Raw genomic sequence first — 144,179 nt, 5'->3', positions numbered from 1 at the left:
TACAAGCACCAGCAGTATATGTACACATGGAGAGGCTTGTGCTCTGCATAGTGAGGTCTGTCCAGCACATCACCATTACTTGGTATTGTGTGCATTATTATTGGTGGGTGACTTGCGTCCTTCACACATGTTTGCTTGCCACATCTCGCAACATTCAGCTGTTGTGTGGCTGAGGGGCCATGCCATTTTTGGAAAGTCCGCTATTCTGTTGTGTGCTGCCTCAGTGGTAGTAGGAGGGGGTCTGGGAGGAGGTCATGAGTATGGTAGCAGTGGGTTTTGTGGCCTTCTTGGGGGTCGGAGGTGCATGATCAGTAGCTCTATGACATGTGTTGATCTTCAGATGTGATTCTGGGCTGGGCTCCCTTTCACACTGTAGGTAGTCATCCTACTTTACAATATTAAAAGGTAGATGTTACATTCCTACTGCTAAAGCAGCTTATCGCCTGTTTTTGGATTGCACAGCAGATTTGGCGACTTGTTTAAAATATCAGGAAGTGGTGTTTTCATGTTATTTTTGCACTGGAACGCCTACTCTGCATATTGATTGCGTTAGTTGTTGCTCTCATTTGTGGCAATTCTTTTTGCTTTTGCGGAAGCTATAGCTGGAAAACTGGCGATATCGGCTGTTTTCACCATCTTGAGAATGGAATGATAATTTAAAATCACTGACAAAACTATAGGTTTAATGAAAATTATAATTAGAAATTAGCATTTGAAAAACCTTTGAAATTCATTGGAAAAACCATAGGTTTCAGGGATGTTATAGTTAGAAATTAGCATTTAAAAAACCTGGCAGTGAATATATATATATGTATATGCATATATGTATATGCATATATGTATATATATGTATATATATATATATATATATATTCACTGAAAAAACCATAGGTTATAGACCATATATAGTTAGGAATTAGCATTTAAAAAACCTTATTTTACTCACACAAAACCATTGAAATTCCATATATAGTTAGTTGCACTAACTATATATTGCGCACCCGCAATCCACTGCTGATGATGTCACATATTACATCATTCATGACATGGTCAGTGACATCACTGATGACATCATCCAGTGACTGTGTGTTTCTGTAAAGTTAAAATATGTCTTACATATTGAAGAATGAGTGGAAGTATAAGTGTCTGGACGAAGGATTTAGTAGGTGCATGACTGAATGTATGAGTGAGTGATTAAATGTGTCTCACTGAGTGCATGGGTTAGTGACTAAACTGTCTTAATTTGTGCATCATTATGTCTGTTGTTCTGTAAACTGCTGCATGTGTTGATCAGTAGCTATATGAGTAACTATATGGGTTATTGATTGATTGCCCAAGTATTTGCATGGGAGACTGAGTGTGTGTGTGGCTGGCTGGGAGGTGTGTGACTGTGCAGATCAATGTGTACTTGTATCAATGATTGTATAAGAGACTAAGTATGTGTTAGTATATGGTTGAAAACGTAAGGTGCTCTATGTTTAACTGTATAGATTAGAAAATGGAAGTGTGATTGATTCTTTACAGGACTGACTAGGTGTGTGAGTAACTCCATGGATGAGTGGCAGAGTGTGAGTGTCTGTATAGGTGTATGAGTGCATATGATAGTGTTGTAAAGATGATTGATTGTATGTATGAATGATTGTATGGGTGAATGAGTGAATGTGTGTGTAGACGTAGGAATCAGTGAGTGCGTATGTAGTAACTAGTATTGGTGTGTCAATGGTTTCAAAAATTATACTCTGTATTTAACACTGAGTGTAACAGAGGTTATATTAAAATGTGAGGAGATGCATTGTATTGTCACATGAATGATATCATCAGTGATGTGGTCATTGATGTCAAATGAGATGTCATCAGTGATGTCATCCGTGATGTCATTTGAGATGTCATCAGTGATGTCATCAGTGATGTCACTGACCATGTCATGAATGATGTAATATGTGACATCATCAGCAGTGGATTGCGGGTGCGCAATATATAGTTAGTGTAACTAACTATATATGGAATTTCAATGGTTTTGTGTGAGTAAAATAAGGTTTTTTAAATGCTAATTCCTAACTATATATGGTCTATAACCTATGGTTTTTTCAGTGAATTTTCAAGGTTTTGTAAATGCTAATTCCTAACTATATATGGTCTATAACCTATGGTTTTTTCAGTGAATTTCAATGGTTTTTTAATAGCAAATATCATAAGCTGTCGAATGTCAAGTACGTGGTAAGTGAAAACATTTTCGTGTTTATGCACACTGATCTGCTTTGAATGGTGCCCCCCCCCCCTCATTTCTATTAGGAGTACTCTCTCTTTGCACATAGTGAAGGGTAGTTAACGCAGGCCTTTGCCCCCGTTGTAATACGTCGTGCCTGCTTCTCTCTCCATTTGATTGATTGTTATCCAAGTATTTACTGTTTTAGAATTGGTTCTCTTTGGTTCATTCTCTATTTACAAACAAACACAGAGTCGCAATACTCTGTTTAGTCTTCGCAGATAACGAAAAATCGTGTAAAAAAAAAGAAAAGGAATCGAGCAAAATCAGTAGGCCACTAATGGGATCTCTTTTTGACCTCGCTAAAATAGAAACATTAGGAACAACCCCTCATGACAAATACAAAACTAGTGAGATGAACTGAACTCCACACAATGATGGCTGCAAAACAGCTCGGCTCCGCCACCCACCCCGCCCAAAATAACGATAAAGAACGGCTGCCATGATTGGTTGCGGATTGACCACGACGGAGCTACGAAATGGTGCTGCTCTCATGCTAACCCCAGCTTCAGTCTCAAACATCCAGAAACACTGTAGACTACCAATTCGATCAGTTCCGGTAGCGCCCCAATGTAACCCGGTAGAGAAGAACTAGCCCTCCCCTCTTTGACTGATGGTTCTTGTTGCCTGTCCCTTCTGTTGCCATTTAACAGAACTATTTAGCCTGCTGAAAGAGGTTGTGTTCCGACCGCTGGTTGGTGGAGACATTTTGACTATATTCTGTACCTGCGTTGTCGCATAATGCGTCATATGACGCGCCGCGTTAGCGCATCCGGAAGTCATCCGGGGCGCGCAGCGCGTAACGTAAGCATAACAAGTCATGTGACTTGTTAATAAAACTTTTCATTGGTTCATTTTACTTTTCTTATTGTAATGATGAAAGGCTTGGTCATATGACCTAAAAATTACGCTTTTCATTACTTCCGAACATTATTTTTTCTTAAATATATGTTATAATGTTCCAGGCTAATGTACTTTCCCGGAAATTTTACAACTGTCCTGCAAGTAAAATATATTCTTTTTTCGAGAAAAAGAGCGTTTCTTCGTCCCATGACGGAGCCGTTGAGCAAAAGAGGGTCGACCTGCTGTCTTAGTCGCCGATACGCCTGAATATGAGATTCTTATCGATCACTTTATGTTGCAGGAATAGAAAACACAACAGCCCTTGACCATTTATCTTTACTGCGTTCCTTCGTATTATACCTTTTACCCTTCATGTAATTGGTCTGCTTTATTTCACTTGCCTTTTAATGATTCTAAAACAGTCACTATTATTAAAAACTTTACCAATGTATATACTACTACCATGTTTTCTTTTAAAAACCTTTATTGTGAAAATGTCATTATACAAATACGAGCCTATAACCACGTGGGCCTGCCACAGAGCAAACTGTAATCGTATATGATGAATAGACATTTACACTGTAGAGGAACGTAACGGGCGGGCCATTAGGTTGCAAGAACTAAGGTGTCTAACAGTTACGGAATCGGTGGACGTACATTTTATAATTAAAATACGACAGGGCCAGTTACAATAATATTATCTAGATATACATTTGCGGGCAAGTACCATGGGTGACGTTAATTCGAACTTTCAACAGTACAGTAATCAATAACACATCAGAACTTAATATCAATAGGGATGTCGAAATAGTCAATCAATTCTCGTCCCCGCCCGCCATGTACTTCAAAACTGCATACGTATCTCGTGATTTCAAGGTTCTGCAACCAGTACACAACAAGGAGTTACGAGTCCCATTTATTCCGGCGCCATTTTGGGCGAGGACGGGCAGGTCCAGGATATAGTCAAAATGTCTCTACCAACCATCGACTATGATGATGTTCATATGCTGTATTTATTAGAGTAACACTCATCTGTCCACATGAAATTAATTTGCCACAATCTAAACATGTCATTTTAATCTTTCCAAAGTTCTTCTAAATATTTGGGACCGTTTCCCTTGCCTCTGAAGCTCTCAGTGCCACTTCTTTGATGAATGTACTAGCAGGTCAGGGGTTCTCCTCCAAATCTCTCTTTTATGCAGCACTATAATTAATTGGTGCCACCTCTCCATATGACGATGCATGGTATAGTTACCACAACTATATTTTCTTTCGGTTCCTCTGGACAGTTCATCGTGGCAGATGAAGCGTGCAACGTACCGGGCATTTACCTTTTTTTGCATGTACAGGAAAGGAAAAAAAAATCGAGCGTCCGAGTTCTAAGGTGTCCCAGGGCCATTTTAGTGGACCAGGCCCAAATCCAAAGAACAGGCCGCCATTTTGAGAGTCCTCTTGCAGCCGCCTGTCGCTGTAGCATCAAGAGCAGCCGAAACTCAGCTGAATGGCAACTGAAACGGTAAAGGGGCGCCCCACTACAGCAGACGAGCCTCCACCTAGGAAGGCCCATTCACGCCGGCTCCCCCCCCCTTCGGGCACCCCACGCCGTTATTCGGAGCAGTATTGTAGGATGGCCACACCAGTGCGGCAACTTGCTAGACATCACCTCGGTGGTAACCGAATCTCAACGCCTTGTGGTGTCTTCTATTCAAAAAACATTGTTATGCTGCCTTCGACCTATTCGCCGCAAGTGCGCACACAACTCAACTGCATAGCTTGCTAGACACCACCTCGATGCCATCCGGATCTTGGAATGTCAGCACCTTTTGGTGTCTTCTCTTCAGAAAATATTGTTGCGCTGCCTTTGGCCCCATTCGCACATCAGTCCGCTACTGACGCCATCTCACAGGCTAATGGGGCGCCCCACGCCGAATTTCAGCATTGTAGAATGACCACACCAGTACAGCAACTTGCTAGACATCACCTCGGTGCCATCCGGATCTCGGCGCCCCACTGCAGATGAAGTGCCTCTCAACTATGAAACCACCACGGTGACATCCGGATCTTGGCGCGTTGTGCTGCCTTCGGCCTATTCGCACATCGGTCCGCTACTGACGCCATCTCACAGGCTAATGGGGCGACCCACGCCGAGTTTCAGCATTGTAGGATGACCACACCAGTACAGCAACTTGCTAGACATCACCTCGGTGCCATCCGAATCTTGGCATCTCAACGCCGAGTGGTATCTTCCATACAAAAAATATTGTTACGCTGCCTTTGGCCCCATTCGCACATCAGTCCGCAACTTAGACATCACCTCGGTGCCATCCGGATCTTGGCATCTCAGCGCCTTGTGGTGTCAGTCAGAAAATATTGTTGCGCTGCCTTTGGCCCCATTCGCACATCGGTCCGCTACTAACGCCATCTCACAGGCCAACGGGGCGCCCCACGCCGACTTTCAACATTGTAGGATGGCCACAGAAGTGCGACAACTTACTAGACACCACCTCGGTGCCATCCGGATCTTGGCGCGTTGTGCTGCCTTCGGCCTATTCGCACATCGGTCCGCTACTGACGCCATCTCACAGGCCAACGGGACGCCCCACGCCGACTTTCAGCATTGTTGGATGGCCACACCAGTGCGGCAACTTACTAGACACCACCTCGGTGCCATCCGGATCTTGGCGCGTTGTGCTGCCTTCGGCCTATTCGCACATCGGTCCGCTACTGACGCAAACTCACAGGCCAACGGGGCGCCCCACGCCGACTTTCAGCATTGTAGGATGGCCACACCAGTGCTGCAACTTGCTGGACACCACCTCGGTGCCATCCGGATCTTGGCGCGTTGTATTGCCTTCGGCCTATTCGCACATCGGTCCGCTACTGACGCCGCCTCACGTGCTAACGTATTTTCTACGCATTTTATACCCTATGCCGCATAACAGGTCATGTGACTTGTTTATAAAACTTTTCATTGGTTCATTTTACTTTTGGTTTCCTAATGATGGAAGGCTTGATCATATGACCTAAAAACAACACTTTTCATTGGATGAAAACTTTTTTTTTTTTCCCAAACGATGAAAGCCCCACCTTGTTTCTGGATGTTTCACACTAAACTGGCGTCAGCATGAAAGCACCACCATCTCGTAGCTCAGTCGTGGTCATTCCGCGAGCAATCATGGCAGCCGCTCCCCACCAGAAGCCTGCAGGAGTCGGGGCCCCCAAAACTTTTGATGAATTCTCAAGGCGGAGGGGACGCTTTCGAGAATGGGGTCCAAGACCCAGCAGACAAGCGTCCGATTTCCAAGGTGTCCCAGGGCCATTTCAGTGGACCAGGCCCAAAAAGGAAAGAGCCTGCCGCCATTTTGAGAGTCCTGTGACAGCCGCCTATCGCTGCACCGCAAGAGTGGGCGCAACTCAGCTGAATTGCGGCTTTTGACACAGTGGACCAAAAACGGACGGAATGGCAACTGAAACGGTAAAGGGGCGCCCCACTACAACAGATGACACTCCACCTGGAGAGGCCCGTTCACGCCGCCTCCCCCGGGGCGCCCCACGCCGTTATTCGGAGCAGCATTGTAGGATACCAAAACCAGTGCGGCAACTTACTGGACATCACCTTGGTGCCATCGTTCTGCTGCCTTGGAACTATTCGCACAACAGTTTGCTACTGATGACCCACCCCCCGCGACGCCCCACGCCGTTATTTGCTGGGTGGCAACTTACTAGACATCACTTTCGTGTCATCTAGATTTCGGCGCGTTCTGCTGCCTTGGAACTATTCGCACAACAGTTTGCTACTGATGACCCACCCCCCGCGACGCCCCACGCCGGAAATCTGGACGTTGTGCTGCATTGGGACTATTCGCACAGCCGACCGCTACTTCGTTGTTTTTCCCTAAAAATGTTTATATGTTATTACTATTTTTGTTTTCTTGTATATATTTATAAATTATTAAAGTTTTATAATCTTACTACTTTGTCGGAGTGCTATATATTTTTAATGTGACACATAATTGTAAAAACTTTGATGTACAAAGAGTCATCCCTGGAATCTTCCGCTTCACGCTCGGTCCCCTCCCCAATCACAATACAGGATGGTTTTCAGATAATAGCAACGCTTCTGCTGTGACGGATCTCATCGAGTGTGGGCCTTGATCTACTATAACTCCTTTGAAGAGGGGTGATTCTTTACAGCTGTGGCCATAAACTACATCTGCAGGGCTAGCTGATAGCCTAGGACCGGCCTGGACAATCGGACACAGAGGAAAAGAAGTGTCAGAGGGTGCGGTAGTGAATAGGGCGAAAGGGAGGTGTCGGGCGGGCACAGGGTGTGATTCTCAGGGAAGAGCAGCGCAGATGGGGGGAGGTTTATTACCCATGCATAAGACAGAGAGCGGGGGTGACCACTGCCTGGGTGAGATGCTTGCGAGGGTGGGGAGCCATGCTAAGGATCGACAGCGTGCACAGAGTGGGTCTGGTCAAGGCATCTAAAATGGCTGCCGTGCACGACAAAAGTGTGGCATTTGAAAAAAGACAAGATGGCGCAGACAATGTTTTTCAACACTTCCTGATTTCCTTCGAATCGAACGTTAACAGACGTTGGGGCATATTACCAAAGTTAAGCGATATTTATCCCTAACGATGCATTGCAAAGATTTTTTTACCGTCAGAAATTATCGCAGATAAACCTTGCTATTATCAAGGTTTATCGCAAATACGATAAAAAACGACCGCAATGCATTAATATCGCTGAAAACTCAGCGATATTCATGCATTACCGAGCTAATGCTCTTAGCCATGTTATCCACCTCCCATTGGATAACATGGCTAAGAACTGCTCAGGGCAGCTGTTACTTTTTGGAGATATTCGCGCTTATCTCGAATATTTCCAAAAGTTGATAATAGGAGATAGCGATGTTAGCGACTGTTTCCAGTCGCTAACATCATGGCATGCCCACTTTGCATGTCATTAGTGATAAATATCACTCACATGCAAAGTGGGGCCCAAGATGGTCGCTATCTCCTACTAGCCGTCGCTAACTGGTGTTAGCAACAGCTAGGTAATACAGATATAATTTTATCTCCGCGAAGCGGAGCGCTGTTACAGATATATATCTTGTTTTTGAACGTTAATTTCTCAAAATGCACTGAAGCACATATATTGAGACCTAGCAAAGGCACATCGGGCTACCAGTCCCTAATATTTTACCAAGTTTCATGCAAATCCATTCAGCCGTTCGATTATTATTATTATTTTTTTTTTTTGCCCCGCGGGCCCTTTTAAAACCTCCACATCAAACCTAGGGGGTCAGCGAGGATCTACTATGCCCCCTTATGGTCATTTGCCCCTTCGCTTTGGCCTCCTCTTGTCTCTCGATCCTACCGAGAGACAAGATGGCGGCCGCTACGTACTGTTTGGAATGTTTACAGACACCGGAGAGCCAATCAGCTTCGCTTCGCAAAGCTCCGTAACGCGAAAAGTACGCGAAGCGGTGCGCTGTTACAGATATATATCTTTTTTTGAACATTAATTTCTCAAAATCCACTGAAGCACATATATTGAGACCTAGCAAAAGCACATCGGGCTACCAGTCCCTACAATTTTGCCAAGTTTCGTGCAAATCCATTCAGCCGTTCGATTATTATTATTATTTTTTGTTTTTTGCCCCGCGGGGCCCTTTTAAAACCTCCACATCAAACCTAGGGGGTCAGCGAGGATCTACTATTCCCCCTTATGGTCATTTGCCCCTTCGCTTTGGCCTCCTCTTGTCTCTCGATCCTACCGAGAGACAAGATGGCGGCCGCTACGGACTGTTTGGAATGTTGACAGACGCCGGAGAACCAATCAGCTTCGCTTCACAAAGCTCCGTTGCGCGAAAAGTACGCGTCCTGGAGCGCTGCCTGGTCCGCTGTTACAGATATATATCTTTTTTTAAACGTTAATTTCTCAAAATCCACTGTAGCACATATATTGAGACCTACAAAAGGCACATCGGGCTACCAGTCCCTACAATTTTGCCAAGTTTCGTGCAAATCCATTCAGCCGTTCGGGCTAAAAGTGAGGCCAACCGCCCTATGGAAAACTCAATGTTAAAAACACGTTTTGGGACCCCCCTTTTTTCTCAGCCCCCCCTTGACGAACCCCCCCCAATTTTCAAGGGCTGCTCAGAAACAAAATGTGTGGCATTTTCCTGAAAATTTCAGCCAATTCCGTCCACAAACGGCAAAGTTATTAGACATAGAATTTTCAAAAAACCCATGGAGAAAAAATCCTAACTATATATACCTACTGGCGACCGCCAGTAGGTAATATATATGTATGTAATATATATGTATGTATGTATGTATATATATATATATATATATATATATATATATATATATATATATATATATATATATATATATATATATATATATATATATATATATATATATATATATATATATATATATATATATAGTGCTACTGTGTTGGCAGCCAGGGTAATATTTAGGATAGAAATAATATAAGCCCTGTTACAGTATTTATTGGTCAACTTCCTTATTGTTTTTATACAATGGAGTTATTAAATATTGGACGTTGGAACTTTAAAATGCAATGTGTGCAATAACTTGTTATAGAAACTATTTATGTGTTTTTATCACATTTTTTTTCTTTTCTCTATATGTTGTAATTATTAATTATTGAATGTTGGCATTATAAACTCCAATATGTGCAATATCCTATTATAGTAATTTTGATGTATTTTTATATGTGCTACTAATGTAATTAGATATGCATGAAAAATCCCATGCTTAACTGACTTTATATCTTACTTTATATGCTCAATGTATGGTGAATTGATCTGGCTTTGTGACTTAACTACGGCTGAATTGGTAACTTTAAAATAATTATTGTGGTACAGTTTCTGAATACTGCATAATGTAAAGAAGTTTTGATTGCAATGATTTTAATTAATCACGCAATCAAGAATCAATCAATATGTAAACCAAGCCCTCATTGTCCCTACAATAGGTGTACATGTGGGTTTTCAGTGGCACCTTTTCTCTTGGCAGTTTATACTGCGATGTTGAGATACCAGGGTTTCCTAATCGGTTTGCTAATGTTCAATTCCACTGTCAGACTCATGAGTGAGTTGTCTGTAAGGGAGGCTTCCAAAATATTACAGTCCAAAACATTCAGGATGGTCGGATGAGTCAGAATGAAATTGTCAAATCATAATTGTGTGCCATGTGCGGCCGAAAAGCAAGTGTATTTTGTTTCCTGAGGATGTAGGAGGCACAATATATACAGAAGACCTTAGTCAGTCAAGATGTCCCGTAAGGTACCTTTATCTCTGTTGTTATGTGCGTCAATCGGGCGAGTGCTGTACAGGATTGCCTCCGGTGTTAGAGTCCAGGGCCCTCCCATAATAGCATAGAATGTGGTCAGCTTTTTGAGAACCCTATTGAGGCCAAGCAGGAGCTGTGTTTTGCTCCAGTTAGTGGCATTGACAAACCCCACACTTTTGAAGGACTATGCATGGGAGGGATTTATGGATGGGAATTACCACCCACCATTTCTTGGTAGTGGACACTATACCAGCAGAGTCAGGGGATGACGGCTGACCTGGTGAGTGTCCACTGTATAGGACCCTCCCAACCAAGTTCCTCCTAAGCTTCTCAGCTTCTTTTAATGTCAGATGTGTTTCCTGCAATAAAGCTATGTCCTCCTTCTTCAAGGCAAGATAGAATAGCACTTTCTTCCTCCTAATATAGTTAGCCAAGGCATTCACATTGAGAATAATGACAGTAAGGTGTATAGCAGCCAGATAAGACTGAAAAATTAGAAGAAATGGCAGGATGTATGGAGAATATGGCAGCTTGTAAATATGTTTGGCAATGAGCGTGTCTAAAATATGGAGGATTTCCATGGGTGGTGCGTTTAAATAAGAAGTTGGGTGAATGCTAGGGAGCCCTGAAGCTAGAGAGGTAGAAAAAGATGGGTGGTGATTGGAAGGCTAAGGAAGGAGCAGAGGCAGATACAGCTACCCTGTGGTGGTTGATAGAGGAGTGTCAGTATGTTCAATGAAAGTTGTCTGGAGTAAATGGAGATTGTGTCTGTGGTGTGGTCCAAGTACGATCCAAACTGGAGGCAGTACTATAATGGAATAGGAAGAGTGAGCACTAATCGTAACACTGTCAGTGGCGGACACCTTTCTCTGGACAGTCTAAGTCAACACACAAACAGGGGATGGACATGAACGTAGTAAATGTCACAAATCATTCAGTTAATTGCAGGATGAATATGCTTAGGCTGAGCTTGTGTGGGTTGAAGTGGAGGTCCAGAGTGCATTATCCCTTAAAAACAGGGATGGGGGATGAGAGGCCCATGAAACAGGCATAGTGGCCAAGCGGTGGTGGGTTGGTGGACAGCATCCAGTGGGACAATGCTGGGAAGAGAGGTGTTTCGGCACTTGCAGGTGAGACCAAAGGGGTAGAACAAGATAAGTGGTAGATATTTAGATATAAAGTCAAGGGTGCAATATCCCCCTTTGTATCTCCTCTAACCAAAGACCATCTATGATTCAGTCCCCAGCCAAGTATTAGAACTGAAGAGCGGAGGACACAAAGAGTAATAATGCCATAGATATTATTAGACCCCCATGGACATGGCCACAGGGAGGGTTGCAAGCAAGAGAGGACGCAATCAGTACTCCACTAGTGCTACTGAGCTCATATTGGAAGAGTTGTATATGCAGTGGAGAGGAGTTGTAAAGAAAAGCACCCACACTGAATCAAGCAGGCATTAAGCATTCAAGACAAACACACTGCAAGAAATGTAGGTTTCCAAGGCAACTGAGCAACAGAAAGAGAAACATAACAGAGCTTGTATCATGTGAATACCCAGACAACTAAATGAGAAACAGGAGATGTGCTTTATCTCCCACAGCAATTAAGAACTCATCTGACTAGACAATGAGCAGCCCATATTGGGTTAGCGCAATATTGTTCAGTTCATATTAGCCAATTTAGTGCTGACTTGATCATCCAGTCTTTGAAAGAGTGAGGTTAGAAGCATCAATGGGGTATACTGTAGGTTTCAAAGGCATGCAAGATTTATCTTGAGGTTTTTTTGGTGGGGATGTTCGTATGGCCTGCCATATCTCTGCAATGCATCTGCATGTCGGGAATTTGACATTAGTGTGGGTGGTGACAATTGGGATGCTGTGTCCATAACCTGGTGTTCCAAGCCAGAGAGGAAACAGGACAGATTCTTGGGTCGGTCAAGACTTTTAAAGTTCCATCTTTCATCACCCACATGGTCGCTGGATCAAAATGTCCACACTTAATATCCCATTGTTTGAGTCGCAGATAAAGATCGAGGAAGGCATTGCGCTTAACGTTGATCTCAGAGGAGTAGTCACTTGTAATTTGAATTTTGTGCTAGTCATGTCAAAGGTGTCATGTTTGCGAGCTTCAGAGAGGGATTGGAATGTATGCGTTTAACATCGAAAGCAGGCTATTAGTGGTAAGGGCTTGTTGTGTTTGCTGGTAGGTGATAAGCAGGAGCATATTCTATGTGCCTTTTGGATCTCCTGTTATGGCGAGAGAGCTTGGCAACAGGTCAATGAGGAAGCCTTCTAAGTCAGTCCCTTTCATCTTCTCCTGTATGCCATTGAATCTGACGTTCTCACACCATGAGTAGTCTTCAAGATCCACAAGTTTCTATTTAATGTACCACACCTCAGATTACATGTTATTTAGATGGATAGGTCTCCCTTCACCCTTGGATTATCAATGGCCAATCTCAGTCACTTTTTCATGGAACAAACCCATGTCTGTTCTGATGGATTCGATGCCATCGTATCTGGACATACTGGCAGTGACAATTGTATGAAGTGGGAGTCCGCAGGGTGTAGGGTATCACCAATACTCACTAGCTTGCTCTTAAACAAACGGTCAGTCGATGCATGGCAGAATATTTGGCTAGGGCCCTGCCAGTTTTCCCATTTTAAACATGTAACAGCAATGCAGCTTTCGGTACAGTTCAACCGTGGTGGGAGGAGTTACTGCTCATGCCAGGTCTGGCTTAGGTGATATCTCCCGCACTTGGGTATTTCACCTTATAGCTCCTGGACCAGTTGGAGGGGTAGTGATGAGATAGGAGATCAGCAGAGGCACCCCACAAACCAGTGTAGTAAGGCATGGACCCCTAGCAGGTGTTGGTGAGAGAGTACACATGTAGAGAGTACGTAAAAGTGGCAGAGGAACAAAAGCATTGGGCTGAAGCGGTGAAGGCCCCGGGGTCTTATGAAAGACTCTCAACCTCACTCAAAGTTAGACCTGGCATCCTTGGTCTGGTTTACCCAAACTTTCTCCATTCAAACCACCTGTTTTTGCTGACTGTAGGATTCTGCACACTTTACCACTGCTAACCGATGCTAAAGGGGTTGTGCTCTTTCCTCTAAACATGGAAAAATTGGGTTACACCCAATTGGCACATTTAATTTACTTATAAGTCCCTAAAATGTGCTTGTCCCCAGGGCCTTTAAGTTAAACGCTACTAGTGGGTCTGCAGCACTGATTGTGCCACCCACTTAAGTAGCCTTTTTAAACATGCCTCAGGTCTGCCACTGCAGCCTGTGTGGGCAGTTTTAAACTGTATGACGGCCAGACAAACAAAAAACCTTGTGTCAGACCTAAAACTTCCTTTTAAATACATTTGAGTCACCCATAGGGTAAGCCCTAATCAACCCATAGGGCAGGGAGCATTGTATTTAAAAACTGGACATGTACTTTTAACTTTTACATGCTGTGGTAGTGAAAAACTCTTACCTTTGTTTTCCCTACTGCAAGGCCTGATTCTTCCAAAGGATTACATTGGGCTACCTTACTTCATTTAATAAGTGATAGTTCTCAATAGGGAGCAGGAAGAAAGTCTAGTTTAGTTTCTACAGAAATGTAACTTACCACCCTCTTTAATGGTAAAGTTGGATTTTATGTCACAATTCTGAAAATTTCTCTTTTAGAAAGTTGCCATTTTCTTGTCCTAACTGTTTGGTGCCTGCAGCCTGAATCCTGGGTCTCATGACTAAGTGTAGTGGGCAGCTGGTCTTTGTGTATTAATACCAGACCAGACAGTAAGACAAAGGGGGAACAGGTGTTGTCAGAATGCTCCATCTCTATCAGGATGAAGGGAAGGAGCTGTCGCCTACCACATTTACACATTACAAAGACTCTGCCTCAGCACGCTCACAAAGGGGTTCACACTAGTCTTTGTGCCTTAGACAAGCTGGGGCCAGGGCAGGGAGGTGGGAAATTCCAGACACCTCTGTAGGTGGAGGACTCTAGAAGCTTCTCCAGCTTCAAAGTGGGTACCAGGTAGGAATAGTGGACCCTCAGACCAAATCTTTCAGTACCCATAAGGACCTGTGGAAGACTCAGAAGAAGGTCTGCTCTGCTGCTCTGCTGCAAGGACTGCTCTGCTGCACTGCTACTCTGCTGCCAGGCTGCCAGGCTGCCTGGCTGCCTGAGTACTGGAGCGGCACCTTGAACCCAGGATCACCAGAGTGACTCGAAGGCTTGTTGGCTGGCCTGCTGTTTAGAGCCTTAGGGACAGAAAAGGCACCAACCAACTTGAACCCTGGTCCTGGACTGTGCCTGCTGTGATTCCTATGCCCCCCGAGTGGTGCACCTCCAGCCTGGACCCTCTTAAGTGGGGCTAAAGATGCTTTGAAAGCCCAGTTGTGTTCTAATCAGAACTGATACCTCAACGCAGGTCGATATCGCAGCCTGAACAGCTGAGAGGAACGGCCACTGCGCGATGCACCCTTGACACGGACAATGCATCTTCTCTTTGAAACCAGCACTTTGTGATGCATCCTCGCCTCAAACTTACATCATTTTCCTCGCAGCTCATAAGAACCTCCACATTGTGATGCATCTTCGCGTCGGACCTCGCATCACTTCTCGGATCCACCGCTACGTGGCACAATGCTCCGCAACCAGGATTTAAGGTACATTTCTCTGATGGACTAATTTGGTCCTTGCATCTGGCTTGGGCTCCATCACCGATGACCTGAACGTGTGACTTTATCCTGGTCCGTCGCAACCAGATAATCACATCTGGCGATATGTGCTTTTCAGAACTATTCTTAACTAAATTTTTTAAAAACTGCATATCTCTGTTTCTTGTCATTTGAATTTTGTTATTTAAGTGGCAAATAATGTATAAGATTTTACACTATTTTTCTAAACTGATGTGGGATTTTCCGTGTGTTGTGTTTTCACTTTATTACTGTTTGTATACTTTACACTTTGACTCTAAGTTAAGCCTGACTGCTTTTTTGACAAGGTACCAGATGGTTAAGCACAGGTTAAATTGGGGTTTGCTTGTGTTTCACAGTGGCAAGAATGTTGGTTGCTCCTCGAGTAGGGTTTCATCTCCCTCAACCAGTTCCCTTATTTCCTACACTTGCCAATGAACTGCTGTGATTCCTCCGTGTTCCGGTGTCTCTGCGAAGGGCTTGTCTGGCTTGTTAGGCTGCCCTGCACTTCTCTATCAAGCCATTGTACCAACACATCCTGGATGGGAGCACTCAATCTTCAGGCTTTCCGGGCTCCTTAATGGTTGGCGGGTACCCTGACAGGCAATGTCAAAATAATAATGTGCTGTGATCACAGAGAGCCTTTGCTGTTCCCAAGCACCACCAGTGAGCCCTGTTCCTGTCATCGCAGTCAGTAGAGGAGGAGAAGGGAGAGCAAAGCAGTTGCGCCACAGGCTTGTGACACTGAAGCGTGTTTGTGCGGAAGATGCAAAGCAAGTTGCTCAAAATCATGGTATAGGGGGTGGTGCCTATGCAGTGGATAGTAACCTCGTAAAATGAAGTTACAACCTCTATGGGTCCTGGTGGGAAGGGTATGTTTTCACAGTGTGACCCAAGAATCTCATGGAGAAGCGGCCTTCTTGATCCATGGCATGACTCTGCCCCCACCAATGTCTAATGCTGGAAGGTAAGGCCCCGCTGGTACACGCCATGGCCCATGTAGGTAAGAGTGGTGGGTCGGTGGGCCAGGTGAGTGGTGATTTCAACAGACAAACGAAAATTATTTATTTATTTAATTTTCATTCATGGTCATCTGTTGAATACCCTCAACCCACCACCAGCGCCCCACTGCTCTTACCTGCATGGGCCACAGCTGGCTGGTAGTATCTTTTCTAAAGAAACAGAAAACAACATATTGCAAACGGAGAGTCTTAACTCCAAAATTAATGTTAAATAATTTGGTGGTAAGCCTCATCAAAATAGGCATCTAAAAGTTTACAATTTGTATAAAATCTGACTTTTCAGTATCCAACGATGATGCATGGAAAAAATTAAGCAAAACAGTAGTATATAATATGCACCGACACTCAAACTGACATTTGCCTTACTTGAGCAGTCAATATAAGGCATATGAAGGAATCATTGCTGCACATACATTAAACTTAATGAATATGTCAGAGTTTGATTCATGGTACTTGATATGTATTTTGAAACCCCCTCGCACCATGTGTCCTTCTGGAGACATTGGGCCTGATTTAATTCTCAGCGGGTGGCTTATTTCTCCGCCAGGGTGACGGAGCAAATTACTCTGTTGCTCTCATGGAGGTACTGCCTGCCAAATTTACAAGTGTCCTCTGGTCCAGCAGACATATCTAGCATCAGCAGGAAATGCTGTCACAGTAGCTCCTGTCAATGCATTTTAATTTCACAAACATGATGGAGCTGTACGGCAAACTTACAATATTTGTTTATTTTCAAAAAAGAAAACTCCAAAGAGGGATATTTCTTTTTGAAAATAGAAAAAACAATGCCCCCCTTGACAAGGTAGTTTCCTCCCATGGCAAGTGGACATTGAGAACTTTTCAGTGTCTCTTATCACCAGGTTTTTCCTGGCGGTGATGCGTATTGAAAATAAGCTGTAAGTCCGCCCATCTTCATTATGTGGCCGATGTACAGTCAAACCTCTGATGGCACTTACTCCATCAGGCTTTTGGAAGGGTTTGACTTCAGCAGAGATGACGTAGTTTCAGCCGTCATCAAACCTATGCTCCACCCGATTCTAAATCAGGCGGCCTGGCCATAATGTTGACAGGGAGGGAACTCCACCAACATTTGAATCAGGCCCATAATTCCTTTATAGATGTATTGTAGAGGCTAGATTCCCACTGAGGGGTGTTAGTGGTGCGGTCATCGAAGTTTCACAATGCCCAAAAACTAGTTTTACTACTCTTAAAGTGTTGTGCGGATGTTTTGATATTCGGAGTTAGCAAAGCTTCACTTTGGGCCAGCAATGTATGATCCTTTGAGCTGATCCAGCACACTTGCAGCATCATATACATTGTTTAGAAACGTCGGGATGTGGGCTATATCACAGAATCCCAAGTATTGTTTACTATTTTGAGGGATTCAGCAGACAATTTGGAAGACATTGGAGTATCTGGTGGCCTGGCAACTGCTATGCATCATAGACAAAAAACAACAAAGTTTCAGGAACATGTGAAAATGAAAGTGAAGAACATATTCACTCCTGAAGCCATGTCTGCCTGACTGCAAGGTGAGTGGAATTAATGAATTGAAATGAAATGACTATAGACTATAGGAGTGTTGTTCTGTCAGCAATTCACATCTTACTCAATAATGAGCGGTGAGAGCTGATGCAAACTCCTTCATGAAAAGCTCTGTATAAAATATGTAGGTGTAAAGGGCCAAAAAAGAGAGTTGTCCAGATTATGGTCAGCAGGAGGAATGCACGCAATTTCACGAACATGTGCACATTAAAAATTGAATTGCTCTTTTTATTGTGCGTTGGTGGCGAGAGATATATGTCTTAGGAAGCAAACAGAAAGCATTAAAGTAGAAACATTGTGTTCTAGTCGTAAATGGATCTTGGAAGAGACCGCGATAATTAGGGTTTTATATGCAGAGAATATTGAAGCAATCAGATCCAAGTTTTCATAAAATGGATCCAGCTCGGTAATAGATAAAAAAGAACGGAAATAAAGCACTGGCAGACAACATTAGGTAGTGATATCCTAAATTAGCTTGGACGGGGATGGTTACTTTAGGATGTTTTCGTGTCTAGTTGGGTCAGTATCAAATAAAAGAACAAGAATACCTCTGAGGCAAGCAAACACTTCTTAATAGACCTAGAACTCCATATCCTGAAGTATCCCCTTAACTAATGAGGGGCAAAGGATACACAGAGGTCAGAATATTGATGATTCCAGTCAGCACATGTTAGCTAGAAAAAAGTGATGCATGAGTGGGAATATTCGTGGGAAAAGATTTATTGGTCAAACTTGACACACAACTCACAATTGCATAATTGCATCATTTTGTAAAATCTATTACTGATGCTTAATTTGCAGGGGCTCTCTCCCAACATACTCCAATAGTAATGTTCTCACCCTTTACATTCTGCTGACAGATTGGCAGTAGTATAATTTCAAAATCTAAAGCCCTGTGTAGATATATATATTAAATAAAGTTGTTCATGAGCAAGTTCACATAACTGAATCACCTCTGGTATTAGTGGTCAGATAATTGCTGCAAATATTTATTTCTGCATAAGTGTATCCTATTTGACTGTCCAGCTGACTGTGAATAACTTGATATTTTCTTCTTGTTTTACGCTTGCCCGGTTTGTGTGACTGTTGCAGTTGTTACATAGTTTACTGATTAATCAGCACTCCGGAGTGGTGTCATCTTGCAGCAAATAAGAGTAACTGTTTCAGCTATCAGAATTTTCGGCACAGTACACCCTTTCATGCAAGCACAAAGGTTATGTACACTGGCTCCCAGTCTTGGAAAGTACTGACAATTCATTGATTTTCCACATAATACTCTACTTATTAGAGTTCCTCTCAAGCATGAACTGAGGCAAAACATCTAAAACAACGGACAAGAAATGTAAAGGGCTTATATATAGTTAATACATGTTGTTTTGGTATATGAGACATTACAGAATGTGAACATTGAGGTGGCAGCTTGGGGGTGGGCGCAGGGGAGGGTAGTGGGGGGGTTGGGCGTGGGGGGTGTGGAGAGTTAGCGATTGCGGGGGGGAGTGAGCAAAGTAAAAAAATGAATTACAAAAAAATAACTTCTCTTGCCGCCGGGTTCTGCATCTCTGTTCCTGCTCTCCTGCCTCTGACTTCAGGAACAGGAAGCAGGCAGCCAGACTCCTTCCCATACGCCAATCACAACGCTGCAATGCAATGCAGCATTGTGATTGGTCTGAGCGCCGTGACACAGCACTCAGCCAGGGGCTGAAAGTTTGAGCATGTTCTCCACGCAGGGAGATGCAGCCTGCATGGAGAATGGGGAAAGTGCAGTTACCTGTTTTGGCAGCCCTAGAGGGCCGATCAAACAGTCATTGCGCACTTAGGAGTGGGCAAACCACTCCTCCACTGCCCTTCTCCAACAGCAGCAGGGGCGTAGCTAGAGCTTGTGGCGCCCGGGGCTATCCTTCAGATTGCCGCCCCCTGGGTGGCGTGCTGGGGAAAAAGGACGGCGAGCACCTGAAAGAGGTCTGGGAGACACATAGTATCGTCGTTAATAGTCAGACGAAGCTCACAACTTCTCCTACACAGGCAGCCCGCTGCTAAGCTGAGCTCTGGAATTGGGTGTGAAAGAACTTACTTACAATGAAACAAGCAAAAACGAATCACTTCCTGTGCTCGTCCTTGAAAAATGTACAGTAGCTTGAGGCATGTTACCTACCTATGCCTTCCAAAAGCTAGAAATGGAAATATTGAAGAGCAGGCACCCTGTACCAGAGTACCTGCTTGTTTCTGAGAAGTGCCGGTACTCTGTAATCAAACGTACTACGTCACTCTTGAGAAGTGCCGGTACTTTGCAATTAAACGTATTACGTCACTCTTGAGAAGTGCCGGTACTCTCCAATTAAACGTATTACGTCACTCTTGAGAAGTGCATGTACTCTTCGTCTCAAAATAAAAAAGATCCAGTACTCAGTATCTGCCCATTTAAAACACTGATGCCTTCCTAAAACACAAGTGCTAAGCAAAGTGGGTACACTCGGGTCTACTTTAGTCTTCACTATCCATCGAATAGCAGCTTTGTTAGTCTGTCCTAAGTGGGGAGGAGTGGGAGACTCCTTATAAGCCTAACATGGTTTTATTCTGCTGTTTGTGGAGTAGCTGGTTGTCCCTTTTATTTTCAAGCAAGGTTTGTAGAGTACTAAGGAGCTGAAGGTTTTGGCCTGCACTTGAGTGTTGCAATTGGGGCATGGATATTCACATAGCTTACCAATTTTTTTTAAAGGGGTGCTAGCGTCTGATGTGGATTTGATAGGGTGAGAGCTGAGTTAAAGTATTGGTTGCCTACAGAGAAGCCTTTGAAGGATCTGAAGGTTTGATCTTCTCGTTTGTTTTGAGCTTAATTTGGTGGTAGGATCCCGAGCAGGGAGACTGGGATGGCAAAGTGGTTGGTCCAGACCATGGGTAAGGGTGGTGTATATTGATTGATGGTTACATTCAGAAGACATGGTTGAGGTTGTGGCCTTTGGAGTGTGTTGGTTGTGAAAAACAGTGTACCAAGTTAAGTGTATAGATTTGGTTGAAGAGTCAGTTTAAGTTTTTCTTTGCTTATCTTGAGTTATCTGGGAGGTTGAATTCACCCGGGAGGAACGATTAAGCATGTCAGATGGAAGAGGCGGTGAGGAAATCTTAGAATCCATCAATGAAGTCCATGATCTGGCTTGTTAATCTAACGTGTCTTCAGATTAACTCAAGTTACTCTCAATCACAACAAGGCAGTAAGAGACAGAAATGTCAGCTATAGAAGTTTTTCTCAAACCGACCTTGCTTCGGTTGGGTCGAAGAATTAACAACATGATAAAACAGTTAATCTTAATTAACAGACCGTCACTGGGGTAGCAGACTCCAGGTACAAGTACAACATTGAAGCCCACAGCTGCTCAAGGGCTACATTAGTGTTAGACATGAGATAAATGCATATGGAACATACAAAAGGAACAGGTTCAGTGGTGACAAATATGAGGGGTTATGTGAATAATGGGAAATACTTACAGTAGTGTGTAATTTAGTGTGCTTCAGTGGCAAGAATAACTGGATTGTGTACAGTAGTGACAAACACAAGGAGGGGATTATTATTAGGTAGGAAACAAAGATGAATGATGAAGGCATTAGAGGATTGTGTGCATAATTGTGGATATAGTAGAAATGTGTCCAAAGCTAACAGGTCATAATGTGTATACAAGTGAAAAATATGAATTAAGCACATTAACAAAACTGGGAAAATTATTTTAATCAACAGATCTGCACAGGTGACTTCATTTGGCACAACTCCTGCCCTGGTCGGCAATTTAACAGCAGTGCCACTGCAATTAAGAACTTCTACGGCTGCAGCATTTTTGGCAAAAGTTTCTTTTCAGGGTCAAAAAACCCTGCTATAGTGTGTGCATATAGCCGGCTACCAAATGTGAAGACGTGTAGCTCGTAGAGTTTGGCAATTTTTTCTAGGAACATTTGTCACATAACCCATCAGCTACCGCACAATCTGCAGGTTTCAACAACGAACACAATTTTTCTTCTTCTAAAATGGATGAAAGGTTACTAAAAATGCAGCAATGTGTTGCTGCGCAGTGGAAAGCTGCTTATTGCTGTATTTGAGTATTACGCCAGTGCTAATGGGTTGAAAGCTTTGTTCACACAGTGATAACGGCTACAAGTGACAAAACAATGAAGTAATACTATCAAAACATGTGCAAAAGTAGGCTGCATAATTTGACTTTCTAGCCGCATAATGTAGTCAACCCAGCGGCATAGCTAGGGCACAGGGGAAAGACGTGTGCCCATAGAGAAAATGAACTTGGGCAAAAACATTCATGCACGCGCTCCCAGGGGATACAACATGAAGAGGGGTGTGCATGCCATGTCAGGGTGATTTGCGTTATATCTGAGATCTTAATCATTTTTGTGCTGAATAGCCGCCCACTGCTTTAAAAGGGATTCCGCTTTTGGCAGCTAAGAGAAACAAGGCAAGAGACTTGGCCACAATTACTCAAGTCACTGCCATAACCACCCAGTAATAACTGCCTGACAAAATCCAATTAACGGCATTCTGGGACTTGTAGTCCTGATTTAATAAGGGTGTGATCAGAGACCTAGAAAGCAAGGACGCTGAGCTCCTCTCTTGGACCTGGGAACCCTGAAAGCACTGTACAAATACAGAATTAAGTAACACGTGCCGTACCTCAGGCTCGAAGTTGTCGGTTCGCTGCAATTTACACGCCTCTTACCTGTACATTGGCAGCTCTGGTTGAAGAACTTGCCCGGCCACTCGCCCAGTGGTACACGTTCCGCAGGTTGTACAGGCCGCTCGTCCACGTGCACCGGCGTGCTCCTGCCCTGGCTCTGCAGAGAACCGCACACGTTGGAAGGCTCCGGCCCTAGCTGCGGGCAGCATTGTCTGCATGGACCAGCGATTCCACCGTCATGCATGCCCGAGGGGACCTGGCCGTGCACGAGGACAAGCCCGAAGGCTGCCTGCCAGAACAGCACCTCCCAGAGCACGGGCACCGTTCTGAAGCAATGCTGCGCCAAACAGGGCCCTTTTTAGTTTTCAAAGGCTACCTCTAGAACACATGGCAGATGACTGGCGCGAATGAGTAAAAATCCTGTGTCAAGGTCTCTCTGCCCGCAAGTGTAATGGGAGAGTAAAAACAAACTTCGCGCCCAGCAGCTTTTAGTTTAAATACATCTGGTGGACATAATTTTGGTAGAGATTACTTTGCGTCTGACATATGACAGACAGCACGGCATGGCCCCTCGAGATGTTGAGCTCAGACCCCGTTTCATGACTGTCCCGCCCGTGGTTCTGAAACAATCACAAACGCTGAGGTACGTACGTCGCGCACCGTGGTGCATGCGCAGTGTGCTGCATTTTTTGCTTTTTGTTTTTGCAAGCAGGTTCGCACTACGCAGGCTGCGCCTGCACTTCAAACGACGGCCGTGCGGCACTGCCTCGTTGCGGCCGCCTTTATAATTTGGGTACACTGACTGACAGTAGTGTGTGTCAGTGACTGTCCCCAAATAATTTATAAAGGCCTCCGCAAGGGGCCAGTGCCGCGCGGCTGCCGCCTTCAAAAAACTGCTGTCTGGGGCGGACCCCCCCCCCCTTTCCCCCCCTAGCTACGAGGGTGAACAGCAGAGCAGCCCACCCATTGAGAGTTATGATCATTTTATGTTATTGCTTCTCGCACTGCTTGAAAGGACCGGACACTTTCTAAGACAGGCATAGCCTGAGTTTCCCTTTTAAACTTGTGAGGATAGATTTGGGGCAGTGGTATCCTTGTGCATTTAAGCAAACCTGTCTAGTGGCAAGTGCATTCAAAGAGAGGTCTAAGTGTGGAAAATTCACTAGGAGAGTCACCTATGGTGTCTGTACCCCATCTAGATATTGTAGCATACCCCACGAATGGTATACATGAATTAGCAGGGGAACCCTCAACCGACTGAAGATCACTGTAGAGAGTGTCTCACTGTATTAATAAGAATGAGACTGCAGGAAAGTATCAAAAGTTCAGGAAAGTTTATTTCCATTGCAGAGGCCCACGACAGCTCCAGTTGAAAGAGAGGCAAAGAATGAATCATCCACAACCAGAGTTCTAGATCACAGAGTGCAGTGAGCTAATACATTCTTATTACCTCACCTTTGAATTACATACAACTTTATAGAAACAAGTAAATACCAAAGAACAATAGAGCAACTGATATGCAACTCTCTACAATTATCCACATTAGATAGTGTTGGAAGCATGAGAGTGGCTTTGAGCATTAAATTCTATTCAAAAGTTAAATGTTTTAGCCAAGAAGAAGAATAGAAAGTTTGTTCATTTAAAATGTGCCACAGGTTCTGCTCATGCCCCAACTTAAACTGCAGTTCAAATTGTATCCCTTTCTCTGTCATAAATGTACAGTAGTAGTCAGTACCACTGCCTTTCAAAGAGTACATACTTTATCAGCATATTACAGACTATCAGATCACACTGCAACTGGTAGACAGACAGCTTAAAATCATAGATGATGCTCTCTTTATTATAAATAAAGATGACCCCTTCCTTGTAATATCTTTGGACCTCTCAGCTGCCTTTTACATTGTTGACCACCCATAACTCATCCTTACTCTAAAGTCCCCAGGATCCTAGAAGATCCCCATCAAATGCAGATATCCCAAAGATTCCAGCTCATCCCCTATCATCTTCAGCTTCTGCATAGGATCCCTTGGTCTCTACTAGCCAGTAACATTATCAAAATTCACTGATATACTGATGTACAGCTGTATATGAAAGTCTCCTCTGCTATGGTTGTCCAACAGATCAAACACAATTTGCACGTTTTCCTGACCAATATGTTCACTAACTACATGAAGGTTAAATCCACTAAAGTAAATGTTGTGATCTATGGGAAGAACAACAAGCAATAACTAGTCCTAACCTGGCTCACTGACATGACTCTGGATAAATTGATACCCCAGCTTTCACCCAATGTCAAGTCTCTCTGAGTCACTCTGGACACTGATCTTACCCTAAAAGAACACATCACCAAGAAAATTAAGACAGCCTGGTAGCAGCTCTTTCCATTAAAGAAAGTGAATCCATTTTTCATAGAAAGCTATTTTGAGCTGCTATACAAGCTTTTATAGTTACATCTGGATTTTCATATGCCTTGTTCTGTGGACTCTCTAACACCACACAGCCTCCCTTAAAGACATCCTAAGGTGCAGCAACATGTCTCATCAAAGGAGAAATATTTGACCACATTACCTCTACCCTGATTGAACTCCCTAGGATGCCTGTGCCATCATGCATCTGCTGCATGCATCATCTTCAAAACCAGCTGTATCCTCTACAAAACCATCATGACTGGTGAACTTGACCCTTTTTTCCTTAACTGGTAATTGAACTCCTATTTGTTGGCTTTTAGGACTCAGCACACTTTGCCACTGCTACCTAGTGTTACAGTGATTGTTCTCTCTCCTTTATACATGGTGAAACTGGCTTACACCCAACTGGCACATTTATTTTAGTCAAATATCTTTAGTCAAGTGGTACTACTAATACCCAGGGCTTGTAAATTAAATGCTACTAGTGGGCACTAATTGTGCCACACACTTAAGTAGCTCTTCAAACCTGTCTTAGGCCTGCCACTGCAACCTTTGTGTGCAGTTTTAAACTGCCATTTCAACCTGGCAAAATAAACCTTTTGCCAGGCCTAAACCTTCCTTTTCAATACATATAAGTTATCCCTGGGGTAAGCCCTAAACACCCCATAGGGCAGGGTGCAGTGTATTTTAAAAGTTGTTTTTCACTACTGTAAGGCCTACCTCTCCCATAGGATTAACATATTACGTTTAATGAGAGATAGGTTTTGATTCGGAGTAGGTAGGAATGTCGAATTTGGCCTCTAAAGAATTGTAAGTTAACACCATTTTTAATGATAAAGTCAGATTTTAAGTCACAATTCTGAAAATGCCACTTTTAGAATGTTGGCATTTTCTGGTCCTTAACATTTGGTGCCTGCAGCCTGTATCCTGGGTAGGATGACTAGGTTTAGTTTGCAGTTGGCCTTTGCTTATTCCTCCCAGGCAGTATCCCAATAGAGGGCCTGGGTGTTGGCAGGATGGGCCATCCTGATTTAATGAGAGGGGTTGAGCTGGCATCAGTCAAACTTGCACTTCAAAGACTCTGCCTAAGCTCACACATGCAAAGAACTTTGCAATAGCCTAGTGTGACTGCAGTCAGACTGTGACAAGGTAAAGGGAGGCAGGAAATTCCAGGCACTTCTGTCAGGGGAAAACCTCAGAAGATTCTATCATTTCCAAGCTAGCACCAGATATAAAATAGGACCTTCGGACCCACTCTTTAGTACACTCCGCAACCTGTACATACCATAGAAGAAGAACCACCCAGCTGCCAAAGGACTGCCAAGCTTCTTAAGGGTTGCCCTACTGTCTGAAAAGGAAGACTTGACCTGCACCCTTCATCCCAGCCTGAAATGACTCCAAGGGTCGCGTGACTGACCTGTTCTGAGCTTCAGGGACACAACAAGCTCCAGAGGCCTCTCTGCAACTGCCCAGCTGTTCTGTTGAATAGGACCTGCCTAGACCTGCATCTGGGCCTGCCTGGACCTGCATCTGGACCTGCCTGACCCCAGCTGGCCTCTGCTGGAGTGAGTTCCTGATCTCTACGAGGTGTTTTCCAAGTCATGGTTCCTTTGTGCGGCACTGGTTGAGCTCACCCTAGAAGAAATGGATAAATTCTGAAGTGTTAGGAACGTCGAAAAGGGCATGCCCATTCACACCAACATTTTTGTCACCCCCGCTGACCTCCAAAGAGAAGCTCCTGTGAACAAGACTGTTCACTCTACAGTGACTGCCAGTGACTACCGCCAACTTGAGATCTGCACTCTGCGCTACAGCACCAACAGCCTTCAGCGAAAGCCAAAATGGAGATCCAGAAATGACCGTTTGCGACACCAAGAAGGATCTTCATGCTACAGTGACAACCTTCTGTGATGCCTGGTCTGCTCCTCTGGTTACAGTGGCAACCACCCACAATTCTCTCTCTGCTCCTTGCAACCTCCTCCACTGTGGATTGATCTCTTCATGCTGAACTTTAGAAGGTAACTTTTTCAGTGGAAATAACCTGGTCCCTGTATCCGGCGCACGCTCTAGCGTTCCTCGGCCAGAACTTATGTCTTTCACTGTGTCTCACACAACCAGATAACCGCAAGTGGAGCATTGTGCTTTTAGGTGCTATGCTTACCACAAATTTCTAAAGTTGCATAATTCTGTCTCTTTCTCACTGTTTAAGCGTTGCATAAATACTAAACACATTTCCTCTAAGTTATGCCTGACTGCTTTTATGCCAAGCTACCAAAGGATTAATCACAGGCTAATTTTGAGACTTTTGTGGTTCACCCTGATAAGGAATGTGTCTGTTGTTTGAGGAGGGCTCACCCCCGCCCACTCAACCAACAACCCAGTTTCTCGCAAAGACTGACTGACAGCCATGCCTATCTGGCTGAGAAATTCACCATCTCTTCAATAAATCAATTATTTATAAAGTGTGGCAAATCACCTGTGAGGGTCTCAAGGCATTGGAGTGGTGATCTGTTCATTTGAACAGCCAGGTATTGAGTCTTTTCTTGAATTGCCAAAGGAATGGGTCTGTCCTGTGGTGCAGGGGAAGGTGGTTCCAGGCTTTGGCTGCCAAGTAACAGAAGGAGCGTCCTTCGCTGTTGCCTCTGCAGATCCGGGGGATGTCTGTGAGGAAGAGAGAGGTGGATTGAAGATGTCTGGTCAGTTGGTGGAAGGTCATGCATTTGTTGATGTATGCTGGTCCTTCGTTGTGCAAGGCTTTGTGTGTGTTAGTCAACATCTTGCACTGGCATCTCTTCTGGATAGGGATCCAGTGTAGCTTCTTGAGGTGGGGTGTGATGTAGGTCAGTCTGGGGAGGTTGAGGATGAGTCTTGCTGCTCAGTTTTGTATTGTCTCTAGTCTCTTCAGGAGGTGTGCGGTGACTCCTATGTAGAGTGTATTCCTGTAGTCCAGCCTGCTGGTGACAAGGGCCTGCGTGACGGTCCTTCTGGTGTTGACTGGGAGCCATCTGAAGATCTCGAGGAGCATTCTTAGGATGTGAAAGCAGGCAGATGAGACTGTGTTTACCTGCTTCTTCATTCATAGCTTGCTGTCCAAGGTGATGCGGAGGTTAAAGGCGTGATTTGTCGGGGTGGGGGATGGGATGTGAGGAGTTGCTCCCAAAGATGAGGACTTCTGTCTTGTACATGCGGAGTTTGAGACAGTTGTCCTCCATCCAGTCGTTGACGTTCATCATACATCTGTGTAAGTTGGTTCTGTTGATGGAGGGGTCTTCTGTCAGCGAGATGATAAGCTGGGTGTCATTGGTGTAGGTGGTGCTGTTGAGTCCTTGCGATCTGACAGTGTTGACCAGGGGGGTCATGTACATGGTGAAGAGGGTGGGGCTGAGGGTCAATCCTTGGGGGACACCACAAACAATCTTTTTGAGGTCTGAGATGAAGGATGGCAACGGATTCTCTGGCCATGTATGAGGCGATTCATTTGAGGGTGTCTCACTGGATTCCAATGTAGTGGAGTCTGTCGATCAGGATGTGATGTGAGATGGTCTCAAAGGTGGCTGACAGGTCCAGCAGGATGAGGGCTGCCATTTTGCTGCGGTCCTGGAGGGCCCTGATGTTATTGATGGCTGTGATCAGGGCTATCTCAGTGCTGTGATTGGCTCAAAATTCAGATTGAGAGGGGTCCAGGAGGTTGTTGTGCTCCAGGTGTTCGGTGAGTTGCTTGGTGATTGCCTTCCGAGAACCTTTGCTGGTAAGGGGAGCAAGGAGATGGGCCGATAGTTCTTCGATTCTGCTGGGTCAGCAGATGGCTTCTTATGGAAGGACTTCACTTCATGGCCTCTTATTGCTCTTGGCACAGCAGCAGCCAGGACACAGACTACAGATGAATAACTGCAAAAATGAAAAAACAGGAAATAGGCAATCACCATATATGCACCAAGCATTTCCATTAGGACTGCCCCAAATCTGCTCCAATTTAGAAACAAGTTGAAAACATTTCACTTTAAAGAACACTACTTCATGACCCAGTAATAGTCCATGTTTATGCTGAGAAACCAGCTACCCTCAATTAACCTTCTTGTTATTTCTTTTGACCCTGTACAGCTCTTCACTGTCTTTGGGCTAGTTGGCTTTAGGCAAATACCACAAGCATACCTTCCTACATACAGACCTACGATCTCGAATAATACCCCTACTATTTATATGCTCATTGATGTGTGAAGCTACTTACTCTGTTGACCTTCTAGCCAACTTTGTGGTATGTAACTCTTCTTAAGCTAAAAAAATGAGAAATATTGGTACTAATTATTCAACAGTACTGAAGACCAAAATGTGGATGACAAAACCCCCTGTAAAATGCAGTGAACTTTAAAGTAAATCTTAGCTGCTCCTACAACAGTCTTTCACACAATTACCAGAGTGCCTTTGTAAAGACTGTCTGCATGAGAAGACACAAACAAAACAAACTGAAGGCCTATCATACTACATGCATGAGAGCTGCATGCCATACGAGAACTAGGCAATGTAACGTTAACACCGACCCTCTCCTCTCTAGTGATAATCATTTAGCAACATTACGGTAAACTGCGTCATCAGCAGATGCACGAACGCGATTTGTCTCCCTCTTTCATGCATTCGAGGAATAGTTCTATATGGCCAAAATAAAGTGATGTTCAATTAATGAGGCTTCTAATAACGTGTGCCTTGTGCTAAGACTCATTCTTAATTATTTTTTTGATCGTCTGAGCTAAACTCGATTGCGCTAATGGTCTCGCGGACCATAAATGGGAAAGTGTGATTAGCATTGTTCTGCTTCAGGGCGGAGAAGCAGCTAGACCTTTGCACCCATAGTCACACGGATGACCAATCGAGGCCTGGGAAATAATGAATACATGGAGATTCTGAAGGGCTAATTAGGCCTGCCTCTGTAATAGAATACTTATAGCTTCTTTAATGATAGCTCAAGAGCAGGCAATTGAAAGAAATCTGAGACCTGTGCTACATATAATAAACTGGGAGGTACGTTCTGTAAGTGCCAACGTTCTCTATTCATCTAGAAATATGTCCAACATGCTGACAGTGGGAGAAAGAAAAGGGGTGTCTCGAGCTGGAGCCTTTCAAGTAACATGGTGAACCTGCCTTCCTAGATGAACCAGAAAATCTGTATGATGTCATGTGCTGCCAAGAGAGTAGCCCTCCCAATCTTACATTTGTGAAGTTAAGGGTACTAATGCAAAGGCAGCTGTCGAGCTCTCTGCTTTGCATTTCTAATGCAGAGGTAGGACACTGCTTCCATTCCAGAACCTTTCACCTACAAATCGTTGATTCCAGGTGCATTTTGTCTTATTAGTTCAGAGGAAGTAAAGCACTGCCACACCCAGGAGGCAGGACGGCATGACAAACGCTCAGGGCCGGAAATGGTGTCTGCGATGTACTGGATGGAGGTGTCAGTGCAGGGATCATAGAAGAGCCTACTGAGTCTTACATCCTTGTTGTCAGATGGTCGTAAAATGATGATGGCACAGGCGCATTGTCACTAATGAGGACATGACATTAAAACTTGTAATGTGTATTTAGTTTCGTGCTAGTACGTTGGAATTGGCAATCATGAAATAGCTTGCTTGATCCTGTTTCTTCAGCTTCCATACAGTACAGGAGAATGGAAGTGTGGATCATTAAAACAGTGCATTTGATTTGAATCCCTACTTGTTTATCAGACTTAGTGAATTTGGCAAAATACAGTGTTCTCCCAGCACTCTGAGGATCACTTAAATATTTTTTTCCAGTAGGGATAGAAGAGAGTGAGAATTAGGGACATAAGGAGAGGGACCCGGACCATGCTGGGGAGGGTGATAATGAAATGAGAATGCAGTTTGAAAGAGCTGGTAAGAGATGGGTAACGAGAGGAATGCAAAAAGTGTAAAAAAAAATCTCTGCAACTAGGAGGAGGATGCAGAGAATCCTTCGTTACAGAGAGTGACAGTGAGCAAAGGAGAGCCAAAAACTGGGAGTAAGGAAGAAGGTGCTAGAAAATGAATAGAAAAAAAATTAATAGAAGGATGCAGAGATAGTGACACAATATATGCAATCAAAGGAGAACAGGGGTCCAGGAAGAAAGATCAAGGAAAAGTGAGAGAAGAAAAACGTAGGGAGATTTATTAAAAGCAACAACGTTTTCTAACTTACCTCGTTTTAGAATACTTTCATGCACAGTTGCAGGGACACTGACATTAAACTAGAGCTCTACTTGACAGAGGACAATTGGTAAGCACATTTCTCCGACCTTTATGGCAATAGCAATGCCCAGGTATCTGGAATAAAGAACTGTAATACAGCTGGTGAACATCTAGAACCCCCGCTAGAACCAATTTTCATTGAATAGGATTTAGGTTGAAATTTACTATGATTTTGCGTTGGGGTTGCGTCACTTTTCTTGTGCAACCCTGAAGCAAAATCCTTTCAGGCATTTACTAAGCCATGCAAAGCCACTTTGTGGGTACTTTGTAAATACAAAGTAATGTAACATTGTGCATAGCACTGCCCTGCATTACTTTGCATCAGGTAGGCATTACAGGGTGGAGCTTGAGCATTCCCTTCAATCCACACATGATTTTTAACTCAAATCCAGATTTCCAAAGGCTTGTAAGCCTGGGTTTGCTCCAAAATGGTGCACCTACCCAGCAGAGGGGTGACGAGGATAAATATCTAATCCTCCTTCTCTCTTCCTCTTTCCATGTGTGCTAAATTCTGCAGCACATGTAGAAAGAGGAATATGTCTCTCAGGATTTGGTTTGTGCAGAAAGGTATCCCTTCCTTCACAACAAATATTCTGCATAAAAAAAATGTAAAAATCGTATTTGTAAAGCGCGAACTACTCACCCTTACGGGTGCACCACACCTCTCCACTCCACTGCCTGTGACACAGACACCCTTCCACTACGGTACAATGGTGCCTGCATTGGCGCTAGGCAGCACACAGTGTGCTAATACAAGGATAGAGCTGATATGCTCGATATTTTTGTATATATGGAGCATTTCTGCTCGCTCCCTTTTATGCAAGGCAGCACAGCAAGTTACCTTTCCATCCTGTGTTGTGTGAAATAATACTAAATGTGACCGATTCTGCTATTGAGAGTCAAAAAATAGGGGGCACCTGGGGCCAGATGTACGACCATAGTAAATTGCGACTCGCAATTTGCGCTTGATTGCGAGTCGCAAATTGCGACACGCAATTTACTATGTACTACGAAGTCAGAGGCACTGTTTGTGGGCCCAAGGTTTTTAGCATGCGCAAACGGGTCTAAAACCTGTTTGCGCATGTTAAAACCCGTCGCACATCTGGCCCCTGGTCCGATAGAATACCTTCTGACTTCTAGAAATGCAGACTACTGATATGGGGCCACTTTATTATGCACTGAGGAAATTATATCATTTGAAAAACCTCAGTGCCCCATTTATGGTTTTAAGTAGAGGCTATATCCCTTCATATGAAAGGCTGCCGTAAGGTCGCAGCAAATTATTGTCCTGTTACCTTAACTGGTAATTTGAATAAAACAAAAGCGTTGGGAAGTTGATCTATCCAATAATATTTGCATCCGGAAATAATATAATTTCAAGCTGTCAGACATGCTTTAGAAATAAATAAGTAGAGTTGACCCGATATTTATGTTCCAGTTCAGGTAGAGAAATATAAAATCTTAAGAAAGATGAGTCCATACCTTAGGTTTGTAGATGTGAGCTCTGTCTTTGATAACATCCGACGGCATCTCTTATGGAACTCCCTGAAATTGATGGATGTTCTCATGGTGCTACTCCATGAGGTAATTTTTTACATGATATAATCTGTGCCAAGATCAGATGGGACCCTTGATAGGAAGACTACAAAATAATTCTCTGTAATCTACGGTATACATCAAAGACGCGCGTTGGCCTCACTATTGTTTACATTGTATGTAAATAAGTTGAGGCCTTTCCTGAGGGGTGCACAAGAGATGCGCTAACTCTGGAAAGCCATGCAATCACAATCCATTTATTTGCAGAAGTATAAGGACACCTATGGGAACGCAAAACTAAATGACAGGTGTTCATAGTTTTGTTTAAGGAGCTTTCTGTCAATAAATGCAATACAAATTAAATGTATTACATTTATCACGGAAGTAATTTACGAACAAATCGTACTTGGTGAAATGCCCTATGGAACTGGGGGTTACCCTTAATTACCTGGGAATCAGGTTGGGATCTGAAACCAAATTGTTGTAATCTCCCTCTCCTCTTCTCCCTCCCCGTTCCCCCCTCTCCTCCCTGACCTCTTGGTATGAACCGCGCTCCATCCTGGAGTGTGGGTTAGAATGTTGGTGATTGAAGCTGTTGCCGCCAAGCTGGAAGCACCTGTTGTATACATAACAATAAACCTAACGTTTGAACTTATCAATTGGTAGTGACTTATTACTACATTTATGGCGACGAGGGTGGGATGCTGAGCCAGGGTCAGTGTGGTGTTTTCCCCCTGGAAATATTTGATGCTTGAGCGGAGCAAAGCAACAAGGAAGTCTCACCCAATTTATGAAAAAAAATAATTCGGTCTACCTCGAGGCCGGTTGAGAGCAGAGACTAGGAGTAAACCGTCGACGTTGAGGTGAAGTGTATGACTCAAGGCAGCGGTGCTCTGATCCAGGCTGTGAAGAGACGTTCATCGGCACCAGGCTCAGTCCCCTCCGTGGTTTGTGAGGACTGTTATGCTGTGGGCGAGAAGCAGGGAACTCTCGTGAGGAGAAGACGGAGCAGGTCTTGTTCCGATCTCGCGCAGAGTCGTCGACGGGAAGTTCCGGCCCTGAAAAGGGGCAGTAGAAGGAGGACTTCGTCTGCCTAACCCTTCATGTGTGAAGTCAGGAGGGAATAAAGAAAAAGGAAAGTACTTCATGTGGCCGGAGCGAGCCGCACATTTCAGCGAGCTGAGCACGTTAAGTGCGTGAGAAAGGGAGCGGAGGTACGAAGTCACTCTCCGGAATACGTTTAAGAAACAGTTCAGAGGTGAGCGCAAATTAAGCGAGGCACTAGTGAGTGACAGCGTTGGGGAGCTACTAACCCCTCTACTTCCAGTAATAAGGGAGGTGTGTAACCAAAGCCTCAGAGCATTCTTAAAGTATTTGCTCAGGAATTTGGAGGAAGTTTAGCCGTGGGGGACCAAGCTGCATTTCACAATTAATTCAAGCCTTCGAAAAGCTGGGAGGAGCATGTAATGAGAAAATACTTAGTTGAATGCTTATGAAACTGTGTAACACAGTACCAGAGACAGCAAGGGTCGCATAGTTGTGGTGAGTTCATTTATATACTTGTCAAAGAAGAAAGAAATGAAGATAAATGCAGGAGGCAAATGAGGCGAAGAGAGAGAGAGAAAGTGTCTACTCATTAATTGGGAGAGTTGAGAACTAAACGCCTTTAGAGGAATATTGGAACGCAGGATCCATGTATAATTCTCGTTGTAAAGTCATACGGAAATCTGACAACAGATAGCTCTCTAAAAGTGACACCTTGCTAATAGGGCATGAAGGAGGCACAGTACTTTTGCCAATAAATTTAGTGGAAAAAGTATATCTCTAACAACAGGAGAATATATAGTGCAACTTCAGTTGTCGGCTGCATCTGTAAATTGCTTTTTGAATGCTCTGTTGTGGTTACAGCACAGTACACTTAACAACCCTTTATCACTTGAATTGGGCGACTTGTGCTGCCTTGTGTTACTCCGGGTTTACTGTGTCACAAAGAGCCATGTGAGGCATAGTAAATCTGAATTAAGGGCTTACATCGCCTTACATGGCGCAAGGAGATTGTATAATAGGGGGAACATGAGGATTGTATTAGACAGTAAAGTGTGTGGTCTAAGTTTCCAGAAAAATTGCACATCACATGGGGTTAGTTGCATCTAATTAAAGCAGAGGATTCCAACCTCTGGTGACCTAACTTAGAGCCCTACGTTTTCGTTGGTAATTTGCTTGTGATTTGCTACCTAACCTAGCCCTCTACACACGATTGACTCGGCAGCCCTCATTATATTAGACCACAGGCATGTACGCCATCAAAGGATGAAACACCTTTTGGCTGTTGCCTGTTTATCTTTGAACAACATAACAAAGAATAAAAAAGTACAGCAAGCAACCCTGCTGAAAAAAATCATTTATTATCTGATTCAGTGTTATGTTTTTTTTATATGTTCTTTTGCTTTATGCACGAGACATTATAATGTAAACAAAGAAATTCCAACATCTCTAGTCCACATCAGGCCTCTAAACGATCTATGGAGAGGGGACCTTAAAGGCAGCCAAGGTATGCAGGGGCACACTTGAAGGACTTTTCTTTCATGCAAACAAGGCATTATGATAGAGCAACTGAGACTGGAGGACCCAGTCTCTGTGTTATCACAAGCCTTAATTGCACCAAGCTCCTTGACTTAAGGTTGTGGACTTTATATCTCTATTAATTATTTGCATTTTTACCTTCATTGTATTTTACATGAGATGTTGCTTTAATTCGTCCTTGTAGACCACTAATTTTAGTGTAATTTGCTAGTTGATCTGGTGATTAATTCTAAGTTTGACTGACATGACTCCTTCCAATGCATGCATCTCCGTCTTTATGGGGTCTTTCTCTAGCTAACATACTTTTTAAATACTTAGGAAAAATGACTGAGTCAACGCATCAATAAAATAAGTCATGCATTGCATATAACACAAAAGTGGGCTGACAGCAATATTGAGACAAGCATTGACATAGCCAACAGGTCTCGCCTTTAGGACCTTATAAGTGTTTAGCCAGAGCTATTGACTTTGCCAATCAGCACTGCATAATCTCAAGAGATACTTCTTGCCAGGCTCGACCTAAAATTGGGGTAACCGGCACATATGCCACTTTTTGCTTCTGTCACTCAAAAAACCCTTGCCAAAAGTGACGCATTTTTGACTTGTTTGCAGCAGAATTACAGCACACACAGTAGTGTCGTAGCCAGAAAAGGGGTTGTTGTTTACTTATTCCATTAAAATAAATATTCCATACAATAGCACATGTGTGTCATTTGTACAACATGAGTAGGAACCTGCTGCACCATGGAAAGCCATGCTGGGTAGAGAGAGATTATTCAGTCCTAGTTGTATTACCTTTCCGTACTCATAAGCATTGTGCTTCGTGTTTCATGAAGCGCCGAGGGTGTGAAGTTGGCGCCGTGTTGCTAAAAGAAAGGTGCAAGCCGCTCCCTCTGACTTCAAAACAGGGCTTTACCAGGTAGAGCCCCGTCTACTGCCCAGTCCCGCCTGACACCGTCAAAGAAGTCCAAGGAGCCCGCGTCAGCAGCAACCCGGTGAGTGCAGGGGCAACGTTGTTCACTCCGAACGGCCTCGGTTGGCAGAGGGCCGCTCTATTTATATTTATTTTATTTAGAATTTTATAGAGCGCACGGCTACCTCCAAAGGGGGTGTCCCGGCGCTAAGACTACTTGATTATCACAGAGGGGAGTACCAAGTTCATAAAAGATCTGGGAGTGTACAGAAGCTTTGTAGATTAGTGCTTAGAAAACAGCCAAGTTTTCAGTTTACGGCGAAAGACTTGTTCTGATTCGGAAAACCTGAGATCCAAGGGAAGACTGTTCCAAAGCTTAGCGGACAGAACGGTAAAGGTTCTACCACCAGTACGCGTGAGTCTGAAGCGAGGAACCGTCATCAGGCGTAGACTATTAGATCTCAGATGCCTAACTGAAGAAGCTATATTAAGCCTTTTGCTCAAATAGCAGGGGCCAATGCCATTGATTGCCCTAAAGGCAAGGGTCAGAACCTTAAAATCAATGCGGCGGGCAATTGGGAGCCAATGAAGCTCCTCTCGATAGGCTCTGACCGAGTTGCGTGGAGGGATGTTGCCAATCAGCCTTGCAGCCGCATTTTGTATAATCTGAAGTCGATCAATGAGGTATTGGGGGGCACCGGCATAAAGGCTGTTGGCATAATCAAGATGAGACGTAATAAGTCCCTGAACCACTGTTTTACGGGAAGATTGGGGGAGATAGGGAAAAATCTTCCTGATCATGCGCAGTTTATTAAAGCAAGCAGCTCTGAGGGAGAGAGGGGGCATTTGACGGTGCCAAGTCTCAAGTGAGAGACTCCTACGACGGGCCGCATTGTTCTTCAGAGCCTGTGAGGCTCGGGCGCAGTTGTATCTTCGAGTCCCCGGGTGAGGTACTCCAAAGTTACCGAGCCAGAGAGGCTCCAGGCATTCCTTCGTTTTCGAGCCTAAGAGAGGCTCCGGGGGCATTACTTGTTCTTGAGTCCAAGAAGGACTCCAACGACAGGCCATATTTGTTTTAGAGCCACGAGGGCTCTAGGGGCTCATTTCTCTCCCAAATCCCTCAAGGGGGCATTTCAGGCACAGAGGAGGCGCGAACGGCCCCAGTTGGCAGCGGGCCGCTCCCCCCTCACACGGGGGCATTTCTTTCTTTAGAGCTCAGAGAGGCTCACAGCTCACATTGTGTTTAGAGCCACGGAGGCTCTAGGGGGAATTTCTTGTTGGTTGAGCCAGAGTGGCTCAGAAGGCAGACCGTTGGTTCATCAGAGCCTGTGAGGCTCCAACGCTGGCCCCATCAGTGTCTACACAGCTGCCCAGCACTTAGTGGGCAGCTGCCATGTTTAGGCCCCCCCCTGACATTGGGACACAGGGCGTCCTAGCCCCAACAAGGCCAGAGTGCCTACGGACAGTCACAGGTGGTGGCTTATGTGAGATTTGCGTAATTGTGTTTTCCTGCACCTCTGAATGTGTTATTTATGCGTCATGTGCCTTGTTCTTACACCTCTGAATGTGTTGGTTTTACATCATGTGTTTTCCTTCCCTACACCTCTGAATGTTGTGATGCATCATGTGTAATGTGTTCTTGCTTATACCCCTACAGGTATTGTGATACTTAGGTGGTTGTTTTTCTCCTAGTACAGGTGTTGCTAGTGAGGTCCTGGTTCCCTGCGCAATATTCTCCTAAGGTGGTTAGGGTTGCGTAGGTGGTACTTACCTGGTACCAGTAGTTACTGGTGGTGTGCTAAAGTGATTAGTATCCTATGATCTACAACGTGCTATTTCTAACAGTATTTCTAGTTCTAAAAGTGCTGATTCCTGACAGGTGGCCCTGTCTTGTACATATCCCCTGTAAATTCTGCCCGTGCCTGTTGCCACATTGTAAAGTATATGTTTATTATCTAATGTTTGTGGTATAATACAAAGACTATTTTTAGATATACCCTTGTGTGGAGTTTCCTTTGTGGTGGGCCTTGGGTGTTGTTGCTGGGGGCGCGCGAAAACACTTAACCTACATAGCCTCCAAGTTTAGCCTGGCTGCTCGCGTCACGTTACATAGAGGGTGAGCAGGGGTTATCTTGGTGTGTGACTCCCTTGCCCTAACTTGGGAATGGTGGTCTCTGACTGACTTTGGCGGGAGCCCTGGTCAGCCAGGGATGCCGTTTCTAACAGTATGTAATAAAGAAAAAGCGGAAGCCTACAGGTCCTGTAGCATTACTGCAGAGGAATGAACAACTACAAAAGTGGAGGCCCAGGAAGTCTAATTACCCACAGACAAGTCAGGATTTTACAAGACAACAGAATAGACAAATAGAAAGCCATGAGAGGAGTCTAACATCACAAAGTACATATAACAGACCACCTCAGCACACGCGCTGTTGGCCCGACCAAACATGAATGTGGTCACGTCCTGTTAAGGAATGTAAAGCTACTCCACACACTGAAACAGATAGCAAGGGAATATATATTGACTGGGAACTCATAATGATACATTTAATGTCCGTGCCAGCCCAACAGCAGAATGTACCAAAGGTTAGATCTAGCTCTATGCCAAGTATAGACGTAAAGATCATACAATTAGGCAGCCATTCCAGAACGCAAGTTTAAATATTAATGAAATAAAAAAAAAATAGAACTTCATAATTTTGAGCGCAAAATGAGCAGACATTAAAATCTCCATGCATATGTATATTTTTGAACAGTAACCTAGTTTACCTCATTCTTTATTTCCTAATTTCGATGTCTGATACATACTTATACCTATCACTCCCTTTAACATTGCTCGTGCTGAAGAATATGCTAGCATAACCATTCCCATAGACCTGGAATGCTATCTTGTACCTGTCTTCATTAAAATCGTTTTTTCAAAACAGAGAAAATCAGCCCTGTGTAACCCATAAGAAATAGTGGCTTTAGTACTTTCAGAGTTACATCTCTTTACATTCCAGGTATAAAATTGGCATCAAGAGTACTTATATCCTTGTCCCACAACTGTGACGAGATTAATCTTTTTACTGTTTACCCCCACAACACACCTCCCCACAAATTGTTCATAGAACACCCACTAGACCCTTCAACTCCCTCTTTAACCCGGATGATCTTCAGATTGCTGTGTCTCTGCCCTTTGACCATGTCTTCAAGCTTAAATCGGATTAATTGCATTCCTGTAGTTAAGGCTCCTGTATCTCTGTGTGTCAGGAGATGGCTCTTACTTAGTTAACCATTCTTTAAAGTTGCCAACATGCAAGCTGAGTTCTTTACCTAGTTGCATCATTTAAATAACAGCACCAGGGGCTGTCTAGTCCGAGAAACAGCCTATGGATATTACAACCGCGTTAAATTTAAGACGCTAATGAATTCTTACAAAGTTTTTCGCCATGTCCGGAAAACGTTTGGAATGGGTAGACATAACTATTATTCCCCTATAATTAATAACAACAATCTACCTGCTATATTTAGTTCATCTTATCTATCCGAATGGCATAGAGCAGGGGTTACAAAATTAGGGGACCTTATAACAACTAGGGGAATTGAGACCTTCTCAACTTTGCAGACTAGATTCAAATTAAAAAGTCAAGACCTATTTAAATATATGGCTATTTACGATTACCTTGCCAGGAAAGTGGGAGGAGCCCACGGATTTGCCGAGGTCGAGCTTATGAACACTCTTCGGAATAACACCTCTACTCGCATTGGAAGTATATACCAATTAATAAACAAGGAAACCCCTGATGATCTAGAAACTATTGCTTCCAAATGGCACACTAAACTTGATTCCCCTCAAAGCATATTTTTCAACTCCCTGTGTTTATCACAGCAAATCCTTATCTCGGCCAAACTACAAGCACAACACTTTAAAACTATATTTTTTTTGTATATGACACCTAGCAAAATCATGAAATGGGGATCTGGGAGAGGAACATTATGCTCGCGCTGCTCTGAGATAGGGGCCGACTCTATACATATATTTGCAACATGCCCAGTCATTAGCTCCACCCTACTCAGAATACAGAACTTACTGAGTAAAATAACAAATCAATCAATTCTTCTGAACCCTACTACTATTCTTTTGGGAACACAATCGGACTCCTTGAGAGTAAAAGAAGAAGGGCTGATATTTGTCGCAATGGCAGTATGGAGGATATGCATTTCTTCTGGATGGTTAGACTCAGAGTCCCCCTCCTATGCACAATGGTTGGCTAGACTAGTTGCCACATACCATCTTGAAAAATCTGTATATGCTAAGAAAGGACGAAGAAAAAGGAAGATGGGTATTGAAGTTTGGGGGGCATTCTCCAAATGGATTGATCAACAAGGGCAGGTGGATACAGAGACATAGAACGGCCACCAGAAACCCACAAAACCTTGTCTCCTTTTACCTCTCTCTCTCTCTTCTTTCCTTCTTCTTTCTGTTTTTCTTTCTTTTTTCAGACATATTCTTTTGTCACATTTTTCCCGGCTTTATCTTATTTTTTTCCTCATCTTTGTTTATAAGTATCTGTGCCATTGGTTTGTAATGAAGATGGAAGGTGGGAGGCAAAAAAAAAAAAATAAATAAATAAATAACAGCACCAAGAGTGTCTGAGTAGCCAAAACAAGCTTCTCATAATATTTTTGAGGCTCCACTATTTGAAAGTTAGAAATTCATATTGTCAATCAATCAATCAGGGGGTTTATATAGCGCACTACTCACCCTTGAGGGTCTCAAGGCGCTGGGGGATGGGGGAGCTCCGTATCCATTCAAAAGCCAGGTCTTGAGGTCCTTCCTGAAGGTGTGCAGGGTTGGAGAGCCTTTGATGTTAAGGGTGAGGTTGGCGGAGCGGAAGTTCCTCTTGGGTACGTGGAAGGATAGTCTCTTGTTGAGGTATTTGGGTCAGATGTTGTTGAGGGATTTGTAGGCGTGGTTGAGGAGTTTGAAGGTGACTCTCTTCTCGACAGGGAGCCAGTGGAGATCTCGTAGGTGTTGGGTTATGTGTTTGTGGTGTGGAGTCCCAAGGACGAGTCTGGCGGCGGCATTTTGTATGGTCTGTAGTCTGTGTAGGAGAGATTTGTTGATTCCTGCATATAGAGCATTGCCGTAGTCCAGTCTGCTTGTAATGAGCGCATTTGTGATGGTCTTTCTGCAGTCAGGAGGGATCCATTTGAAGGTCTTGCAGAGGATGCGCAGACAGTTGAAGCTAGTAGAAGCGACGGCGATGACCTGGCAGTTCATGGAGAGGAAAGAGTCGAGGATGATGCAGAGGTTGCTTGCGTGGTCTGTAGGAGAGGGTGTGTTCTCGAGGGCAGAGGGCCACCAGGTGTTGTCCCAGACGGAGTTGCAGAATACGAGGATGAGGACCTCGGTTTTCTCTGAGTTGAGCTTAAGGCAGCTGTCGTTCATCCAGGTTGCCACGTTCTTCATTCGGATGTATGACGGTACAACGCGTGGTATGCTGGATAGTGAATAGTTTAATTTACTATTCCAACTCCAGTCCCCGTGGATAGTAGGGAAGGTGTTGGATAGTAAATTAAACTATTCCCTATCCTATCCTAGAGCGCCCTCCAGTGAAAGTCGTTGTAAAGACTTTCATTCTAAAACCTGCGTTGTAATGGTACCGCGTTGTTAGAGTTTCGTTGAAAAGGATGCTCCCCTCTTCATTCCCTCCTGGAAGCAGACTCTGGTGTCTTCAGGATTCTTTGTGAGTGAGAGGATGAGCTGGATGTCTTCTGTATAGGATACGATGCTGAACCCATGCTGTCTGACGATGGTGGCGAGGTGGGCCATGTACATGTTGAAGATCGTGGGGCTTAGTGATGAGCCTTGGGGCACTCCGCAGTTGATGTCGCTGGGTTCGGAGAGGAAGGGAGGGAGTCTGATCCTATGGGTTCTGCCTGAGAGAAAGGATCGGGTCCAGTCAAGGGCCTCTCCTTGTATCCCAGCGTTGTGCAGTCTGGCTGCAAGGGTGCGATGGGAGATGGTGTCGAAGGCTGCGGAGAGGTCTAGTAGGATGAGGGCCGTGGTGTGTCCTTGGTTGAGTAGCAGGCGGATGTCATCTGTGGCGGCGAGGAGAGAGGTCTCAGTGCTGGGGTTGTGGTAAATAAATAAATAATACCCTATTTTTGACTAGACTTATAGCATAACAGATAGCTCAATAAATAAGAGTCAAGATTCGAGGTAGTAGGAGTTTCTGCAGGTTTATTACAGCATAAGGACAGGATCAGGACAACCTGCATAGGAACAGAATGACAGGGCCCAGCAGGACAACTGGGGCCCAACAGGGGAAAAGAGGCCCAGCAGCTGCTGGGGCTAGGTCTGGGATGAGCGCGCTCACATTCAATAACAAAACACAGGCATATATACATAGCGCGAACACATAGCATTACATTGCAGTAGACGTAGCAGTGGGTGGAGCAGAAGGCGTGACGCGTAGCAGTCGCGAAAGATAACAGTAAAAAGAGGTGTAACTGGGCGTATACATAGACATGTGGTGCAAACGTAACAGAATATGTCATGAATGGGCGGAAACATAGGAGGGGGCTACCTAAGGAGCCGGGACCTCTAACCTAATGGTGCGCGAAAACTGGCAATGACGTGTTACTAGGAGAAGCTGGGGCTATGAACTCTGTGCTAGGAGCAGAGACTAAAGTCTGGAGGGTCGGAGCGACATGTACCTAAACCCTATCTGGTATCTGATGTTTAGGGAACATGTTGATATAAACTAGAAGTCATGAGGGGAAAAGCTAACTTGATTCTAAGACTGGACCATGCATTATTCTACATGTAGTGCGTGATGAAGAATACTAAATGACCATTAAATACAGTATTTCTCTAACGTGGAGACGAGAAGGCTAGACAATGACGGAAACTATTGATGCAGTTCAGTAGCTCAGGAATGCAGAAGAGGAGGACTGAACTGATAACTGGAACTATAACATACTTTTGGCAGACTCAGAGGCAGAGCCAAGCTGCACCGGGCACTGCGAGGCAGGAAGTAAGTGAAAGGTCGAGGATACAGGTGGGGGCTGTATTGCTCCTCAGCGAGGCTTTCAGGAGACAGGAGCTGAATCTGATGTCCGGGCCCTTTTGAGGCCTGGAAACGGGGACTTTATAATGGAATAACGTGCACACTGAGAAACGTGGCAACATTACTTTACATAGGCCTGATATTCGTAGTATTCACGAGGACTGGAAAATGACATACCAGAGGTGGACACAACTGTAATTGCGTCATTAATCGGACATGGGGAATAACATATGCATATTGGTCATGCACACATAACATATGATGGATGAGGCGTAGGGACACAGAACATGGCAAAATTTACTTTTCCACATTCCCTCCTTGTCACTACGTTTCCATCAGGAAACATCAATTTTCATGATACCATCTATCATTTCATACAGTACCATTTGCTCGTCTCGAATTGTCTTGGAACGGGATTTAGAACGGGGCTTGGGACTAGGAATACAAGAGGTAGCACACATGCTGCAAATCGCAGGGCCACATTGTATACAGAGGCAGCAGCTAAATATGATCGCTACTGCTATACTTAGAAAGGACAGGACTTTCCATCCCCATGCGGAAATTATATTCCAGAACCAACCGGACCATGTCCAGGTGCCTGGATCTTGGTGTAACAGATGGGCAATTTTGTTGTTGTTGTATAAGCTTTATTCGAAACAATTTTCATAAAAGCACATGACATGTAAAACAATTACACAATAATACATAATAACAATAAAAAGACATTAAACTTACAGTGCAGCCCATACAATATTGCATCTAAAACCTTGATAAAATATATTACATTATCAGTTTTTAAAAGGGATCCCTAGTTACACAATTCTCCCAAGAGCCCGTCGTCTAATTGCCCAGGCCCAACCTAGATATTTAGCCACCCCTATGACTATCGAGTCCTGAGTAGTTGTACATAAAATTCTTAAGGCCACAGTGCTATCGCGTGTCCCTAGGTTCTTACATACCGGCGTAAGCCATTTAGCCCTAGGTTTCTTATAGGCTTGACATACGAATAGAAAGTGGCCTATGCTCTCTTCGGCATATTCACATGCAGGGCATAAATTATTGGTCGATTTATTCCAGCCAGCTGTCATTTTCTTCAGGGGGATAGATCCTGACCTTAGCTGAAAAACCAATTTCCTATCCATTGGTACCGTGATGTTGTCCCAATAATTTTCTAAGGCGGGTAAAATTTTTGACTCCAGAAACCGGCCAGACATGGAGTCAGTCCTTGTATCTTTCAACAATTTAACACCCACCCAATCCCAGTACTGTTTTTTTAGGTTTTCCTTACTGGGGAAAATCTCTCCTTCGGGATTATTCCAAAGATTTGAAAACCCTATATTGCCTAGCATAGACTTCAGATGTTTCAGCCATTTTATCTTATGGAATGTATCTTCCTGGATTATCCACAGAAAGCCCTCCGCATATTGTCTAATTTCTGGAGTCGTCCAGAGGCGCCTCCAGTAGAGGAGTGGACGCAATCGGGCTCTATCAATGATAGAGCGCCTACCTAGTTCCAAAAACAATGGAGTTAACGGGGTGCTCTGTGGAAGTCCTGTGATCCCTCGCAAAAACTTATTCTCCGAAATCTGTAATGCCGCAATACTTTCCCAGGCCCATAGCTCTGCGCCGTATAAAGTAGCACCCAAGACCTTTGCGTCATACACCGTAAGTGCTGGTTTTATGGGTTTTGTCTTGGATTTACGGTGCTCGCCCCTCAGGGCACCTGAGAGCTGCTGATGTCTTAGGACCACTTTGTCCACATGATGTGCCCAACCAGTGGCCTCGGCAATCTGGACCCCCAGATACGTGAATTCTGCAACAATATCCAACCTGCTATTATTCAAGGTTACTTTGGGGTGGTTCCTACGGCCAGATGGAAAGGCCATTAATTTTGTTTTTCCCACGTTCACCTCTAGGCCATGCTCAACGCAAAAAGCATCGAAAATGTTCAGTGCACGCTGTAGCCCCATAGGGGTCTTAGATAAAATGAGAGTATCGTCAGCGAACATCAGGATAGGAACCCTGGTGTCCGCTAACGATGGGGCATCAACGCTCGCCTCCAACATTCTCTCAACAATCCCGTTGATAAATAACGAGAACAATAGGGGGGCCATGGAGCAGCCCTGCCGGACGCCCCTTTCCACTGGGAAGTCCATAGTTGTTTCCCCACTTCCACCCCACTGGACTCTTGCAAAGTTGGACTCGTGCAGTCGCATGATTAATGTAAGCAGATCTGCAGGAATCCCCATCTTTTGCAGAACCGACCATAGCTTGGATCGGGGGACTAGATCGAATGCCGCCCGTAGGTCGACAAACGCGACATACAGGCAGCCCCTTCCCAGTACCACAGTCTTCCACCGCAGTATGGTAAACCGAAAGACCTGGTCGATGGTACTGGTTGCTCGCCTAAATCCAGCTTGGTATGGGGAAAGGCCGTTGTTGTTATCAACCCAGTCCATAAGCTGGTTTGTTATCATCCTCCCTACAACTTTCTGCATTGTAGATATTAAGCTTATAGGCCTATAGTTTGCAGGCAGCGAACGGTCGCCCTTCTTGTGAATAGGGATAATAGTTGCACATTTCCAAAGGTCTGGGACCACTTCCCCCTTTGCCAAGGCATTTGCTACGAGGAAAGTGTACCTTGCCCATCTTGTCACATCATATTTGAAGATGTCAGAAGGAATCCCATCTGGGCCTGGGGCCCTCCCACACTTCACAGTCTCGATGGCAATTTCCGCCTCTCTAAGAGAGAACAGATTATCAGTTGCGTAAGCCGGTATTATACTGCTCGCCCCCGTTGGGTGATTAACATTAGCATACTGTGGTCTAAAGTAATCGACCCAAGCATCTTCTGCCACGTTGTTATCAGGCTTTCCGGGACCAGCTCCTCTACCCCACTTAATAATTTCCCAGAACCTTTTAGAGTCTTTATTGCCTGAGGCCTCTTTCAATTCTGCCCAATGATCTTCATCCCATTTCTTTTTCGCTAAATGGATGGCCCTCTTGTACAGTTTCCTTTGCTCTGTTACTGCTTCACGGTCCCTACTCCTTATGGCTTGTCCCAGTTCAAGTCGTGCCAGTCTACACTGACTATCAAACCACCTTCCCACCTCTTTGGCTTTCTTCGCTTTCTTGTTTTTGGTGAAGAAGCACGGTCTTAAGAGGGAGAACAACTCGTTATGGATTTCCGTGATACCACTATCTCCCGGTACCACTGGGGCCGTTACTTCAATTGCAGAAATTGCACTATCGACCACATTATTAATGAAGATCATAGTAACCTCATTTGCAACTACTTTTGGCCATTTTAGCCTCCGTTCATCATTACTCATGACCGGAATATCATCATTGGTTACGAAAGAATTTCCTGCCCCTGCATTCCACCACCTGTGAGTCACACAGAGGGGGTTGTGATCACTTTCGACCATGGGCCTAATAATCATATCAACAACTCCTTCCCACAGCTGGAGACTACACAATATATAGTCGATTCTGCTCCTGTGAATACCATTATCATAAGTATACCCGCCACCCTTGTCCCCTTGTGTCCTCCCATTGAGTGCTCTTAAGCCATGTTCCAAACAAATACCATTTAATATTAAAATCTCTTTTGTCCATCTCTTAACAGGTTTTAAGCATAGAGAGGGTACTCCCCAAAGGTTATCCTCTTCGCTCCCTAGTGGATCGTTTGTACAATCCAGCGGCTCGAAAGTCCTGTTGAGATCGCCTGCTATAATCAACATACTTTCTTGTGACGTAGCCTCTATGGCAGCAGATAACAGCTCTATGGTGGGTGTATTAATTTCATTATTACCTCTCACATAGACATTATACAAATCTATTGGGGGGCCCTTTCCTGTAGAGATTCTTAGTAATTGTAAATCACAACTACCCAGATCCAACATTTTAACATTAATATGCAAATCTTGTTTGACCCATACAGTAAGGCCTCCCTTTGGCCGCCCTCTTCCACCTTTTTGGGCTGGTATACAGTAGTTTAAATAACCAAAACAAAAAAGAGAATCGCAAGCCCAGGTTTCTTGGAAACAGCAGATATCATATCCATTTATAAAATTCACCCAAGATTGGGAGTCCATCTTACTGCCCAGCCCTGCAATATTCCAGGATAAAAGGGTACCAATACTAGCCACAGAACCATCAAAGTTGTTGGTATTAATGGATACCTGGAGTGGCATTAAACTTTCAATAGGATTGATCGGCCCTTCCCCTACATCCATACGATCTACAATCATGTTATCATTCTTTGTCGGTAGTACGTTTACATTTGGGTTTGAAACTTCTAAACCATAGACACTTTCTTCCACCAAATTCCCTATCGCCATGTTATCAGACATTTCATTTACACTTGTAATATCAACTTTACCATCCCCAGCCATTATTGGCACATTATGACTCTCCCGCTCCCCAACTGTACTGGTTTGTCAATATCCCCGTCCGGGGTCCTGCCATCCTACACAAGAGTTGTGGTTTGTGTATTTGTTATAATTGTAACCAACTAAAGGAGGTAATGGAGGTAATGGGCAATTGGCTGGCCAAGGCACAGTTGGGGGTATTAGGGGTTCACTAAGCAGGCTAGTTGTTACGCTACTGGATCGGGGGTAAAAAAAGGTAAGGTCTACAATTCCAATACCTCCCTTATTTATTCCCCATCCCTGCCTAGTTATCCATCCCGCCACCCTGGGGTCTTGAAAATTGACCACTATACAGTCTCCACCCAAAGTTTTTGCTGTGTATCCCATCCAATCTATTCTCCTTACCCCTATAATTAGCCCGTCTATATCACCAGGGAGAGGGCGATTATCCTTTAACCAGTGCATGGTCTTATTCTTAAGTGTCTGGAAAGTTTCTCTCTGTCCTGGCGCTAATGATGGTACATTTATAAGGACTGCAACATAGGGGAAGGAATCAGGAGTGAGATTAATCGGGGGTTTCCTGTAAGTAGGCTTTACTAAGGGAGGCGGGATAGATATAGAAAATTGGGGGACTAATTGGGAGGAGGGTCTCAACGCCTCTTGATTATTATTTTGTTGAATTGGTACTAAATTCTTATCTGCCACAGAGCGGGCATTAGCCCTACTCCCTCCCACCTGAGTGTTTGGGGCAACTTGCATGCTAGCGGTTGCTTCTGCAGTTGGCAGTGCTTTGTCCACCCTCATAGTAATTGGGGAATTTAGTACCTGCTGTGTTGAGGATTGTATATGGTGCATTATAGTCGGCTGAGTCGGAACAGAGCCGACTTTAGATTTGACCGATTTTTCTAAGGGATTTGTTACTACTGCAGCCAAAGATTTACCTTGCTTTGGGGGTAAAGGAGAGTTATTTTGGGGCCTTCTTCCCTTATCCTGATTAACAGGGTTATTAGAAACCTGGGGATTTATCCTTGCATCCACCCCAACATTTGCTTTAATCAGCGATTTTGTAGAATAGAAATTGTCTAGTGTAGACTGTTCAAAATGATTAAGCCTTTCAGAAAGCTTGGTAATTCTATCCTCTATAGGGTTAAGCAAGGATCTTAATAGTTTTTCTAACTCAGGGAGCACATCTACAAATGAGAACACATTTTCATTGTTATGTACAGTGGAGGCAGTACCAGGGGTGACTTCGATATCCTGGCTATCTAAGAGGGCAGGATCGGTATGCACAACATTTTCTAAACTCTCTGTTTCTTTCATAACAACCTCTCCAGTGTTCATAATTTTATGTAGCTTCCTGTGTTTCTGCGGTGGTTTCGCCGCCGTTTTGCATCTCCTTGCTGGGGCTGATCTTTTCCTTTTAGACCCCAGCTTAGATTGGGCCAATGTTGCCTGAGCACCGGAGTCAGGGAGCGTAATAGTTTGAATGTCACTCCCACAAGAGATATTTAAATCTGTTGCAACATCCTTATTTCTTGTTTGGACTTGGCCCTCAAAATGCTCAACTGCAATGGGAAGATTCAATGATGACAAGGGGGTCACCAGGGTGGGGTACGTCAGATTAGGAAGTTTGTCTGCAGAATTCTTGAGTAACTCTATAGACAATCTGCGCTCCGCGCGCTTCTCAGCCAGAGACAACTCCTTGTCAATTGCTACTGAACGACTAAAGAAAAATTTGTCTAGAGGGCCAATTGCTAATGGAGCATCCTCGACCAGGTTAGATATCATCTGGCTAGGAACAGGACTTAACAATGTGGACGTTGCCATAGTCAATATCAAGCTCAACCACAATGACACTTACTGTAACAAATACGGTCCAGCAGGAGTTAAGGGGGTAGCCCGGCCCGGCCTCCTGCGGCCCCGGACGGCCACAGACGGTCCCGCCCTTGTCCCGGGCTTCTCCCGGCGCCCTCCCGCGCGCTCCCGCGCAGCAGCACGTATAGCTCCTTTTATGATGATGGGGAGAGTTTATGGGCGGGGTGGGCGGGGCCAGCAGGGAGAGCAGCCCAGGTGTTACGAATAGGGCTCGCAGGGACTCCTGGTAAAGCGAGTCCCTGCTTCCAAGCTCGCAGCCCTGCCGGCAGCTCCTCACGCCCAAGATGACAGCTCCTCTCCCAGGAATGGCACAGGCTCCAAGTGCGGCGCTGCGGGACCCGCGCAGCGGGTCCGGCGAGGTCTCTCCCACACACGACGGAAGTCAGAGGGGCAGCAGGTCAACACAAATCAGCAGCAGGAATGGCCAGCAAACAACAGGCTTGAGGATCCCGTGAAGGCAAGTTCCTCTCCCACTTTTCACTCCGTGGGCGGGTGGGCGGGGCCAGCAGGGAGAGCAGCCCAGGTGTTACGAATAGGGCTCGCAGGGACTCCTGGTAAAGCGAGTCCCTGCTTCCAAGCTCGCAGCCCTGCCGGCAGCTCCTCACGCCCAAGATGACAGCTCCTCTCCCAGGAATGGCACAGGCTCCAAGTGCGGCGCTGCGGGACCCGCGCAGCGGGTCCGGCGAGGTCTCTCCCACACACGACGGAAGTCAGAGGGGCAGCAGGTCAACACAAATCAGCAGCAGGAATGGCCAGCAAACAACAGGCTTGAGGATCCCGTGAAGGCAAGTTCCTCTCCCACTTTTCACTCCGTGGGCGGGTGGGCGGGGCCAGCAGGGAGAGCAGCCCAGGTGTTACGAATAGGGCTCGCAGGGACTCCTGGTAAAGCGAGTCCCTGCTTCCAAGCTCGCAGCCCTGCCGGCAGCTCCTCACGCCCAAGATGACAGCTCCTCTCCCAGGAATGGCACAGGCTCCAAGTGCGGCGCTGCGGGACCCGCGCAGCGGGTCCGGCGAGGTCTCTCCCACACACGACGGAAGTCAGAGGGGCAGCAGGTCAACACAAATCAGCAGCAGGAATGGCCAGCAAACAACAGGCTTGAGGATCCCGTGAAGGCAAGTTCCTCTCCCACTTTTCACTCCGTGGGCGGGTGGGCGGGGCCAGCAGGGAGAGCAGCCCAGGTGTTACGAATAGGGCTCGCAGGGACTCCTGGTAAAGCGAGTCCCTGCTTCCAAGCTCGCAGCCCTGCCGGCAGCTCCTCACGCCCAAGATGACAGCTCCTCTCCCAGGAATGGCACAGGCTCCAAGTGCGGCGCTGCGGGACCCGCGCAGCGGGTCCGGCGAGGTCTCTCCCACACACGACGGAAGTCAGAGGGGCAGCAGGTCAACACAAATCAGCAGCAGGAATGGCCAGCAAACAACAGGCTTGAGGATCCCGTGAAGGCAAGTTCCTCTCCCACTTTTCACTCCGTGGGCGGGTGGGCGGGGCCAGCAGGGAGAGCAGCCCAGGTGTTACGAATAGGGCTCGCAGGGACTCCTGGTAAAGCGAGTCCCTGCTTCCAAGCTCGCAGCCCTGCCGGCAGCTCCTCACGCCCAAGATGACAGCTCCTCTCCCAGGAATGGCACAGGCTCCAAGTGCGGCGCTGCGGGACCCGCGCAGCGGGTCCGGCGAGGTCTCTCCCACACACGACGGAAGTCAGAGGGGCAGCAGGTCAACACAAATCAGCAGCAGGAATGGCCAGCAAACAACAGGCTTGAGGATCCCCAATGGGCAATTTTATGGAGTCTGGTTATAGCTGAATAAACAGACGGCGCGTTATTTGGAATGAAAATGCAGCAACTAGATCCGATGACTCTACAGGCCCCGCCCCTATCGGCCAGTATGACGTCAAGGACGAGACGATTTTGCAAAACGACAAATCTCATAGCAGATTGTTCCTCGGTTAGGTTACCTAGAGCAGAAGCAGTCTCATTAACTACAGCTTCAAGGGTTCTTGTTAACCTACGGATCAGTTTACTATTCTGGACAGGTCCTACAAAGAAGAAGAAACCTTTATTGAAATCTGTATACTGTTCTAGAGTAGTTTCAGTATAATCGACAATTGGGGACTCCCTTCTATGTCTAATGTGTACTAGATGTGTGTTTCTGTGATAATCAGATGGGGCTAGAAAAACAGGTGGCAGTAGGAAAGCAATGTAACAGGTTCCCTCCCAATCGAGGGGCAGACGGACATATGCAGTTTGACCACAAATAAAATAAGAATGACGTGAAGCTTTGAAAATAGATTTCCCACTGTCACTATACTTGATAATAGTAGTACATTCACTATGACCTATGTGTACAGAACCATAACTACGGACACATAATTCGCCTTTGACTGGTAGTACTGAAATAGCAGGTAAGTCTGGAGTAGTATCAGACTGAACATTCAGGACCATGAAATTCGACGAATAATTACCTAAATTATATACTTCGTTTTCTAGATCTAAACCTGTTCTGTGGGGGAAACCTTGCTTGTCTGGAAAACATGTACTGTTAAGAAAAGACATATCTGTTGAGGATGACGTTAACGTGGACCATGCTCCACACGAACCATTGTGTGAGAATGGATAAGGAAAAAGTGGCAGAACTCCCTTCGGTGTCTGGAAAGGGGGGAGTCGACCACACACCCAACAATTAGTGGCATTGCTGGTCTGGTGTGAATAATGTAACATACGGATAAATGTGTTGTTGCGCATAGCGAGGCGGTAAGAATATTCGTGAGGAGGCAGATCACTAAACGTGTGTTCTACTGTAGCATTAGCAGACATATTTACATGAGGAACTGGAAAACACAGGAAAAGTGCGTAACTAGTGCAGGAAATCATTATGCTGAGAAATAATATGAAACTCAGAAAAACGATACATTGAAGTGAACTTCGACTGACTCTCTCACTATGGGGGTCTGTTTTATACATGTCAGAAACAATCTAACCGTTTCACCTAGGGGAGGACTTATACAATCAAACTGACTGACTTATTTTACTAGACCTGAGCTTTAACTTATACTCCTGTTGCGGAGTTTTCTCTAACAAGGGAGGGGTTGTAATAATGTCTTGTGCGGGACAGTCCTTTAAAACAATGTTCTGGCAATCTTTCGAATCCTGGAAATCCTTGGAAATGTTTTTAGAAATTGGTTTCAATCCTTTGAAAAGTTTTACATGAGAAAGATGGACCCATCCTTTCCTGCCTTCCAACTTGACGGCAGTACGGGTGGTCAAGAGGACCTGGCGTGGCTCCTTCCAACGTGGTTCCAGCGGACTTGATCTGTCGAAATTCCGGACCATCACAAGGGAGCCTGGAACGATCTCGTGCGGTGCCACCTCGGTATTGTCTGGAAATGCGGCGGCAACCTGTGAACGACATGAGTTGAGGGCAGACATCAAGGAAGCTAGGTAATCTGTCAGCATATTACATGAAACATCGGTAATACTTCGGGGTCTAGGAGTACCCCACATGTTAGGGGGGCGGCCGAATACGACCTCATACGGGGACAGACCTGATCTGGAATGTGCGACCATACGCATATAAAATAAAGCGACTGGCAGAGCTATTAACCAGTCCACACCTTTGTCTTTACAGATTTTTGCAATGCGGATTTTCAGAGTCTGATTATGTCTCTCTACGAGACCGGCTGCTTCAGGATGGCGTACACAATGGAACTTCCACTGGTACCCTAACAACAGGGAAACGTGCTTCATTAACTCTGAGGAGAATGGCTGACCGTTATCAGAATATACGACTCTAGGGAGTCCGTATCTAGGGAAAAATTCACGAACCAACTGCTTGGCAGTGGTCGCGGCTGTGTAATCTGGGACTGGATATGCTTCTGTCCACCTGGACAAAGCGCATACTACTACAAGGACATACTTGAAACCTCGACATCGCTCCATCTGAATATAATCCATCTGGAAGACCTCAAAAGGGTGGTCAGGGGGCTGGAAACCACCTTGTTCCACCGGGACACTTTTACCTGGATTAAACTGACAACATATCATACAGGTACGGACTTTCTGCTTGGCTGCAGCTCGTAAATGCTTGTTGAACCAAATGTTCTGGATACTGTCTAACATAGCTTTTTCTCCTAAATGTGCTGGACTATGTGCGGTATTGATAATGACTTGAACCATAGAATCGGGGAGAAACCATGTGGCTCTACCCTTCGTTAACCATCCTTGATCTGTCTGGACCCCTCCTTGTTCAGACCATTTCTTGATTTCATCGGGAGTAGCATGTAACTGGATATCTATGACATCTTGTGTAGGGTCCTTAACTGTCATGCATGTAATCGGATCTGGAGTACGTGTCTGATTAACTGGAATGTCTGGAGTCTGTGCTGTAAGCTTGGCTGTGCGGTCTGCTAGATCATTACCTTGGGAAATAATGTCAGTAACTTTCGTATGTGCTTTGCATTTCATGATAGCAATAGATGTCGGTAAATGTATGGCATCTAACAGGGCTTGAATAAGGAGACCATGCTGAATCTTGGTTCCATGAGAAGTCATGAAACCTCTCTCCTGCCAGAGTACTCCGAAGTCGTGTACAACTCCGAATGCGTAACGTGAATCTGTGTAAACATTAACTTTCAGGTTCTTGGCATGTATACAGGCTTGTGTCAGAGCGACTAGCTCTGCTGCTTGAGCGGACAGGGTGTCAATACGGTGTGTTTCAATAACTTCAGTGTCAGTAGTCACTGCATACGCGGCGACTAGTTCTCCTGTACTAGTTCTCATACATGAACCATCCACATAAAGTGTCAGGTCAGGATCTGGTAACGGAATGTCTGTCAGGTCTTGTCTTGGCTTTGTCGTAATGTTAACTACTTCCACACAATCATGTGGGTCTGGATTTGAATTAACTGATGGTAACAGTGTAGCAGGATTCAGAACGTTGCAGCGTCTAATTTCTATGTGTGGCTGGAACAGTGTCAATTCATAACCTGTTAAACGTGCAATTGTCAAGTGCTGAGTTTGTGTTCGGTTTAAAAGAACTTCTACTGAATGTGGGACTTGTACTGTCAGGGAGTGTCCTAAAACGATGGAATCACTTTGTCTGATAGCTAGTGCTGTGGCTGCAACTGACTTGAGGCACGCAGGTAACGCCTGGGCGACTGGATCTAATGTGCTCGAAAAATAAGCACAGGGCTTGTATTGTCCTGCTTGATCTTGTGTGAGAACAGACAATGCTGTACCTTCGCGTTCAGTAACAAAAAGTGTAAAAGGCTTACTGTAGTTCGGTGTAGCTAGAACTGGAGCTTGACATAGGGCTTTCTTTAACTCGTTAAAACTAAGTGTATGTTCAGATGTCCAATGGAGGACAGTCGATACGGCTGCCTCCTGTGTCGTTAACTGTATCAGTGGCTTGGCTAGAAATGCATACTGGGGAATCCATTGTCTACAATAAGAAGTAAGGCCGATAAAGGCACGTACCTCCTTCTGGGTTCTGGGCTGGGGAAGACTCGCTATTAACTGGATACGGTCTGGTGTCAACTGCCTACCCCTCTTGGACAGCAAGTGTCCTAAGTATACCACTTGCTGGACACAGAATTGAAGCTTCGAAGGTGACACCTTGTGCCCCATCTCGGCGAGAAAATACAGAACTGTAAGGGATGCCCGCTCGCAAGCACGTTCAGAACGGGCTGTGATCAGTAGATCATCGACATACTGGAGCAGGGCAGTGTCAGTTGGCATGTGAATATTGTCTAGTTGTCTCTTGAGTGCTTGACTGTAAATACTAGGACTCCCCGTGAAACCTTGAGGAGCGCGTGTAAACATATAGCTCCTTCCATTTAAACAAAATCCGAAAAGAAACTGGCTGACTGGATGAATTGGAACACTGAAAAATGCATTCTTGAGGTCGATAACAGTGAAAAACGTGATTTCGGAATCAATGGCTGTTAACAGGGAAGAAATATCTGGGACAACTGGGTACTGAGGAATAATACATTTATTAAGCTCTCGTAAATCAATCACTAATCGATATACTGGGGGTGCATTCGGATCAGTACGTTTCATGACTGGAATGATCGGAGAATTACATACATTGGAGTCAGTTTCTACAACTACTCCTTGAGCCATGAGCTCGTCAATAATTTTGGATAAGGCTGCTACAGCCTCAGGTGGCAATCTGTACTGTCTGATTCGTGGTAACACTACACCTGGCTTGAGAGTCACACGATGGGGTGTGATTTGCATGTAGCCTACATCAGTTGGACCTTGCGCCCATAAATGCTGCGGAACATTAGACAATCTTGAATCAAAATCTCGTAATACATAGTGACCCTTAAAGTCACGTAGGAACAGACGTATTCCCTCTGGGGAACAGCAAATAACTGCACCTAACTCTTTCAGTGTCTTAATGCCTAATAGATTTTCTGGACATGACTTAGTAAGTAACAGATCAGTAGTACGGGACAATGGACCTACTTCTAGAGTGACTGGCTGTGATATCTCGTTAACTATTGGTTTTCCTGAAAATCCAAGGGAAACATTTCTTGAGCCTGAGAGTGGAGCCCCTGGAACTTCGGCGTGACTAATTGTGGTCCTACTTGCCCCTGTATCAATCAAAAACTTTCTGTCTTTCCCTAATACTTGACTGTGAACATAGGGACCTTCTTGATCTACAGGTATCTCGATGAGAGGCAAGCCTACCTCCCTCTCTAGGCTGTTTCATGAATATGACTGATACTCTGGATACTCGGACTGTGCATACTGGTACATCTGTGACGTAACATGCTGTGTTGCAGCGATAGGCTGCGGTGCGGAAACTGTCTGTTGTGCATTCTGTGACTGAGGAATCTGTGAAACTTGTTCTTGTCTTGGCGGACGTGGTCTTTCTTTAGTCTTACCGGTAGCTATGTTGTGTTTCAGAACTGCACACTCGTTTATAAAATGACCTGGCTGTTTACAATAATTGCAGTTCCCTTTAACGGGAGCTGCAGGATGACTGGCTTGATTCGGACCCCTCTTCTGACTGTCTTGAGGAACAGATTGTGCAACTAGCACTTTCATTTTCGTGTCTTTCATACGTTTTCTTTCGTGCTCTTGCTCTTCTCTGATTCTATTCTGGTGATACTGGAGCATCTGGAGCATCTGGGACGGAGTATTTGCTTGCCAGGTGCTTTCGACTTTCAAAACTCGATTTTTAATTTGTGGGCTTGAATTCTCGACTAATTTGGTAACGAAAAGATGAGGGTATGACTCACTACTTGTCTTGAGACCACTATTAATACTAAAACATTTTTCAAACCTAGAATAAAAATCACTAATATCTTCATCTTGTTTCTGTTTACAGGCTGAGATTGCATCCCAGTCTTCCTTCCTAGTTGTCAATAATCTGGGTAAAACTTGAATCAGTAATTCTGGTAATTCTTTACATTTATCTCCAAGACCGGTACCTGGTACTCGTGCCTTGTCTTCAGCTTCTAGAGCTGCCCAATCGATCTTTTTCTCTCCCACCTCCCATTCTTTTTCCTTTAACTTTTCATACACCCCTGCGGGTAACAGGACCTTTAACATTTTAATGATATCTGGGTAAGTGTATTCTCCCATACGGAGCATGTCTTTTAATTCTCTATGGAACCCTGCTGGATCTTTGTCATGACAGGGGATTAATTTCTTCATTTCAAGAAGTTCCATCTTTGATATTGGAGTGTATACAAACACTCGTTGCATTACGCCACCCGCCCCTTGGACTGGGTGGACTTCTCGTAACGGATTCTGTCTGTCTATGTAAAACGATTTACTTTCTGGAGGTGAGACATGAACAAAATGCGGGTTCAGAAACGTTCTATATTTGTGGCGCTGTTCTAGAATGACACTAATTAAATCGGTACCTAGACCTCTCCATCTATACTGGAGTAACTCGTTCAGGATATCGTGCAACGGACCTGGATCAGAATGTTGACCCTCATACAGAGTAATGAGGTACTGGATCATATACATACCCACCAGTCGTTGCTCGGCTGGGGGCAGTTTCAGAAACATTTGTGCCACTATTTCGTCTGGAAAAGTGGTAGAATCAGTAATCCATCGGACTGCTGATCGGGCTAGTTCTTGTTCATGCATGGTACTTAATTCACTGTAACCGATTCGTGATTTCAGAATGTGATCGGTAGCTTGAAATACTTGTTCTAGAGAACCTTGTTCTGGTGCTAGATGAAAAATAGACTTGGGTTCTAGACGTAAATGGCGATCTGGAAATCTGGATTTTCCTACATACGCTATTCTGGCGGGATTCTCGTTCTCTTCCTCTTCAGGATCAGAGATACTTTCTTTCTCACTTACTTGTGCTGCTTTACGCTGGTCGTGTAACCTTATTATTTCTTTACGAATTTTCTTGTACATACTCTCCATGGCACTGATGGTCTTGTGCTTACCCTCGGCTATATTATCACTCCACCTTGTCAGGATTCTCATTTCGGCGGGATCTTTAGACGGGTAATCTTGTTCTCTTATTAGACAATTGATCAGGAACTTTAATATCATGAGCTGAATCTCGGCTTTCCTTTGAGGCATAATCTCGCCAATACTTTCTGGATCATCCCCTGTACGGATGAAACGATATATTCTGTCTAGATCTTCTTTCATATTCGGTAAGGTGACTAGATACTCGGTCACTCTCCTTACACGTAAGGAATATAAAACCATAGTATATTCGCCTGGAACTGGATCATAGACACATTCGTTAAGGGCTTGCCTGATTTCTGTAACAGACTTATTACTTTTAGGAGTACGCTGTGATGCTTGAGCATGTAATTCGAGTGCCGATAAACGTTTGTGTGGCGGCGGGGTTTGAGGAGTAGCTCCTCCTGCGGCCCCTAAACTGGAGTCGTCTACTGAGGCTCTACGTCCTGGCAGAGTGGGAAATGGAACTGTAGGCTGGACCGGGGGTACCGTAACAGGTACTCCGGTGTCTGGAGGAGCGGGAAGTGCCTGATTTGCAAGGACTGGCGGAACACGAACAGGATTTGCATATTCGGGGACTGTGTCGTTCAAATAGGACGAAATAAAAATATCAGCTGCGGTCGGTTTGTGACGTAGCTTAGTCGGAACTAATGGTGGCGGGAAATTACTGGATGCCTCTGGGGTCGCTTTTGGCACACCTTCGGCAAGAAGAGGATACATACCCTTAATGAGGGCATGCCTCTGTCTGTCTGACTGTTCGGTTTTGACTTGTTCACCTATCTCGATTAATTCTCTCTCTTGGGCTCGTTCCTGGGATTCTCTACATAACTCTGACTTTCTGACTTCCTTTTCCGTTCTTTTATGCGCTTCTTTACGCCATAACTCGATGGCATCTTTCTGTGACTGTCTGGCTTTCTTTTTCCATAATGCTTCTTCTACTCGCATGATACATTCGGCATCCCATGTACCCGATACGGGCCATCTGTACTTTTCTTCTAACTGTTTGGTATACTCTACCCATAAATCTAGATACAGTATGGCGCTTATGCCATGTTTCTGATACATAAAATGACCTGGACTGTCCCTAGGTGGGACAGGAACCGCTTCCTCTAACAGACCCTTTCTAGTTTTTAACTGACGTAACTTGGAAAATATGGGCATGACTGAACTGTAATCTGGACACAATACAATACACAATAAAAACACGAAATCACATCGCACTCATACCACAACAGTAAATTACATGAAGAACATTATAAATAACAGTTCGAACAGAATATTACCTGGAATACTGAGAACAGAAATAGAACAGATTTTCTTGAGAACGGAACAGACTAGAGTTACTGGATGCACTGCTGTAACAGTACGGAACATACCGGTCCCATAAAGGGACGCATCAGGACCCGTATCCACCTAGGTGAACACTTCGTTTGTGAGTCTGGGCACCACCAACCCACGGACCAGGAGTCAATTTAAATTGGTCCTGTCTAGATACTACCCCAGCAATGGTACTCACCGGGCAGCACGGAACGGAAGGCCTCGGACTGGACTGGACGACGGACGACGAACTTCGGACTTCGGACTTCAGTTACAGGTGGGCCTCCGGATACCTCGGACCTTGGACTCTCGGCTTGGGCTCTGGTCGGGACTCGCCGCGTTCCTCCACCGTCTCGTTCGGATGCTGGACCGCCTCCTCCGTCTCCTCCGTGGGCCTGAGGGATACTTGAGCAGAAATATCTGCCACTGCGCAGAAGAGTTCCGTCACGACTGCAGAGGGTCAGGGGGTCGGCGTGGCTTCACCGACGCGTGGGGAAAGGGCAAGTCCCTATTCGGGCGCCATTATGTGGTAAATAAATAAATAATACCCTATTTTTGACTAGACTTATAGCATAACAGATAGCTCAATAAATAAGAGTCAAGATTCGAGGTAGTAGGAGTTTCTGCAGGTTTATTACAGCATAAGGACAGGATCAGGACAACCTGCATAGGAACAGAATGACAGGGCCCAGCAGGACAACTGGGGCCCAACAGGGGAAAAGAGGCCCAGCAGCTGCTGGGGCTAGGTCTGGGATGAGCGCGCTCACATTCAATAACAAAACACAGGCATATATACATAGCGCGAACACATAGCATTACATTGCAGTAGACGTAGCAGTGGGTGGAGCAGAAGGCGTGACGCGTAGCAGTCGCGAAAGATAACAGTAAAAAGAGGTGTAACTGGGCGTATACATAGACATGTGGTGCAAACGTAACAGAATATGTCATGAATGGGCGGAAACATAGGAGGGGGCTACCTAAGGAGCCGGGACCTCTAACCTAATGGTGCGCGAAAACTGGCAATGACGTGTTACTAGGAGAAGCTGGGGCTATGAACTCTGTGCTAGGAGCAGAGACTAAAGTCTGGAGGGTCGGAGCGACATGTACCTAAACCCTATCTGGTATCTGATGTTTAGGGAACATGTTGATATAAACTAGAAGTCATGAGGGGAAAAGCTAACTTGATTCTAAGACTGGACCATGCATTATTCTACATGTAGTGCGTGATGAAGAATACTAAATGACCATTAAATACAGTATTTCTCTAACGTGGAGACGAGAAGGCTAGACAATGACGGAAACTATTGATGCAGTTCAGTAGCTCAGGAATGCAGAAGAGGAGGACTGAACTGATAACTGGAACTATAACATACTTTTGGCAGACTCAGAGGCAGAGCCAAGCTGCACCGGGCACTGCGAGGCAGGAAGTAAGTGAAAGGTCGAGGATACAGGTGGGGGCTGTATTGCTCCTCAGCGAGGCTTTCAGGAGACAGGAGCTGAATCTGATGTCCGGGCCCTTTTGAGGCCTGGAAACGGGGACTTTATAATGGAATAACGTGCACACTGAGAAACGTGGCAACATTACTTTACATAGGCCTGATATTCGTAGTATTCACGAGGACTGGAAAATGACATACCAGAGGTGGACACAACTGTAATTGCGTCATTAATCGGACATGGGGAATAACATATGCATATTGGTCATGCACACATAACATATGATGGATGAGGCGTAGGGACACAGAACATGGCAAAATTTACTTTTCCACAGGTTCTGCCTGAGAGAAAGGATCGGGTCCAGTCAAGGGCCTCTCCTTGTATCCCAGCGTTGTGCAGTCTGGCTGCAAGGGTGCGATGGGAGATGGTGTCGAAGGCTGCGGAGAGGTCTAGTAGGATGAGGGCCGTGGTGTGTCCTTGGTTGAGTAGCAGGCGGATGTCATCTGTGGCGGCGAGGAGAGAGGTCTCAGTGCTGGGGTTGCTGTGGAATCCGGACTGGAAGGTGTCTAGGATGGAGTTCTCCTCTATGAAGGTGGTCAGCTGAGTGTTCACAAGTCTCTCTGTGACTTTGGCTGCAAAAGGGAGGATAGAGATGGGCCGGTAATTTTTCAGGTCCGTTGGGTCGGCCGTGGGCTTCTTGAGGAGAGATTTAACCTCCTCCCGCTTCCAGTCATCTGGGAACATGACGGATGTCAAGGACGGGTTGATGGTCCGTCCAAGTTCGGGTGCGATGGCCATACTGAAATCCATGATAGTCTCTACAGGGCTATTAAAGCCGTTGTTATATACTGCCTATGTTAAATTTGTTGCTCTGCCAGATTTATATAGAGCACCAACAGGGTGGGGGGGGACCTGCTTCCCTTTCTACTGCTGTTAAGCCATTGCTTTCTATCTAGCACCATCTGAAAATAACCTGTCATTGTCATAGACTGCTGACCAGCTCTTTTCTCAACTCACAGTGGCCTGCGGCAGAGGGGTATGCTTTGCAATTCAAAACTCATAAATAGCCATGATGGGGCAAACAGCAGCAGAAATTTGGGAAAATAGAGAGCTCCAAGCAGTCTCGTCAACAGCAGTCTGTCAGGCGCCTCCCTCTTCTCCTGATGTGTGGGGAAAAACAGCGATAGAAACAGAAAATAGGATGGCAGGTAGTATTGTTGAGGTGGTGACAAGACATCTGTGTTAAAGCATGTATTTAGGTGTGTAGGGTGTTTATGATTTATTTGCCAAAGGTTTATGGGATATCATAGACATATTAGATTGTTTAAAATGCTCCAGATCTTTTTACTTGTCAAGATTAGTCACACATGACATGTAGAAGTGGGGAGTCAGAACAGCTTCCTAGTGCTTAATACATCCACAGCCTCCTTCAAACCATCATGTAACAGATGCTGTAAGTAGGATAACCCTAGTCCCACTATAGGCGGATTGTACGGACAAGCTCCACCGGTAATAATATAAAGGATTTTTTGGACAGCGGGACTGTTAGAACTGGCTATTTCTGGTAGGCCAAGGCTGACGCCAAAGCCAGGCAGAAACTGCCATTCAAGTCAGGGAAAGGTAGTCATACACCGAGATAACCCCAGCTCACCCCCTTGGTAGCTTGGCACGAGCAGTAAGGCTAAACTCGGAGGCAATGTGTAAAGCATTTGCGCCAGCACACAACAGCAACAACTTCCTAGGCACACCACAAAAGGAACTCCACACAAGGTTATATAAAAATAACTTCTGTATTGTCAAAATCACATCAGATAGAAATCACACATGTACATTGTGCCAACTGGCACGGGCAGTATTCACAAGGGATTATGTACAAGACAGGGCCACATGGGCCACTGTCAGAATCAACACTTTTAGAAATAGAAATAATGTCAGAAATTAGAATAAAAGGATATAAAATCACTGTAGCACAAATTAGCAAGAATAGCACACAACCAGTAACTACTGGTAACAGGTAAGCACCACCTACGCAACCCTAACCACCTTAGGAGAATGTCACGCAGGGGACCAGGACCTCACTAGTACCACCTGTACTGGAAAGAACAACCACCTAAGAATAAAATACATTTAGGGGTATCAGCAAGAACACATTACACATGATGCATCACAACATTCAGAGGTGTAGGGAAGAAGGTAAGCACATGATGTATTAAAAAAAACCACATTCAGCGGTGTAATAATAAGGCACATGATGCATCATAAACACATTCAGAGGTGCAGGGAAGGAAAAACACATGATGCATAAACCAACACATTCAGAGGTGTAAAATCAAGGAAGACACATGATGCATAAAAACATTCAGAGGTGTAAGATCAAGGTGCGTAATCATATTAAATGCATTACATTTCCTAGCACCACATCACATTGCGCAAAACTCACATTAGGCAATTACCATCACATAGATAATCACATTGCGCCTAAATAAAATCACAATCAATCAATCAATCAATGAAATTTATAGAGCGCACTACATACCCGTAGGGTCTCAAGGCGCTGGGGGAGGGGGGGTGCCGCTACTGCTCGAACATATTTATAAAAAGGGGTGGTGAGGGACAGAGTCTCTGAATTAAGCAGAATACTCTCACCCAGTCAAGAGATCAGGGCTAGATCCAACACCGTTTTTTAGCTCACTGCACCATCCCAGTTCCAGAACCTGGCTGTATGCAAATTAGTCTGTTCCTGTCCCAGTGCATGATGGGAACAGGGCAAACCAAACTACAAAAGCCAATTCTTACACTGGCAAGGAAACAAGCTTCCGGGGACCGGTTTCAGGCATTTCAGCCGTCTTCGGCCCAGCTTGCTTGAATCCTGAAGGTGCAATGAGCAAGGGACTCATGTCTGAGTATACCCTTCCACGCTTAGGGTGGACAAAATTATTTATAAAAAGGGGTGGTGAGGGACAGAGTCTCTGAATTAAGCTTTTGCATGATGGGAACAGGGCAAACCAAACTACAAAAGCCAATGTAGTTTGGTTTGCCCTGTTCCCATCATGCAAAAAAGTTGTTTCCTTGCCAGTGTAAGAATTGGCTTTTGTAGTTTGGTTTGCCCTGTTCCCATCATGCAAATCCCAGTGTAAGAATTGGCTTTTGTAGTCTGGTCTGCCCTGTTCCCATAATGCACTGGGCCAGGGACAGACTAATTTGCATACAGCCAGGTTCTGAAACTGGGATGGTGCAATGAGCTAAAAAACGGTGTTGGATCTAGCCCTGATCTCTTGACTGGGTGAGAGTACTCTGCTTAATTCAGAGACTCTGTCCATCACCACCCCTTGTTGTAAATTATGCTACTGCTCGAACAGCCAGGTCTTCAGCTTCTTCCTGAAGGAGAGGTGGTCTTGGGTCAGGCGCAGGTCGGTCGGGAGGGAGTTCCAGGTCTTGGCGGCCAGGTAGGAGAAGGACCTTCCTCCTGTAGTCGCTCTTCGGATGCGGGGGACGGCGGCGAGGGCGTGGTTGGCTGATCGGAGGTGGCGTTTGGGAGCGTAGAAGTTGATTCGGCTGTTGAGGTAGCTCGGGCCTTGGTCGTGTAGGGCTTTGTGTGCGTGGGTGAGGAGGCGGAAGGTGATTCTTTTGTTGACGGGGAGCCAGTGAAGGTCTCTCAGGTGTCCGGATATGTGGCTGGTTCGTGGGATGTCGAGGATGAGTCTGGCAGAGGCGTTCTGGATCCGCTGGAGTCTCTTCTGGAGCTTGGCGGTGGTACCGGCGTAGAGGGTGTTGCCGTAGTCCAGTCGGCTAGTAACGAGGGCCTGGGTGACGGTCTTCCTGGTCTCGGTGGGGATCCACCAGAAGATCTTCCGTAGCATGCGTAGGATGTTGAAGCACGCCGAGGAGACGTTGTTGACTTGCCTGGTCATGGAGAGGGAGGAGTCCAGGATGAAGCCCAGGTTGCGTGCATGGTCTGTTGGTTTGGGTGCGGTGCCCAGGGCGGGAGGCCACCAGGAGTCGTCCCAGGCGGAGGGTGAAGAGCCCAGGATGAGGACCTCCGTCTTGTCGGAGTTCAGTTTCAGGCGGCTGGTCGTCATCCACTCGGCTACCTCTTTCATCCCTTCGTGCAGGTCGGCTCTGGCGGCGGCTGGGTCGTTGGTCAGGGAGAGGATCAGCTGGGTGTCGTCGGCGTAGGAGATTATGCTGAGGTTGTGTTGGCGTGCGATGGCCGCGAGGGGGCTCATGTAGACGTTGAAGAGGGTGGGGCTCAGAGAGGATCCTTGAGGGACGCCGCAGATGACTTCGGATGCCTCTGACTTGTACGGTGGGAGGCGGACTCTCTGTGTTCTTCCGTCGAGGAAGGAGATGATCCATTCCAGCGCCTTGTCCTGGATTCCGACGTTGCTGAGGCGCTGTACTAGGGTGCGGTGGCAGACAGTGTCGAATGCCGCGGAGAGGTCTAGGAGGATGAGGGCCGCTGTTTCTCCGTTGTCCATCAGGGCTCGGATGTCATCGGTGGCGGCGATGAGGGCGGTCTCGGTGCTGTGATTGGCTCGGAAGCCGGTCTGTGAGGGGTCGAGGGATCCATTCGTCTCGAGGAAGGCGGCCATCTGCTTGTTGACGGTCTTCTCGATGACTTTGGCTGGAAATGGGAGGAGCGAGATGGGGCGGTAATTCTTGAGTTCGGTGGGGTCCGCTGTGGGTTTCTTGAGTAGAGCGCTGAGTTCGGCGTGCTTCCAGCTCTCAGGGAAGGTGGCGGTGTCGAAGGATGTGTTGATGATGTCTCGCAGGTGGGGTGCGATGACAGCGTCGGCTTTGTTGAAGACGTAGTGAGGGCAGGGGTCAGTCGGTGATCCGGAGTGGATGGAGTTCATCGTTTGGATGGTGTCTTCGGTGCTGATCGGGGTCCAGGCGTGGAGGGTGGTGGTGGGGGGTGGTTGTTCCGTCCTGGTGTGCGTTGGTTGGTTGTTGAAGCTGTTGTGTATTACATACCAGCCCCCATCTAATAAAGGGACTAAAGAGCCCTGTGTCCAGAATGTCAGGGCGCGCTGCCAATGCAGCGCCAGTCAGGGGTGCGCCACCGGTGCAAAACCTAAACGTTGCAGGTGCCCACTACTTGCTGGGCACCTGGGAACATCACAAGACCTAAACGGTGCAGCTGCCCACTAATTGCTGGGCAGCTGGGAAACAAAACTGCAACAGGGGCTGTCACTAGCCCCTAGAATAAATCTGCGCCCTCTGTTGGAGCCCCACAGGCTCTGAACTACGCACGTTGGAGCCACACAGGCTCTGGACATCACACATGGCCAAATGCTGGAGCCACACAGGCTCTAAAACAAATATGCCCCAAGTCCCTCGGGGGGACTCTAAAAATCAATGTGGGCCTTGGAGCACCTTGGCTCCTCTCAAAAGTAAGGGGGCCGGGGGGAGCCACTTCAGCTCCTTAACCACTTGGATGCTAAGGGGTGTGCTAGGAGGTCCATGTAATTTCCATTGAAATCAATGGAAACTCCATGACGAGCTGAGCTCGTCATGAGCGTCGAAGGGGTTAAACAAACATGGCCCCTTTAGAGCTTCGTGGCTCTATCAAAATGGTGGGGTGGCCCACTGCCATCTGGGGCCGCCCTAAGGCACAATCACACGGGCGCTCAGGTACAGCTATGCCCCTCTGGAGCCTTCTCAGGCTCGAACACCACTGGGGCCTCTCTCAGGCCAGGCCCGCACACTGGGGGGGGGGGCGGCACCGGCAATATGCCCCGACGCCCTCCTCCCTTCACTCGCTCTCCCGGCCCCACTAACCGGGTCTTTCTGTTCAGGCAGCGCAGGGCTCTACTTCTCCACCGGAGCCCCACCTGCACTCCCAGCCGCTCTTCTCCTCTGGCTTCTCCGGCGGCTCTGCTCGGCTTCGGGACTCTCTGGCCCTGGGGAGCCTCGCACCCAGCCACACCCCTCTCGCGGCCAGCATCTCCGGTCTCCCTCTCCACACGGGAGACCGGCAACGAAGAGCAAAGGCTTCCCCCAGGCAGGGGGAAACGGAAATCACACACGCCAGGCCCCGCCTACAGTCAGGCGGGCGCGGGCCTGGCTTCCTTTTTCGCCGCAACAGCGGCACCGGCAACCTTTTCGGGGGCAATAATCAGGGGTGGCACCCTCTAATTCCACAATAAAAGTAGAAACGGGGTGAGCACCCGTTAGGCAATTAAATAAATGGGGTGGCACCCATCCATAAAAAATAATTAAATATGCGGGGCATAACGCAGGGTAGGCTCCTGCGATTCCCCGCGCAAAATGCGGGGCGGAGAAACGCCCGGAATAAAGCAAAAAGCGCTATGAAGAGATAAAGCGCTTCCAGGCACTTCAGGGGTGAATACTGCGTTCCAAAACGCTGCGAGGTCCAGTGACAAGGTCCTTCTTGAAATAAAGCACTTCCCAGGGGCTAAGGGGGGGCAAAGTCCATCAAGCCCCCAAGGCAAAGACTCCCATAGCAAAGGGGTCCCAGCCTCAAGCAGTCCATCAGGGGTCCAGGACAAGTCCATCAGGTATCCAGGGGCTGGGCAGGGCCCAGGGATTTCTCTGGGCTCAAGCAGCAGCACGCCCTTGGCAGGATTCAAGTTAGAAACAAGAACCTTTTGGAAGGGGACACAGCACCTTTTTATACAGAGAAATCCTTTGTCTAGCAGGGTGCAGGCAGTGTGAGAACCAGCTAGAACTGGTTATAGGGAATTCCTTTCACTGGCCAGGCTAGGGACATCAGACGCACCCCAGGGGGTGGAGCCAGCATTGTGTGGGGAAAACCCAGCCTCACTCAGGACCCTCAAACCAGACGGTCAATCCACAAGCAGGCCCAGGCTCACTCCTCCCCTCACATCAGCATGCTAAACACTCCATTCACCACCGGGGCAGACCCTCCCAGACTCTTGGAGTCAGGCTCACCAGCCAGCCTCAGCCAATCACACGCCAGACACAAATTACACAAACATGCCAACTTCTAAAAGTGGCACTTCTACACTAGACACAATCATGCTGCATATACCATTGCGCAGCATTCAATCTCACGAGTTCGCACATACCAAACCCGACCCTGCACTCTCCACACATCAGGAACTACCATGGGCATACATATTCCCCATTCATTCCTATGGGAGGGCAGGTCACTCTCACCACACACACAGAGAGCTCACGCACTTTACACTGTACCACAGTGAAAAAGTGTGCAGAGGCCTAAAATCACCAACACCAGGTCACAGAAACAGGCTAGGAAAAAGCAAAAAAAAGTTTTGGGGTGAACCTGCCAAAAAGGGCCAGGTCCAACAGGGACCTTTTGCTTCCATTCTCAAAACACCTCAAGCACCACAAAAGCGGTTGAGGCAAAACTAATTGAAGGGCATGTGCACTGGGAAAAGCATCCTGTTCTCCGGTCAGAGGAATAACATTATGACTGTCTATTGGATTTTTTCCAGAAACTTTGAAGTTGCAGGGACAGTTTTATACAAGGTGAGATAACTACATTCCTCACTAACCAGAACCTGTAGGCACTCTGTGATGGAACGGTGGCCTCCCAAAACCTGTTGACATTCCATGAATATCTAGCTATGCTGCAAGCCATTATCATCTGCATCTTTTGAACCCAGAACCCAGAATGACTCCAAAGACTAGTGGGGTGGCCTCCTGACCTGAAGCCTGGGAGACACAACAGGCTTTCAACAACCTTGCACCTGCACTTGGAATCTTCCATCTATGGGTCTACTCTGCCAAAGTGGTGCCACGAGTCCTGGATCCTTAGAAGTGAGCTTAAAGTGATCTGCCAGCCTCTGTGGATACAGCAGAACCAAAGCAACTCCTCTGCTGCATGGCACAAATCCAAGCAGAATTGACGCTTTGCCACTGCTGCATGCATTGGAACCATCAAAAAGACCTGCATCTCATTGCGACACATTTGAATTACCATAGCGTCACACATTCTCAGTGCAGGCACTCCCATCCATTGTCGACAGCTATTTCAGACTCCACATCTCAGCCCCACAGCTCCTTAGAACCAGAGCATCACCCTAGCTGTGTACTGCATCCCTGACACTAGACTCTGCATCACAAGTCCCGTCAACGGTATCCTCGATGACGACACAGGACTTCACACCACAGCCTCGCCACATCGCAGAACCGATGCTTCACCTCTTCTGCTTGACGCATCTTCTACATGGATCCACGCAATACTCTGCAAACCAAGATTTAAGGTACTTTGTCAACGGGCCTAACTGGGTCCCTGTATCTGGCCCGTGCTCCATCAAGGTTAGCCTAATCTTGTGACTTTATCCAGGTCCAGTGCAACTAGATATTCACTGTTGGCGCATTGTGGACTTTGATGCTATTTTCTTTAAAATGGAATATTGCAAGCTCTATTAATTTCATTTTTTGTCATTTTGGTATTGTTTTTAATAATTAAAGAAAGTTCTATTGTTCTAACTTGGTGTGGGGTCCTTTTTGTGTGGTGTAGGAAATTGGGTTGTTGGTTGACTGGGGTAAGCTCTGGCCAAGCAGCCACCACAATCCTTGTCAGGGTAAGGCACAAGAAACCCCCAAATTAACATGTGCTCAACACTCTGGTAACTTGGCACACAGCAGTCAATCAATCAATCAGGATTTGAATAGCACAGCTGTTTCAACCGTTAGGGTCTCAAGGCGCTGTGGGATCATGCTGGCTTAACTTAGTGACAATGTGTAAAGTATTTTTGCAACACTTCAAACAGTAAAACAGTAAAAACTTCACACAGAAAGAATCCTACACCAACTTAGAAAAATCTATTTTCATTTAATACAGAAGACAAGACCAAAATAGCAAAAATCCAATCAGTATAACTGAAGATATTGAATTTTAAGCTTTTTAGGTAAAATAGTGCCAAAAGGAATAAAGCACCAACTATGGCTATCTGGTCGTGCTGGACCGGAACAAAGTCACAAGTTCAAGCCGACCATGATGAAGCTTGGGTCGGCTACAGTGACCCAGTTAGGTCCACTGGGCAGAATTTCTTACTCCTGGTTTGTAGAGCAGTGGTGGATCCACGTCTAAGATTCATCATACAGCCAAGGCGATGCGTCGTTTCCGAGATGTGACAAGAATGCTGTGTGATGTCCTGTTGTGTTGACATTGAGGATCCCACCGATAAGGTTTGCTATGTGAAGTCTAGTGCCAGGGATGCAACGTGCAGTCGGGGTGATGAGTCGGTTCTGGAGAGCTGCGAGATGTGATGCAGAGTTCAGCATCTTCGTTGAGGCTGCCATTAACAAGAGATGCAAGCGCTTGCACCAAGGATGCATAACGCAGTGCTGGTTCGGAAGGAAATGCAGGCTGTGGCGGCGATGCTGGTGTTTGCAACAGGTCTAATCCATGCAGCAGGAGCGATGCATCGGTTCTGCTCGGGTTTGCTACATGCAGCAGAGGTTTTACGTGTGTTCCACTGGACCAACAGGCAGAACACCTTAGGCTCCCTTCCAAGGGTCCAGTACTGGGTGTCACCACTAGGCAGTGTAGACTCACTGATGGCAGAGTCCAGGTGAAGATGCAAGGTTGTGGGAAGCCTGTTGTGTCCTTGAGGCTTCAGAACAGGAGGCCATCCCACCACCCCATGGAGCCAATCTGTTTCCTGGTTTCAAGAGATGCAAGTCCAGTCCTTCTTATCCAGTCAAGAGGGCAGCAGGCCAGAGGTCAGCAAAGCAGGAATCCAGCAGACTGCAGTCCATCTGTGACCGTCCTTTAGCAACACCTCAGTCCTTCTTCCAGATAGAGTATCCACAGATCCAGAAGTATACTGAAGTGATGGTGTCCGAGGTCCATCTTTTGTACCATGATGCTCTGGGTTTGGAAGGTGGAAGAAACTTGTAGACAGTGGCTTTGAAGTGCAAGGAATCCCCTGCCTCCCCCGCGCTGGCTCCAACCTGGTTGGAGTGATAATGCAGGGTTGGTAGGCCCTTTGTGTGGCGATAGGACACAGATTATTCACATTTAAGTGAGGCTGTGTCCAGCTGCTTCCTCTCATCTTGCCAGTGATGGCCCATTCAGTAACACTTAAGCTCCCATTGTGTGCGGCTGTCTAGGAGAAATACACAAATCCTAACTGCCAATTACACCCAATCATGTGACCAGAGGTAGGCTGCAGGTACCAAATGGCTAAGGCAAAGAAAACAAAATATGAGTAAAAAACAGAGAGACATAATTGGTTCGCTCAAAAATGACCCTTCCATAGTTATTAAACCGGCGGAGAAGGGCGGGGCGATAGTCATCTGGCCCCGCCAGATGTACCTGTCAGAGGGTGGCAAGCAGGTCAACAACACCATCTGGTATCGCGCACTAACAGAGGACCCTACAAAGGATATTCAGGGACAAATTGCGAGAGTCTTGGACTCCGGCAAAGAAAGTGGTTTCCTGGGTAATAAGGAGTATGATTACCTCCTAAAGAAGTACCCCAGGACTCCTGTCCTCTATCTTCTTCCGAAGATACACAAGAGCTTGACAGAGCCCCCCGGATGTCCCATCGTGTCGGGCTGTGACTCTTGTTTAGAGCCAATAGCGCAATACGTGGATTTCTTTTTAAAGCCATTTGTGTGCCAGGTTAAATCTTATTTGCGCGACACAACCGATTTTTTTAACAGTCGAAGATACCATCTTTGATCCGCAATCGCAAATCATGGTTACAATGGACGTTACGTCCTTGTATACCCAAATCCCCCAGGAAGAAGCCTTAGAAGTCATGCAGATATATCTGGACATGAGAGAAAGACCACATCGAGTTCCGACTGCCTTCATTTTAGAATTGGCAGCAATAGCACTGAAGAGAAATTTCTTCACTTTCAACGGCCAGTTCTACATGCAAGTGAAGGGCACCGCCATGGGATGTCCTTATGCCCCAGAAATGGCGGTGCTCTTGATGGCGCAGTATGAGGAAAGGTTCGTGGACATGAATAACCCTTTTAAACATCAACACTACAGTGGTACAGGTACATAGACGACGTCTGGCTCCTGTGGCAGGGGAGTCAGACCGAGTTATTGGCCTTTCATGGATGGCTCAATACTAGGCACAGATATATAAAATTCTCGATAGAAAATAGCCCTAGTCATATGACTTTTTTGGATATTGAAATGAGGTGTGTGGACGGGAGGTTGGTTTCGTCTTTGTTCAGGAAGGCCACTGACAGAAACACGATTTTACACCACAGAAGCGCACATGCCCGCAGTCTAAAAGCTAATTTACCCTATGGGCAATTATTAAGAATAAGACGGAATTGCTCAGAAATACAAGACTATGAGCTGCATGCCCAAGCATTTTGCTGTGATATGCAAGAGCGTGGTTATCCACGTAAGCTCCTCAAACACTCTCTTAAGCGTGCAAAATATACGCCTAGAGAATGTCTACTGCAAACCAAACAGCGAGCACCTCTAGAGAAACTTGTGTGCGTCACTACCTTCTGTCCGGACACCCACAAATTGAGACAGGCTGTATTAAAGAATTGGCATTTGTTGGAGGGGCTGAGCTGCCCGTTCCCCAAACCAATTTTTGCATACAGAAAAAAACGCAGCATTGGCCAGGAACTCATCCGAGCTGACGTGGTTATTCCCAAGCCCAAAAGCGACTTATTGGCGCAATGGAATCTCAAGCCTATCGAGGGTCACCACAAGTGTGGTAACTGCATCGCCTGCTCTAGCACAATAGAAGGCGACAAGTTTGTACACCATGGGACCAAGTGGAAGCACAAAGAATTTTCTAATTGTAGAACAAAGAACGTTGTGTACTTGATTCTATGTCCGTGCCAACTAATTTATATTAGAAAAACCAGCCAGCAAGTCAGCCACAGAATAAGTCAGCACCGATCGCGGATTAAGAAAAAGGTCATATCTGCTCCAATGGTGGAGCATTTCTGCGAGAAGTCTCACAGTGAGCAAGAATTCAAATGGTCTGTCCTATACACTGTAAACTCCAGGTCAAAATGCCATGACGTCGAACGCGTTCTGTTACAAAAAGAAGCGTATCTAATTTTAAAATTCAATAGTGCACAGACTGGTTTAAATAACCTGTCTGAGATAGCGCATATTTGACCACATCTGTCCTGATTTGCATCGGTTAGACATCCCTGGCTTGCCCGCTGGTCTTGGTCCTCTATTGCATGAGAACAGGTCACTGACCCAGAGAAGCCACCCAAAATTCTAGTACAATCTAGCGCACTCATCTTTTGTTTTAAAATACATGATACAATAAACAATTGGAAGGACATACCCATTACCTTTAGACTAAGATACGGTGCTGTAGACAGCACTTCTAGCCTTTATTTTCAAGCAAATGTGACTCATGGGACTACATGCCCCATAATGCATCAGTATAGCTTTTGCATATAACAAACAGGAAATAGCGGTGGCCATCTTTACTGAGAGAAATTCGAATTCCACAGTACAGAGCAGCAGCTCCAGCCACAGGTATTTGTCCCACTTGCACTAATACGCGCTTGCTGAGCGCTGAATCAGTAAAAATATTCTACTAAGGGTGCGCTTTGTTTTTCTTTGTAGAATGCTGAAATCAACAATTCCATTTATGCGCAAATGAGAGATTAAATCAAGGTAGGCAATCCCTTCTCAAATTCTCCAAGCGAGTGTTTAACATAATGTGCACACCGCTAAGCGTCTGAATATCAATCTTTCCCATATCTCAGAACCCAAACTGATGGTCACGCTGCTTTTAATGGACCTTGCCAGCACTCAGCACTACTGAAAGTAAAAGGTATGCTTCCACTCCCCAACTTGTTTTAGCTAGTGAATATATTGTACCAATCTCGTAATGATAAAAATTAAAAACATCCCTTAAATTCTTTTAGGCTTCTCTGCCGGGCCACGTTATTTCATTTAAACGGACCCCCAAAAGACCCGATCTGAAATTCAACACTGAGCAGCCTTGGTATGTAGCGCACACGGACATTACAGCTACTGTATGATAAAAAGGAGCCCACACACTAGATTAAGCAAAACATTGCTTTTGTATCCCACAGATACAAGATACATACAGCCCTGATGACAGACCAGTGACTCCAGTCTGGTCTAGAAATGCGTCGGCAGTATTGGTTGGGAGATATAAAGTATTACTGTTGCACTAAAGCTAGGACCGGCTGGTCCAGCACTAAAATATACAAGATATTTAATCATTTCTCTTCCCAACCCCTAGTTTCTCTCAATCAGTGTTTGTTAGCTTTTTGTTGTTCGTAAATTGATATGTTTGTATTATTATTTTTTCAATAATGTCTGAGGTGAGAATATTTTCTATTGTGTGTTCTAATAATTTCTAAATGTGTAAATAGCCTTTGCCCTGAATGTTTGCTAACATTAGTCCAGCCTTGTAAATATTTGTAAATATTTGCAATCAATGTCTTTTTTCTGTCAGCAATTTTTTCAAATTATAGAAAATACAAAATGATTGACACAAAATAATGGTGTCCAGGGAAGCGATAATAAAGTGTTTCTTACCCTATATCAAAAAATTGTATTGAGTAACTGTGGTTTGGGCATTTTGTGTTGTTTACTAACTTGCTAAAAGTGGCATTTTCAGAATTGCAATTTAAAATCCGACTTCATCATAAGTTAGGGTTTTAAATTGTGATTCCAGAGCATCAAACATGAACCCGTGATCACATATAACATATAATAAGGCAACTCCAAATTTATTCTATGGAAGAGACAGTATGGGTGGGTGAAACTTGCAGAGTTTCACTCCAGAGAATTCCACAGAGTTACCTTAAAAGTCTTTGAGATTCCTCAGAGTTCCGCGAGCGGGGGAATATTGGCATGACCCACTACTTACACTGATTTTTAGCTCTGGGAGCTTGTTCCACGGTGTAAAATCAGCATGAAGGGCACCATAAAGTGTACAAGAGGGTGCTGCTTCTTTCATCTGCTCGAGTAAATTTTCTACCCAAGGGGCAGCTTTCTCAACACGAATGGTTGTAATCTGCTGCGACAATCTGTGTTGAGAAATCTCGCTGGAATGCATTCTCATACTCCAAAATCACGCTAGGGGATGCAAAATTTTGCTTGCACTCGCAAACTTTACTTTGGCAAGCTGAGCATGAGGAAAATCTCTGCCACACAGTGGTTGACGGAGTTTTGCCAGAACTTCCTACTGCAAGGGGAATGCGGAGTGGCAAAAACTCAGCAAACTCCACTACCATAGTGGGATTTTTCACCCACCACTAAGAGGCAGGTCTTGCAGTGGTAACAAATAAATGTAGGAGTTTTTCACTACCAGGACATGTAAAACTTAAAAGTACATGTCCTACTTTTTAAATATATATCACCCTGCTATCTGGGCTGTCTGGGGCCTTCCCTAGGGATGACTTATATGTATTAAAAAGGAAGGTTGTGACTTGGCAAATGGTTTATTTTTCCAGGGCAAGATGACAGCTTAAGATTGCACACACAGGCTCTGCAATGGCAGGCCTTAGACATGCTTAAAGGAATACTTAAGTGGGTGACACAATCAGCTCTGAAGAACCACGAGTAGCAATTACTTTACAGGCCCCAGGTGCAAGAAGGGCCACCTTACTGGGGACTTAGAAGTAAATTAATATATGGCAATTGGGGATAAGGCTATATTACCATGTTTAGAGGAGAGAGCACCAGCACTTTGGTACTGGTTAGCAGAGTCCTAGTGCCAGCAGAAGAAGGTAAGAAAAATGGAGCAGGAAGGCAACATTTGGGGGAAGGCCAAACTAAGGTTGACAGGTCTTTCATGTGGTGTTGTCTCTTTATTACTGCTTGAAGCGTTGCACAAATACTTTATGCATTTCCTCTAAGTCTGACTGTTCTGTGCCAAGCTACCAGAGGGTTGAGCACAGGTTAATTGGTGTTGTCGTGTTCTTCACTCAGACAAGAACAAGGATTGGGCTCAATTTCTTACAATATTGGTCAAGGTTTACTTCCTATTGGCAATCACCTCATGGGGTAGGATTGGATAACCAGTCACCATAACAGGTACTCAACTGTCTTTCAGTAATAAAATGAGCCTGAAGGAAGAACAGGAACCCCATTTTAGTCACCCTAAGCATACCAGTACATTTGGCACATTTCTTTGTGTATAATGAAGTTGCTGTCTCTCCTTCTATTCAAGAGTGATACATTTGAAGCCTAGTAGGACCCAGAACCACAATTATAGACAGTTTCTCTTCAGGAAGTCAGAAACTAGGCTGGGAAATTATCCCAGCTGCATTAGCGATTGATGGGGTAGCTCTCACTTGGATGTCTAAACCTCAGTTGTATCTCACAAAATTAGCTTGTTTACAGTGAATTATGTGTTGCAGAATACAACTCAGTTTTTTTGGGGGTTCTCTCTGGTAATGCTTTATTTTGCTTGTATTAATCCTCCATGTTTCCGTACTGTGATAAGAAAGATGGATAAAGAGAATAGCCCTTGATCAGTTATTCAAAATATTCATAGTTACAAGTCCAGCTTTCTTCATCTTAGTTCTATATTTTCCTCTAGATCCTTGCCAAATTTGAGTCCATACAACAGGAGTGGACTAGGTAGATCTCAGATCTTTCGATATATATAAGGGTAAGGGTCGTTTTTAGTGTCTGAAATCAGAGGCAACTCACTCAGACAAGAAGTAGCGGGGCATTATATTTTTAGGAATAAGCCAGTTAATCCTCCCTCATGGATGACACATTGCAACAATCTGTTAGGACAGTGACTGGGGATACTAGGACTCCCACTAATGATTATTTCCATTAAGTAGGTTGTGTTAGTATACTATTCGAAATACAATAACCAACATACAAGTAATATGAGATGAATCAAGTAAATATAAAGGGTATTGTATAACTTAGGGCCTGATTACAATCTTGGTGACAGATATCTAATCTATCAAAATATATAACCCATAAACTATAATTGGATTTATATTTCCAATGATATCTTATAGGATTTATATTTCGGCAGACGAGATGTCCTTCACCATTTTCAGTATGCTTAGATGGCCTGAAACTTGTTAATATTGCCCTCTGTATGGATTGGCCAGCTAGGGTGGCGAGAAAGCACTGCAGTCTGAGTAGTCTCATTGCATCAGGCTTCTTGCATTCTGCTGTAGTGCTTGAAACCTGGTGGTGGTAGTGGCACACTGAGAATAGTAACAATGTGCATGTCTCTCTTTAACCGTTGATCCTCAGACTTGGGTGCAGGCCTTGTGGATTGCAGCTGAATGCTGACTGTACGCCTTCTTAAGCATACAGGCAAGGAAAGTTTTTTATACATGACTGCATGTAGTGAGCAATGGCTTTTGACCTCAATAGAGCTATCAAAATTGCATAACATAATTGTGCCTGCAGGAATGCGGCAATTTAAAAAATAAATGTATTTATTCTAACCTGTGTTGATTGGAACACGGCTGGGGTGCCTATGGGAGAATTTGAAAGAGTAAGGGAAATTCTTGCTCAACCCTTTGGCTATTGGAAACACCTATAATACATGGAAGCTTGGGACAACTGCTGATTGCTTGCTGCTGCTCAATGAGGGCTTGTGTTTAACAACACATCAGCTCCAATGACTCTGCATTTCTGCCAGCCATTCAGAGCATACCATCATAACTAAGAGAATTTGTAATAAGGGCAATGTGGAGATGCAACGACTGGAACTTGAAAGAAGACAAAGGAGGTTTGAGAGATGTCCCAAGCTTGCAGGACTGAGAACTGGCATTTCTACCTTGGCTAATACATTGTTGAAACATTGACAGTCGATAAAAGGACGAAACTTGTTGGACTCTTCAGGTTTGCATGGAACAAAGATAAGTCATCTCAACTAACACGTTATTACTACCCTCCAGTGGCTGCTTGAAGCTATCATAGATGGCAGATAAAGAACCAAACCTTTGGTAGAAACTCTGTTGGGTGAGCACAGTTTGTTGAGATGTTCTGTGCAGACCCCTGCATACAAAATCGGAGTTTCTCCTTAGCCATTCATGAACTGCAGATATCCAGTAGCTAGGAAGAACTTATTAGTAAATATGATATTGAAATGTGATATTTGACAGCATCAGTAACATGGGTATCCTTCCCAGATCTACAAATCAACTTTCTATGCCCTAATCCCTTCTTCAGCACTCTGTGGACCCATGAGTGTGATCTGTTTCAGCTAATGCTACAATAGAGTGAGAGAGTGGGGTGTTCCTATGCAACAACCCTTGGATTTTGGCGAATTTCCAGATTTACAAACACTGATGATCCTGGGAATGTGTTATAATGCTACTCCTCCCCAGTGGAGGTGCAATAGGGAGAAATATATCTGTTTCTCCTTGTTGTTTCCACTTTCCAAGTGTGCTGCATTCTGAAACACAATTAGGAAGAGTAAAATTCTTCTAAGGATTGTTTTTGTGCAGGAAGGTGCCCCTTTCCGCTCACAAAAAATGCTACCTAGAATGCAGGTCCCCTTTCACCACAGCTCAAGGGTGTCTGCGGTGCTGCTAGGTATCCAAAAAGGTGCCAGTGCAACGAAACAACAGGAATGCACCGTACAATGTTAAATATGGCACATTCCTGCCCTTTCCCTTTCACACAGTGCAGCAAGGCGGCTTGCTGCGCGAATCTTTGATAAATATGCCCCTATATCCATATCTACGTTTTGCCACAAATACATAGATTTTTTTAATTGTACAACCAATGATATTTTCTTATTTTGTCCTAAAGCCAGAGCAGTCCCATATGAAATGTTAGTAAAAATAGTCTCCAGATGCTATTCCTAGCTCAAACTACCCTAGGCCTGCCAAAACCTTTGGACTCCCTCGTTTGTTTCAACATTTGGCACAGCCAAATCAAAGGAGTACAACAGAGCCATTTCTCTTATTTCTGTTTTAATTGACAGTAAGCTATAAACTGCTGGGCCAGAAGCGTTAGGCATGTTTTCCATATAATCATTAACCAGGGAAATATTCTTTCTAGCATATCTGAACTTCTGAAGCTCTGGGCTGACAAGAGTCTCCATTAGTCAATGTGATATTAATTGGGGCCATTAGGTCTCTATAAAATATCAACATTGATGTCTCCACTTGAATGGCCATTGCCTTCAATCCGATATTCGACCGATGTTGCCTATATTACAGATCTTGAAGGAACAGAAAAACTCTTCCATCATTTTCACTCCAATATATAAATTCTTTCAGAGTAGACCAGAAACTTCTAAATGTCAGCAGGCAAAACCTTTTCCAAATAAGTTATTTGTAATGGTTCCCCTATCTATCCTCCACATATTTGATTACATCTCTTTAACGCCCACGTGCCCATAATTGTAATTTTCTTTCTCTGTACAATCTGAACTTTGGAATTCAATGTACAAGCAAGCAGAAAGCCCAAGTACAAATAATCCTCCATCTTTCCAAGCTTTATCCCATCAAATCGAAGATTCTGAAACAAGATCTCAGATCAATAAACCACGACAAACAAGCTGCTCATTGTAAATCCGTCCTTTCCTCCCAAGCTGACCTGGTTGAGGTTCAAACTCTCATGGACCACTACAATTCGAGTATCGCCAAGATCATGGATGACATGGCTCCACTTAAGCTTAAAAATACCTCAGCAAAAATTTCCAAACCTTGGTACAAAGAAAATTTAAACTCGGAACGTCACAATCTTAGAGCAGCTGAAAGATCCTGGCATTCCAACCCTTCCTTGGGTCAACTAAAACTTCTGAGAGATGTCAGAGGCCTCTACAACAAACAGATCAAGAAAGCTAAGGTTGACTACTTCAGATTACAACTAGATCAAGCGGCAAATCACCCCAAGAAGCTCTACGAACTGGTCAAACAGGATTCTGTTACCGCTCCATGCCTCTCTGATTCGAATGGCAACCCACCTTCTTGCTCTTGCGAGGAATTTGACGCTTTCTTCACGGAGAAATCACGATTATTCTCCATTGACTTCGCATCTAAGAAGGCCCTATTGCCCCCTTCTTTAGCTGCAACGCCCTTCGACTTCCTTGAAAAGCGTAGCCCGACCATCATTGACGCTAAGAATAATACCTCATGGGGCTCCTTTTCCCCTTTTAGTGAAAAAGACATTGAAAAAATTCTCCAGAGTATCAACCCGTCTAACCACTTCGGGGACCCGCTGCCTCCGCCCATCTTCAAAGAGATCAAGAGCGCTCTCATCCCCACCTGGACCAGGATATCGCCTCCTTATCTCAAGGCGTGATTCCCGACTGCCTAAAAGCAGCCCAGGTCTCATCTATTCTAAAAAAACTCAGCGCTGATATATTGGATCTCAATAACTTTAATCCTATTTCCAACATCTCCACCCTAGCGAAACTTCTTGAAAAATGTGTCCAATCTCAGCTCTGTTTTCATATTGAGAATTACCAACTCTTAGACCATCATCAATCCGGTTTCCGGATGGGTCACAGCATTGAATTGGCCCTTATACACATTGTTGATGACATCCTGAAAATGCTTGACAAAAAAGAATCCTGCCTCTTGATCCTCCTTGACCTTTCCTCTGCATTCGATACGGTCAATCATGACATTCTCCTATCCATCCTACAAAACAGAATGGGTTTCTTGGATCAGGTGCTCCACTGGTTCTCATCCTTCCTTCTCCACAGATCTCAAAGATTCAAGACAAACCTCTCCCTCTCTCAGCCCTCCCCAGTACTTATGGGGGTTCCCCAAGGGTCTGCCCTTTCTCCTATCCTCTTCAACCGTTTCTTGGAACCTCTTACTAACTTACTTAACTCTATGAACTTCATCCCCTGATAACATCATCTCACTAACTTCTATCCTCATGTCGACTCAAATCATCTCCTGCTCAACACTTCCAAAACGGAATTCTTGCTCATCTCCCCGCTGAACCACACCCCCAAGATCGATCTCTGGTTGCCTCACCTCACGGTTCTCAACTGCACTCCGATCATCATAGACTCTCAAGGTCACAGTGGACAAACACCTCAGTATGAAGACTCATATCAGCAATGTTTGTAAGGGAGCGAACCACGTGATGAGGATACTCAGAATGATCAAACCCTTCCTGCCACAAAAGGATTTCAAGCAGGTGGTTCAAGCTCTTGTTTTACCATGGTTAGACCATGGTAGTGCAACTCTCTGTGGCCTTCCTAAATATGCCCTGGCTCTACTTAGAACCTCGCTGAACTCTGCAGCAAGACTGATTACAGGCTCCAAACATAGTGAGCACATATCCCCAGTCCTTAAATCTCTCAACTGGCTACCCTTTGAAGCACAAATCCAGCTAAAGATTGCAATCTGGAAGCACCAAGCCCTTCACTACAGTACTCCCACGTATCTAGCTCAAAAAGTTGAACTATCCTGTGGTGTGCGGCATCTAGAAGCACCTCTACTCTCCTCCTGAAACCTATCCTCCTTAGCAAAAAGAGAACTTGTCACCGAGCCTTCTCTGACGCTGCCCCTAAAATATGGAACTCTCTCCCTCCGGATGTAGGCAGACTTGCTTCGACGACGGCTTTCAAACTGGAAGCCAAAAAATTCTTAATGAGCAAATTCTTGCCATAAGGGATTGAGGCACTCATAAGGTGGTTGTCGCTGTGTTCCTAGCACAATGGCACAACTAACAGCCACGGATCATATCATCTGCATGATATTATACCTATACTGTGAGGGTACTGGGTGGCAGATAGCACTTACTTGGAGGCCTGAGCTCGGCGTTCCTTCCTCCCCGCCCTGGTCCGACGCGGTAGCCAGTACCGTTGCGCGGAGGGCGGGCAGGTAGAGCCAGGCACTTCCGGTGGCTGAGATTAGCGCTCTAGTTGTTGGGAGCACTTTTAGGTTAAAAGAGGCAGAACTCGGCGGCCGCGGGACGGCAAAGGTGGGCAGTGGCAGTGTCCCCCTGAGCTGTTGGTGACAAGACTGGGCATTAGCGCTTACACCTCTACCTGGCTCTCGTGATAATTTTAAAAATCGGCAATTGTTTTATTTGCATGGGAATTTTTTTAAATAATAAAGGCAACACTGTGAGGGTACTGGGTGGCAGATAGCACTTACTTGGAGGCCTGAGCTCGGCGTTCCTTCCTCCCCGCCCTGGTCCGACGCGGTAGCCAGTACCGTTGCGTGGAGGGCGGGCAGGTAGAGCCAGGCACTTCCGGTGGCTGAGATTAGCGCTCTAGTTGTTGGGAGCACTTTTAGGTTAAAAGAGGCAGAACTCGGCGGCCGCGGGACGGCAAAGGTGGGCAGTCGCAGTGTCCCCCTGAGCTGTTGGTGACAAGACTGGGCATTAGCGCTTACACCTCTACCAGGCTCTCATGATAATTTAAAAAATCGGCAATTGTTTTATTTGCATGGGAATATTTTTTAAATAATAAAGGCAACACTGTAAGGGTACTGGGTGGCAGATAGCACTTACTTGGAGGCCTGAGCTCGGCATTCCTTCCTCCCCGCCCTGGTCCGACGCGGTAGCCAGTACCGTTGCGCGGAGGGCGGGCAGGTAGAGCCAGGCACTTCCGGTGGCTGAGATTAGCGCTCTAGTTGTTGGGAGCACTTTTAGGTTAAAAGAGCCATGCCCCAGCGAACGCGCAGCGGACGAGCGCAGCGGGAGCGCCGTCTTCGCGCCGAAGACGCGCCAAAGACAAGCCCGTCTGCGCCCGTCCGCGGCCGACCGGGGCTAGGGGCCGGACCCCTGGCCGATACCCCTGTCACAATGATATACAGTGCCAAACAACTCATGTCATTGAGGCAGGAAGCTGAGGAGGACTGCAGACATAGTATGACATTGGGCTCTAAGCAAGATCGGTGTAACTACTGTCCCTTCACTCTAGTTCAGCAGCGCGAGATGGCGAATGCTGGGGAGAGATTGAAACTGTCCCTTATTAACTGTCATTCCCTGGGGAAGCAAAAAATGGAGGTCCATGATCTACTAATAGATGGACAGTTGGATGCCTTGTTTTTAACAGAAACTTGGCTGAATGAAGATTCTGCACCTGACATAATAGATGCATTACCACCTGGGTATGAGATTAAGAGGATTGATAGACCCGTAGGGCGTGGAGGTGGACTAGCTATAATCGCTAAACTAAAAATATGTTGCACCTTGGAGCCAATGGATATCAAAGAAAGCGAAGCAGGCTTTTTTTCTATTTCAGATCAAGATAGTCAGATCCTGAAAGGGTTTCTGATCTATAGGCCCCCAGGTCCAGGGACCAGATTTACGGAAAGCCTGATAGAACAATTGATACAACCCGCCCTAAAATATGAGAGGTTGCTTCTTTTAGGGGATCTTAATTTTCATTTTAATGAGCCCACTAATAAAGAAGCCCGGGAGTTTCGTAATGAGCTTGCAGCGATGCAAATGACGCTTAAATCCGAACTACCCACTCATGATCATGGGCAATTATTGGATCCCATTTTCTCCAACTGGGAATCGCTGAGGATAGACACACCGGTGCCTGTGGTATGGTCGGACCATTACCAGATCCCCTTTCAGATTGTGGTACGAAAGGGGAAAGCACACAAGGCCGACGAGATAATTAAACGCAGGAAATGGGTAGGCTTCTCCAGTGCTAAATTTAATGACCTTATGGAACAGGGTGGACCCCCAGTAGGTCAAGAGATAGGGGCTGCCTGTGATATACTAGATAATCGTATCTGGAAAGCTCTTGATCATACAGCCCCTTGGACAAATAACAGACCATGGAGGCAATCTAAATCAGCACCCTGGTTTGGCCCTGAGCTTGCTAAGGAAAAGGCGGCTTGCAAACAGCTCGAGAGACGTTGGAGAAAAGGCTATTCGGTGGTAGACAGCCTGGCCTATAAAACTAATCTTAAGGGCTACCATGCCTCGATTAGGAAGCACCGGACGGCATATTACAAAGATAGGATAGAGAGTGCGGAGAATTCAATTAAAGAACTGTTTGCGGTGTTCAAGGAAGTGGGCTCCCTTTCAAGCAGGGCGGGCCCATTGGAATGCTCGGCGGAATCATGCGACCGAGTGGCCCAATATTTCGCTGATAAAGTGGGGAAAATGTATTCCTCATTTCCAGTGGAAGCTAGAACAAAGCTTGTGATAGAAGATACCACCAGTTACTGTGAAGGAACTGAGTTATTAGTATCCTTCAGTACTCCTCAAGAAGACACCCTAATTGATATAGCCTCCAAAATTAAATCAGGTTCCCCTAAGGACCCAGCACCTGCAAAAATACTTAGAGAAAGTATTAACATACTGGAACCTCATATACGCGATCTGCTGGATCTGTCCTTTGGTTCAGGGAGTGTTCCGCCAGTATGGAAAGAGGCAGTGGTAATTCCGCTAAAAAAGAAACCCAATATCAGTGTGGAGCAATTAGACAATCTACGACCTATCTCCCTTCTTCCTTATTTCTCTAAGATCGCTGAGAAAGTTGTCAATAAACATCTGACAGAGCACATTGAAACCTGTAAACTCCTACATCCCACTCAATCTGGTTTTAGGGCATCTTACTCGACCGAATCTGCCCTACTCCTGTCCACTGAAACCATACGTAAGTTGGTGGACGAAGGCCATACCACAGCGCTGATTCTGTTAGACCTGAGCGCGGCTTTCGACACTGTAGCACATCACATCTTGCTGCAGTGTCTGAAAAAAGGAGGAGTAAGGGGCAGAGCTTTGGAGTGGCTAGAATCGTTCCTACGGGACCGGAGCTTTCAAGTCACCCAAGGCCCTCATCGGTCTAAGAGTATAATGCTTAATCAGGGAGTGCCCCAAGGGTCTAGCTTGAGCCCCACCCTCTTCAATCTCTATGTAACACCTATAGCAGAGATTACGGAGAGGTTTGGGGTTCAAGTAGTTACCTATGCAGATGACACCCAATTGGTGGTGTCTCTTGCACAGTCAGACGGGGCAGCAGCGATCAACTTTTCAATGTGCCTTCAAGCCATAGCAGTTTGGATGGCTAATAACTGCCTGAAATTAAACGGCAGTAAGACAGAGGTGCTGGTGGTGGGACATGCACCATCGGTGTGGACTTCGGCATGGTGGCCGCAGGTGCTGGGGCCTCTACCCTCACCTAGTGAACAAGTGAAGAACTTGGGTATCTGGATAGATAGCAAGATCTCCTTTGAGCAGCATACCACTCGGGTGGCTGGCCAATGCTTCGGCATTTTGAGAACTATGCGGAAAACATTGGACCTACTCCCCACGACAGCTAGGAAGACCATAATCCATGCTCTGGTTACCTCGAGATTGGACTATGGGAACGTCCTGTACTTAGGAGCCAATAACAGATGTATCACTAGGCTTCAGCGGATACAGAATATGGCGGCCCGCATGATCCTGAAATTACCCAGAAGAGCATCATCTAAGAAAGCCCTGGAAACTCTCCACTGGCTTCCGATTAAAGAACGGGTGCTCTATAAGACCTTACTGTTCAGTCACCGTATCATGCAGGGAAAGGGGCCATCCTATCTGCTGGATCTATTGAACCCTTACATCCCGGGCCGGGTCCTGAGATATTGCCGGGAAAGGGCTGGTGAAGGTTCCTAGGTTCAGAAGAGCTCGGATGGGTGGACGCTCCTTCCGAGTACAAGCTGCTCAACATTGGAATAAACTGCCATATGAAATGCGATTTGAAGTTTCGGAAAGTTTCTTCCGGAAACAACTTAAAACCTACCTCTTTCCTCTGGCTAGAAACTGATGAGGTTAATAGGGGAGAACCTGGTGGGGCTGATCCACCTGCTATTTAGGCCAGTCACACTTAGCGCGGGGACACACTGCTCCCAGTGTAACCAGGCGCTTTATAAAATTTATTATTATTATTATTATTATTATTATTATACGTGTAGCATTGTTTATTGTTTAGCATTGTTTTTTTGTTGTTGTTTTTTTCCCTTCAATTACTGTGTATATCTCACTTTGTCCTCCCTACCAACTTACTATAAAGCGCTCTGATATCCTTCGGGATCTTGTTTGCGCTATATAAAACGTTATAAATAAAATAAATAAATCTATACATTCGAAGTTACACAATACTCTTTATAATTACTTTACTAGCTCATATTACTTGTTTGTTGGTTATTAACCAGACATTTGGTATGAACTACGACATTGGATTTTTTAGGGTTGACAATAAGCTTTTGTACGCTACAATTTGTCCAATTACCACTGCAGCGCCACCGAGGTTTGACCCAACAGGACCACATCATTGGCATTCATAAGTACAGTTACATGTTGGGTTAATACCTTGTGGAGAAATGCTTCGATACAGACAGAAAAGTATGAATGCAAGAACACATCCCTGCTTTATTGTTTTATATATATTTATCCATTCAGTAAGCTGTCCAGGAGAACCAGATGGAACCTCCATCCAGTAAGCCCTATGATGAGCATGAATGGTGGGAATTAGTCTGACTGAGATCCCTTTTTATGTCAGATTCCACCATGAATCTGCCAAAAGCAGACCAAAAGTCCAAAAAATAACACCAGCAATGTTGTCCATTTTCTGTTTGTACTGTACTGAAATTAATCTACTTGGGTAGTTTCCCCAGTTTTGAATGAACCACTGGCTTATTCTGCCCCCCAGCCACTGGAAGGCTGCTAAGCTCCTCTTAGTGAATGCACTCTAATCCTAAATATTGAATATTTGACTTTTTGATAAATCCATGGTATCAATGTGCCATGGACTGTTCAAATAACATCAATGGCAACGTTTCTATGTGGGCTGAAGTATGGCCTTACATATCCTGATGGAGATATGGAAGTACCACTCAAAGCCAGATGAAGTGCTAAAAATATTATAAAACTGTTCTTACTAGATTAAGCCAAACTCTACCATTAGATAAGGCAATAGTAAAGTAAGTTTTGAAGCCTGGCAGGCCAGCGGGGCATAAATGTGCATAATATTTAGAAGAGAAATATTAGACCTGGCATCCTTTACTGACTGTTTTTGCTGGATTTAGGACTCTGCGTACTTTACAACTGCTAACCAGTGATAGAATGTTTGTGCTCAAACATGTATAATTGGCTCATACCCAATTGGCATATCTAATGTACTTGCAATTCCTTAGTAAAGTGGTACACATGTACCCAGGCCTGTGAATGAAATGTTACTAGTAGTCCTCCACTACTGATTGTGCTACTCACTTAAGTAGCCCTTCTAACATGACTCAGGCCTGTCATTGCAGCATGCATGTGCAGTTCTTAAACTGTCATTTCGACCTGGCAACATAAACCTTTTGCCAGGCATAAACATTCCTTTTTAATACATATATTTGTCACCCCGGGGTCAGGCCCTGAACAGTCCTGAGGGCAGGATGCAGAGAATTTAAAAATGAGGACATACACTTTTACGTTTAACATGTTCTCCTGAAGTCATATTTCCCCATTGCAAGCCATAGGATAACGTTGGAGTTACAGTATCACATTAAATAAGCTGTTACTTCCAACTGGGCAAAGGTGGACAAGTCGAATTTGGAGTCTTTGGAATTGCAATTAAAAGCACTCTTTAATGGTAAAATTAGATTTTCAATCACAATTCTGAGAATGCCACTTTTGGTTATTTGGTGCTTACAGATTGTTCTTGGGTCACATGAGTAGGTGCAGCAGGCAATTGGTCTTTGTGTTTTGCTCCCAGACAGTGAGACAAAGGAAAGATAGGTGTTGGCAGGAGGGCCACTGTGAGTTAATGAGGGGGAGGAACTATCACCTACCAAACTTGCATATCACAAAGGCTCTGCCTGAGCCGCACAAAGGAGTTATCACTGCTTGTTTGTGACCTCAGACAAACTGGGGCCGGGACAGGAGACGCCTGACTACTCAGGGGGTTAAAAACCTCTAGAAGCTTCCTCCAATTCAAAGTGGGCACCAGGTATAAATGTTGGACCTCAGACTCAAACTCTTCCGTACACTTCTGGACCTGTGGACTCTGCCAGGAGGAAGGACTGATGTGCAGCTGAAAATGCTGCCACTCTGCTGGACTTCTGCTGTGAAGGACTGCTGCCCTTCTGTGCTGACCAGCTGCCCTCTTGGACTTCAATGTGTTGAACCCAGGACCTCAGAGTGACTGCAAGGGCTAGTTGGCTGGCCTCCTAACTAGTGCCTCAGGGACAGAAGGCTCCAACAACCTTGAGCCCATCACCTGGACTCTGCCATCTGTGAACCCTACCCTGGCAAGTAGTGCCAAGTGGTGATATGGGCCTGACGGTGCTCTGCCAGTCCATCTCTGGATCCAGCAGAACCAGCGCATCTCCTCTGCTGCATGGTACAATCCAGAGCAGAACAGACGCATTGCCTCTACTATGAGGTTTCTCCCGGTGCATCGACCTCGCAAGCCGCATCGCAACTGCCACTGTGCAGAGCCTCACTAAAGCAGGCCCTCGCACTGCAAATCTCACTTTGATGTCAGACGCGATGACGACCCTGGTTCTCACATCACAGCCTTGCAGCTCTTTGGAACCTACACATAACCTCAACCGCACAACGTACCCTCGATGCTGGACTTTTCATTGCAAGCCCTCGTGAACTGGATCCTCGATGATGACGCAGGGCCTCCCATCGCAGCATCGCTGCTTTTTGGACCTGACGCATTGCCTCGACTGTGCAACGCATTCTCAACACCGAACATTGTATCACAAGTCCTCATTGACAGCAAACTTGTTGATTATGTAGGACCTTGCATCGTAGCTCTGCAGCTACTCAGAACCAATGCATCTCCTCAGCAGCATGATACATCCTCGACATGAAACTTCGCAAAGCTTCACAACAAGGAAATAAGGTACTCTTGTTTAGCGGGCCTACCTAGGTTCCTGTAACCAGCCCATGCTCCATCGCGGTCCACCTCAACTCATAACTTTTTCCCAGTCGGAGCAACCAGATAGCTACAGTGGGCTCTTTGTGCTTTTTTGCGGTTTCTTCTTGACTAGGGTTTCACCCCCTCAACCAGTAACCCGATTTCTTACATGAATCATGTAAAGTATGTTGCACATTTCTGCAGCTGCATGACAAAACCTCCTTTATATTTTAAAAAGGAAAACTGTGTACAGTAGTATGGGAACAATTCTGAAATTCCATCTCAGTGACATTTTACAACACAAGTTCTTAACAAGTTCTATTAGGTTCTAAAGAAGTTCTTCCATGCACCAACTTTCCGCAGTGACTATAATTAGATTTACCCAAGCCTAGATAGATTTGAAGCATAGTCATTAGTCCACTGCCAGGAAGACACTAACCCTTCTGGTGCAACGGTCCTGAAGGGAGTTCTCGATCAGCAGTACAAGAAAAAATATAATTACAGGTCAAAACATTCCCAGGAAACACTACCCTGTATTCATTATTCTTTAGTGAAAGTAAGTTGGAATGTGACACATTTAGCCTTGACCAAGGTATGAAGAGCTCTTTGTAGTTTTCAGTCCACATATTAATAACATGGTGTAGTGTGACAGGACTTTTAAAGGCAGCCTTCCAATAGACCTACTGGCGCCTCTCATCCAGGGGTACAATGGGCAGAGGACCTGTTTGAGTAGGTACCCTGCTCCTTTGGAATGGAGAGTGTGGCATCTCAATTCACAGGCAAACATATGGCGGGCTTGAGGAGTTCAGACCGCTACATTTGATTTTAAGCACCTTGGAGAATTCTATGAAAACTGCTTTCTGGCTTAGGGTGTGCAACGTAGCACAGGAAATGAAGAAAATATAGTAAATGCAGCATAGGCATCTCCCCAGGATAGTTTCAGGATTTCCATTAACGGATGTATGACGTTATAACGCATACTTTTACTCCGCAGACCATTACAACGCGACTTTTACTCCGCATACCGTTACAACGCATAGCGCCTTGGGGCGCTGGATAGTGGTAAGTATAATTTACTATTCTAACTCCAGTCCCCGTGGACCCTAGGGAAGGTGTTGGATAGTAAATTATACTTATTCCCTATCCTAGAGCGCCCCCCAGCGCAATGCGTTGTAATGGTATGCGGAGTAATGGTCGCGTTGTAATGGTAGTGCGGAGTAAAAGATCCGTTGTAACGGGTGTATACCTCCATTAACCATTGCTACATTTCACTGAATACCTGGGGCTCCCACTCCATGGAAATCAGAACTCTTCTGGTACTTGAAAAGACAAGAAGAATAAAAGGTCTGCCGAGTTCAAGTTCAAGTTCAAGTTCAAGCATTTATAAAGCGCACTACTCACCCAGAGGGTCTCAAGGCGCTGGAGGGAGGGGTTTACTGTTTATCGAATAGCCATGTTTTCAGTTCTTTTCTGAAGGAGATGTGATTCTGAGTAAGGCGAAGGTGGGTGGGGAGTGAGTTCCAGGTCTTGGCAGCCAGGAAGGAGAAGGATCTGCCACCCATGGTGGTTTTTCGGATGCGCGGGACTGCGGCGAGGGCTTGATTGGATGATCTTAGTTGGCAGGTGGGATAGTAGAAGGACAGTCGGGTGTTGAGGCATTCGGGTCCTAGATTATAGAGGGCTTTGTGTGCGTGGGTAAGAAGGCGGAAGGTAATTCTTTTGTTGACGGGAAGCCAGTGGAGGTTTTTTAAGTGACCAGTGATGTGCTCTTGGCGCGGGATGTCTAATATGAGTCTCGCTGATGCGTTTTGGATGCGCTGGAGCTTTTTCTGCAATTTTGTTGTAATTCCGGCGTAGAGTGTGTTGCCATAGTCCAGTTGACTCGTGACCAGTGCATGGGTGACAGTCTTTCTTGTTTCGAGGGGGATCCAGCGGAAGATCTTTTTGAGAATGCGAAGGACGTTGAAGCAGGAGGACGATACGGCGTTGACTTGTCTGGACATTGAGAGGGAGGAGTCTAGAATGAAGCCAAGGTTACGTGCATGGTCTGTGGGTGTGGGCGCAGATCCCAAAGCGGAAGGCCACCAGGAGTCGTCCCAAGCTGAGGGGGAGGATCCTAGGATGAGCACCTCCGTTTTGTCTGAGTTGAGTTTTAAGCGGCTCTGTTTCATCCATTCGGCTACTTCTTTCATACCTTCGTGAAGATTGTTTTTGGCGGTGTTGGGGTCTTTGGTGAGGGAAAGGATTAGCTGGGTGTCGTCGGCGTAGGAGATGATGTTGAGATTGTGTTGACGTGCGATGGAGGCGAGGGGACTCATGTAGACGTTGAAGAGGGTGGGACTGAGTGAGGAGCCTTGAGGTACGCCGCAGATGACTTCGGTGGGCTCTGAGTAGAAAGGGGGGAGTCGGACTCTCTGGGTTCTTCCGGCTAGGAACGAGATGATCCAGTCCAAGGCTTTTCCTTGTATGCCGATGTTGTTGAGGCGTTGTATGAGGGTGTTGTGACAGACAGTGTCGAAGGCGGCGGAGAGGTCGAGTAGAATGAGGGCCACTGTTTCACCGTTGTCCAGGAGTGCTCGGATGTCGTCGGTCGCCGCAATGAGGGCGGTTTCGGTGCTGTGTTTGGCTCGAAAGCCGTTCTGTGAGGGATCCAGGGAGTTGTTGGATTCAAGGAAGGCTGCGAGTTGGCTATTGACGGCTTTCTCGATGACTTTGGCCGGGAAAGGGAGGAGGGAAATGGGTCGGTAGTTTTTCAGTTCTGAGGGGTCTGCTGTTGTTTTTTTCAGAAGGGCGCTGAGTTTGGCGTGTTTCCATATTTCTGGAAAGGTGGCGGAGTTGAAGGAGCAGTTGATGACATCGCGGAGTTGGGGAGCGATGATGGAGTCAGCTTTGTTGAAGATGTAGTGGGGACAGGGGTCAGAAGGTGAGCCAGAGTGGATTGAGTTCATAAGGCGAATGGTGTCTTCAATGGTGATTGGGTTCCAGGAGTTGAGGTAGTTAGTTGGAGGGGTGGGATCTGAAGGGGGTGGGGTGAGTTGGTCATTGGGAGTATTCTTGAAGCTGTTGTGGATGTCGGCAATTTTGTTGTAGAAGAAGGAGGATAGCGCATCGCAGAGGTCTTGGGAGTTAGTGATGTCGTTGGATGCTGCGGGAGGGTTGGTGAATTCTTTGACGATATTGAAGAGTTCCTTGCTGTTATGAGAATTGTTGTCGAGACGGTCCTTTAATGCTGATTTCTTGGCGGATCGAATCAGTTGGTGGTGTTTGCGGGTGGCTGTCTTGAGGAAGGCCATGTTGTCTGAGGTTGGTTCTTTTCTCCAATTCTTCTCCAGGGTGCGGCATGTCTTCTTGGATTTTTTAAGGTCATCATTGAACCAGGGAGCTTTTTTGCTAGATGATTTCGACTGGTGTTTTTTCAGGGGTGCTAGTTCGTCCGCACTGTGGGTAATCCATTGCCTGAGGTTGGTGGCCGCTAGGTCTGGGTCTGTTGCTAGGGTGGGAATGTTTTGGCTGAGTGATGTGAGGAGTTGGTCGGTGGTGATTTTGTTCCATTTTCTTCGGGGAATGGGTTGTGGACGGTTGTGGGTCAGGGTTGTTTTGTAGCTGAAGTGAACACAGCTGTGATCCGTCCAGTGGAGAGCTGTAGTGTGATCGAAGGAGATGTGCTTGCTGGAGGTGAAGATAGGGTCGAGCGTGTGTCCGGCTATGTGAGTGGGGGTGTCAACAAGTTGTTTGAGTCCGAGATTGGACAGGTTGTCCAGAAGGGTGGTGGTGTTGTTGTCGAGAATGTTGTCAAGGTGGTAGTTGAGGTCTCCTAGAAGAATGTAGTTCTCGGAGGCGAGGGCGTGCGGGCTGACGAAGTCAGTGATGTCGTCGCTGAATTGAGATCGGGTGCCTGGGGGCCTGTAAATGAGGGTTCCTCTAAGTGTGGTCCTGGGGTCGGTGTGGATCTGAAAGTGGAGGTACTCAATATAAAACCCGTTTTGTGTTTGGATTTCACAAGCTGAATAAATCTGACGGTATATAACATCCCTTTTAGGAGAGAAGTTAGACGAACAGGTTTGATTCACAGTTGGGCGAAGGGTTAAGAAAAAAAGAGAATAAATGTTAGGATATATAAAATAATCCAGCAAACTGCAAAATCCGTAAATTAATCTGTGTTGTTTTCTATTTCATAAAATATAATACAACTAAGTTGCAGCACTCGGTTTATATATATTTATTTAGAAGAAGCCCAACTGCTTAACATATACAATTAAATAAATCGTTGGAGGAAAGAGCAGAGGTTTTCACCAAAATGATTAAAGCAGTGAACAAATGCAGCTTTTAAGCAAAAATATTACAAACATTCAACTAATGCAGGCACAGTCGAGCGCACAAGCAGGCAGGCACGTTCAAGCGCTTAATGAGGGCAGCAGCGCTATGCAGGCAAAAGTTAAAGTACAGTGCAGCAAGCCACTTAAAGCGTCAGGAAAGCTCGGCAGCGCAATGCACACGATACCAGGCAGCTCTGGGCAGGAGTCAGCGAGGGCAGGAGGGAGCGACCGTTCTCAACGAAGTCGAGGCGGTCACAGCGCTATGGTGGACAGGGGTGAGCTTACACACTTAGAGGGAGGGAGGATCAGATGGGAGGCGGGTGCGTGGTGGAGGGGGGCGGGCTCAGGGCAAAACAACAACAACACAGCAAATGGCGGCAATAACGCGAGTGCAGACCGGGTTGGAGGAAAGAGCAGACGTTTTTACCAAAATGATTAAAGCAGTGAACAAATGCAGCTTTTAAGCAAAAATATTACAAACATTCAACTAATGCAGGCACAGTCGAGCGCACAAGCAGGCAGGCACGTTCAAGCGCTTAATGAGGGCAGCAGCGCTATGCAGGCAAAAGTTAAAGTACAGTGCAGCAAGCCACTTAAAGCGTCAGGAAAGCTCGGCAGCGCAATGCACACGATACCAGGCAGCTTTGGGCAGGAGTCAGCGAGGGCAGGAGGGAGCGACCGTTCTCAACGAAGTCGAGGCGGTCACGAGTGGTACAATCTGCATTAGGGAGGACTAATGACTTGTGTCTTGCACAAATCTAACTCATTATCAAACTTAGATTTGTATTACAAATGTCACAAACATAATTTCTCAAAAGCTTGATTTTTATCCGCCCCATCTCTGTTAGAACCCAAACCACTTCTGATTTGCCACTTATCTCCTGCAGTGACTGGAGTTCAATTTCCCCCAGTTTATAGGTCTGTCCAGACAGGAGTGAAGTGCACTTATTGGGTGTTCCTTCTGAAGGACAACATCACTTTGTGAGCAACAGACCGAGATATTACAATATTGCTGGAATTTGGAGAAGACAAGAAAATTACAGCTATCAGCCTGAATAAGACATTTTTATTTCTTTTAACCCTAAATCGTTGCAGGTGATTCTCAATGGCCAAAGAAGTCCACAGGGAGATAAAGGACAAGATGGCATCATGGAAGAAGAAACATGCAGTGGCCTGGACTTTGAGTTGAGCACTTTGAGAAAAGAGTTGTTGAACAGGCCTCCCTGCTGAATATGTATTTGTACCTTAGAAGTTGTCTCTGGGCTTTTAAGAGTTTAGGAGTGATATTGAAGAAAATATTTAGCTTTCTATAAATCTGAGATTGCTTAGTTCCTCTCGCAAATTAAAGGCTAAAATGAAACCATGGAGAAAAGATATCTCATCCTTTGAAACCTAGCATCACCAAAACTGACCAGAGACAAAAGGTTCCAGTTTATGTAACACAAGCACCATGTTCATGTGAAGCTGATACATCTGGAAAAGAGACAATGTTAGACAGAATCCTGAAAAGGTTACAACTGCAGAAGTGAGGAATGGGTGGGGTTGACACAGATGCTGTTGGAAGTGCATTTCATATTTCCGATGCTGACCCCCTGCGTTCTTCATATTTTTAAAATATTATCCTTATTCATTCATATTATTACTAATTGATTGTTCACCTTTGATGGATGAATTTAGATATACACACGCGCCCACTGTTATTTTTTTTTACTATTGAGGTAGGTCAATACCCCATAACTTCCTGACTCATTCCTTATGTCAGCTATGAGCATACATGTTCCATGAAGTTTGAAATGTGTAACATTCCGCATGATCAGCATAAATTATTCTTCCTGCATTAAATGATGAATATATTAGAAGTTATTGATTTTATAGAGTGCACATTAATACTATTTAGTTCACTCACTAAATGGGCTAGGACTTTATTAAACCAAAGTAATAATTATTTAATGTACTTGTTTTATATAGAGTGGACAAGATCCAAAGGAAATCAGAGTGCTGTACTAATTGAGACTGCAAGTTACTTACAATTAACAGAGTAATCATATGTGGTTTTAAAAATTACTCTCAGCAGAGAAGGAGGTAGGGCAGCATAAAGGGGTCATTGGAAAGGGGGGAGGGAGATCAAAGAACACATACAGCCACATTCTTTAAAAAAAATTACAATCCACACCCGTAGGTTTTATACCGTTACCTGAAGTATATTTACATATACCAACAATTAAAACAAATAAAACAGTAGTACTCCTACCTAGCCACTACTTTCTAGAAGTAGTCACATGGTTTAGCATTTACACAAGTGTGAATACTTCACAAAAGTTATTTTGAATAATGTAACTTTTTTCTCCCTGTAAACATATATTCCCAATTGATATGGCCGTACCCACTCTGGACACAGATTCAAAGCCCTTGGCAGGAGTAAATCTCCAACATTTCAATGTAGCAATTAGCCTAATTAGTTTGCGAATATCTACAAACACACGTTTGTTGGTGTTCACCCATTTACAAGGCTTTCCCTTCTTTGAATTACAACTTTGTGCCCGGTGTATAGATCTAGTTGCAACTAATGTTTCACTTCACTTACATATTTTCTTATTTTTTTTTTTTTTACGTTTTTTTATTGCAGAGTTATATGCACAGTACATTCAGCATTATGGGATCGTTTCTGTACAGATTCCTCCTCCTCTCATTCCCGCACCTGGTTAGTATACACAGCCATTCAGCCCACATCCCGAAGGCCGGGTGGCGTCATGTGCAGTCTCGGTGCATGTCACAATGTCTACTATACATAGTTCTTGTATGAGGCAATCTGCTGTCTGCTTTTCGGCTTAATCTCCCCATCCCCCTCCTTCATCAGGCAATAGTCCTCTAACTTCCTCAATTTTGTACCCCTGAACTGATCCTCCCCCCTCACCCCCTCAGTGTCCCCGCCTACGCCTAGCTCTGAGTAGCTCTACCCTGTGGTGATGGACAGAAGCATTCTGGTGGTTACTGTGAATGTGTGTCTGGTGAGGGTGTCGGTACCGCGGCAATCTCAGTTGGGTCCTCAGGGCCCTCTTGATCCAACTCCCCTTCCTCCTCTACTATACTATCTCGCAGTGCCTGCACCATCATTTCCCATGCCGTCGCTGCCTCCTGGGCTTGCTTGTCCGATCCACGACGAGCCAGCTGGTACCTGCTGTGCTCTCAGCCGCCGCCCATTTTAGAAATTCATTCAGCCATCTCCGGTGCGTCGGTCCCTTTTTCGATTTCCAACCCTTGGTCAACTCCCTTTTCGCTAAGATGAGGCCCATATCAATGAATTTGCTCGACATTTTATTTTTGGGTGTATGAGGGAACCAATGCAGTATGCTGACAGCCCCATCGTATTGCAGGTTCCTATCCATCACCTCATTCAACGTGTTGCCAATGTCCCTCCAATAATCCTGTAGGTGAGGGCAATCCCTTAGCATATGTATTAAATCCGCTCCTATCTTATTACATCTGGGGCAGGCCACGTCTTCCGCTCCGAAGTATTGTGCAATCTTGCCCGGGGTGAGGTAGGCCCTATGAATAATATAAAGGTGTATTAGCTGGAAGCGCGCATTTCTAGTGCTCTTTCTAGCCCTCCGTACTAGTTGGGACCATGCGGCCTCCGGGATTTCCATCTGCAGGTCCGTTTCCCATTTGGCCTTCAACGCCGCTAGCGGCTGCAAGGACTCACTTAACATTCTCGAATAGAGGCACGTTACTGCCTTGAAGGTGCCCGCTGCCATCATTGTGTACTGACATGCTACTGTCGTCGGTGGTTCGATTAATCCTTCCCCCCAGTGCGCCTGAACGGCCCTCACCACTGCCGCGTGTAGTAGGTAATCTCCCCTCGGAAGGTCATAGCGCTCCTGCAATGTTTGGTACGGGGCCATCACGCCATAATCGTAGAGATCATCCCACCATCTGCAATCGCGCTTCCTCCCACAGCTGGAGCCTCGACCAGTCTCCCCCATGTGGGAGTGCTGTCACCATGCCCAGAGGTATTTCGGGCGCATATGGGTGCTTGACTCCCGCACGTTTCTGCGAGCGGTTCCAACACAATCGGAACGTCCATTCCTCTTGGGAAAAGTCACTGAGCACTAGCTTCTGCTGCAGGGCAATATAAGCCAACACGTGGCGGGGGGTGCCGTCGTCCCTTTCCTGTTCCGGTCCGCGAAAAGCTCTCGCAACTTCTTGCGTGAACGTTTGCAGTTGGGCAGCCAAGTAGTAGAGTTCGAGATTCGGGACTGCCAGGCCTCCCTCGTCTTTGGGGCGGATCAGTGTTGCTAACGCAATTCTGCGTCTGACCTTACCCCATAAGAATGATATAATCGCCGATCTTAACTGCCGGAAAACCACTCCAGGCACCCAAATGGGGAGAGTCCTGAAGTAGTACAGCAAGCGCGGCAGGGCTACCATTTTTAAAAGAGCCACCCTACCGGCCACTGATAGAGGCAGGGTGGTCCAAAAGGACATACTGGTCCGCAGACTCGGATACAGCGGCCCACATTGCCTTCCAGCATTTCCGCCGGCTCATGATATACATGCACTCCTAGGTAGGTCAAACAGTCAGGTTCCCATCTAAGCCGTGGGAAGGCTGGGGGTTGGTCCTCCTCCTTCCGTAGGGGGAAGAGACAGGTTTTAGCCCAGTTCACTTTCAGGCCTGTTAAGGCGCCGAAGCGCGCCAGCAGTCTCTCTGCGCCCTCCACAGCCCTCTCGGCATCCTCCAAATAAAGGAGGATGTCATCCGCATACAGAGAAATAAAGTGTTGTGCCCCTCTGAACTCCAACCCTCTATAATAGGTACCCCGCCTGGCCATCGCTGCTAGTGGCTCCACCGCTAGTGCAAATAGCAGGGGAGAAAGTGCACATCCCTGTCTGGTACCCCGATGCACCTGGTACTGGTGTGAGACCAGGGTTCCAACCCTCACTCTTGCTCTCGCCGCCACGTATAACACTTTCGTCCAAGTGATGTATCCCTCCCCTAGGCCGAACCTCCTCATCACTCTATAATGGTACTCCCATTCTAGGCTGTCAAAGGCCTTCTCTATGTCCACAGCTAACACGAGGGGAGCCCCTGCCCCTGGGGGCGGGTTGTCCACCAGTCTGAGCAGTCTTCGGATGTTATGTGTCGTGTTACGGGTGGGTATAAATCCGGACTGGTCTTTATGGACTAGGTCTTGCATGTGGTTTAACAATCTGGAGGCCAGCACAGTGCTCAGGATCTTGTAATCTGTCATTAACATGGGCAGTGGTCTATAAGATGCAGGGTCTGTGCTCTCTCTACGTGGCTTTAGTAGAGGAATCATTATGGCCTCACACATTGATTGGGGGAGTCGGCCTCTGTCCCTGGCCTCATTGTATATTATTTGGAGCTTTGGGGCCAATTGGTCCAGATATCGTCCGTAGAACTCAACGGGCAGCCCGTCTATGCCCGGAGTTTTGTTACGTGCCATTCGTTTCACTGCTCCCCTTATTTCTGCTACCTCTATCGGGCCTCCTAGGGCGTCTGCCTGTTGCTATTCGAGCTGCGGCAATTGTAGCTCACTTAGAAAAGCGTCTATTGCCTCTCCCTGGTCCCCTAGCGCACTCTTATACAGCGTCTCGTAATATGCCCGAAAACTGCCCAATATATCCGATTGTGTGCTACAGATGCGGCCTCCTTCCCCCTCCAAGGCCAGGATCGGGTGACCGCTCCTAGTGGGGTTCGCCAACCAGACTAGGAGTGTGCCAGTTTTATCCCCCTCCGCGTGTGACTTTGTGAGGTACTTTCTAAAATCAAAACTGCGAAGGCGCTCCACTTCCACTGCCACCGCTTCCCTCGCTTCCCTAACCTTCCCCTGAAGCTCGGGCCGGTTGGGGCGTGTCCGTTCGGATTCCCTTAGCTTGCACTCAGCTTTCTCTAGGTCGTCTAGCAGGGTCCTGCGCACTCCCGCACATTTCCCTATACAGTGCCCTCTCACTACGGTTTTGAAGGCGTCCCACTCCACCGCTCGGGTTGTAGTGGAACCCTCGTTCTCTATAAAGTAGTGGGAAATCCTCTCCTTTAGTTCCTCTCGGAAAGGAGGGTCATCCAGCGTGTCCGGCCGTAGCCGCCACGTCGGGATCAGCGATAACTCAGCCATCCAGTTCAGTGTCAGGAGTAATGGGTTACGGTCGGATAATGTGCGCGCTAGATACTCAGTCCCGGTTATTGCAGGAAGCACCGATTGGGAGCATAAAAAGGTGTCAATGCGGACATGGAGGTCGTGCGGGCTGGAGTAAAATGAATAATCTCGCTCCGCCGGGTGTTGCATGCGCCAAGCGTCTGTTAGTCCCCATTTTCCTTGCCAATCTGATCTGCATCTCACTAGTCTATGTACTGGGGATGAATGCAGTGGTGGATGCGACCTATCTAGTATCGTGTCTGCTATGGAATTGAAGTCCCCTCCCATCAGAACAGGACCTGTGAGGTAATTGGCCAGTTCCCCGGATAATTTTGTAAAGTAGTGTGCTTGGTCTACATTGGGTGCGTAGATACTGCTGAGTACAATGTGTCGGCCTCTAAGCTTACCCTCGACTACTACAAACCTCCCTTCCGGGTCAACTATATGTCTGGTTACTTGAAAAGGAGTGCCCGTCCGTATCCATATTAACACCCCTCTAGCAAAAGCAGAATACGTGGTGGTGAACAATTGCCCTCTCCATCTACGCTGCAGCACGATTCCTTCCTTCTTCGTCAGGTGGGTTTCTTGTAGAAATGCTATGTGTACCCCTCTTCGAACCAAATAAGCATGAATCTTGTGCCTCCTTGCCATAGTATGCAGCCCTCTCACATTCCAAGACATACATTTTATCGATCCCGCATTAGCCATTGTCCCACAGTGTCCGGTTCAAGTCAAAGGTGTATCGTCTCCTGGCATCAGGCGTGACACTGATCCCGCCCCCCCCACTGAACCAGTGGCGTAACGATACTTGAGGGGGCCCCCCTGCAAACTACATGGAGGGGGCCCCCCTCCCATCCTCCTTGCCAGTCTAGAGCTCTCAGGCCAGCGACCCGCCATACTGCAGGGGGTGCGGGGCGATTGTTACGCCACTGTCACCAATACAGCCATTATAAGTAACACTGGATGGTGGAGTCAAAGGTTGGGCTTAGTCTACCAGCAGGCTATCATAGGTGGCGGTCCATTCATTACAGTGTCCCTGCCATCAGTAGACCGGGGAAGTTTGCCCAATGTTAGGTGGGTTTCCTGATGCAGACTCCTGTCATGATATACAACATCGGGCCCACTCATCTTCAGTTTTGACAAAAGTGCATCCACTGCTCCTTCTCTTTTAAAGCATTAGACAACGTGACAATGCAGTATTTCAAAAGCCGATGTAACTACAAAGAGCACATTTTCATAATACATTTTTATTAGTAGACAATAGCAATCTTAAGAGGCATTGCATAGCTTCATACACACTTTGACCTCAATTCCATCACAGACTCTCTCTCTCTCTCAGTGAGTCAGTCTCTCTCTCTCTCTCTCTCTCTCTCTCTCTCTCTCTCTCTCTCTCTGTCATTCTGTCTCTCTGTCAGTCAGTCAGTCAGTCTCTCTCTCTCTCTTAGTCAGTCAGTCTATCTCTCTCTGTCATTCAGTCTCTTTGTCAGTCAGTCTGTCAGTCAGTCTCTCTCTCTGTCAGTCTGTCAGTCAGTCTCTCTCTCAGTCAGTCAGTATATCTCTCTCTGTCATTCAGTCTCTCTCAGTCAGCCAGTCTCTCTCAGTCAGTCAGTCTCTCTCAGTCAGTCAGTCTCTCTCAGTCAGTCAGTCAGTCTCTCTCTCTCTCTCTCTGTCAGTCAGTCGGTCTCTCTCGCTCTATCAGTCTCTCTCAGTCAGTCCCTCTCTCTGTCAGTCTCCCTCTCAGTCAGTCTCTCTCCCTGTCAGTCCCTCTGTCTGTCAGTCCCTCTGTCTGTCAGTCTCTCTATCAGTCACTCTCTCTCTATCAGTCTCTCTATCTCTCTTTTTATGTCAGTCTCTCTCAGTCAGTCTCTCTCAGTTAGTCAGTCTCTCTCTCAGTCAGGCTCTCCCTTTCTGTCAGTCAGTATCACACAGTCTCTCTCTGTCAGTTTCTCCCAGTCAGTCAGTCTCTCTCTTTCAGTCAGCCAGTTCCTCTCTATCAGTCAGTCTCTCTCTCTGTCTGTCAGCCAGTCTCTCTCTCTGTCAGTCAGTCTCTCGCTCTGTCAGAGTCTCAGTCTCTCTCTGCCAGTCTCTCTCTCTCAGTCAGTCTCTCTCTCAGTCAGTCTCTCTCCCAGTCAGTCTCTCTCTCTCAATCAGTCTCTCTCAGTCAGTCAGTCTCTCTCTTAGTCAGTCTCTCTCTTTTAGTCCCTCTCTCTGTCAGTCTCTCTCTGTCAGTCTCTCTCTAAGTCAGTCTCTCTCTCAGTCAGTCCCTCTCCCTGTCAGTCTCTCTCTCTCTCTCTGTCAGTCAGTCGGTCTCTCTCGCTCTATCAGTCTCTCTCAGTCAGTCCCTCTCTCTGTCAGTCTCTCTCTCAGTCAGTCCCTCTGTCTGTCAGTCCCTCTGTCTGTCAGTCCCTCTGTCTGTCAGTCCCTCTGTCTGTCAGTCCCTCTGTCTGTGAGTCTCTCTATCAGTCCCTCTCTCTCTATCAGTCTCTCTATCTCTCTTTTTCTGTCAGTCTCTCTCAGTCAGTCTCTCTCAGTTAGTCAGTCTCTCTCTCAGTCAGGCTCTCCCTTTCTGTCAGTCAGTATCTCACAGTCTCTCTCTGTCAGTTTCTCCCAGTCAGTCAGTCTCTCTCTTTCAGTCAGCCAGTTCCTCTCTATCAGTCAGTCTCTCTCTCTCTCGGTCAGCCAGTCTCTCTCTCTCTGTCAGTCAGTCTCTCGCTCTGTCAGAGTCTCAGTCTCTCTCTGTCAGTCAGTCTCTCTCTGTCAGTCAGTCTCTCTCTCAGTCAGTCTCTCTCTCTCAGTCAGTCTCTCTCTCTCAAACAGTCTCTCTCTTAGTCAGTCTCTCTCTTTTAGTCCCTCTCTCTGTCAGTCTCTCTCTGTCAGTCTCTCTCTAAGTCAGTCTCTCTCTCTGTCAGTCCCTCTCTCTGTCAGTCCCTCTCTCTGTCAGTCCCTCTCTCTGTCAGGCGCTCGCTCTCAGCCTCTCTCTCTCAGTCTCTCTCTCTCTGTCAGTCAGTCTTCCAGACAGTCTCTCTCTCCCTCTGTCAGTCTCTCTCAGTCAGTCATTCTCTCTCTCGCAGTGAGCCAGTCTCTCTCAGTCAGTCTCTCTCGTAGTCAGTGACTCTCTCTGTCAGTCAGTCTCTCTCTCTGTCAGTCAGTCTCTCTCTCTGTCAGTCAGTCAGTCTCCCTCTCCCAGTCAGTCTCTCTCTCTCTCCCAGTCAGTCAGTCAGTCTCTCTCTCAGTCTCTCTGTCAGTCAATCTCTCTCTCTGTCAGTCAGTATCTCTCTACGTCAGTCAGTCAGTCTCTGTAAGTCAGTCAGTCTCTCTCTCCCTCTGTCAGTCTCTCTCAGTCAGTCATTCTCTCTCTCTCGCAGTGAGCCAGTCTCTCTCAGTCAGTCACTCTCTCAGTCAGCCAGTCTCTCTCTCTCTGTCAGTTTTTCAGTCAGTCAGTCTCTCGGTCAGTCAGTATTCAGTCTCTGAGTCAGTCAGTCAGTCTCTACTTTTTCTCCACTCTCTCCATTCTCTCTCTCAACTCTGTCCACTCTATCTCTACTGTCTCTCTCTCCACTCTATCTCCAATGTCTCTCTCTCCACTTTCTCTCTCTCTACTCTCTCTCCACTCTCTCACTATCTGTCTCTCACCACTCTCTCTCCACTCTCTCCCTCCACTGTCTCCCCCCACTCTCTCGCTACTCTCTCTCCACTCTCTCTCTCCACCCTCTCTCCCTTCTCTCTCTCTCTCTCTCTCCACTCTCTCTCTCTCTCCGTGCTCTCTCTCTATCTCCACTCTCTCTCCTCTCTCTCTCTCTCCACTCTCTCTCTCTCCACGCTCTCTCTCTCCATGCTCTCTCTCTCTCTCTCCACTCTCTCTCTCCACTCTCTCTCCACTCTCTCTCGCTGTCTCTCTCTCCACCCTCTCTCTCCACCCTCTCTCCATTCTCTCTCTCCACTCTCTCCACTCTCTGTCTCTCTCCACTGTCTCTCTCCACTCTCTCTCTCTCTCTCCACTCTCTCTATCTCCACTCTCTCTATCTCCACTCTCTCTCTCTCCACTCTCTCTCTCTCCACTCTCTCTCCTCTCTATCTCTCTCCACTCTCTCTCTCCACTCTCTCTCCACTGTCTCTCCACTTTCTCTCTCTTCTGTCTCTCTCCACCCTGTCTCTCTCCACTCTGTCTCTCTCCACTCTGTCTCTCTCCACTCTACCTCTACTCTCTCTCCACTGTCTCTCCACTGTCTCTCTCTCGACTTTCTCTCTCTACTCTCTCTCCACTCTCTCGCTATCGCTCTCTCTCCCTCCACTCTCTCTCCACACTCTTTCCACTTTCTCTCTCCACCCTTTCTCCCTTCTCTCTCTACTCTCTCTCCACTCTCTGTCTCTCTCCACTGTCTCTCTCCACTGTCTCTCTCCACTCTCTCCCTCCACTCTCTCTATCTACTCTCTCTCTCCACTCTCTCTCCCTTCTCTCTCCCTCTCTCCACTCTCTGTCTCTCTCTACTGTCTCTCTCCACTCTCTCTCTCTCCACTATCTCTCCTCTCTCTCTCTCCTCTCTCTCTCCTCTCTCTCTCTCCACTCTCTCTCCTCTCTCTCTATCTCCATTCTCTCTCTCTCCACTCTCTCTCCGCCCTCTCTATCTCCACTCTCTCTCTCCACTCTCTCTCCAATCTCTCCACTCTCTCCACTCTCTCTCTCCACTCTCTCTCCACTTTCCCAGTCTTCTGTCTCTCTCCACTCTGTCTCTCTCCACTCTGTCTCTCTCCACTCTGCCTCTACTCTCTCCCCACTGTCTCTCCACTGTCTCTCGCTCCACTCTATCCTCTCTATCTCTCTCCACTCTCTCTCTCCACTCTCTCTCCAATCTCTCCACTCTCTCCACTCTCTCTCCACTGTCTCTCCACTTTCTCTCTCTTCTGTCTCTCTCCACTCTGTCTCTCTCCACTCTGTCTCTCTCCACTCTGTCTCTCTCCACTCTGCCTCTACTCTCTCTCCACTGTCTCTCCACTGTCTCTCTCTCCACTTTCGCTCTCTACTCTCTCTCCACTCTCTCACTATCGCTCTCTCTCCCTCCACTGTCTCCCTCCACTCTCTCTCCACTCTCTTTCCACTCTCTCTCTCCACCCTCTCTCCCTTCTCTCTCTACTCTCTCTCCACTCTCTGTCTCTCTCCACTGTCTCTCTCCACTGTCTCTCTCCACTCTCTCCGTCCACTCTCTCTCTCTACTCTCTCTCTCCACTCTCTCTCCCTTCTCTCTCTCTCTCCACTCTCTCCACTCTCTGTCTCTCTCCACTGTCTCTCTCCACTCTCTCTCTCTCTCCACTCTCTCTCCTCTCTCTCTCTCTCTCTCTCTCTCCTCTCTCTCCACTCTCTCTCCTCTCTCTCTCTCCACTCTCTCTCCTCTCTCTCTATCTCCACTCTCTCTCTCTCCACTCTCTCTCTCTCCACTCTCTCTCCTCTCTATCTCTCTCCACTCTCTCTCTCCACTCTCTCTCCAATCTCTCCACTCTCTCTCTCCACTCTCTCTCCACTCTCTCTCCACTGTCTCTCCACTTTCTTGGTCTTCTGTCTCTCTCCACTCTGTCTCCCTCCACTCTGTCTCTCTCCACTCTGTCTCTCTCCACTCTGTCTCTCTCCACTCTGTCTCTCTCCACTCTGCCTCTACTCTCTCTCCACTGTCTCTCCACTGTCTCTCGCTCCACTCTCTCTCTCTATTCTCTCTCCACTCTCTCACTATCGCTCTCTCTCCCTCCACTGTCTCCCTCCACTCTCTCTCCACTCTCTTTCCACTCTCTCTCTCCATCCTCTCTCCCTTCTCTCTCCACTCTCTCTCCACTCTCTGTCTCTCTCCACTGTCTCTCTCCACTCTCTCCCTCTACTCTCTCTCTCTACTATCTCTCTCCACTCTCTCTCTCTACTCCCCCTCTCTACTCTCTCTCTCCAATCTCTCCACTCTCTCTCTCTCGCTAACTCTCTCCATGCTCTCTCCACTCTCTCCCACTCTCTCTCTCCACTCCCCCTCTCTCCACTCCCCCTCTCTCCCACTCTCCCTCACTCTCTCCCCCTCCCTACTCCACCTCTGCCTTGCATCCTTTTCTACCTTGCACCATTCTCCCCTCTGCCTTGCAGCATTCTCCCCTCTGCCTTGCACCCTTCACCCCTCTGCCTTGCACCCTTCACCCCTCTGCCTTGCACCCTTCTCCCCTCTGCCTTGCACCCTTCTCCCCTCTGCCTTGCACCATTCTCCCCTCTGCCTTGTGCCCTTCTCCCCTCTGCCTTGCACCCTTCTCCTCTCTGCCTTGCACCCTTCTCCACCTCTGTCTTGCACCCTTTTCTAACATGCTCCATTCTCCCCTCCCCCTTGCACCCTTCTCCCCCTCCCCCTTGTACCATACTCCACCTCCGCCTTGCACCTTTTCTACCGTGCACCATTCTCCCCTCTGCCTTGCACCATTCTCCCCTCTGCCTTGCACCCTTCTCCTCTCTGCCTTGCACCCTACTCCACCTCCGCCTTGCACCCTTTTCTACCTTGCACCATTCTCCCCTCTGCCTTACACCCTTCTCCCCTCTGCCTTGTACCTTTCTCCCCTCCGCCTTGCACCCTTCCCTACCTTGCACCTTTCTCCCCTCCGCCTTGCACCCTTCCCCTCTCTGCCTGCACCCTTCTCCTCTCTGCCTTGCACCCTTCTCCCCTCTGCCTTGCACCCTTCTCCCCTCTGCCTTGCACCCTTCTCCCCCTCCGCCTTGCAACCTTCTCCCCCTTGCACCCTTCTCCCCTATGCCTTGCACCCTTCTCCTCTCTGCCTTGCACCCTTCTCCCCCTTGCACCCTTCTCCTCTCTGCCTTGCACCCTTCTCCTCTCTGCCTTGCACCCTTCTCTTCTCTGCCTTGCACCCTTCTACTCTCTGCCTTGCACCCTTCTCCTCTCTGCCTTGCACCCTTCTCTTCTCTGCCTTGCACCCTTCTCCCCTCTGCCTTGCCCCCCCTACCCCCTTCCTGCGGACGCCCATGGTGCTTCTAACAAGAGTGCTTACCTGAGGGCCCCATTTTGCTGCCTCATCCCTTCTCATATGAGCTTTGCCCTGGAGAATGCTCTCTTTGGGGGCCCCCACCCCCACCCTTATCAGGGTCCTGACTCTAAGCAGTGCTCTGTGCGGCCTCCTACGATCTGGGGTCCCCACCCCATGCTTGTTCCCATGCTTGTCCCCATCTCTTCTCTTCTCTTGTGAGGTGGGCTTTGCTTATGGGGAGGAGAGAGTGGGGGCCGGGCTCTGAGCTGCCTCAGAGGAGCAGTGGAGACTGTCGTCTCTGGGGCCCCCACTCATCCTTGTCCCTGTCTCTTCTCTTGTGGGGTGAGGCCCCCACTCCCATCCTTGTCCCTGTCTCTTCGCTACTCTTGTGGGGCCCCCACCCCATCCTTGTCCCTGTCCCTTCTCTTCTCTTGTGGGGTGGGGCCCCCAACCCATCCTTGTCCCTGTCTCTTCTCTTGTGGGGTGGGGCCCCCACCCCACCTTTGTCCCTGTCTTCTCTTGTGGGGTGGGGCCCCCACCCCACCTTTGTCCCTGTCTTCTCTAGTGGGGTGGGCTTTGCTTTTGGAGAGGAGAGAGTGGGGGCCAGGCTCTGTGCTGCCTCAGAGGAGCAGTGGAGACTGCTGTCTCTGGGGCCCCCACCCCACCCTTGTCCCGCCTGCCTCCGGCTCTGACTGAAGAGAAACAATGTTGATACCTTGTTTCTCTTTAGTCAGAGCCTGGGAGGGGGGAGGGGGCGAGGGGTTTGGAGCAGGCTGCAGGCTGCACCTGCTTCAGACACAGAGGGAGAGAGGCTTTGCGTTAGCGCAAGCCTCTCTCACAGCTCTCAGAAGAGCTGAGGGGGCAGGGGGCCCCCTTAATTAACTGAACAGAGTTGGGCCCCCCCGCACTGCGGGGGCTGCGGGGGCGTTTGTTACGCCCCTGCACTTAACTTCTCCTACCTCCCTCCCCTTCCCTACGCCTTGAGTCACCCCAACTTCTCCAGGCCCCCCCCCCCAGAACAGGACCTAACCCCGAAAGAGCAGCTCCCATCCAAACTGTGAACGAGCAAACGTGCTCACAAGTTCTACTATTCCGCAGTCTGCACTACGGAGGCCTTAAGGGCCCTAAGGAGCGTGTACTAGGCACAAGCACTATGATCCCAGTTCCCATACCTCCCGTCCCTCAATACGCAATAGCACTCACGATGATCCAGCCTTACAACTGTCCTCTCAGGTGCCCAAGGCGGGAGTCCCAATAGCCTCCATTCCAGGAAAAGCGCCAATGCTCTCTCTCTCAGCCCTCAATTATGTTCTCCGACGTCTGTAGCGTGACCGTTGGACCCTTCATGTCGCCAAACTCCGATTGTTCTGTCTCTGAGCCCGTTCCCTGTTCATCCGAGCCTGAAACTCTTCCCGATTGGGTGAGCGCTGAGCCCGAGACGTCCATTACTGCCTGCAACGCCGCTCTCCTCTCGTTCTCCGTTTGGGACTCCGTAGGTCTCCTGGATTTCTGGCTGCGCCCCCGGAGCCTCCGTGATTTCTTCGCTAGTTGCCTCTGCCGTTCCTCCTCCACTCGAAACCGGGCCCCGTCTGTGCCCGCTTTGTAAGTGTCCCACCAGGCCCATGCCTCCGCCGCCGTGGGGAAGAACAGTGATTTCTCGTCCACTATGATTCGGAGTCTGGCCGGGAAAAGGAGCGAATATTGGATGCCTTCAGTTCGCAGTTCTTTTTTGATGGAGAGGAAAGAGGCCCTCAGCTTTTGAGTTTCGAATGTATAGTCCGGGAACAGCGTGACTCTACTATTGTCCACTTGGAAGGGGCCCGCTTCCCGGGCTCTCTGCAGAAGCCAATCCCTGTCCTTTTAGTGTAGCAATTTGATAACCACCGGGCGAGGTGGTAGGCCCGGTTGCGGGGGTTTGGCCGGTACTCGGTGTGCCCTCTCCAGTGTGAAAAAGGGCGAGAGGCCCTCCGGGGCCACAGCTGTCTTCAGCCATTCGGTCAGGTATCCGGGGCCACAGCCGTCTTCAGCCATTCGGTCAGGTATCCCACCATGTCCGATCCCTCTTTTTTCTCTGGAAGGCCCACTAGGCGCACAATGTTCCTCCGACTGCGGTTTTCGGCATCCTCCGCCCGTCTCTCCAGGGCTTGTATACGTTCCAGAGCCTCTGTGAGTTGCCCCTCCATGGTCTTGTGTGTCGGCACTACGTCCTTCAGAGTATCCTCCGCAGCTTTGACCCTGTCCGCCAGCTTTCCGTGATCAGCTCGTAGGAGTCCCAGTCCCGTCGACACCTGCACAATATCTTGATGTAGAGCGTCTTTCGTGGCTGCGAGTTCAGACCGCTACATTTGATTTTAAGCACCTTGGAGAATTCTATGAAAACTGCTTTCTGGCTTAGGGTGTGCAACGTAGCACAGGAAATGAAGAACATATAGTAAATGCAGCATAGGCATCTCACCAGGATAGTTTCAGGATTTCCATTAACCATTGCTACATTTCAGTGATTACCTGAGGCTCCCACTCCCTGGAAATCAGAACTCTTCTGGTACTTGAAAAGACAAGAAGAATAAAAGGTCTGCCGAGTGGTACAATCTGCATTAGGGAGGACTAATGACTTGTGTCTTGCACAAATCTAACTCATTATCAAACTTAGATTTTTATTACAAATGTCACAAACATGATTTCTGAAAAGCTTGATTTTTATCCACCCCATCTCTGTTAGAACCCAAACCACTTCTGATTCGCCACTTACCTCCTGCAGTGACTGTAGTTAAATTTCCCCCAGCTTATAGTTCTGTCCAGACAGGAGTGAAGTGCACTTATTAGGTGTTTCTTCTGAAGGACACTATCTCTTTGTGAGCAACAGCCCGAGAAATTACAATATTGCTGGAATTTGGAGAAGACAAGAAAATGACAGCTATCAGATCAAACTGGTGTACCTGAAGAAAGACATTTTTATTTCTTTTACCCTAAATCTTTGCAGGTGATTCTCAATGGCCAAAGAAGTCCACAGGGAGATAAAGGACAAGATGGCATCATGGAAGAAGAACCATGCAGTGGCCTGAGTTGAGCACTTTTAGAAAAGAGTTGTTGAACAGGCCTCCCTGCTGAATATGTACTTGTACCTTAGAAGTTGTCTCTGGGCTTTTAAGAATTTAGGAGTGATATTGAAGAAAATATTGAGCTTTCTATGAATCTGAGATGGCTTAGTTCCTCTCGCAAATTAAAGGCTAAAATGAAACCATGGGGAAAAGATATCTCATCCTTTGAAACCTAGCATCACCAAAACTGACCAGAGACAAAAGGTTCCAGTTTCTGTAACACAAGCACCATGTTCATGTGAAGCTGATACATCTGGAAAAGAAGCAATGTTAGACAGAATCCTGAAAAGGTTACAACTGCAGAAGTGAGGAATGGGTGAGGTTGACACAGATGCTGTTGGAAGTGTATTTCATATTTCTGATGCTGACCCCCTGCGTTCTTCATATTTTTTTAATATTATCCCTATTCATTCACATTATTACTAATTGATTGTTCTCCTTTGATGGATGAATTTAGATATACACACACGCACACTGTTACTTTTTTTTCTATTGAGGTAGGTCAATACCCCATAACTTCCTGACTCATTCCTTATGTCAGCTATGAGCATACATGTTCCATAAAGTTTGAAATGTGTAACATTCCGCATGATCAGCATAAATTATTCTTCCTGCATTAAATGATGAATATATTAGAAGTTATTGATTTTATAGAGTGCACATTAATACTATTTAGTTCACTCACTAAATGGTCTAGGACTTTATTAAAACAAAGTAATAATTATTTCATGTACTTGTTTTATATAGAGTGGACAAAATCCAAAGGAAATCAGAGTGCTGTACTAATGGAGACTGCAACTTACTTACAATTAACAGAGTAATCATATGTGGTTATAAAAATATCTCTCATTAGAGAAGGAGGTAGGGCAGCATAAAGGGGTCATTGGAAAAGGGGGAAGGGAGATTAAAGAACACATACAGCCACATTCTTAAAAAAAATTAATTACAATCCACACCCGTAAGTTTTATACCGTTACCTGAAGTATATTTACATATACCAACAAGTAAAAAAAATAAAACAGTAGTACTCCTACCGAGCCACTACTTTCTAGAAGTAGTCACATGGTTTAGCATTTGCACAAGTGTGAATACTTCACAATAAGTTATTTTGAATAATGTAACTTTTTTCTCCCTGTAAACATATATTCCCCATTGATATGGCGGTACCCACTCTGGACATAGATTCAAAGCAATTGGCAGGAGTAAATCTCTAACATTTCAATATAGCAATTAGCCTAATTAGTTTGCAAATATCTACAAACGCACGTTTGTTGGTGTTCACCCATTTACAAGGCTTTCCCTTCTTTGAATTACAACTTTGTGCCCAGTGTATAGATCTAGTTGCAACTAATGTTTCACTTCACTTACATAATTTCTTATGTGAGTAAAGTGATTTCTGGCTGGAAATTCATGTTTTGTTGAATGAAAACATAAATCTGTACTTGTAAACCATGGTATTGGAGCAGCTCATCTGAACTTTGGTGTACGAATGGCATTGTCAATTGTTTCTATGGTCATGATAAGAGGAACTGCTGTGAGGAAACAGATTGTCTTTAGCAGGCAACTTCAACAGAAGCAGCATGAAAACTGAAAATGAATGATGCAATTGAGGTGATTCTTCCAAGGATGGAAAAATGAATGTGAGAGGGGTGCTGTAAAAACTTATTATGGAGAAGAGCAGGACTGGCCTTACCTGGCATCAGGCGTTTCCCCAGGAGGCTAAAAGGGTGGGGGCAGGTTTTTTTTTTTACTGGGGGCAGGTTTTGCAGTGGTGCTGCAATAACTGCCCCCATTAACAAAAGTGTTGCCAGACTCCTGGGGCCAGGCAGTGCTTACGCAGGGGCTGGTCCAAGAAAACTGCAGGGCTGCTGTGGGTTCTCAATCTGTCCCTGTTAAGGAGGAATAAGTCATAGGTAGGTTCCTTAAAGTGTTCCAACAAATAATAGTCTTGTGCTGTATTCTATAATTGAGTAGATACAACTGGTACCATAACGTGGTAGTGAGAACCTTTGAAGAGGACGTAGAAGTACCTACGAAGGCTGGAGTGAGTGTGTATTTGTTTCCCAAGTTTGCAGTTTTCCAGTGGGACGACTTTTTTACTCCACAGGTTCTTGATTATCTGAAGTTTTCATCAACTAAGTGAAGTCAAATCGAGTAAAGATTCTGAGTATTTTTCTTTTTTTTATTTATTTAAAGAGTTTTATATAGCGCTGGCTAGACCCGAAGGTATCAGAGCGCTTTACATGCGAATCCACAATGTAACAGAACAAGTTCAACAAATTACACAATACATCAAATAAGCAACACAATTAGGAGGACAATAAGGAGAGACGAGAAGAAGTCTGTCTAAAGACCGACTGGGTAGGTGACGACCAAGGAGGGAATCCACGGCCAATCTCCTCTATAGCTAAACCAGGTAGCTCCATCAGGCATCAGACAGAATAGTTCAGTCTCAATACATTGAGAGAGGAGAGAAGGAGAGACATAGAATAGAGGGAGGATGCAGGAGGAGAGGACAGGAGAGACGAAAGGAAGTGGAACACTGTGGTTCGACAATATAACAGAAAAAGATCAACAATTACACATTACATCAAATAATCAGCCATACATTAGGAGAGGAGAGAAAAGAGAGAGAAAAGTAGTGGGGGGTAGAGGAGGTGAGAAAGTGAGGATAAGGGAAGAGACAATAAGGAGAGACGAAAAGAAGTCTGTCTAAAGACCGACTGGGTAGGTGACGACCAAGGAGGGAATCCACGGTCCGTCTCCCCTATAGCTAAACCAGGTAGCTCCATCAGGCATCAGTCAAAATAGTTCAGTCTCAATACATTGAGAGAGGAGGGAAGGAGAGACATAACTAGAGGGAGGATGCGAGGAGAGACAAAGGGAAGTGCAACAATGTGGTTCAACAATATAACAAAACAAAATCGAAAATTACACATTACATCAAACAATCAGCAATACATTCGGAGAGGAGAGAAAGGAGAGAGAAAAGTAGTGGGGGGTAGGGGAGGTGAGAAAGTGAGGATAAGGGAAGAGACAACCATAGAGATGAAAGGAAGTCGGTCTAAAGAACGACTGGGTAGAAAGTGAAGATAAGGGGAAAGACAATCGTAGAGACGAAAGGAAGTCTGTCTAAAGACCGACTGGGTAGGTGACGACCAAGGAGGGAATCCATGGCCCATCTCCCCTATAGCTAAACCAGGCAACTCCATCGGGCATCAGACAAAATAGTTTGGTCTCATGTGTCGAGGGAAGAGGTTCACTGAGAAACAGGGTGGGGACAAGGGGCAGGTGAGGACAGAAGCTGGAAAGAGTAGGAGCGGAGAGGGGAGAGGGGAGGGGGAAGAGAGAGGGGGAAGATAAGGTCAGGAGAGACACAGGAGCGTTTGCCCGAAGTCCGGCTAGGTAGGTGATAGTCAAAGGAGGGAGTCTAAAGTTAATCTCCCCTATGGTTCGCGAGGTAGTTTCACCGGGCATCATACAAAAGTAGCTTTAGAGTTGAGGCCATAGAGTTGAGACAACAGAGTGTAGTGACGCAGGCTCCCGTCACCGCCCACTGGAGTGAACACTGTTGTTATGTCGTCTTCTTCACTTCACTGTGGCATCCCTTTGGCTGTCACGATTACTAAGGCGGTTTCGGTTTCACTCTTCCTCCCAGCTGCCTGGGAGGGTGTTCTTTTAATTGCTGCCTCACTCACAACTCCTACAATGTAGCTAGGCCAACGCTCACCAGGCTGACCTGCCACCACTCATCCCTCTGCACAGTGTTGTGCGGTTAAAGTGCGGAGCTCCGCTCTTCTCAACATGCCTCAGGGTCCCCCAGTACTGCACCAAATACTCACGGCCAGCTCGCAGCCCCTGGTCGCCAGCCCGTCGCAGCTGCTCCTGCGGTGCTTTCTGCTGCCTGCCGCCTACTCTGTGCCTCCTTTGTCCCAGCGCCTAAGATGGCGGCTCTCACTTTCTGTCGGCCGCCTGGGATTAGGCTAAGCAGCGCTGCAATCCTCCCAGCAGTTTCTGCGACCGGGAGCGCCCCCTGCTCACTTCCGCACTTCAATTCGTTCTGCTCCGGAGGTCCCGTCCCACTTCTCCTAACCTCCGGAGTTGCAGAGTCTCACGCTGGCAATAAGCTCCTCAGTGCCGGACCACCGGCTCCGGTCCGCGTATTGTCTTTTATCGGCTCAGTGGGAACTGTGCCAATAAAGTCACCGCCATGTGGGTCCCAACGTCTCCGGTGTCCCCGCGTCGGCCTTCTCAGTCATTTCCCGGCTTCCCTTTTATTTACTGTGCCGGCATGGCCACCATCTTGCCCTCCGACTCGCAGGCAGCTCATCCCGGGAAATTCGCCGATCCTCGATATCCAGGTGCCTTGCTGTGCCCCAGCGGATCTCCGGCATGCCGAGCTCCGTAAGCCTTTGCCGATCCGCAAGCCTCCCGCCTAAATCCAGGGAGTTCGGGACGACGAGCAAAGAAGGGGAGGTCTCAAAGCGCCGGGAGCCTTGCGCCAAGGTCCAGAGGGAAGCCCCAGGGACCAAGCCAAACTCAGGTCAACTGCAGCAGGGGAAGGTCGTCTCCTCACGGGACCAAAAAGGTCCACCGCAGATTTGAGAGTCTCAGGCCAGGTGCAAACTCCGGGGCTGAGGAGCGAAGGACCGGGAAGGCGCAGTAGTATTTTGTACTGCAGACGCAGCTGGTGAAGGTATTTTAGGATATATATGAACAATGGTAGTATTTTGTATCCACAGATAGTATTGCTGTGGCACAGAGTGGTGATAGCAGGAAGACCTGAATGTTTCAGTGTAGATAGAATGTGTAATGTACTTGATTATTTTTACAAAAAATACAATGAAGGCAATTACATTTTTTTCATATATGAAGATATTCGAATACCCTTCCATATGTTGACCATTACATTTTATACACGTTTAAGCTGTATGTTTCTGCACCGTTAATCTAATTTCTACATTCTTCCAGAAGTTTAAATTCAGAGTAACATGTATAGCCAATCTGGAATCTGATTCCCTTAACACTGAAATACTTAAGAGTTTTATAAGCGATAAAATGCTGTAGCCCGAATTCTGATTGATCTGCTTTCATCACTGATTTACTATTACTTTAGCCGTTCTACAAAGCTCTCTGCCAGTAGTCTTACATTTAATAATGATAAACGTTTTTGTGAGCACTCGGTTAATTGCTCTTTGCTTTTTCGGGAGTCTGTTTATAGCTAGAACATGGTTCGACAGCACGGAGTTGGAGCCAAACAACACCTGTGCAAAATTGACTGGAGAATGCAGCTTAATTGTAAGGGTTATTCGTCCCAGTTACTTTTACTATATGTACATATAAGTGAAACCTCCAGCATAAGTACTTCTGAAATAGTCAGTCCTTGGTCTTTAAATGACCATTTAAACTGTACATCTATCGAACACTAGTGGTATACATCACACAAATGCACACACACACCCAGTGCTACATCAAGACTGCCACCTTTCCCGATGACTGGAAACTCGCCGAGATCAACCCCTTCCTAAAGAAGCCATCCGCCTACCCGTCAGACCTCAAGAATTTCAAACCCATCTCCCTTCTCCCCTTCCTAGCCAAGTTCATTGAGAAGGCCATCAAAGCCCAACTCTCCGAGTTTATCGAAGGGAACCACGTCCTGGACATCTCCCAATCTGGTTTCCGACGCAACCACAGCACCAAGACCGCACTCCTCGCTGCCACTGACGACATCTGCTCCCTCATTGACCAAGGCAAAACCACAGTCCACATTCTACTTGACCTCTTGGCCGCCTTCGATACCGTCTCCCACCGTAACCTGAATTATGAGACTCCACGACACCGGCATCCATGACAAGGCCCTGAACTGGATCCACTCCTTACTTACCGGCCAAACATAGTAAGTCAGACTACCTCTGTTCCTCTCAGAACCTACAGAGATCAGCTGCGGAGTCCCCAGGGCTGCTTCCTGAACCCAACCCTCTTCAACATCTACATGACCGCCCTCGCTGCCATCATCAGGAACCACAGACTCAACGTAATCTCCTACACTGACAACACCCAGCTGAACCTCTTCATCACCAATGAACCCACAGCCACCAGAATCAGCTTCCACAGCAGGATGAAGGCCATTGCCAGCTGGATGAAGCTCAACTCGGACAAGACCAAAGTACTCATCTGGGAACCACCCCCTCAGCCTAGAATGACTCCTGCTGGCTCGCCACACTGGGAAAATTGTGAGACAAGGCATAGAAATTGTCAGCTTTCCTCTCACTGGGTGCATGGCTGGGCCCCATGTGAGTAATCACTCCCTTTGAATTCACTAGCATTACTGGTGAGCACAACTCTCTGACAATTCATTACCGATCTATGTTCAGATTTCCCTCATTGTTTGGATCTGATGGTACCCCTTACTGGATGTGGGGTCGAAACACAGTCGACACATTTAAACAAACCATTTTATAGCCTTCACAAATGTGGTAGAAGGCTAGGAATAAGGACTGGGTGTTGAACAATATTAATGTTTGTGTGATTTTGAAACCTCGATATATGTTATAAATTGCCACTCTGGTGATATAGGTTCTAAGTTCACTTGGGACACTGAGCACCTTTTTTCTTTGGTACTATAACACATATTTGCACAAATATTATTGTCCTGTGTATTGCATTCCGTGTGATTGGTCTTCTTTTTCAGCATCACTATACCAATGGTAACTGCCATTATGCATAGATAATATTAAGTATCCTGTACATTGTTCACATGAACTGCTGTCTCTTTAGTAAATGTTAATTGCCATGGTTCCTTGTGAGTAGGATTGCCCTTGTTGCTTGTATACGAATAAGGCCATCCACTTAGGTAGCCTTTTAAAACATATCTCATGCCCGGCCTTGCAGCCTCTGCATGTGCAATCTTAAACTGCCATTTTGACCTGGCAAAATAAACCATTTTCAGGTCTAAACCTTCCTTTTTCAAACCTAAAGGTCACCCCCTTGGAGAGGCCGTAAAACAGCCTATAAGGCAGTGGGGTAGTGACATACCCTTTTAAATTTTACCTGACATGGTAGTGAAAAACTCTTACATTTGTTTATTACTACTGCAAGGCCTCCCACTTCTCCAATTGGATAATAATGGATTGTCCTATTACATTCAAAAGGTGCTAACTTTTAATTGGGAACAAGTAAACATTACATGAAAAGTGTCTGAGGAAATGTAATAAAAAACATCTTTAATGTTAAAGTTGGATTTTGTTACAATTTTTAAAATTACCCTTTTAGAAACTTGACATTTTCCTGCCATAACTATTTGGTGCCTGCAGCCTATTCCTGGGTCACTGACTCGGTTAGTTGACAGTTGGAATTTGTTTATTTCTCCCAGACAGCCATAAAATAGAGGGATTAGATGTGCCTAGATGGAACAACAATTGGCAGGATGGGAGGGCGAAGCTGGGCACAGCCCCACTTGAAACTGAAAAGGTTGTGCCCTGTCTTCACACAAAGGACTTGCCACCACTGCATTGTTCATGCAGCCAGTCTGGAGCCATAGCAGGGGAGGCAGGAAACTTCAAGGACTTCAACGTGAAACCTCCAGAACCTTCTCCTATTCAAAGTGGGCACCAATATAAATATTAGACCTTCATTCCAACTTTTCAGTATACTCATGAACCTGTGAATACTGCAGAAAAAGGACTGTAGTGCTGTGTTGCTGCCAGAAGGACAGCCAATCTGCTGTCTTGCTACTCTGCTGTCTGATGCCCCGCTTGCAGAGAAGAAAGACGGGGTCTGCAAGCCTTCAAGCTACAGGTACACAACAAGCTCCAGAGGGTCCCCCAACTGATCTGCTGCCTGGACCTGCAACTGGACTTGCCTAAGCTTAGCTGGCTACTGCTGGAGTGAGTTTCTGATCCCTAAGAGGTGACCATTAGGTCTTGGACCCTTGGTGTGGCATCAGTTGATCTACTCCCCAAAGTAAAAAAACATTTTGAGGTTTTGGGCTCTTCGCGAACATGAAAAGACCTGTTCACACCAAGATCTTGCCACCCATGCTGCCCGCCAAGGTTAAGCTTTTATGTACCTGACTCTTCGCACCACAGTGACTGCCAGCAACACTCGGCAACATGAGATCTGCACTTAGCGCTAATATATCAACAGCCTGCAATGACTTCCATTGCAAAGCTCCAGCAATGGCGGTCTGTGATGTCTGACAGGATCTTTGTGGTACATGGAATACAGTCCGCGATGCCCGGTCTTCACTTCATGCCACATAGATGACTATTGACAATACTCTTCCTGCTCTTTGTGCCCCCCCACCACAGAAGGAACTCTTCACACTGGACTTTTGAGGGCAACTTTTCAACTAGACTGCCCCTGTCCCTGCAGCTGCCCCAAACTCCATGAGGTTCAGGCTGAACTTGTGATTTAGATGGTCTTGCAGGTCCAGATAACCATGAGCGCTTTGTGCTGTTAAGCGCTTTAATTACCTGAAATATTTAAAAATTGCATATCTCCAGTTCCGCTGACTGGATTTTTGTCATTTTGGTGTCAAATAATTTATTAACTTTTACCCTATGTTTCTAGATTGGTAAGAAATTGATCTTGTGTTCTGTTTTCACTTTATTTCTGTTTGAAGTGCTGCATAAATACATTTCACATTGCCGCTAAGTTAAGCCTGACTGCTTTTGCACCAAGGTATCAGAGGGTTAAACACAGGTTAATTTGGGGTTTGCTTGTGTTTTTCTCTGACGGAGATTGTAGTTGCTGCTTGAGTGTGGCTTCTCCCCTCAACCAGTAATCGAATTTCCAACAGGCATGTTTTACTTTTTCAGTGCTTCTAAGCTGTTCATAACCTGAGGTACAATGTAGATAGAAACTGAACAAGATGTTGCCTTTGAAATTGAGTTCTGTTGATGACTTTTATTAATGAGCATGCTTAACCAGGACATGAAGACACTGCAAGGCCATACTAATGGCAATACAATGATACACCATACTCCGTTAATGTAACATATCCATGCTTACATTTGTTGGATCATGTGCCAGTACTGTGCCTTGACATCTATGTATGCCTGGAGAAGACAGACGGCATCTCATAGTGCTGAGCTTGATGCTATCTGTATCATTGAGTTGGCTAAGTAACAAAGCAATATTACCTGCAATATTGTATATAAAGCAAAGTATTGTACATTTGCTATTTGAAAAAAACAAACTACCTACTTAATGAGAGTTGAGATTACAGCATCCAATAAAAAGGAAACCGTACTGAGACACACAAAGTAATGTGCTTTAAAAAAATAAAACACTATACTGCTAATCAAGTATATTAACTATTTCTGAACAATGCAGAGTTGTGTAATGTGTTGTGGATTATTGGTAACTATCCCGAGGTAGGCCAGAGCTTCAGGTGACCTGGCAGGACCCTAACCACAGCATAGATGACTCCTTAAGTATTAAATGAATGACAATGACTAGAGTTCAGTAATGCACAATGCTGAGTTGGTCAGCCTGAATATGGACCCTTGTTCTTATAGTGAGTGCACGTGCAATATTGTGTTTTTCTCAAATGAATATTGCTTCCTTCATGGTCTGCTGACTCCATGTGTGTTTTATTGACTCTTGTAAATGTGATGTTATGTAGGAACTGATGTATGCACATTTATGCCTGTGATTGTATAATCATTGCTCTAAATATTTAATCTTCCTCGTAATTCCTTGTACACGTTATCTACATGGTACACACAGCAGATATTGCTGCTACTCAGCCTTTAAATAGTGAGTGGCAGCAATGGTTTCTTTTATTTTCCTCCAAAGAAGCACCGAGAGGAAGAGAGAAAAGAAGATGGGAGTCAAAAGAGTTAATGAGCTAGGAGACCTGGGGCCAGAATTATCAGTATTTGGCACAGCATAATACAGCAAGACCAGGTTATGCTCTGCAATGAGTCAAATTGAGAGAGCAGGAATGCATCACAATCAGTAATATGTGGCACATTCCTGCTCTCTCCTTGTGCTGGAGCACTTCTGGCTGCCAAGCTCCAACACAGGCACTCTTGTGCCGTGGTGCAAGGGTGCCTGTGTGATAGCTAGGATTGTTTTTGAGCAGAAAGGGACACCTTCCTGCATAAAAACAATCTGCAGAATTCAGCACACGTAAAAAGAGGAAATAACAAGGAGATATAAATATATTTCTCTGCATCCTCAACTGAGAAGGTGCAGCATTTTTACGTAATCCTAGGTTTCCTTGTCTTAGAATATCTGGTAATTCGCTAAAAGCCAATGGTGGATTCATGGGAACACCCACGCTCCACCAACGGAATACCATCCACATGCAAGGTGGCTCTGCGTGACATTGTAAATATAACTTAAGGCTTTGCATTGCCTGGCGTTTCCTTGCATGACACAATGGCAACACAAGCCATTGATAAATCAGGGCAATGGTGCCAGTGCAGCATCCGAGAGACTTGCTGTGCAGCCTGGAGCGCTGATAGGCTACCAAAAGAGCAGTATGAAGAGCTTGCATTCAGCTCAGAAAGTTGATGAAGAGCCTGTAGATCTGACGAGGGGCTTAAAGCTCATTCAGGAGAGCACTGTTAGACGTGATCTGAGGAAAGACATCCTGACAACTGATGGAGCGAGATAGAGAATTTCTTTTTATTCCAACTCGCAAAGTTACACTTCCATAACATAAAATAATCCTATTAATGATTTGTGATGTGTTTGTATTAATTTAACTTAGATTAAACTTTTACACGCGGGAACACTAACACATGTGCTCATAAATGTGCATTACTGTTGCATCTTTTTGTTCGTGCAAAAAAAAAACATTTAATTTTGTCATTCTGTCATGTCATAACTAACTGCAGCCGAATTTAAAAAGTGGTATGTGCTTATTTTTGCTTTCCTTGTCTATGTGATGTCATTCTACTCTCTATAGGTGCATAAAGGATTTCGTGGATTTTATGAAGACTGGTAGTTATAAAATGCTGCTTTATTTGTTTGCTTTTTGCTAGGTAACATTAGTCTAATGGGTGGGTTAAATAATTAGCAAATAGAGGGTGGAAACAGAATGAATAATATTTCTTTCATTAATTATTTTCTTGTGTTTGTTTATACATTAGAGAAATTAAATTGACTGCTTTGGGCCTAGTTCACTCGAGTTTACTAAAATGATGAATTTAATTTCTGCACGGAGCATGAGATGTCCATTCTAAAGTTTTCCATCAAAGTAACATTTGCTGAACTACGATGTGGCTCTGACAATTTTCTGGTCGGACGTGGCCAAGGCCAGGAACCGGCAGAAGGAACATTTGATAACTTGGCATCCGAGGAAGTGAAATGAAACCAGTGAAAAAGTATTACAAAATTGTTGCAAGCAAAGGAAGCCTCGGAGCACGTACAGTAGAGACAATGGAGTCTAAGAAAGTGACGGAACTGATGTTTTGAAATAATGGGGTGACATGTCACTTGTCACTCACGAGCCAATGGGATATCGACTTTTGCAGAAAGATTTACTTTTACTTAGATTAGCTTAGCGCAGAAAGGTATAAAGACCCATGCCCCGTGGATGGGTTACGCTGCTGCATTCTAACCTTTGGATGAGGGTGTCATGCTGTCGGACTTTACTTGGAGCACGTAAGAAACCCTAAAGACTTTACTTTATTTCCATTTATTTAGCTTATTTAGGGACTTAGGTTTTGAAAAATGCTAAACTTATAATTCTTTGCAAATATTCTGAATTCTATATGATACTTTCAAACATGCTTACAATGATTCTAATAAAAATGCAAAAATAAAATTATATTCTTATAATTCAAATAAATAGCTAATAAAATCTTACTTTTGAAACAAGCTGGTCTTGTCATTTCGGGAGTGCAGGTTATCATTAGCTAGATGCCATCGCCATGGTGGCCAATTAAGTAGTTAGGATGTGTTTGAATAATGTCGTTTATTTACCGCGGATGTATATAAATGTATATAAAAAGTAGATAAGTTTAATTAGGCCACATGATTCAGTTGGTCAAAATATGTCAGGTTTTGTTAATGGGTCCATGTTTTTAAGTGGTGATTTTTAGAGTGTGTTGTGAAGTTAGGTAGCGTAGTTTATGACATATGTTCCATAGGCCGCTGGATCAATTCTTCTGGTAGCAGAATTTGATGGTTGCTATGGTAATCAATGTATTATGGTATGGATATAGGATCGATGTTTAACACATGTTGAGTTTGTTTTCCGTGCTATATGTGAGTTGTACCGGTACAGATAGTGTGATGAGAAGGTAGTCACACAGTACATTTGATCTGTTTCAGTGTAGTGGTATCGCCGTGTATCACTAGTGTTGTGGCCGTGCAACACAAGTTAGGGCTAGGTGTGAATGTTGTATAGTGAGGATTATCTAAGAAATTTGAACAGCATGAGTATAGGGACAATGAGCCTGTTGTAAAACTCACTGTGATAAAAGTAACAGTATATATTCGAACTTGAATGAAGGATAGGATAACGTCGGTACATGATTATCTATAAACAGGTGAGAGTCCTGTAGGGATACATGTTTTATATCTATAAACAGGTGAAAGTCCTGTACGGATAACGTCGCTTATTTTATTAACGGTGCATGATATCTATAAACAGGTGAGAGTCCTGTACGGATTTCATGTGTGTATGATTTTAGGGTCTTTTCCGTTTGAAAGTGCGTGATTGTTTTGTAATTGTGGTTAAGTCGAACTTTTGAATTGTCACTTAGTTGTGCATTCTGGAGGAAAACGAGTTCATTAATTACTTGCTTGAATGGTAAAGTAAAGAAATTACTTTACTGACAAATGTATATTCTGTGAGAATAGCGTCGTCTATTCCACGCGAAGAATTCTTGTGTGATTGAAATTCTATCACTTATTAGAGAAACAGACAGATGAGTCTTTCTTGTCGTTGTTAAAATAAATTTTCGTCGAAAAAGGCGTTTTCAAAATGGCGCTGTGAAAAGAATTATAAAGGAGGGGTGAGCGCTGAGGGTGAGACGCGAGAAACCGCAGCTGCTGTATACGTCACAGAGCCGCGCTGTGATTGGGTGACATACGTCACGAGTTGCGTTCTGATTGGTTCTTGAATCTCTGACGAGCTGTAAGCTGATTGGCTCTTCAGAAAAACTTCATATTTATTAGTTGAGCAAAGTAGTGACGTAGCTCAACTTTAATTGGCTTGTTGGTGTGTTTCGCGCACGGATTGGCTGGATTTTGCGGAACATCCCGGAAATAATTTTAGAACAATTTTATCAATTGAATTTGACTTTTAAAAATGAGTTATCATTTTAAACATGTTGAGAAAAAGCCTACGTTGCTTCAGAAACTCAAAAATTTTATTTCACCTGACAAGAAAATTGAAACGCGAGGTGGTAAATTACTTCATAAATATAAAACACCTGCAGCGTATATGGTTATCATACTGTTTTGTGGTTTGATATTTGGAAACACTACAATAAGGATGATGGTGTTTTAGCTTGGCCTGACGATGGTTCTTTTAATGTAAAGGTTTTAAGAAATTTAAGAGAAAAGATGAATGCTCTTGTACCAAAACCGAGACCTACTCAATTTGAAGCTTTAGTTGAATGAGAGGATGAAATGTTTCAACTACAAAGAGAAGCGAGTGGTATTAAAAGACCTCCTAAAATACCAAGTTATAGAAGGGAAACACATGAAGACAGGATGCGAATGTGGAGACAGGGAAGCATGAGTGAAGGACTTTATTTAATTAGAGAAATGGTTTTAGTATCTCCTGGTGAAAAAAGAACTGAAAAGAAAAATAATGCTCCTGTAGAAAGTGAGACAGAGGATGCAGTTTTAGAAGAGATTTTCACTTCTAATAAAAGAAATGAGCCCTTGAGACCTCCTCGATCGTGGTCTACTCTGATGGTTTCTACAGAGACCACACCGAGTGCACCTCCGATTAGTGAATCTTCTAAACTATACCCAAATAATTCTGAATGTTTTGAAATTCCGGAAAAATCAGAAATCAGAACACATGCTGATGTCTGTATTGGAGGTAGACATTTTTCGTTAATTCCAAAGGATAGAGAACCTCCTAAAAATGTATTAAGAGAAATTAAGGATGAGGAAATCGAAAATACTTCTGAATATATACGTTCAAAAGAAAAATTAATTCAACAAATAACGAAAGGCATGGAAGCTGTGACAGTTCCAGTAACGATTGGTCCTGTTCAGCCTGTTTTTGAACAAAAAGAAATTAATAAGACAGGTTTAACAATTCCTCTAAATGCTGAAATTCAAAGGGTTGCTGAAAAATTTTACTCAGATTTATCTGAAATTATTTCTGCCAAAACAAGAATGCCTGATTTAACTTTTAATGAAGGTTCTTTTTCTAAATTACCGATGGGTGCAGAATCTGATGCCGAAACTTCTGAAACTAGAAAACAAAATTCCAAACTTGATGTTGCAAAATTAAAAGCTAATTTGGAAGAGTTAATAATTGGTACGATTGGTCCTGACAGTTTAAAATTTTATTGTGATGATGAACTCCTGTTCATCTGTAAGAGTATTCAGTGGAAAACAAAAAACAAATACGATCAATTAGAAGAACTGGCAGTAGAACTTGAAATTGATTTGAACAGACAAAAGAATTTTGGAAAACATTATAGATTAGATTTTACAGAAAAGGATATTGAAAACTTAAAATCAATGGGAAGAATAATGCATATAAAAGAATTAATTGTTTACATCAAAAAATTAGGTGAGTTGAGTAAGTGGAGAGTGAAATGGACAAGAAAGAAGGAAGATGAGAAATTAGAAAAATTGTCAAAACAGTTTCCAATGAGAGAGATTGCAGGTGGAGGATATGTTCATGTCCCTTGGTCAAGACAAGACATTCTATTGTTTACAAATGATTTTCCTAGATTAAGAGAGAAGCCTGTTGAGTGGTACCGTCAGGTAGACAGGTTTATAAAAGTCTCAAAGGTTCTGTGGATTGATCTGGATGGATTCTTTGACATTGTTGTCCCATCAGATCTTTCGACAGAATGTAAAATTTCTATAAGTTGGCCAAAAGAGGAACCGGAACGAATTAAAGAAACAGGTGCTCCAGCTCCGATAGTAATGGATTTTTATGAAAAAGTGATTTACTGGTTAAAACAAAAAATTCCGCCATAGGAGGTTGATTGGGTTAAAATAGATAGAACTAATCAGGAACCGAAAGAATCAGTTCATTCATTTTATGAGAGGTTACTGTTAGTTTTTAAACAATACAGTGGCTATGAGAAATTGGATGAAAAAGATATGAGCCATTTTATCTATAGATTTGTTTATGGTCTCAGTCCAGAGGTTGGAGAAATGATCAGGAATAATATTGTCGGTTGGCAATCACTTTCAGTTGATGACATTTTAAGAAAAGCAAAATACTGCAGTGATGAGTTAGGAGTGAAACAGAAGAAGCTCAAGGAGAAAGCGATGTGGGCTCAAGTAAAAGTGGCTGAGCAACAGATTGCTAGTCTTGGAAATAAAAATACTAATTTTATTCAAACTCAAAATCCAAATCAGGGTCAAGGGAAATTTAAATTTAATATTAACAGAAAATTTAATCCTAAAGTTGAAGAATTAAAACAGAAATTACCTTGTTTCAATTGTGGAGAAATTGGACATTGGAGAGACGAGTGTAAGAAACCACCTAGAAATTTAAAAAGTCCATTGTTAAATCCACAGATGCAGAGTGATGTTGATCTGCAGCGACAGCTACAGTTGCAACAGAATTTAAATGATTTGAGTCTTCAGCGACAGCTGCAGAACCAATTGAATCATCAGCAAAATCAAATACCACAGCCTCCTTTTCCCAATTGTGGGGGAAGTCAAAAATATAATCCGAGTGTGGGATTTCAAGGAGACGATCAGGTAATAAGAACCCAAAGGCAAATTGTGCAAAATGCTTCAGGACAGTTTTTGTTAACAGAGCAACAAGAAAGTAATTCTGATGATTACTTCTGACGGTGCCCGAGAGAGGGGGAAGAGTGTGTTATTGGAGCCACTCTTGAGGTTGACCAGTCTGGTCCATTTGTAAATGGGAAAGTTAACAATGTAGACATCACTTTCTTAGTGGACACTGGTGCTACCCGTTCTACTGTTAGATCAGTGGAAATTGAAAACCTACCTCTCTCTGGGGAAACCATCCAAGTAGTTGGAGTAAGTAATCAACAGATCAAACCTGATCTAACTGATCCAGTACCAGTTGAAATTGGAAATTTTAAAGACAAACACAGATTTGTGGTTTGTAACAGCAGTCCGGTGAATTTGTTGGGGAGGGATATATTGTGCAAAATGAATTGCAGAATATATTGTTCTCCTGAGGGAGTTGAACTACAAACAATGGAGAAAGATGGTTTGTATCGAATGACAATGATGTTGGTAGAAACAGAAGAAACAAAATTGTTTCCAGCATTTGAAAAAGATAATTTACCAGAAGAGCTCAAAGAAACGGTAAAAGCTGAAATTTGGGATTTGACTGGAAATGAGATGGGTCTGATGAAACATGTCGATCCAGTCAAAATTTCATTGAAGCAGGGAATAGAATTTCCAAATATTCCTCAGTATAAAATGAAAGCAGAGACAATTGAGGGAGTTATTCCTGTGATTGAAAAATGTATTAAGCAAGGTGTTTTAAAAGAAATTGAGAGCAGTCCTTGTAACTCAACGATTATGGGAATGGAACATATAGGATTGTTCAGGATTTGAGGAAGATCAATCAGATTGTCCTACCTTGTTGTCCTGTGGTTCCAAACCCTGCAGTCATTTTGTACCAGATTCCACATGATGCAGAATGGTATACTGTTATTGGTCTTTGCAATGCGTTCTGTACTGTACCATTACATCCAGAGAGTCAGGACATTTTCGCTTTCAGATTCCAGAGTAGGACCCTCGCATGGTGTAGAATTCCTCAAGGGTATACAGAAAGTCCTTCTATCTTTAATGAGCTGTTAAAAAGATCTTTGGAAGATCTAGATTTACCTGGCAGGTCAACGTTAGTTGCAGTATATTGACGATTTGTTGATTGCTGCTAAAACCAGAGAAAATTGTGTGACAGACACAATTATACTTCTAAATCATCTAGCTGATGAAGGACATAAAGTGTCTCCAGCTAAATTGCAGTTTTGTAAACAAGAAGTGAAATATCTTGGTCACAGAATTGCTAAGGGAAAGAGACAGGTGACAGTTGAGAGAATTAAAATGATTCAAGCAATGCAGCCTCCAAGAACACAAAGACAGGTCAGAATGTTTCTGGGAATGGTTGGTTACTGTCGACAATGGATAAGTGGATTTTCGGTAATTGCGAAACCACTACAGAGATTGACAAAATCAGATGTAAAAGACCCAATTGTTTTAAACGAAACTGAATTAGAGTCTTTTGAAAATCTAAAAAGGAGCTTATGTGAAGCTCCAGCTCTAGGCATGCCAAATTATGAGAAAGATTTTGAACTATATTGCAGTGAAAGAGAAGGATGTGCTTTGTCTGTGTTAATTCAAAAACATGGGAATCTAAAGAAGCCCATTGCATATTTTTCTGCAGTTCTTGATCCAGTTGCTAAAGCCTTACCAGGCTGTTTAAAAGCAGTTGCTGCAACAAGTGTTAGTCTTGAGCAGAGTGAAGGAATCATAATGGGATTTCCTGTGAAAGTTTTTGTGCCTTATTCAGTTGAAATATTACTGACAAGAGGTAAAACTCAGCATTTAACTAGCAGTAGGTTGACTAAATATGAAAAAATAATTCTTGGAGCAGATAATGTCTCTATTGCAAGATGTGTGAATCTGAATCCTTCCACATTGTTACCTGATTCTGAAATTATTGATGAAAATGATGTGGAACATGAGTGCTTGGATGTTATGGAATATTGCACCAAGCCTAGGCAGGACATTAAAGATGTTCCTTTGCCTGAATCAGACTTTGTTTACTTTGTGGATGGTTCTTGTTTGAGATCAGAAGGAGGTGTTTTAAAAGCAGCATATTCAGTTTGTACAGTTGCAGATGTTGAAGAAGCATCATGTCTTGAAGGAATTCGTTCAGCACAGGTGGCTGAATTAATTGCTTTAATTCGTGCTTGCGAAATATCAAAGGATTTGAGAGTTACCATAATAACTGACAGCCAGTATGGGTACGGAGATGTGCATGATTATGGACAGCTCTGGTCTCAGAGAGGCTATTTAACTTCAGCAGGGTCACCAATAAAAATGCAGTGTTTATCAAGAGATTGATTGACGCTATACAATTACCTAACCATTGGTTAAATGTGCAGCACATACAAAAGGTGTGGATTTTATCTCCAAAGGCAATGCTTATGCAGACGAGACAGCAAAATACTGTGCAAAAAATTGTCGTGCATACAATCGGGAAAAAAGCAAAGAATGTGATTCAAATTCATTGATGCTAACATCGGTAGTGGAAACATGGCAGGAAATTAGGGATTTGCAAAATGAAGCTGATGATGAGGAAAAAGATTTGTGGTTAAAGGCAGAATGTAGACCACGTGATGAGGATGGAATATGGACTTACAAAGATGGCAGAGTAGTTTTACCAAATTGTTTAATTGCTGACATGGCCAGATTATATCATGGTCCTGGCCATATTGGAAGAGATTCCATGATCAGACTTTTTAAAGAGACTTGGTTTAATACCAAATTTAGGACTATTGCTGAGTCTCTTTGTCAGAGGTGTTTAACTTGCCAGCAAATGAACCTAAACAGAAAATCAGTTGTGGGTACAGGAATAATAGGTCGAGAGGGTGGTCCTTTCACCATATTACAAATGGATTTCATTGAGATGCCCCGACACAATTGTTTGAAATATGTTCTTGTGATTGTTTGTTTATTTTCAAGATGGGTAGAAGCTTTTCCTACTCGACATTGTGATTCGGTTACAGTTGCAAAACTGTTGCTTAGAGAAATCATTCCAAGGTACGGTTTTCCTGTCGCCATTGAGAGTGATGGAGGAAGTCATTTTGATAACAAACTTTTGAAATTAATTTGTGAAGCATTAAATATTCAGCAGAAAATACACTGTGCATACAGGCCAGAGGCATCTGGAGTTGTTGAGCAAATTAATGGAACAATTAAGAACAGGATTGGAAAAATGTGTCTAGACACAGGTGTGAAGTGGACAGATGCTCTTCCACTAGTTTTAATGTCTCTGAGAAGTACACCTGATAAAAAGACTGGTCTGAGTCCTCATGAAATCTTAATGGGCAGGGTCATGAGACAAGCTTTTGTTCCAGTTGGCAAATTGTTGAGCATTAATGACAGTGCTATTTTAGAATATTGCAAGACACTGTCTGACGTAGTGACTTCTGTGTCTAATGAGGTGGGGACTGAAGCACAATCTGATGAAAAAGTACAGACACATGATCGGAGACCGGGAGATTGGGTCAGGACAAAAGTGCATCGAAGAAGAAATTGTCTGGTTCCTAGATGGCAGAAACCTAGGCAGATAATTCTAGTCACTACAAATGCAGTAAAATGTAAAGGATTGAAAAGGTGGATTCATCCCAGTCATACTATTCCAGTGCCCACTCCTGATAATTCTGATGAAGAAAGTGATTCAACAGAAGATTCGGATTCTGAAGTAGAAAGTGAGAGAGTTCCAGATTTTGAAGATCGACAAGGAGGTCGACATCTGGGAACTGTACCTGTGAATGGAGAATTGACAAGAAAAGATTTGGAAATTATTGAAATAGATTCTGATAATGATTGTCTGCTAGAAAAGAAAGTAGCAGAAGAATCAGTCAAGAAAGTAAATGGAGTAAAATCTACTGAAAATTCTGAAGACAGAGAAACTGAGACAATAGAAATTTCTGACCAGGAGAGTATCGAAAAGCAGAAAACAAGCTCTGAAAGAAGGAACGGTAATCCAGGAACTGGGAAGTTGAAGGTAATTGAAGAGGAGGAGGAGAACGAATTACCAAGTACCAGTGATGGAAGACAAAGTATAGTTCCTAACGGAGTGAAACTGCCGATTAGAAAAGTTCCTGTGTCAAGAATCGAAATTTCTGACAGTGACTCTGGAGAAAGTGACGTGAATGATGAAGATGGAAAAGTAAAGAAAAGATCTTGGAAGTCAGAAACAAATGTTTCAGAACCGAAAAGAAAGATCTTGAGAAAAGGTGATTTGTGGCCAAACGGAAGTGGAAGATTGAGAGTCAGGCTAATTAAAAATTCTAAGGAGCAGGTGGATGAAATCACTAGTCAAAAAGAGCCTGAAAGGAAAGCTGAAAAAGGGAGGAAAATAGAAGTAGTGTCTAGAAAAACTAAGAGAGTTGTGAAGCCTAATCAGAAATATAAGTCTCCTGAATGGACTTATCTGATAATTCCCCCAATTATTGAGATTAATAGTAGCAGCCAGGAAGATGAAATTGAATAAATTAATGACAATGATTGAAGTACTGATTTATTAGATTGGGTTTTTGATTTTTATTATTTGGCAAAAGGCCGAAGAAATTGTGTTAGGTGACACAAGGTCGAAGAAAACTTGTTTAGCTGGGAAATTGTTTGTGACATAAGGTCGAAGATACATTGTTAGGTTAAAAAAAAAAAAAAATCTTTTAAAAGGGGGGTGTACATTTTAAAAATTAATATTTTAAAATAATTTTTTGTTCTTTTTATCTTCTAAGACAAAGTTCGAGAAAAAAAAATGCCTTACGTTATGGAACGGAGTACTTCAAAATGTTCTATATTCAAGAGATGCTGTAAGATGACTCTTGTGTGTGTGCTCGTGTTAATTCTGCTCTGGTTAGTTTTAGCTGTTATTCCTTTTGAAATCAACAAAGATTTACACAAAGTCAATATGACAAGCAAAGCTTCAATTAGTCAAAACAAACATAGTGCAACAAGCAAAGTTATTGATCACAAACCTGAGATTCATCAGGACAAATCTATTAGTGATTTTTCAAGCAACACATTCACAAGGCTTTTAGGAGAATATGTTAAAGTGATGGACGCTAAAGACTGCTATGTTTGTGTAAAGTTACCTGCTTCTGTTTCTGAGGGAGTAACATACAATATGCTTCCTCTTACATATGGTATAACATGTAGTGTGTTAGCTAGTTTGTTCTATCAGACTGGTCGTTTAGAATACTATTATTCAAATTTTGATGAAATTTTTGCGAATTTAAAAATTGTGAGTGTTTTGAATAAACATAAAAAAGCTAAACAGATGAGGGAATTTTTCCTAGTAACTAACGAACTCACTTATGAGTATGCTTATAAGAATAATCTAACTTGTAAACTAAGTACTGAAGGAAAGAATTTTCTGAACCTTGTTGAGGAGAGGAGAGCAATTTATAAAAGGAATGAATTAGTTAAGCAGACTAAATCTAGATTCTGGCAAAAAGAAGATGAGAAGCTTAATGGCAAAACTTTTGATAATGTTGCAATTCACATAGATAAACCAGTTAGTGGTAAGCTTTGTATTGGAAGAGATAATACACTTTTTGATAATTATTTTGTGGGTGCTAGTAATTGTGAAGACACTTATCAGATTATGGGAGGTTGGGGATTCAAAGGTGGCAAGGATCCAATTTTTCCTGGGATTTATTTTATTTGTGGTGACAAAGCTTACTATAATCTCCCAGACCATTGGTATGGGACTTGTTTTGTTGGAATTGTTTTTCCAAAGATATTTCATGTTGATAGAAATACAGAAGGACTGTTCAAAATTAATAATCATGTAAATAGATATAAAAGAGAAAGTTTCACAGAAAATGTAGGAGATATTTTTGAAGCAGTGATACCCATAGTAGGTATAACCTTGAATGCAGGGAAAATTAGAAAATTATCCACAATTGTTGATAGATTGTCCACTGATACAGCAGATGGTTTCCAATTAGTGAATGTTGAAGTCATTGCAATTAGAACTATGGAGATGCAAGATCGCCTTGCTTTAGATATACTTCTAGCAAAAGAGGGAGGAGTTTGTGGCATTTTACATGTGCAACATTGTTGTACCTACATACCTGACGAAAGTAAAAATATTGATATGTATATTAAGAATATTACAGAGATGCATTCAGAGATAGTTCCATTAGAAGAGGAAGATTTCTCAGAACGACTTTCAAAAAGGTTTCAAGCTATAAAAACCTGGTTTCAAGAAATAGGTGGTTCAGTTCTTGGCAAGATTTTAACACCTTTGATTGTGATAATATTTATAATAGTTCTAACAAAAATTGTTGTTTATTACACAAGAGGAAGAAACAAATGAAAGAAAAGAAGAGAATTTATAAAATAAAAAAGGAAGAAGAAAAAGAAATAGAATTACAAGAATTACATATGGCTCGTTATGATAATTGCAGAGATTTTGCAGAAACAAATTTTTAGAATACTAACTCAAATGAATTTGAATCATTTTCTAATTAGTTTAAATTATCTAAATTTTGGGTGTGGTGTGGTGATTTGTTAATCACCAGATGAGGGAGTTGATGGAGCGAGATAGAGAATTTCTTTTTATTCCAACTCGCAAAGTTACACTTCCAGAACATAAAATAATCCTATTAATGATTTGTGATGTGTTTGTATTAATTTAACTTAGATTAAACTTTTACACGCGGGAACACTAACACATGTGCTCATAAATGTGCATTACTGTTGCATCTTTTTGTTTGTGCAAAAAAATAATAAATTAATTTTGTCATTCTGTCATGTCATAACTAACTGCAGCCGAATTTAAAAAGTGGTATGTGCTTATTTTTGCTTTCCTTGTCTATGTGATGTCATTCTACTCTCTATAGGTGCATAAAGGATTTCGTGGATTTTATGAAGACTGGTAGATATAAAATGCTGCTTTATTTGTTTGCTTTTTGCTAGGTAACATTAGTCTAATGGGTGGGTTAAATAATTAGCAAATAGAGGGTGGAAACAGAATGAATAATATTTCTTTCATTAATTATTTTCTTGTGTTTGTTTATACATTAGAGAAATTAAATTGACTGCTTTGGGCCTAGTTCACTCTAGTTTACTAAAATGATGAATTTAATTTCTGCACGGAGCATGAGATGTCCATTCTAAAGTTTTCCATCAAAGTAACATTTGCTGAACTACGATGTGGCTCTGACAATTTTCTGGTCGGACGTGGCCAAGGCCAGGAACCGGCAGAAGGAACATTTGATAACTTGGCATCGGAGGAAGTGAAATGAAACCAGTGAAAAACTATTACAAAATTGTTGCAAGCAAAGGAAGCCTCGGAGCACGTACAGTAGAGACAATGGAGTCTAAGAAAGTGACGGAACTGATGTTTTGAAATAATGGGGTGACATGTCACTTGTCACTCACGAGCCAATGGGATATCGACTTTTGCAGAAAGATTTACTTTTACTTAGATTAGCTTAGCGCAGAAAGGTATAAAGACCCATGCCCCGTGGATGGGTTACGCTGCTGCATTCTAACCTTTGGATGAGGGTGTCGTGCTGTCGGACTTTACTTGGAGCACGTAAGAAACCCTAAAGACTTTACTTTATTTCCATTTATTTAGCTTATTTAGGGACTTAGGTTTTGAAAAATGCTAAACTTATAATTCTTTGCAAATATTCTGAATTCTATATGATACTTTCAAATATGCTTGCAATGATTCTAATAAAAATGCAAAAATAAAATTATATTCTTATAATTCAAATAAATAGCTAATAAAATCTTACTTTTGAAACTAGCTGGTCTTGTCATTTCGGGAGTGCAGGTTATCATTAGCTAGATGCCATTGCCATGGTGGCCAATTAAGTAGTTAGGATTTGTTTGAATAATGTCGTTTATTTACCGCGGATGTATATAAATGTATATAAAAAGTATATAAGTTTAATTAGGCCACATGATTCAGTTAGTCAAAATATGTCAGGTTTTGTTAATGGGTCCATGTTTTTAAGTGGTGATTTTTAGAGTGTGTTGTGAAGTTAGGTAGCGTAGTTTATGACATATTTTCCATAGGCCGCTGGATCACAACTCAAATATTTGAGTGATAGCACTCTTGATGATCCTAATATATTAAGAGCATAACAGCAGCGGACCCTCTCACCAGTGGTCCTTGCTGTTTGCTAAGTAAACTTCACACAGTTCATGTGTAAACATTCTATAACTAATGTGTAGTGGTTAAGACAATTCAGACAAGAGAGTTTTAAACATAGCAATACACAGGGAAGTGATATAAAATCAACTAAAACATCATGGAAAGTCACTGAAAGGAATCCTATAACAACAATGACACACCCATTCATCAACAGCACTCTTGAATCCAAAAAGTCACAATAAAAAAGGCAAAGTCATTCTATTACTCCCACTACATAGCAGAATCCACCAAACAATCTAGGAACCTACATTAAAATATTTCTCAATTCCAGGAACTAGACAGCACCAAGAACTGTGTGACTGACTGGCACACTTCATTACAAAATCTAAAGAACAAGGATCATGCCAATAGAAGAAAAATAAAGATGAGATCTTCTGTTCAGTCTAATCATTACATTTTCAGAACATTTTGATAAGTAGATTTTGTTCATGCTAAGAATACTAAACATTCCCATGTCTATAAGAGTCATCACCATCAATGATCTTTATTCATTACATTTCTGTAGCATGAAGGCACATAAAATACAATTCAACAAACAATTGTTAAGGAGAATAAAATGTGAAAAAATACAGCAAAAGTCAAGGATATTTTTTCATAGGGTCACTTAATATAGATCTCATTGATGCAGTCATTATGAAATAAAAACACATAAAGGCTTTGCATTAATGAACAATAAATACAGGTTCAAACAACATTAACATATGTACATACATTTCACCTTAACTGAAGACAATCCCCTTCCCTGATCCATAATGTGGGGCTGTAAACTGGCAGCCAAAGGGTTTGAGCTGCAGGGGTTTGGGCCTACTTGTCCCAGGGACAAAATAAATATGAGAACTTGTTGTCCTTGACCCCAAACAATATGTCCTATGAGTCGGGCTATAGGAATTCCACTCTCCTGTTACAAATGTTGCCACATTTTTTTTATGATGAATTATGAGGCGTTACTTTTGTCCTGCATACTATTAGAATATTGAATGTTCTATTCTTGATTGCCATCAAGAGTAATCAGAGTAATGATTCTGTGAACAACTAAGAGCTTATGGTGGCCATTCTCATGAGCTACAGAGACTTCATGGTGAGGTCTAGTGAAAAAGGCAGATATTTTGAGCCTCTCGTCAGTTTTGTCATGTGGGCCTCTATGTTATAGAAACAGCTTTGCAGCAGGGCTTCCAGTTGAAGCCAAGGCCTTCAGGTCTGCAATAGGGGTACTCAATTATTTTATTACATCCCCCCTAAGCCCTCTGAATTTGATATGCAACCTCTTCCTCTCCCTGATGCAGGTTGTTTAAATGTGTCATTATTTATTATATTGTTAAGTGCAATAGCTTTGCCTTGTCCACCGAACATTTAGAATTCATCGTTTGCCCCCCCCCATTCAGTGTCCTGGTTACAGTTCAGTTTTGGACTGCCAAATTTGTATTGCTGGTCAATCAAGTGCTTCAGATCCTTTTTAAGGCCAGTAGCCCTGATAGTCTTCGAACTGAAATATTGTCATACTACCTTTTTTAGAAATTTCTAAACTAGCAGGCTCGCGTGTGATACAAAGGTCTAGCACAATGTCCTTTTATTTTGTACCCTTTTCAGCCTGCTCTTGGGTAACGATATCAGCGGTGGGTTGCATACCACCAGGAGCATCTTGGGGTTGTGGTATTTCCAGCTTTTGAGCATAGCTGTTGTTGACTCTACCATCTTCAAAATCAATGATTCCTTCCTGGTCCATATCCGTGTCTCTGTGTCGCACTGTGTTGTGTCCAGTGAATTGAGCTAGCCCGGTAAACTTTTTCTTCCTATTGAAAGTCCATCGGCAATAATCAGTCAGTTCCTTGAGAGAAGGATCATCTGCTACCGTCCAACATATCAGCAGGAAGCTCGGGATAAACGAGGCCCAGTGCTCCCTGAGCCCAAAACATCCACCACAGTTGTCATGCAAACATCACTCTTCACTCCTTGGGACAAACCAGGTCTCTCCTCCACTGCCGGTTGTGGATGATGTCTCTGTTTGGATAGTACTATTTATCTGCATAGTGTGTTAGAATGTTGTCGATAGAAACAGGCTCACATTATCGTACGGCACATTTATAGTTCGGCCTTCCAGCAGTCAGCCTCATTAGAGTGAGATGCTTTGGAGTTTAGGTAGAGGGCTGCCATCTATAGACCTCATCGTCTGCCATCTTGCCGTCCCCCCTTTTGAGGTCAGTAAAGTGACTGCCATTTAGGTAATAGTGAAATTTGTTATTTCCAGCAACTATAAATGGCAGAACTGTGGTAAAAAAGTGCTCTATAAAAGTTAGTATTATTATGAGATAACCAGATTGAAAAATAAACATGTCACTTTGGAAAGTTAAAGTAAAACATGTGAAATATAAATGGGAACTAAATCGCTGGCATCATGTCCTTAACATTAATGGCAAAAACACTGATCGAGTTCTGAACAAGAAATATAAAAAACATCAAAGTAATCCATGTCAACCATCCTGTCTATAGCTTCCTCTTTTGTACCCTGAGCCTTGTGTCTGTTACTTTTTCTCTCCCCATATGATAGTTAGATAGGGCCACTAACCCTACCTAAAATACACTATCACTCCATCAAATGAAATTAAGGACCAGTTTTTGAAAAATATCATCATTTTGAAAGGAGTGTTTACCAATGTTGTACAGCACTGTCTTATAATGAATCTCCCAATGGCAGCGATAACACGGTAAATAATTCAGCCAACTTTGAATGATATACTTTCCTCTTTGGCAAATTCCTCTGGTAAATATGACAGTGTGCCCATTAATTTGACGTGAGGAGTCCCGTTTAACCCAGTTGCCATTATAGTACTTTTTCTATTGCTGTTGGTTTTTATTGGTACATTACTGTTAATAAACATCACAACGTGTTTCAAATCTAAGGATTAAGATTGCAATTGTGAATGCGTTACTAGCATTTTATAGGACAATTTATAAATTTCTGATGAGGAAGTTGTTTTCATATTTATGGCCTGGAAATCATCAACCCTTTGTACGGTGCGGAGATGTTGAGTTGTAATTATCCCTACTGGTGATGAACGCCTTTTGTTATCCTTCGTGAGAAGCTTGCAGTTCAATAAGAAAAAGGAATCAATAGGTTATCGCTTCCTTAGCTCATCCTATCACATTATGCATTCGCTATCTGCATCCAATTGTCTTTATGGACTGTTCTCTTGTAAGAACATTTTGTATTTTCCATTACAAATGTGCTTCTGAGCTAAGCACAATTCTTTGTAGTTTGAAAAGGGAAACAGCCATTACAAAAGGGCTGTTGGCACGCATAGCCTTTACCAGGCGTGCGTTGCAGCGCATGTACCCTTACCACGGATAGCCATTACCACATATTTTTTTACAACGCAAATGCCTTTACCATGCATGCATTTACAACGAATCACGTTGTAAAGGTATGAATGGTAAAGGTATATGCGTGGTACTGGTGGTAAGAGCGTATGTGTGGTAACGGTGGTGAAGGTGTATGTGTGGCAATCAGAGTCATTAGTGGAATTGAAGAGACCCTTCCACTTCCCCTTGACCACCTGCACCATGCCTCAGCCTTGAAAAGCTGCCTTGTCATCGTCGTGGTGCGGTAAGTGGAATTGCTGTTTAACAAGAGGGGGGACTGCAGGGCTTTTTTTCAAGGTCCAGCATAAGTGCCCTGTCAGATCCTAATAACTAGTGGAATGCTGTTCTTCATACGGGGGTGCCTAGTCAATAAAAGTCAGAGAGCCAACCACTATCATTGGGAACGATAGTAGAGGTGGAACCTGATCAAAGAGAGGGATTCGGAGGAAATCCCGCTCTTTCGGAACTAGGGTCCTCACACACCCAGCAAGCTAGGTGTCATGCTACATCATCTGGACCTCCTCGTTGGGTCGGCACTGCAACACCCAATGGGCACCCGCAAAGGGGCTCTTTGTCGGAGATCTTTTATTCCTTGCCGTATGATGAAGTGGGGGTGTGTGGCCCGTGATGTGTAGATAAAGTGGAGTGAGTGAGTTAAAAAAGGTAGGATAATCCAAATAACACTTTTATTCATACTGGTTATCCACCTCAGTAAAAGCATAAAGAGTGGCAGCTTCCCTGAGGGGAAGGTTTAGTTAAAGCAATGCTCATCTCTTGGGGTCAACATGTTTCTTGCCTTGTGGTTATAACAATCCGTTGCAATTCTTCAGGACCCAATCTGTGAAAAGTGAATCTTTCTACACTCAGTGGCGGGGCTATTAGCTAACTACCACATGTAAGTTCTGAGGTTCCGTGACGATTTGAACCCGTGTTTTTAACATTGTCGCAAATACATAATTTTGGTATCAGTGAACCGCAAATGATCCATTTAGTATATCCTGGTGTTTTCGCTATGCTACAAGCAAGAGCACTCCTGTTACAAACACATTTCTGTTCTACCCATGGCATCCATCTTAGATTACGGCAGCCATTTTGTATTCTTTGCCCTCACATAGTCAATGAACACGCAATAACCTCTTTCAATTAAGGACACGTAGGCTTTAGCCGGCAATTCACCTTGCTAGTGACACATGCACCTTAGGCAAGCAACGCTGTGGCAGCATGACTCAGCAAGAGCTGCCTCCCCAGCCTGAGGCCAGTCCTGCTATACTGGTTCTTGTGTCCGTTGGCTTGATCATGATTAGGCGGCCGAAGCTGGTAGCCTTGCCCATTTACGACCCACAAACATCTCTTATCCTACTGTTCTATCTTCTGCACCTGGCTCTGCTCCTTTCCTTCTGGGCCTTTATTAGGGGGAGGTAACGAAATTTACGATGAGGCGGTCCGGGTCTTGAATGAGAAATTGACATGGGATTATGATGGAATAGTGGGAACCCCTCGTTCATAATGTTTTGACATCAGATATTGTTGACGATTCCTGTGCAACGCCAAATATTTATTGTTTAAGATACAAAGGTTTTTTGAATGTGCTAACATGTAAAGAATTTGCCTGAAGCCCAATATTCAGTATATAAGGAGCAACCCTCTTTGTACAAATTGAACAGGCTCCTAGATACTGCCCATGTGTAGTTTCTGTGACTTCTGTGTCCCTGCAGTAATAAACCTTTGGTCTTTGACGCCACCATCGAGAAGCCCGTGTTTCGGTTTGTTTGTGCACCGAGGCAGGTTGAACTCCGGGGTCTTCGGGTGTTATCCCTGACACCTCTGGACGGAACCAAAAAGTCCAGAACTCCAATTGGCGCCCAACGTGGGGCGACGTCATTCGGTACCGGTCCAAAAGCCTGAAGAGTTCGAGAAGCTTCGTGTGAAGATTCCAGAGGGAGGTGCCCCACTTCATCGATCCCGGCATATCGCAAAAGTGGCCCGACGTTCTCTTCCACGAGGGTTCCCGTTCGGATGGCTACAGTGGTCCGTTGCTTTGACCGTCGCCCTGTCTTGGACCCGAGGTGCAGTCCTTAGTACGGCGAGACGTGACGGGTTTCTCCTTGGTGACGTCTTCAGTGCCTCAGTTAAGTATTAAGTGGTTGCTAGTTGGTTACTTCGTAAGGGTTGCTCCTGTTTGGATAATTCTTTTAGTTTTTGGTTTGGTTTGGTTTCGTAAGATTATCACTGGTTGTTCTGGTTAAGATAATCATTTGGTTTAGTTTGGGTATCGATACATTTTTTCGCTTTGGTAGGCCTAAGTTCTTGGTTCGAGTGCGCACCTTTTTGTTTGTGTTTTGTCTGTTCTGTGTTCCGGATTATAAAATGGTAAGTCGGAAAAATTGTATGTTGTCTTGTTTTAGTTGCAACAGTGATTCCCAGTTGGAGGACTCGTGTTCGGTTCCTCCGATTGGAACTCCCCTTTATGATCTATATTGCAAATTTGGTGTGGGCCCTATCTCTTATAACGAGGTATGGATCCACTATACAGAGAAAGATGGTGTCCTTAGTTGGCCACTGCATGGTAGTTTTGAACCCCAAGTTCTTGATAATTTAGAAACGAAATTGTTCAAGAAGAAAGCCCGGCCGGCAATGTTTGATTCTTTCCGTTATTGGCGAAAAGAATCTAAACAGAGAGAAATTAAAAAGTTGAAGAAAGAACAGAAAGAGCAAGAGTTGACTTTAGAACAGTCTGCTAAGCAGCTGCAACTCAACAAGTCTGAGAAAGCGATGGAGGTGGCCAATAGAGAGCGTAATTTAGCGATAGACAAGTGCTATCCTGTTTTGCCATCGAGTACAGCTAAGATAGTAGAGGACCCCGAAAAGGATCCCCTGTTGTCTTACTTGTTACGATCACCCCCACCGTATGCACAGGGTGCTACGGCTCCACCTATACCGAATGTTCAATTACCGGTTGCTGGACAACCTGGTGTTCCTGCTCCTCTGAATCAAGTTCCTGTACCTCTTGTGGTCAATATTAATGTTCATTCGACACCCCCTCTTCCAGGGTTGCCAGCTTCTTTACCTATACCTGTATCGCTCACCCCTGCTAGTTCACAGGCTATTTTGCCCGCTACTCCTACTGTTCCTGATCTATCTGTTCCAACTGCTACTCTATTTACTGCTTCTGCTAATATTATGACTCCACTTTCTGTTCGTCGGAGAATCACTGATTCTGTCTCTAATATTCTATCTCCCTTCTATAAAACTCTGATTAAGACTCCTACCTCTGACTCTGTGCAGAGACGTAGTCAGCTTCCCAGTACTGAAGAGCGAGGAATATTAGATTCCACTGCTCTTAGATGGGTTTCGAAAGTTGGAAGATATAATGTACAAGATGTATTAGATACATTTATGCAATGGAACGAACCGACACAACGATATGTGTTCGATGAAATGTGCTTCCTTCTACGTGAGGAATTGGAAAAGGATGACCCTGAATCAAATATAGAAGAATTAATTAATGTTCAGAAAGAGTTTGCTGCAGGTATGATAGTTGGTCAAAATATAAAAGAAGCGATGGAACTGATTTTAAGTTATAGGAATGACCCATCCCTTCGTTCACCGAGGGAGTTAGAGAAACGTAGTACGAAACAAAATCGTCAATACCCAATGAGGGAGGTTCCACCAATTTGGCGTGAAGCTGTGCAAGCTAATGTAAACCTTGGTATTGCAGCCGCTCCAGCCCAATTCCAGAGAGTATGGATACATATTCCATGGGAGCGAGCTGAAGTATTAGCAGTGAAACAGGCCTTGCCAGATCCGCGTAAAAATCCTGCAGGATACTACAAAGAGTTGGCTCAGACAGTTGACGCTTGTGTATTGAATCTAGCTGACATAGATCTGCTATTTGGTAATGTAGTACCGCAACCAATTTGGGCTAAAATTCGTAAAGAGAATCATCCAGTTGCCCTAGGTGGTGATTGGGCAGCTATAATTGCGGCGGATGGTCAGCAAACAGGTGGCTCCAAACCTGAACCCTTGATTGCTAATTTGCCTGGTAGAATAATCGATTTAATGAAAACCCTAATGCCAGCATTACGCGTTAACTGGGACAAATTGTCCGCGTGCAAACAGAAGAAAGACGAAAGCGTCTCCGACTTTTTCACAAGATTCGAGGAGACTTTCGTGGATCATAGTGGTCAGGATATGAGCACAGAAGGAGGCCAGAGATTATTTGTTGATAAATTTGTGCACAATCTGTTGCCCGAACTTAGTGGTAAATTAAAGAATTCTGAAAGTGCGTGGGCTGTCTCTACGACTGCGCAAATACTTGCGACTGCCCAGTACTATGAAAATAGGGATAAAGAGGAGAAAGAAAAATCAGATAAAAAGACGAAAGATTTAAAAACTAAAGTTCTTTTACAGCAAGCATATCCGCCTCGCACGAATCAGACTAATACACAGCAAGGGTCATATCAAAGGACGGAGTATAATTCTCAGAGGCCACAGTACCAATGGAATCAGTGTGCTTATTGCAAAATGGAAGGCCATTATAAGACTGAGTGTCCAGTCTTAGCGCAAAATAATGCTGCGACAGCTCAGAGAGGTCGTGGTAGTTCTATACAAAACTCTAGAGGTCGAGGACGAGGTGCTATGCCTCCACAGACAAGTGATCGCCCTTCTAATCATTTCGATCAGCGAAATGGACAATCTGCCCAACAAAATAGGTCTCAACAGTATCATGTTGAAGACTACTATGAAGCTAGTGAGGAAGTTCAGCCAAGAGAGTACTAGGACAGCCATGGACAAAGAGAGGGAGTAGTATCAGTTCCAGTAGATCAGAGTGGGCCTTATGTCGCAGTAGCAACATCAGGTATAGTCGAACCGTTTCTGTTGGATACTGGTGCAGCAAAAAGTTCTATCATACATGCGAAACTCCCTGGCGCACCTTTGTCTGGCTCAACAAACGTTTCAGTAGGTTTTTCAGGCGCCCCTGTTCACAACCCTGTTTCTGGTCCTTTGTCTATTTCTGTTGGACCCCGCCACTTGAAAGCACCCCTGATTTTGACGACAGGTTGTAATGAAAATCTGCTTGGTTTAGACTTGTTAAAACGCCTATATGCGACATTGTACTGTTCTCCAGAAGGAGTACAGCTTACGTTGGGTAAAAGAATCACCTCTCCAATGTACTTGTCGATGGATGCGCTCCCACCAGAGCTGCGTTCTCTCCCTGATACTCTTTGGGCGACTGGTCCTAATGATGTAGGTCTTTTAGAAATTCCACCATATGTAGTAACTTTGAAAGCGAATGTAAAACTTCCACGAATTCCACAATACAGAATCTCTAGTGAAGGTGAACGCGCACTTTTATTAATTGTGCAAGATTTGATCGAGAAAGACGTTGTAGAAGAAACTAGAGGTAATGTCTGTAATAGTCCTGTACTGCCTATTTTGAAACGAACTGACCCAACAAAACCTCCAGTTTATAGGTTTGTAATTGATCTTAGAGAGGTTAATAAAATTGTGATTCCACAGTTTCCTGTGGTTCCAGACATTACTGCATTGCTAACGTTGATTCCTGCTACAGCAACATGGTTTTCGGTTATCGACTTGAAAAATGCCTTTTTCAGCATTCCGATAGCCGAGGAAAGCAGAGATATCTTCGGTTTCTCTCTAGGAGGACGAAGCTTCAGGTTTAAACGTGCTCCACAAGGTTATTGTGAAAGCCCATCCATTTACAGTCAAGCATTAAAAAGCCAGTTAGATTCCTTTGTACTTCCTCCTGGTTCTGCTTTAGTACAATATGTCGATGATCTTCTAGTGGCTGCCGATGACAAGGAAACTTGCAAAACAGCTACAATTTCTTTATTGCATCATTTGTCAAATTTGAACCACAAGGTGTCACCTTCAGAAATGCAATACTGTTGCCAAGAAGTGACCTACCTAGGTCATCTCTTGTCAAAGGAGGGAAGGAAGTTGACCCCAGAGAGAATAAAAGCAATTACACAGATGAATGTTCCTAGCACGCAGAGAGAAGTACGTGCCTTTTAAGGTATTACCTCATATTGTAGGCAATGGATCCCAAATTTTTCTCTTTTGGCGAAACCGTTGGTAGCTTTGACTGGGGAAAATGTTCCGAGTCCAGTGCCATGGTCTGCCGAATGTCAGGAGAGTTTTTCTGAGTTACGAAATGCACTGTGTTCAGCTCCTGTATTGGGTACACCCGATTACAGTAAGCCATTCACGCTCTATGTCCATGAGAGAGAAGGTTGTGCGTTGAGTGTTTTGACACAGAAATTTGGTGACAAACAACGCCCTTGTGCGTATTTTTCATCAACATTAGATCCGGTAGCTAGAGCGTTGCCTAGTTGCTTGAGAGCTACAGCCGCAGCTGCAGCCTCCATCCGACAATCTGCTGGTTTAGTAATGAACAACATGCTAGTGGTTATGGTTCCTCATGCTGTGGATACACTCATGAACCGAAACAAGACGCAGCACCTGACCAGTGCTAGATTATCAGGTTACGAACTGACATTGCTAGCGAGTCATATTCAGATCAAAAGATGCAATGTATTGAATCCAGCAACATTGTTGCCGACTAGTCAAGAGTCGAGTGATTCCGAACCACACGACTGTTGTTTCAGAACTGAGGAAGAAACAAAAGGACGAATTGATTTAAAAGACACTCCGTTATCAGATCCAGATGGCACGTTGTATGTTGATGGGTCTTGCTTCAAATTGGAGAATGGTGATGTGATTGCTGCCTATGCAGTAATGACTTTGAGTACGATTGTGGAGACTGCAAGAGTGAGTCAGAATTCTGCCCAGGCTGCAGAATTGATCGCGCTAACAAGAGCGTGCGTTTTAGCTAAGGGAAAGAGAGTGAATGTGTTCACAGATAGCCAGTACGCGTTCGGCGTAGCCCATAGTTTTGGCCGTTTGTGGAAAGAGAGAGGTTTCATTACGTCCCATGGGACTAAGATTCAACATGGTCAGCTAGTTAATGACTTGTTGGAATCTCTAACCTTGCCGACTGAAGTTGCGATTGTGAAATGCAGTGCTCATAAAGCAATCACGGATGATGTTGGTCGTGGGAATGCTTTTGCAGATGAGACTGCAAAACAGATAGCTAGAAATATGATGAGTAGAATGTATGTTGCAACGTCTGCAAGATGGATTTCTGAGTCTGGAATGTGTGAGGACACAGTGGAAAGCGTGAAAGAAATTCAGAAAGAGGCGACTGAGGAGGAAAAGCTTGCATGGAAAGAGAGCACGGGTAAATTGGACTCGAGTGGGTGTTGGATTGACTTGTCGGAACAACAGCGTTGGATGTTGCCTGATGCGTATGTGCTTGCAGTAGTAACGATGGCACATGGAGCAGCGCACATCAGTTCTAAAGGGATTTGTAAGATGTTGGCTCCAGTTTGGAAGAATGATGGGATTAGTAAGTGTGCAGAGAGAGTGGTGAGAAATTGTATGGTATGCTTGATGCATAATCCTGGCAAGGGAATCCCCACACCTGCAGGTCACTTCGCTCCTCCTTCCTGCCCCTTTGAAGTGATTCAGTTAGACTTCATTCATATGGATCGTTGCAACAATCTAAAGTACGTCCTAGTGGTAGTTTGTGCGTTCTCTAGATGGATCGAAGCATACCCACTGAAGGACAATACTGCTTTGTCCACTGCCAAAATCCTTCTTAAAGAATACTTCCCCAGATTCGGAATGCCACGGATTGTATGGTCAGATAACGGAAGTGAGTTCGTAGGGAAAGTTATGCAGAGTGTGTGTGCCGGCCTAGGGATTAAACAAAAGTTTCACAGTGCGAATCATCCCCAGTCCGCGGGTTTAGTTGAGGGTTACAATGGCACCCTTAAACTGAAACTTGCTAAGATACAAGCATCCACGGGTTTGCCCTGGCCAGATGCACTGCCT

This window comes from Lissotriton helveticus, chromosome 7, assembly GCF_964261635.1.
Source record: "Lissotriton helveticus chromosome 7, aLisHel1.1, whole genome shotgun sequence".
In the NCBI taxonomy this organism is placed as follows: Eukaryota; Metazoa; Chordata; class Amphibia; order Caudata; family Salamandridae; genus Lissotriton; species Lissotriton helveticus.
The sequence above is the reverse complement of the archived record's forward strand: the minus strand, read 5'-3'. Positions refer to the sequence as shown.